This window comes from Mustela erminea, chromosome 6 (genome assembly GCF_009829155.1).
Source record: "Mustela erminea isolate mMusErm1 chromosome 6, mMusErm1.Pri, whole genome shotgun sequence".
Classification (NCBI taxonomy): domain Eukaryota; kingdom Metazoa; phylum Chordata; class Mammalia; order Carnivora; family Mustelidae; genus Mustela; species Mustela erminea.
In genome coordinates this window covers 41286862-41431040 of record NC_045619.1, presented here as the reverse complement: position 1 = coordinate 41431040, position 144179 = coordinate 41286862, and the positions used below count along the sequence as shown (strand labels likewise).

Below are 144179 nucleotides of genomic sequence, written 5' to 3'. Positions count from 1 at the left end.
GTAGATTACATAACTTCTCTTTCCTCTAGCTATAAACTGAGCTAATCATTTCATCGAACTGGTCCCCCAATTCAGTATGCATAAGATACATAAGAGATTGTGACTTGGTAGAACTGTGTAGGATCCAGGAATCTGCATTTTAAATAAGCACCTTTGGAAATTCTAATGCAATCTGTGTTCAGACACCCTTTGGAAAATACTGAATTCTATCTCCATGGAGAGGAGAGCAGGCCCGCAAAATACTGGGCACAGTCTTGACACATGACTGGTGGATGGGAATCGCAGCTTTTATCTATTTCAGCGTTAACCAAGACAGTCCTGGGTCAGGAGAGAGGGGGCGGGGGCGTCTCAGATCTCAGGAGATACTGCAGACAAAGGGACGTGTATGTCAGGATGATAGTGATGACGAAGATGATGGTGGTGGTGGTGATCAATATGCTGGCACCTTCTGCTCTGGGAGAGGTGTCCTAAAGAGCAGAAGAAAGAGAAGGCTGACAATTCTTCTCATTCTCCTTCCCAAATCTTCAAAGGATTTCATTAGGTTTGCCTTCAGGTTTAACAAAAGAAAATCTGTTTTGAGGGTCCCTCTGTTCATTCTCTCTCCATATTTCCTTACTTAGTTGCACATGCCAATTTCCTTTACTAGAAGGAATCTTTCCCTCTACAACTTAATGTGAAAAATGCAAATGTCTAGATGAGGTAATGTTTTGTTTGACTGCGTTTCAGCAGTGTCATAGGTCAGCCATTTAACAAATGCATATACCCACTTAATAAATCCTTCCTTGTTTTGATAGGGCAACGTAGTGAAAGAAACTGGAGCTCTTGCCATTCCTAAAACAAAGGAAGGAAATCCGTGAGGATGGGGAAACAGGATAAGGTGCAGAGAGAGTACTGAAGCTGGCATACTAACTACGTGCTGTGTTGAGCTTTGATTGACTTTGTTCTTTTAACTGGGCTGGTGCCCTTTGGAGTGCTATAGAAGGGTAGTTTTGTCATGTAGCTGCAAACACAGCCAGCTCTTTTGCATAATTTATGAACTTAAACTCAATTTTTTTCAAAGGACTTTCTAATGGAGACAGCTTCATGCTGTGGTGTAATGTCTGGGCCACAAATGTAGTCCAAGAATAGATCCACAGCCTATCTTATCATAAATAAATGTTGTAGATGTATTTTAAGACTAATATAACAACTTTTACACTACCACCAAAATATCTTGAAGTAGAACATTCATAAAGTGTATTCAGTTTCTTTCACTTATGTTAAAAATCATGGTGCCAGATATACACTTGACGTCCTCAGGGACTGGCTTGGGTGCCTTTGAATTTTGGTGGAAAGCAGAAGGAAGTTTCCAAGCCACTAGAAATATACATGAAGCCTGGAATTAGGCTCACTAGGTGGGGGATTTTGTAAATCACTTAACGTCTCTGAAATGGAGGCTTTTTGTCTGTTAAATGATGAGTCGTGAGAATTTAACAAAATAATGCATGTAAAATGCCTATTATACTAAACAGTACATAACATGGAGACATTCAAGATATAGCAGCTCTTATTATAATTTCTTAAATTTTTGTTATTTCTGTTGTAGACCATTAGTTGTTTATATGTTCAGGCAACTTTATATTAAAATTCAAATTCTGTTTTAGTTTCTAAAATTTTGTGTATATTATGGTTCATGGTATTTGAAAATATATAATGAATACCATAATCAACACTGATCTGATTTTGAGCATTAGAATCACTTCAGAAATACCCTGATGCTTGAAAGTGCAGCAGGTATATTGTAGCCATCAGACCACATGCATGAGGACAAATTATAATGTCTAATCATAGTGAAAGAGAAAAACTGGCGGACCCTGGGACACTTACATAATCATTGAATAATTATATTAGCCCTGCACTGCCCACCTCTATACACCTTGTTATATCAGAAAAATTCACCCCATTTGAGTCACTGTAGTTTGATTTCTGTTACTTGAAGATGAATACATTTATTAATGTCAATTGATAAAGACTAAGCTATTCTGGGTGAGATAAGGAGGGCTTCCCCCTGCTCTAGAGAACAGATGATTGACTTGACAAGATGAAGTATGGTTGAAAGTAAATACAGACTAGATCATTAAAACTCATGGGACTCGAGTGGCCAGAGGATCTTTCAACAACCACAATGCCTATTGTTCAAAGTTGTTTGCAGTGTTGTGCTGTTGCTGGTAAAATGTATTAATCTTATTAATATTTTGTGAATGCAATCTTGTAGAAATTAGGATTGAATTTCTCACCTGGATCAAAAAAGCACAAAACTGAGAGAACATATGTGGAAGTAGGAGTCCTGAGGTCAAGTTGATATTCATAATAAAAGTCTATGTGGAGTCCACAGAAATTTAGGGGTGGGCTCTACAGTTGCACAGGGGTGGTATTTAAGGTTGAGGTTTGGACCAATTTTACTTGAGTGTTGGAGTTAGAAGGCTTTTTAGCTGCCATTTGAATTGCATGTCTTTAACCTGATGGTTAATAGCAAATTGGCCAAATTGAAGATTCTCAGCAGTGTAGTTTTATATAAGAATGCTTTTAAATATGTTTTATTTTTCCTCTTCTAAAATAGGAGACAATCTAAAGATAAAAATGGTGAATTGATGCTTTTCATGCTATAAAAGTATACAAATGATAAAGAATACCAGTTGTGTTAATACCATACATGGCCCCACCCAAACTCTATTCTTCCAGTTGGAAAGGTTGTAAATTTAAAACTACATTTCCCAGACTCCCTTGCAGCTAGGATTCTAGATGTGCATTCAGATCTGCCAAGAGAGATCTGAAAATTAGAAGTGAACCCTGAATAATTTTCTCTTTATCTTTATCAAAGATAGAATGATGAATTTATTCCTATGAATTTTAAGAATTCTTATGAATCTGCCAAAGACATTTTGATTACGTTGCCTATTTCTGGGTATGAAAAATTACTTTTAAAGGTCACTTTCATAGTATCTCAATTGTGAAGCCACTGCTGCCCCTAAACACTCCAAAAACTGGAGCATGAGCTCTGGAATTACCCTACTTCGAGTTTCATATTTCCACACCAACAATAATGTGTCAGAAGCGACAATGTGTTGGGTATATATTGCTTCTGGTCTTCTGAATTCTGCGCCATAGGTGAGGCCAGTTAGGTTTAGAGAGATGACTAACTTACAAAATACATGACTAGTAGATGCTCATTCCAAAATTTGAACCCAGGTCATTAATCCTATCTCCCCATGTTCCTGCTTCACAAGTACACATTGGAGCTGTGTAAGTTCCTGACCTCACAGAGCTTGCATTCTAGTGGAGAGAGATGACAATAAATAAAATACTATAAGTTCTGGGAAGAAAAGTCTTCCCTTAGAGGTAAAAAAAAAAACTCTTTCTGTTTGCGAAGGTAAACAGTGTGAGCATTATGAGAGCATATGCTTTCTCATTTATCTGATACCCACACCCCCCCCAACACACAAAGTTTAGAATTCTTTTTCTCTTACTTTCTTATCTCTACTCAAACCCAATGCTAGCTTACTCAGTTCACTTTTTTTTTTTTCCTGTAAAGGACCAGATAGTAAACATCTTAGGTTTTGCAGGCCATCACTCTACTGTTGTAGTGTGAGAGAAGCCATAGGTAATACACAAACAAATGAGCATGGCTGTGTTTCAATAAAACTTTATTTACAAAACAGGCTGTAGGCTAGGATTGCTGGGGCTATAGCTTGCCAGTTCCTAACCCATAGCACTGAAAAATTGCTAAAAAAGAGAGAACTATATATAGCTACCTAAATTCCTATGAACTTTGGTAGAGATACTAGTAACTTTGATTTAACGGAGGTTCAGGAAAATATTAAATAACTGTTTCTAAAGAATTATATTCACTTCTTTGAATAACTCCTACTTTTCCTTTGCACTCAGATATCGAAGAGTGTCAGAAGACAAGAAGGAAAAAGCTTAGGCATGCCAGGCCCACTGGAGTTAAAGTGCTAGCTAAAGTTTACTGTGAGCATAATGTGGTTTGTAGTATTTTGCAATAAAGTAAATGTTGAAGTTATTCCAGGAAATACTGTAACTGTCATACGGCTGTAACCAAGTACAGCCAATTTAGTCAAATAAAAAACAGTGCACTAGAGTGCAATTTAATGTAGTATGGAAGATTTTCATGAACTTGGAAGCCTGGTTATGACCATGGTTACTAGACCCAAGAGAAGCCAAAGGCATTTTACTGGTTACTTGAAAATAAAGAAAGGGGGCAGGATGGCATTAGGAAAATACAGCCCTCCTCTTTATTGTGCTATCTAGTACATTTCAAGAAATATTAAGATAGGGCAAAGTAGAAATACTTAAAAAACAATAACCAGCGAGGTTGCCACATAGAAGGAGGGGATTTTTACTTTAGGAAGACACCTACAAATGGCCACCCTGAATACTGTGGCACTTGTGGGGTATGTGAAGGGGGGAGAGGCACTCAAAGGGGGATAAATAAAAGATTTAACCCATTGGCATAGTGGGCAGATTACTATACAACCACTGTACTCCAAGATTCTAGCACAAAGAGAATTTAGGACCAGGCAAGTCTTGAAGATCTAGAAACATTGTCCTCCAGCATCAGACACCTCAAGGAGGCTCATCCCTTTGAGATGGTCTCTCTGGTTGTTGGGTGATCCCAAGGCTGTCCTCTCATCCAGATAGAGAAGGACGGATGTTAACTTCACATGACCCAGGACCACATAGATGACGTCATTGCCTCGGCTGATGGAGGGAGATGACTGGAATGAGGCTATCCCTCAAGGATGGACACTACTTGTCAGTTGTAACAGAACCTAAGTTCTTTTCACTCTATGGAAGTTCCAAGCTGGTCTATGGAGAAGTTTTTTTCTTTATCTGGGTTTCCTCTCCCTGATGAGTGGGCAGTATGAGCCCAGAATTTAACATTTGTGGTTAGTACTTGGGACTGACAGTAAAACGTGCCCTAGAACTTGGAAACAGGGAAATGCTGTTGCTCTCTTGGAGTTAAATTAGTAAAATAACAGAAGTAACCCATGATGGATGGATACCTTACAAAAAACCCAGATGTGTCAAAGGTCAAAAGGAGGAATGACAAGCACTGGAAATTAAATCAAATGCAGGTGGAATGTGAGAGTAAATGATACTTTAATGTTACTGTTACATGTGAAGGACTTCTCTGGGAACAAGGAGGATGGGGGAGTTAAGCTGGAGATAAGAAGGACATCCTGAAGATAAGAATTGTGTGTGTCTCCAGCTCTGCCTTTAGCAAGGACACTCTGACCAGCTTATATGAAAATTCCCACCCAATTGGCTGTTACATTGATGTGATTATTGTCATAGAGTTTATTCATTGTGCTGAGAGCTTTATGTCACACCATCATTGAATCCCAATAGAACCCTAGGTGATTATCATTACCTCCACTTGCACCTGGGTTCACCAGGGCTGAGAGAAGCTAAATAATGTATTCCCTATCTCAGAGCTAGTTTGTGCCTGAGCTGGGACTTGAACCCAGACTGTCTGAAATGGAAGACCAAACTCTTTTTTTTTTTTAATTAAATTGATTTATTTATTTTCAGAAAAACAATATTCATTATTTTTTCACCACACCCAGTGCTCCATGCAATCTGTGCCCTCTATAATACCCACCACCTGGTACCCCAACCTCCCACCCCCACGCTACTTCAAACCCTTCAGACTCTTAATTCCCTGCTTCAGTGCTTCTCATGTATGCATGTGTGTTTCCCCCGCCTGGAGGTGTGGACATTAGGCCATCACAGACTGATCCCACTGGCCTTCCACATCATTCAATTAACCTACTCGTTTTTTAAAAAGAGTTTACTTAGGAAGTATCATGGTGTAAACAAACTGTAAGACTTGGGCTTTCTCTTAATACAAGACTCATGATGCAAAACTGAAGCTACTCTTGAGGGTTGTGCCGTAGGAAGTTGCGAATACCACATAGTTAATAAATATTTCCTTTAAGGCAGAGGCTGGCCAAGACCCCGCTCTGGTGTCTTCTGCTGGAGAGAACATACCGGTACATATCTTAAGGGAACCTAGTTCAACCGTGCTTCTTTTTAAGCGTGACAGTAAAAATGCTTGAACAGGATGGCGTGGCTTAGAAGGATGCTGGCAGAGTAGCCCTGTGGCCTGTCAGCCCTGACCCAGCCCCACTGGCTTCCCTCTTTGGTCTTGAGGTTGACTTCATCCCTCTCTTCGTACAGCGGAGAGCTCGCTTTCTCCAAGGCAGACGAAGTGCTGTAAACTTCTAAAACCACTACTTAGAAGCAGAATCTGAAGCTGATTCCAGTTTTGGTCCTGTATCAGGGCTGGAGGACGTCCCAGGTCCTAATCCCTAGACTGGGGAAAGCTCACCTAAGTCCTCTTGCCCCAGCTGGCAAATACAGCTAGATGGTTTGAGTTACTTGTCAGCTATACTGGTTGAGGTAGACCGAACTGCCATGACCCAAGCACACTAGCATTTCTCTCCCTCTCGGTCAGCAAGTGAAATAAGGTTAGCAAGTGATTCTTCTCCGTGTGGATAGCCAGCAAGTCAAGGTCCTTCCCTCTTAAGCCTTGACCAGCCCCCTTCCAGTGTTCTTTTCACTCGTAACAAGCTGGCAAAAGGAGAGAAGAGATGGAAGACGTTTTTGAATCAGACACATTTGAGTTCAAATACGAGTTCTGCCATTTGCAGGCTACAGCCCGAGCATGAATCCTCTGAGCCTCGTTTCTCATCTGAGGGTTAAAAGCGGTATCTCATGTTGAGTGCCATGCTCAGCTCAATAAGTACTAGCTATTTATTATTAGGTACCTGGCATAATTTCCTAGAAACCACTCTGTGACATTAGTACTATCCCCATTTTACAGAGGAGGAAACTGAGGTCACGCAGCAGGTAAATAGCAGAGCTGGGATGATAACCTAAAATACAGGTTCCTAACCACTGAACAATACTTTCTCATAAGTGGGGTAATAACTGGGCTCTGGCATAAGAGGACTGAGTTCCTTTCGTTCTTTTTAAATGTTCTTAGTATTAATTAGCTCTAGAACAGAACTGGCAGATCAGTCTCCTTTTCTGACCTACTGTAGGTCTGAAGAAAGACAGGCAACGGTGCAGCAGCTTGCGGGCGAACAGCCTGTGGAAATGGTTGCTGATGCAGACCAGAAGTGAACTCGAATAACTTTGGTTTCATTTCCAAAAGAGACCTTTTAAATACTTCCTTTTAGAAAGTAACTACCAGAAAAGGTTATACTTTAAGAAAACAAGTTTGGATGGTGAGGATAAAGAGGTATTTTTTTTTCTTTTTTTAACTTTTTACAAGTTAGAAACCATATGGAATTTCCACTTTCACATAGCTCATAAAGGACTTTGCCTGGTTTTCTTGAAACTTGATCCTCCAAACTCCAAACTCAGCAAAGTCTGAAGATGAGTTGGTGCCTGGAACTGATATTCCACAAGCGAGCTTGTGATACAGGACGGCTTGTTCAGAAAGGGAGGCAGGCTTCTAGATTGCAGGGAATGAGACCTCGTTTTCAGCTATAAGTTTTGACCTGGTCTTACCTCTCAAAGCCCTAATGACTTGTATTTCTGGCCTAAAAAAGTACTCGCTTGTCATTAACTTTTGACTTTTCCAAGGAATGGAGACAATTAGTACACTGCCCTAAGAGCATTTTTATGCCACGATCTACATGCAAAGCAGCCACAGTTGAATGCAAATATAGAGGCTCCCTGGCCATCTAATTATTTTATGTCTTTTGGATTAACATGTTTTTAGTTATTCCTCATTTATTGAAGGGGGTGTGGTTGTGACTGAGAAAAGTAATTGTTTTTTCACTTAAGAATATTTTCTACTTCAGTGTAAGAAGGAACAACATACATTTTACCAGTTACATAATGAAGCTGTGAAAACTAGAGGTAGTTCGCACATATTTCTAATGTATTCTTATAATGTTTGGGTGAATCTTTATGGATTGTTGGGCTAGCTTGATCCTCAATCTCGTTCTGAATAATACTAGCCTTCCCTTGTGTCAGATAGCAATTGCTGAGTAACAAATCATCCCTAAATGTAATGGATTAAAACAACCTTTTGTTTTTACTCACTAGTCTATGGGTCCACTGGGGAGATTGGCTGACCTGGGCTGGGCTTGACTGATACTGGCTGGGCTCGTTTATGTATTTCCTTTGAGCTGGTGGGTGAGTTGGGAGCTGCCTGGTTTTGAAAGGTCTCTGCATGAATCAACTCTTCACTAAGTGGTCTCTCATCTTATGCCTGGGTAGACTAGATGTTTTCAGTTTTGATTTGTTTTGTTTTGTTTTGTTTTTTTTCTCATGATGGGAGCATAAGTCCAAAGTAGAAAAGATCCCACATATACAGTCTCCTATGGTATTGCTTGACATGTCACCACTTCTACGTCATTCTTCTAGCCAGAGTAAGTCATAGGCTAACCAGAATTAAGGCGTGGGGAAATAGACTTTCCCAGATGATATGAAAAACTGCAAAGTCACATTCCAATGAGCATGGATATATAAGGGTGGATGAAGAATCGGGGCTATATTTACAGTCCAGCTACCCTGTAACAGTAATACCATAAAGTGAATGAAGTTTGTCTTTGGTAACTCACTGTTCCCATTCCTATAGCATACGTTAAAAGCTTAGTGGATTTGAAGTTCAAGACCAGATTAAAGTTCTGGTGCTGCCATGTCTTTTTACAAGTCATTCTGTTCTCTGAGCATTAGTTTGTTCATCTTTAAAATGCTGTGATGGGGGCACCTGAATGGCTTGGTAGGTTAAAGCCTCTTTCTTCAGCTCAGGTCATGATCCCAGGGTCCTGGGATCCAGCCCCACATCGGGCTTTCTGCTTAGCAGGAAGCCTGCTTCCTCCTCTCTCTGCCTGCCTCTCCGCCTACTTGTGATCTCTATCAAATAAATGGATAAACTCTTAAATAAAATAAAATAAAATAAAATGCTTTTATAACATCAGTCTACCTGCCGTTCTGGAGTTTTTTGTTTATGCTATATATACTCTCGTGTGTTTAATACGGTTAAAAAGAAACTTTTTCTTAGATGTTCAAAGACTTTATGCTGGTTCTTGGCTTCTGAAGCCCCTCTACTGCCACCACCACCACCTGGTCCCCACTCCTTGCAAGTATCTTTGCTCTACTTAGGTTTGTCTTTCCAAACCCCTCCCCTCACCCTGTTCTGGACCTGTCCCAATTCTGACTTTATGCCTCCATTAAAGTCAACTCTCCTAATGTCTTTTTCCTGCCTTGAAATTGTTTAGCTTGAAATTGATAAATGACATCAATCAGAAATGATATTGATTTTAGATAAAATTACATTTTAACATCAACCTTCTCAGGAAAACAGGACTATTTCCACACTTCCGTTAAGCTCCGTTGGGTTCTCAAAGCACTTTGCATGCACTTCTTCAGTAATTACAACTGTTTCTTGAACACTGATAAGGGCTTTGGATACATTTTTCCTCCTCATATTGACTAGATGTCAAGAGTTCAGCCCTGCCATTGACTAGCTGTGTGATTCTGGGTACAGCACTTCTTTATGTTTTATTCTTCTCACCTCTAAACTGAGGAAATTTGACAAACTGACCTTGAGAGGCCCTTATAACTCTGAGAACTTGAGATATTCTAGAATACTGAAATGAGGAGAGTCCAGTATTATTTTGAATATTTCTTTATTTTATAGTTCAGTAAATCAAGTATTCTCTAGCTAGTGATGACTTAGAAAATAAAAATAACTAATATTTATTGGGTAGGCTTAGATTCTTACTTGGCAAGAAGTTGTTTGCTATAAAAATCATCTCATCTTGGTTTTACAGTTCTTGTCACTTGAAGAGCTGTCATACTGTCATGAAACAATGGTTCTATCTGAGAAGTGCTTTCTATACAGAGGAGTGGATGCAGAGAAAAAAAAAAGGAAAGAAAGGAGAGAAGAAGGAAGGGAAGAAACTGATACTTACTGAACTCTTAGTACGTGTGTGGTAAAAAGAGTTACGTGCATGTGATCCTTGGCAGAGATAGGTGGGTGTCCTTTGGATTCTAGGTCTTCTTCTTCTTGGGCACTCAGCCGGGTTATACGGCCCAGCTTCTTGGAGGTGCCTGTGTCTATGTGCTTGAGTTCCACTTGACAGAATGTGAGTGGAAGGGATATGTTCTGCCTCCAGGTCTGATTTGAAAAAAGCCTTGCAAACATCCTTCTCCCACTCTTGCCCCCTTGAAGCTTACTTAGATGGAGATGATGCTCATGGTGATCTTGAAACTCATTTGTCGAAGATAGCAGAACTGCTCTTAACCTCTTCCCTTGAATCTTTGAGACATTGTACATTGGGGGGTCCACTGTTGCAAACGATGCAACAGTTGAACATATCCTTGCCAATATAGAACATTAAATTTCAAATCATCTCTATGAGTCAGAGACTAACTTACTTTTATAGGAGAGAAACTGAGGCACAAAGTGGGGAGGTAACTTTCTTGGGTCATTCAAGGGGCAAAGCAAGGTTTAAACCCAGTTCGTTCAACTCAGTTTACACAGAAGACACAAACATTCCGTTGATATGTAAAGAAAAGCCTACCAGAGTTTTACAGCAGAAATTCTCTTCATTTTTCTACATGTTGGACAAAGGACATCTTTTAGGAATTGATGAGCTAAGATGGTAATTCCTACAACATTCTGAACTCAAGATGAACAAAAGGCAATGTGCCATAATAGTCTGACAAAACCTAAATCTGCCATTTGCTGACTCTGTAAGAAAAGGCTAATCATTTAACTTAGGGTCACAGCTTTCCTATCTGGAAAATTAAAGTAAAAGTTAAAATTAAAAAAAATACAAATATTTGCCCAAGAACCATTGATGAATGGCTATCAGAGTGTTCTGTTCCCACTTCCCTTTTATCATTAGCCTTTTCTCAAAAAAATAGCTACTCTCTATACAACTGAATCCTGTAAAGTCGCTCTCTCCTGGGGTGTAAAAACCTTCAAAAAATAGGGTTGAGTTTTAAAAGAAATAATATTTTGAAGATTAAAGAAATAATAAAGAGGAAGTATCTAGCACAGGGCCTCACATATAATAAGTGCTCAGTAATATCTTGTTAATAAGGCAAAAATGAATCCTTATTAGTACCATGTTTGGTACTATGTTCAGAGTTGCTTGAACGCTCTGGGTTTCCTTTTCCTGAATTTATCTATTGGGATGTGATTTGCCTTACTATTAGCATAAGTCATAAGCATCCTGCACTGTTTTTCAGGAAAAGGAGGTAATTTGGGCTGCAGCCATGTTCTCATTAGAGAAAATGAGGGCAGTTAATGGTTAGCGTTCAAGAACAACAAAGCTCTTTTAGTTGCTTAGCAACTGAAGCTGGGGGTGGGGGTGTGTGGGCAGAGAGTATGTAAGCGGAAGGAGAGAGAAAAGCAGACAGGAGTATAAAAAGTGAATTTAATGTACAGGTCATTCCCAGGTGGTGCAAAGAGATATATGGTATAGATCTGGTATTTATAGCTATAGGTTATTTGTTACATGACTAGAAAATTTAATGAAATATTTTGGAATTCAGCAGTGGTAACTTACAGTGGACATTTATTGTTCCAATGCAATATGTAAACTGTTTATTTAGCGTGTTGATATGAAGAAATACAGGAATGATTTAGACGTCCTCTAGATGTGCAAATTTGTCCTTCTAAGCAGACACTACTGCCACCGTGTGGACAATGATGGGAGCCTACTGGGAGCTGAAGGATGGGGGGAGGCTGAGAGGGTCCAGCCCTGGGGAACATGGGAGCTGTTTGCAGACAGTTTGCTCATGAAACCCTTAGAACTATTTTGAAAAATTCTGGTGCATTTTTAGGTTAATACATAAACATTTTAATTATAAGTTGAAATGGTTGTTAGGAATACAATCTCCTATGGTTGTGAATATCGCCATTTTAAAATAAAATTGCCATTATCACTCCTTTAAATGTATACAATGGGCTCTATCAAATCCAGAGGGATTTGATACACAGACACGCACACACACACAGATAATATTTTTAAGTTACATGAACCAGTTCTTTTAAATGAGTAATATTCACATAATTCCTTTTCTCCCTTAAACTTATACTTTAATTCCTCTTCCCCAGCAAACTTATATCCGAACGTTTCATACATATTACGTTATATGTAAGTATATAATGTTATACATATAATGCTATATATATTTTATACATATTTCTCTTCTTTTTGAAAAGCATTTTATTATTTATTTGAGACAGAGAACGAGATAGAGCCCAAGCAAGGGGAGAACCAGAGAGAGAGGGAGAAGCAGGCTCCCCACCAAGTAGGGAGCCCAACACAGGGCTTGATCCTAGGACCCCAAGATCATGACTGAGCTGAAGGCAGATGATTAACTTACTGGGCCACCCAGGTTCCCCATATATTTTTCTTAACAAAACTAAGTATATAAATTAGAATTTATTTATTTATTTTCAGATGTATGACCCCTGGCTGGTTCAGTTGGTAGAGCATGCAACTCTTTTTTAAAAATTTAGATTCAATTAATTAATTAATATATAGTGTATAATTAGTTTCAGAAGTAGAAGTCAGTGACTCATCAGTTGTATATAACACCCAGTGCTCATTACCTCATGTGCCCTCCTTGGTGCCCATCACTCGGTTATCCCATCTCTCTACTCCCCTCCCCTCCATCAACCCTTGGTTTGTTTCCTTTGGTTAAGAGTCTCTTATGGTTTGTCTCCCTCTCTGATTATGTCTTGTTTTGTTTTCTCTCTCTTCCTCTATGCTCCTCTATTTTGTTTCTTAAATTCCACATATAAGTGAAATCATATGATAATTGTCTTCCTCTGATTGACTTATTTCACTTAGCATAATACCCCCTAGTTCCAAACACATTGTTGCAAATGGCAAGATACCATTTTTTTTTTAATGGCTGAACAGTATTCCATTATATATGTATATACCACATCTTCTCTATCTATTCATCTGCCAGTGAATATCTGGGGTCTTTCCATAGTTTGGTTATTGTGGACATTGCTGCTATAAACATTGGGGTATATCTTTGGGGTATATACCTAGTACAATTGCTGGGTCATAGGGTAGCTCTATTTTTAACTTTTTGAGGAACCTCCATACTATTTTCTAGAGTGGCTGCACCAGCTTGCATTCCCACCAACAGTGTAAGAGAAGGTTCCCCTTTCTCCGTATCCTTGCCAACATCGTTCATTTCCTGACTTGTTAATTTGAGCCATTTTGACTGGTGTGAGGTGGTATCTCATTGTGGTTTTGATTTATATTTCTCTGATGCTGAGTGATGTTGAGCACTTTTTCATGTGTCTGTTGGCCATTTGGTGTCTTCTTTGGAGAAATGTCTTTTCAAGTCTTCTGTCCATTTCTTGACTAGATTATTTGGGGTTTTGGGGGTGTTGAGTTTGATAAAACCTTCATAGATTTTGGATACTAACCCTTTACCTGATAAAACATTTGCCAAAACTCTTCTTCCATTCTGTCAGTTGTCTTTTGTTTTGTCAACTGTTTCCTCTGCTGTGCAAAAGCTTTTTATCTTGATGAAATCCCAATAACTCATTTTTGCCTCTGTTTCCCTTGCCTTTGGAGACACACCTAGCTAGAAGTTGCTGCATCCAGGGTCAAAGAGTTTGCTGCCTGTGTTCTCCTCTAGGATTTCGATGGATTCCTGTCTCACATTTCGGTCTTTCATCCATTGTGAGTCTATTTTTGTGTATGGTGTAAGGAAATGGTCCAGTTTCATTCTTCTTCATGTGGCTGTCCAATGTTCCCAACACAATTTGTTGAAGAGACTGTCTTTTTTCATTGGATATTCTTTCCTGCTTTGTCGAAGATTAGTTGACAATAGAGTTGAGTGTCCATTTCTGGGTTCTGTATTCTTTTGCATTGATTTATGTATCTGTTTTTGTGCCAGTACCATACTGCCTTGATGATTACAGCTTTATAAGATATCTTGAAGCCTAGAATTATGATGCCACCACTTTGGTTTTCTCTTTTAATTTTCCTTTGGCTATTAGGGGTCTTTTCTGGTTCCATACAAATTTTAGGATTATTTTTTCCAGCTCTGCAAAAATTGTTGATGGAATTTTGATAGGGATGGCATTGAATGTATAGATTGCTCTGTATAGAGTGTGTAGATTTTAACTATATTTGTTCTTCCAATCCATGAGCATGGAATGTTTTTCCATTTATTTGTGTCTCCCTCAATTTTTCTCATGAGGGTTCTATAGTTTTCCGAATACAAATCCTTTCCCTCTTTCATTAGGTTTATTTCTAGGTATCTTATGGTTTTGGTGCAATTGTAAATGGGATGATTCCTTAATTTTTCTTTCTTATGTCTAATTATTTTTTTTAAGATTTTTATTTATTTATTTGACAGACAGAGATCACAAGTAGGCAGAGAGGCAGGTAGAAAGAGAGAGAGGAGGAAGCAGGCTATCCGCGGAGCAGACAGCCCGATGCGGGGCTCGATCCCAGGACCCTGGGATCATGACCTGAGCCGAAGGCAGAGGCTTTAACCCACTGAGCCACCCAGGCGCCCCATCTTTCTTATGTCTAATTATTAGTATATAGAAATGCAACTGATTTCTGTGCATTGTTTTTGTATCCTGCCACTTTGCTGAATTCCTGTTTGGGTTCTAGCAATTTTGGGGTGGAGTGTTTTGGGTTTTCCACATAGAGTATCATGTCATCTGTGAAGAGTGAAAGTTTGAGTTCTTCTCTGTCTATTTGGATATATTTTATTTCTTTTTGTTGTCTGATGCTGAGGCTAGGATTTCTAGTACTATGCTGAACAACAGTGGTGAGAGTGGGTATCTTTGTCATGTTCTTGATCTTAGGGGAAAAGATATTAATTTTTCCCCATTGAGAATGATACTTGCTGTGGGTTTTTTGTATATGGCTTTTATGATATTAAAGTATGCTTCTTCTATCCCTACACTGTACAGAGGTTTAATCAAGAAAGGATGCTGTATTTTGTCAAATGCTTTACCCACATCTATTGAGAGAATTGTATGGTTCTTGTCCTTTCTTTTATTAATGTGTTGTATCACATTGATTTGCAAATGCTGAACCATCCTTGCAGCCCAGGAATAAATCCCACTTGGTCATGGTGAAAATCCTTTTAATGTACTGTTGGATCCTATTGGCTAGTATTTTGGTGAGAATATTTGCATCCATGTTCATCAGGAATATTGGTCTGTGATCCCTCTTTTTGGTGGGACTTTTGTCTGACTTTGAGATAAAAGTAATGCTGGCCTCATAGAAAGAGTTTGGAAGTTTTTCTTCCATTTCTATTTTTTGAAACAGATTCAGAAAAATCAGTGTTAATTCTTCTTTAGGTGTTTGGTAGAATTTCCCTGGGAAGCAATCCAGCCCTAGACTCTTTTTGGGAGATTCTTTATTACAGCTTTAGTTTCCTTACTGGTTATGGGTCTGTTCAGGTTTTCTATTTTTTTCTGTCTCACTTTTTATGGTTTATATGTTTCTAGGAATGCATCCTAATTTGTTGGCATGTAGTTGGTCATAATATGTTCTTATTTCTTTGGTGTTGGTTGTGATCTGTCCTCTTTCATTCATGATTTTATTAATTTGGGTCCTTCCTCTTTTCTTTTTAAGTATGGCCTTGGGGTTTATTGATCTTACTAATTCTTTCAACGAACAAGCTTCTAGTTTCGTTGATCTGTCATACTGTTCTTTTGGTTTCTATTTCATTGATTTTTGCTCTAATATTTATTAATTCTTATTCTGAAAAAGATTTTAATTATTTGTTAGGGAGAGGGAGAGAGCACAAGCAGGGGGAGCAGCAGGCTCCCTGCTGAGCAAGGAGCCCAATTCGGGACTCAATCCCAGGACCCTGGAATCATGTTCTGACCTGAAGGAAGATGCTTAACTGACTGCGCCACCCAGGCATCCCATAATTTTTATTAGTTCTTGTCTCCTGCTGGTTTAGGCTTTATTTGCTATTCTTTCTCCAGCTCCTTTAGGTGTATACTTAGGTTGTGTATTTGAAACTTCTTCTGTTTCTTGAGAAAGGCTGATATTGCTACATACTTTCCTCTTAGGACTGCATTTGTTGCATCCCAAAGGTTTTGAACAGTTGTTTCCATTTTCATTTGTTTCTGTGAACTTTTAAAATTCTTTAATTTGTTGGTTGACCCATTCATTCTTTAGGAGGATGCTCTTTAACCTCCATGCATTTGTGCTCCTTCCAAATTTCCTCTTGTGACTGAGTTCAAGCTTCAAAGCTTTGTGGTCTAAAAATATCCAGGGAATATACCCAATCTTTTGGTACCTGTTGAGACCTGATTTGTGACCCAGTATGTGATCCATTCTGGACAATGTTCCATGTCCACTTGAGAAAAACGTGTATTCTGTTGCTTTAGGATAGAATGCTCTGAATATATCTGTGTAATCCATCTGATTCAGTGTGTCATTGAAAGCCTGGGGCACCTGGGTGGCTCAGTGGGTTAAGCCGCTGCCTTCGGCTCAGGTCATGATCACAGGGTCCTGGGATCGAGCCCTGCATCGGGCTCTCTGCTCAGCCGGGAGCCTGCTTCCTTCTCTCTCTCTCTGCCTGCCTCTCTGCCTGCTTATGATCTCTCTCTGTCAAATAAATAAATAAAATCTTAAAAAAAAAAAAAGCCTTTGTTTCCTTGTTGATCATCTGCTTAGATGATCTGTAAATTGCAGTGAGTGGGGTGTCAAGTCCCCTATGGTTGTTGAATTACTAGCAATGTGTTTCTTCAATCTTGTTATTAATTGGTTTATACAATTGGCTGCTCTCAAATTAGGAACATAAATATTTATAATTGTTAAATCTTGTTGGTTAGACCCCTTAAGTATGAGACTGTGTCCCTTTTCATCTCTCATTACAGTCTTCAGGGTTTTTTTTAAGATTTTATTTATTTATTAGAGTGACTGCACACAAGCAGGAGGGGAGGATAGAAGGAGAAGCAGACTCTCCACTGAGCAGGGAGCCTGATGTGGGACTCGATCCCAGGACCCTGAAATCATGACCTGAACTGAAGGCAGATGCTTAACTGACTGAGCCACCCAGGCATCCCTATGATCTGGTTTAAAATCAAATTTTTCTGATATAAGGATTGTAACCCAGCTTTCTTCTGATTTCCATTAGCATGATAAGTGGTTTTCCACTTAAATCTGGAGGTGTCTTTGTATATAAAATGAGTCTCTTGCAGAGAGCATATTGATGGGTCTTGCTTTTTTATCCAGTCTGATACCCTGTGTCTTTTGATTGGGGCATTTAGCTCATTTACATTCAGAGTAACTACTGAAAGATATGAATTTAGTGCCATTGTATTACCTGTATAGTACTGTTTCTGTAGACTGTCTCTTCCTTTTGGGCTCTCTCTTTGCTTAAAGGATCTCTTTAATATTTCTTGCAGGCTGGTTTGATGATCACAAATTCTTTTACTTTCTCTTTGTCCCAGAAGCTCTTTATCTCTCTTTCTATTCTGAATGACATCCTTGCTGGATAAAGTATTCTTGGCTGCATATTTTTCTAATTCAGCACCCTGAATATATCATGCCACTCCTTTTTGGCCTGCCAGGTCTCTGTGGACAGGTCTGCTGACAGCTTTATTTTTCTACCTCTGTAGGTTAAGGACATCTTGTCCTGAGCTGCTTTCAGGATTTTCTCTTTGTCTCTAAAATTTGCAAACTTCCCTATTATATGATTAGGTGTTGACCTATTTTTTATTGCTTTTGCGGTGGGGGAGGTAGTTCTCTGTGCCTCCTGGACTTCAATGCCTGTTTCCTTCTCCAGATTAGGGAATTTCCCAGCTGTAATTTGCTCCAGTACACCTTCTGCCCCCCCTTCCTCTTCCTCTAGGACCCCAATTATTCTAATATTATTCTGCTTTATGGTATCACTGATCCCTTGACTCCTCCCCTTGTGATCTAATCGTTGTTTGTCTATGGGAAGGTTGAGGGGGAGGGGAGTGTCAGGCTAAGTAAGGCTAAGTAAGTTGCTTCGGTTTGTTCTCTGTGGCTTTTGTTCCTGGAAGGGTTTCTGCTGCTTTAGAGGATGGGAATGAAGAAAGACAGTGGCCTCCACTCTTCAGTGGAAAAGCAGTCCATCACTTTTGTCTCCCTGGTTTCTGTCCACACTCTGTGATCACCCAGCTTGTGACCAAGTGTTTTTATTTCAGGCATGTGACCCCAATTTGAGTCTCCAAACTCTGCAATGTGCGACTATACTACTGCTCCTGGGGGGAGGGGAGGGGGATCTCACCACCCTTTGCCGGGGCCCTGCTGGGAGTGGTCGTCTGACTGCACAGCAGCAGTTCATGGTTTATGGCAACACGGAGCTGAAAGCCCACTCCTTGGCTCACGGACTGCAGCTGGCTTCCCCACTCTGAATCTTGGGAACTCTGTAGCACTCAGACACCCCCGTTCTTTCTGTGACCCCAGGGGATCCTGAGACCACACTGTCTCACCTAGCATTCTGTCCTGCTTCACCACCGGAGCACTTTCTAAATGTCCCTCACCTGAGCAGACTTCTAAACATTCTGATTCTGTGCTCCACTGCTCTATCACTTTCCAGTAGCTGCTAACGGAGGCTCCCTCCCTGCCATGGTTTATCTTCCAACCTATCGCCATATTCACTTCACACCTCCTACCTTGCAAAAAGTGGTCACCTTTCTATTTGTAGAATTGTAGCAATTATTTTCTTAGATCTTGGGTTGAGTTTACAGGTGTTCAGGTGGATTTGATAGTTACATACCTGAATTCCAGAGACCAGATGAAACTAGGAAGAGTCCCCTCTTCCTTTGCCATCTTCCTCCAAGTCTATAAATTGAAATTGAAATTATAAAATTTTTCTGTGACTATAAGGCTTTAGTTATCTACGCTTTTTAGTACATGGTTGATTAAAAAACACAAATGTATTACAAATGCTGATCAGTAATTATTAAACAATATAAAGTAGTCTTAGGTGGAAATCTGCATCTTAGATGGGGCTTTAAAAAATTAGTTCACTCATTTAATGAAGAAAATTCATTATTGCTAGAATGAGAAAATGATCAGCATCTATACTAAATGTATTTATCTTTTTTTTTTTTTCCCAGTTGTAAGCCTCAAGAAATTTCATTCACAGAAATAAGTTAATGGGACTGGAAGAAATTTTATTAGGCATTGTAACCCAATTCTTTAACTGATTTCTGAGGTACTTGCCAAAAATGTCCTAGTACTATTTATATATTTATTTATTTATTTACTTATTTTAAGAATTAGTGATAACTGGCTTAGTTTTGCTGCAATGATGTTGACAGCGACAGAATTGGAAGCTCCCTGACCTGCAAAAGGATATGGTACCAGTCACTAGAATTATTTACATTCTCAGCATAGATACCAATATTTAAAATAATCTTTGTGATGGACATCACAGAAGGCAGTTTTGTAGATTTTATACTCAAAACAGTGCACCTCTATAATCTTTGGGTGGAATGTAAACTCTTTTTCTTTAATGGGAGAAGGAGCTTAGAAAGAGGAGATGGGAACTTGTCATTTCAGAATAATAGTTGGCCAGAGATTACCAAGGCTATCAAGTTTATCGGTTTTAGAAATTACCAAGATTATCAGTTATGATATGATTTTAAAATGAATACAAATGAAATTCAAAGATGGAAGGGAAGCTGATTCCCTTAAAAATTATTTGAATATATACCTATCCCTTGAAAACTCTTTACACATCCCAGTTTGAAATCACTGGTTTATCCCCAAATCCACTGTGTGATGATGCTTCCCTGAAGTCTGATACCAAACTGGGCTGTGGCAATCGGGGCTGATGTGGGCATAGTCAACATTGAAAGTGTTGAATTTATTGAGTTTAAATAACTCTTACTTATTTTGTTTCATCTTCTGTGTTAAAAAGAGAGAGAGATGCTGTTCTGAGAAGTTAAGAGTGATTTTGAAAGACCATGCTATGTCGATTCCTCATTTATTATGTTTTTTAAATTGTGAATTTATTAATTTTTTAAAAGGTTTTATCCATTTATTTGACAGAGAGAGTGATCACAAGTAGGCAGAGAGGCAGGCAGAGAGAGAGGGGGAAGCAGGCTCCCTGCTTAGCAGAGATCCCGATATAGGGCTCGATCCCAGGACCCTGAGATCATGACCTGAACCGAAGGCAGCGGCTTAACCCACTGAGCCACCCAGGTGCCCCTTAAATTGTGAATTTAAAAACTAAAACTAAGTTTTAAAAATCAAATTTAAAAATTAAAAATTAAGCTGACTAACTGTAAATCTTAGCGATCTGAGAACAAGTTTTATTTATGCTTACTCAGTATGGTCATTGTATAGGTGGGCTATGGCTCTGCTCCTTGCTTAAGACTGTGACAGCACAGCTCTTCCTTGGGACACGTGGTTTCTTAGCAGAGGGAAAAACAGGCCTAGAAAACCCTGAGCAGTCTCTTAAAACTTCTGCTCCAAAGGGACCCCCATCACTTCTTCTGTATTTCTTTGGAAAAGCGTAGAGCCTATGCTGAGTCCAACACTGATAAGGATATACAGACTTCCTCCAGGAAGGGGCAGCAGATATCCTGACTGATGTTATAAAGCCCTTCGCCCGTGAAAACCCCAAGTCCAAGAACACTGACTTACAGTAAAGAGATGGTGATCATTTTCTAAAATTGTTACATTAAAATATAAATATATAAAATATAAAAATATTTATTTTAGTTTTAAAATTGCAAATTATTTCCAACATACAATAGAGATTAACATAACAAAAATGTGAGTACTTATATCCTACAATTACCAAATGTTAACATTTGTCATATTGACTTCAGATCCCCTTGTTAAAAAAGAAATAGGGGCACCTGGAGGCTCAGTGGGTTAAGGGCTGACTTTTGGTTTAGGCTCAGATCATGATCTCAAGGTCATGAGATGGAGCCCTGCGTTGGGCCCAGCTCTTGGTATGGAATCAGCTTGAGAGTCTCTCCCTCTCCCACTCCCCTCCTTGCATGCATGCTCTCTTGCTCTCTCTGTCTCTAACATAAATAAATAAATAAATAGAATTTTTTTTTTTTAAGATTTTCTGTATTTATTGGACAGAGATAGAGAGCAGAAGCAGGGGGAGCAGCAGGCAGAGGGAGAGGGAGAAGCAGACTCTCCATTGAACAAGGAACCCCATGCCAGACTCAATCCCAGGACCCTGGGGTTATGACCTGAGCCGAAGCAGACACTTAACCAACTGAGCCACCCAGGAGCCCCTAGAATCTTTTTTAAAAGAAGAAATAAAACATTGTAGATGAAGTTGAAGCCCACCACCAACCTCGTCTCATTCCTCTTTTAAGCCCCTACCTTCTAAGAAATAACTATCCTGATGTGAGATTTATTATATTTATTATATTATATATATAATATGTTTATTACAAAAGTGCTTTAAAAATATACATAATGTAAAATGTACACGTCTTTAGCATTTTACTCTTTCTACTCAATATGGTAAATCTTAGATGTATCTGTGTTGATGCGTGCAGACTTAGCTATTTCACTGAAAGTATTCAGTACTATGTGATAATGAATATGTCACTATCCACGTTGTTGGAACTTTGCTTATAGCTTCTTGTTGTTACAAAAATGGAATGACCAACACCTTTATGTGTGTTTCTGTGTATAAGACAAGAGTTTCTCTAAGATTTATGTCCTCAAAACGATCAAAACACTTCACTAGAGTGGCCTTGCGGGGTTGAAAGAGCTAATTGCTTTTGCAAATCAAGTTGAAGCTTAGAGATGGCAGCTCCGAAGGGAAGAGTGAACAGACATGAGACCCAGCGTTACCTAAAACCTTCTGGGCAGAGAGTCAGAGACAGCCTGACAAGACTTCTCTGGGCCCCTGAGACACGCACAAAGCAGGGAAGACCATCGCCCTAGAGAACTAGAAGTTTTCCTTGCGGCTGCCCATGCTGTGTTGAATGTGGGCCTGAAAACCTGCCGGTGGCTGGATGAGGAAGACCCAGTAGGAGATACAAGGGAGGTTGAAGTGGGTCTAAGGAAGTTACAGTGGGTGTCAAAAGGGATAGGAGGGACCAGAGAGCAGAAGGAAAAATGTACATCTCCGCCGAGGTCAGTTTGAAGAGTCGAGGACTGAGAAGCCATTTGTCCTACCCCAAAATGCAATGCTGTGTGGTTGCAGGGAGTCGGGGAGGACCATCGTGAAACTGCTCTGCAGGCCCGCATCTACTTCCTGCTTATTACATTCTGACGGAAGCCCGGTTTTGTTCAAGGGCCCACCTCGGCCCCTGCCGAGCCCCCATGCTTCAGTTACCGGGGCAGGTATCAGTGGAATAAAGGTAATCCTGTACCCCATCCTGATGCTCGGTCTCGAAATGGACATGTTAGGCAATTTGTGCCAATAATGAGGAGGGATTTTCTGGAGGATCTCTGCAAAATGTCTTTCTTACTCCTCTGGAAGGCGTTTCAAGATATGTTTCTTCTCTTTGAACTTGGTTTGTGTGGAACTGTGATTGCTGCAGTCTGATAGAATTGGCATATGGAAAAAAAGAACCAAAGGGATTGGAGTGAACAAGCTGGAGTTGTTCTGCCTCTAGACTTCCACTTGGTGCTTTGTAAGCACCAAGGCTCCTTGTTATTGAAGCCAGTCTGAAATATGTGTTGTTTTTTAAAAAGATTTTATTTATTTATTCATCAAAGAGCAAGCACAAGTAGGGGGAGCAGCAGGCAGAAGGAGAAGCACGCTCCCTGCTGCGCAAGGGGCTTGACATGAAGTTCGATCCCAGGACCCTGAGATCATGACCTGTGCTGAAGGCAGAGGCTTTAAACCACTGAGCCACCCAGGAGTCCCTGAAATATGTTCTTAAGTACTTGCCACTAAAAGTACTGCTTCGCGAGAGTGGCAAGAAGTGTGTGGTGGGGGAAGGGAACTGAATTGACCGGTATTATTCTGAATTCGCTGAAATTAATTTATGCCACTAGGTAGAATGAAGGCTTAAAATAGAAATTAATTTCAATCACAGAATCTATATAAGCAAAAAAATAAAAATAAATTAAAAAAGAATGTATACAAGCAGTCCTTGCTTCACACTGACCGGCACACGTCAGTTACCATGGGTTAAATAACACCAGTCTCCCTGCCCCATAGCATGGCTCAGATTTCAGTTACTCTGATATAATATGCTATATTAACCTTGAGTAATTGCCTGAAGTACAAACTTTGCTGCTTCAGCCCACAAATCTCTACACCAAATGCAGATGCCCATCAGGACCAACGTCCGGTGTCACTCCTTGCCAGGTCTGTTGTTCACACAGAGTTCTCAGTTCACACAGACAGCAAAGCTTAATCATGTTGTGTCTTCTTCCCAATGATAAGAACACATGACTTTTTTAAATAAAATGAATGCTCAAAACAGATAATTTGTCAGCAAAGATGAAAGTGAGGCAAAGAAGCTGAAAGGGATAAGGCTTGAGTTAAAATTTGAATCAGATAATCCACACAGGAGGAAACAGTGGGCAGTGTTGATGTTGATATTGATGACAGTGTTGATGTCACCACTCAAGAGATGCTGGATATAGTGAAGGTGAGCTTATCGGCATAAGTGATGATTGTGGAGAAAGGTTGGAGATGCTCTGGGTAAGGGCTGCCTGCAAAAACTTTACATTGAGTGAACTCTTGGAGATAGTTTATGGAATTAAAAGTACAAAGAGGGTGCTTTGATGGCTCAGTTGATTGGGCATCTGCCTTCAGCCTCAGGTCATGGTCCCAGAGTCTTGGGATAGAGCCCCACATCAGGCTTCCTGCTCAACCAGGAACCTGCTTCTCATCTCCTCCCTGCTTGTGCTCTGTATTGCTCTGTCTCAAATAAATAAATAAAATCTTTAAAAAAATAAAAAAATTAAAGTAAAAGGATAAAATCTGGAAGATGACCCAAACTTAGAAAGGAGTATAACAATCCAGCAAGCTATAGGAAAGATGATCAGTACTTATCTCATTTATATGATAAGAAGAAAAAGCACTGGTCAAACGATTCTTGATATATTTTTTAAAGATTTCTGTGTTTATTTTAGGGGGAGTGGAGAGAGAGTAGGGGGAGGGACAGAGGCGGAAGGAGAGGGAAAAGATCTCAAGCAGACTCTGTGCAGAGCTCAGAGCCTGACCTGAAGCTGGATCCATGATCTTGAGACCATGACCTGAGCCAAAATCAAGAGTTGGATGCTTAACTGACTGAGCCTCGCAGGCACCCCCCTTGATGTTCTGATGTTTTAGATTACATATTTAACAAATATTAGTTTTACTATTTTTTAATTTCCCTAAATATTTATAGTCAATAGTAAAGGAGCTTAGATGTTTTGATAGAGATATTTATTTATCTGTTTATTTGTGGGGGTAGGGGGGAGAGGGCAGAGGGAGAGAGAGAATCTTAAGCAGCCTCCATGCCCAGCGTAGTGCCCAATGTGTGGCTCGATCTCACGACCCTGAGATCATAACCTGAGCCCAAATCAAGAGTCAGATGCTTAACCGACCTGGTACCCGGATAGAGAGTTTTAAAGATGACAAAACAATTACAATTATTCCTCCATGCATATTTGCACCTCTGCCTAAAATGCTCTCCTCCAACCTCTGATGTTTCTGTCCTCTACCTGGCAATCTCCTATGTATCTTCTGAAACCCAGTATAAATGCTGAGGTTACTTTGCACAGTGTCCGCTTGCTGTGCAAAGAGAGCACTGCTTGTGTAATAAAGTCCCAACATTCTGCACTCCCAAGTTAGTGATCTGTAAAATTCACACATGCTGAAAACTAGATAGTTTTGTACAGATGACTCCTTCAACATCTTGTTAAAAGATTTTGCCTTAGCTTGATAGGTGTGGCATGGCGAAGGGAAAAAGATGCTGGATAGGAACATTTGGAGTCTTGGGTTCTGTCCTCAACCTTGAAGTTAAGTAGCTGTATAACCCAGGGTAATTCGCTTAACCTCCTTGTTTTCCATTTCTTCTCTGGAAAATAAGGGAGTAAATAAGATGATGTTTAAGGTTCCTTTGGCACTACATTTCTATAATTCTGTACCATTATTAAAGAGAGATGGGGGGGCGACTAGGTGGCTCAGTGGGTTAAAGCCTCTGCCTTCAGCTCAGGTCATGATCCCAGGGTCCTGGGATGGAGCCCCATTTCCGGCTCTTTGCTCGGCGGGGAGCCTGATTCCCCACCCCCACCCCCCACCTGCCTCTCTGCCTACTTGTGATCTCTGTCTGTCAAATAAATAAAAAAATCTTTAAAAAATTGTTAAAAAAAATAAAAAAAGAGATAAAGGGGCTGACCCCCCCCAACACAGAAGAGTACTTCCTTTTGCATAGTAATGGTAATATTTATTGAGTGGATGAATGATTAGCATGACTTCAGTGGAGTAGAGCTATGTATGATCCGATGCTGGTTAGAAGCTGTTGTTTCTGGGGCCTGGATGGCTCTGTCAGTTGAGCATCGGACTTTGGCTCAGGTCATGATCCCAGGATTCTAGAATCAAGTCCTACGTCAGGCTCCCTGCTCAGCGGGGACTCTCTTCTCCCTCTGCCTGCTGCTCCTGCTGCTTGTGTGCATACACTCTCTCTCAAATAAGTAAATAACATCTTAAAAAGAAGAAGAAGAAGCAGCTGTTGTTTCTGGTATTCACCATTTTCATGTTGTGGATGTGCTTAGAGCCTCCCCGATCTCAGGGTACACTATCATGTAGCTTCAGCTTGATCCATCTACTCACTGAGCATGGTGCTAGGCTCTAGATAAGAAAAACTTAATTTCTGCCTGGGAGCGTCTCACGGTGTGGTGGGGAAAACCAACTCCTTCTTCCTGAGAGAGGGACATTTGAACTGGATTTTGGCAGATGCATATGCAACAGCCCATGGGACAAAGAGGAGTGGGAACAGGAGTTGGATCTTTTAGGAAGAGAGGGTGGGTGGGGCAAAGGCATGGATGCAAAGGGGAATGTGGACGCAGAGGGTGACATGATGGACAGAGGTGGCTGGAAGAGAAGAAGGGAAGAATGGTGCAGACAAGACTGCTGGGTTTTGTGTGGAAATCAGGAAACATTCTAGGTATTTCCAGCAGGAAGTTTTTAATACAGGAATTTGGTGCTTATAAAATCACTGAAGGCAGGGAAGACAGAAGTGTTCAGATTATGTCACCATGGCTGCTCCCCAGAGCTTGCAGGGGGTGCTGTTTCCTCCTGATGGTCGGGAACAACATGAAGCCGTGGCCAGGATCACGGCTGGTACATGGTCTTGGACTAGACAGTAGCATCAAGTCTGGCTGCTGCAGAATCTCAGTGTGCGGCAGTCTGTGCTTGAGGAAGAAGAGCCCCAGCTGCTTTTCTCTCTACCAAGTCCTGCACGAGAGGATTTATTTATTTATTTGTTTGTTTGTTTTTAAAGATTTTATTTATTTATTTGTCAGAGAGAGAGAGAGAGCACAGGCAGAGTGGCAGGCAGAGTCAGAGGGAGAGGCAGGCTCCCTGCGGAGCAAGGAGCCCGATGTGGGACTTGATCCTAGGACGCTGGGATCATGACCTGAGCCGAAGGCAGCTGCTTAACCAACTGAGCCACCCAGGCGTCCCCCTGCATGAGAGGATTTATAACTGACAGAATCACAACTGGGACCTGGTAGCAATGGGATCTGAGAAATTTAGTTCCCAAGCTTTCAGAACCTGTGATAAAGAGCTTGGAAGAGGAGTGAAATGAACGTAAGGGTCAATAGACCATTTCTAGGGTCTAGAGCTGTGAGGGGAAGCTGGGGCCAGACTGTGAAAGGACCAGAGAGCCATGCTAAAAGGGTCAGGAAAATGCTGCGTGGGATGCTCTTGAAAGCTCAGAAGCAGGGTTATGACAATTCAATTTATTTTATAAGCATTGGTGGGCTTGGTAGAGGACATTCTTTTGGACTGAAAAGGAAGGGCCCCGGGTGGCTCAGTTGAGCATCTGACTGTTGATTTCAGCTCAGGTCATGGTCTCAGGGTCCTGGGATTGGGCCCGGCACTGGGCTCCTTGCTTAGCTCAGAGTCTGCTTGGGATTCTCCCCCTCCCCCTTCATATCCACCTTCCCCTTTATATCTCCCCCCTCTCTGCCCCTCCCCTTTCTTGTGCTTGCTCTCTCTCTAATGAATAAAATCTAAAAAATATAATAATAAACTAAAAAAAGAAGAAACACAGACTATACTATTATTTATTCAACAACTCGTAGGTACCTAGAGCCATGCAACGAAAAAGCCTTCAAAGGTGGTTTTTTGTTGTTGCTGTTGTTGTTGTTTCTTTTTAGTGATTTGTGGTAATTCATTCTCCAGTGTTCTTCCCCATTTTTAATTGGGTACACATTTTATGGAAGACACTGTGAATACAGATATAAATAATGTATGGTCTCTGACTTTAAGAAGCTAATATTGATCCTTTCTCTTTTCAGTGAAGTGTAAGAAAGTTTTAGAGTTGTTTGGTGGATTAATTTATTGCTTCTTAAAGTGACTTTTGCCAAACTCTAATTTTGCACATTAAGAAAAAAAAAAAAAACGGTCCCACTATCAAACCAGTTTAAAAATGTTCTATATATACTGTATTTCTTCTTGCAAAAATTAAGTCTAATAAATCCTGTAGTACAAATAAATTAACTGTTTAATTTTAAAATTACACTTCTATTTGACTCTTAATATCTATTCATAGTTGAGTTCTTCAGGGTGTAGTTGGGGAAAGACTGGGTGTTTATATAGAAGAACCAGTTCAGCTGAAGACTACAAGCAGGCTATTTACAAAATGGGATGGAAAGAAGAAAACTATTCTAACTTTATTATTTCTTAATTTCTTGGCATTTTCAGGTCCAAAAGTACATTGACCTAATCAAACTGATCCAAATACAAAAAATTAATAGCTATCAAAGATTACTTTTATGAGATATTAAGCACTTAACGATCATGTAGAAAAATGCAACTCTTGGACAATGGAAGTTTATAACTATTGTAAGAGGATGTTAAATAGCTTGGCTGTAGCACCAAATTCTAATAGATGCGGCATTCCAAAGAATCGATAGAGCAGGTTTTGCAAATAAGTTATGCAACTATGGATTCGCTTCACCATAAGCCTTTAGGTTGAGCAAATGGAAATCAAAATGGATTTTGTGATTTCTTTGGAGAATTGTACTGTGCCTCCACACACCTCTGCCTCTGAAGCAGGAAGGAAGGGTCATTGCTTGCATCTCTTCTCTGGGTCAGACTCTGGCTGATGTAGGGGATATGGGTGAGCCAGTAGCTCTGGCAGCAAAAGGAAGGAGATGCTGCTATGAGTTTTGCCGGGGCTTCTCTCCAAGAATCAGGGCAAAGGACACCTCAGGTGGGCTAATGGCAGATGGTCCTAGCCTGGGACTGTTCTAAAATCCTGCCCAAGAGCCTGTGTGGAATGGACTGCAGGAAAACCAGAGACTAAAGGAGAATAGCAGCTGAGGAAAATGTATTGCCTGCATTGCGGGAAGTTCAGGCAAATGTTCCCACACTTCGACCTTGCTGGGCTTAGAAATCTATGCAAGTACGCCGAGGAAGGGGAAATGCTCAGTAGAAGCAAAGATCCATGCCCTCTTTGCTCATCTTGAGCCCCAGGGGCAGAAGTTTTAAATGCTCATTTGCATAATAAATTGAGACTGTCTTTGTAACTTAAAATGACTGTTAGCAGTTCTATTATTGACTATAACCAGAGAAGACACAGCACCTGACCTAGTGTTCATACTGGGGCGAATGTGTTACCTCTGTTAACCAGGCTTAAAAGGAACACCAGGAGACAAAATCGCTTTCATGATTACCTCATGAGTCCTGCTTGTTCAGTACACTTACACCATTAAAGACCAACAAGGAGGGGCGGATGGGAGAAGATATTGGTAGATGCCTGTAATAACAGCGCAACTCCATTATAACATAATATACCACTAACTGTATGCTAGTGAGATCCTAATACTGGCGTTTGTGTAGAAGCAATTTTATGCTGTTTTCTCAATCAGCTAGCCCTTGAATGACATGGACTTGGACTGCACAGGTCCACTTACATGGACTTTTTTCAATACATACAGTACTGTAAGCACATTTTCTCTTCCTTATGATTTTAACATTTTCTTTTCTCTAGGTTTATTGTCGGAATACAATATCCAGCACTTATTTAAAATGTGTTGTTATTGGTAAAGTTCTGGTCAACAGTAGACTATTAGTAGTTACGTTTTGGGGAAGTTTGTTATGCTGGACTTTTCTGGCATAGGGGTCGGCGCCCCCTAAACCCCGTGGTGTTCAAGGGTCAACTGTATATGTCTTGTGATAAGGGAGGCTATGGACTGGGACAGGAAGTGATGTGTCAGAATGAGGAGGTCGCAGTGAAATAATTGGTGAGAGAGGACTCAAACAGCCCTAGCGAAAGTGTAGGCCCTATTGTAGGGGGTCCTATAGTTCCTCCGTTCACCATTTTGGGGGCTGCTGAGTACCCAGACTGGGTTTGATACTGGGGTTTCAAAGCTCTTGTTTTCCCTAAGACCTCACAATTTAGCAGGAGGGACCGAAAACCACGTAACCTAAATGACTCTGCAAGTATAACAAAGTAGGGAATATGAGATGAGGTCTGTTCAGAGTTTATCTGAAAGTGAGGGTTAACAATAGAATTTGGCTCTGAACTAAGTAAGGGTAGGCATTTGTTAGAATGGGAAGCATTTAACCTTGCAGATGTCATGAGAAGTTGGGAAAGTGATTCTTAGAAGTGGATAAGCCTCAGAATCATCCAGAAGCTCTGAACCTGAGAGTCTGTCGCAGTAGAAATCCGAAGCTCAAGGGCATCATCCTCCTACCCTCTCAAGCTCCCGTACAATTGTGATACATTACGTTTTTTGTTTGGGAACTACCGGGAGGGCTCAATAAAAGGATCGGGTTTCGGAGGGCCTGGTTAGCTGTGCTACAAGAAGTAATGGTTTTGCTGAAATTGGTACACACGGCCCACCACCAAATACAACCAACATCTCGTGAAATGAATTAATTTTTATTGCTAATTTATAAAGCTTAATATCTTTCTAAAAGAGAAACAAATCAGTTTACATGTAGTAAAGTTACAAGTAGATAGCTATAAATATAGCCATTAGAAAAAAGAACAGCTAAATAGTATGAAGATGAAAGCAGTAAGCAGCAATAAAATTAATACCTACACAAAACTAGCAGTGCAATAAGATTAGCTGAAAGCAGCTTTACATTGAATAAAAAAAAACAAAGTTACTTAAATACAGAAATAGCACCTTACAAAAAAGAATTGAGAAATGTAAACTTGGTAGGTAGATTCAAGTATAAACGTTATACTCCCAACTCTTGTACCAGAATGAAAGGGTTTCACAAACCCTGGACAGTGTAGGGTACACATACCTCCCTCATTGCCAAGTCAAAGCTGCATTTCCTTAGCAGGATCCCCAACAATTATTTTGTCTGTTACTAAGTTATACAATGATAGATTTAAGATTGCCATTGCTTCTTCACTACCCCGAATACCCAAGTCTAGCTTAGCAGCTTTGCTATGCTTTCCTGACAGAAACAACCCCTGCATTGTTTTATTTTTATCTTTTTACACATCACAAAGCCACATTAAAAAGCGGACACTGAATACAAAACAAGTTGCTTCTCCGTTTTCTGTTGCTGAGTATGGTCACAAAGTCATAATATTCTGATTTATGGGGTTGCTTCTTCACATCCCCCAAGAAACCGTGAATTCTCTGAGGTTTATATGGTCATATCATGAACAGAATTTAAAAAAAAAGAAAAAAAGGAAAGCAAAGAAGTTAAAATAGTAAGTGGCGAGCGTCCAAAAACAGTGTGGGGAAAATCAGATTGTGATTTCATCTAAATGTAGACCTCACAAGTGAAAATATTTTGTGGAAGTTTTTAAGCATGGTGGATTTAAACATGCACATACCCTGTGTGGCTAGGGATGCTGTGTGTCCTGTACTTTCACTGAAAAAGGCATATTTTTGTTTAAGGGAACTCCTCATATTAGCTCCGGGTAATAGTTACTGGGAGATTGTGGATTAGAACCATAATTTTATCTGTTTAACACTAGAAAAGATTGTAAAAAAAAAAAAAGGAAAAGAAAAAAAAAAGCCATCTTGTAAACTTCAAAAGTTTAGTGTTGATAAAAAATTTTATATAACAAATTTATTTAATCTGGCTACCTACCTCAAGTTTTCAAAAATCTTGTGGGTGTAATAATGCTAATAGTATCGTGTAGTTAATATAAAGCTACTTTAGTCAGACTCCCAGAGTCTCTTAAATTAATATTTTTATTTCATATAACATTTTATTGGGTCCAAAAATAAAAATAAAATAGAATCCTACACCAAGATTCCAAATCTAAGACAGAAGCTTGAAAAAGAAAGAGGAAAGGAAGGAGGGAAGGAAAAAAAAAGGAGAGAGGAAGGCATTTACTGGAAGAGACAAGATTGAGGTACGTCAATAAACCTAGGAATATAAAGAACTAGTCTGGCTACTTAATGAAATCCTAAAGCAGTATGGTTTAACAAAGGGGTATTGCATAAAGTTTCCAGAATTGTATTCATGCTAGAACAATGAATCCCTGCACTCACCGCTCTTATTTTTCAGAAACATTCTGAAAAATAACTGGTTTGAATACTCTTGGATACTGAACATAACGTGTCCATATTCCCTCTTACCCTTCCACAAATAAAGAAAAAAAAAGCCAAAGGAAAAAAAAAATAAAATGATCACCTATTGGTCCTATATCAATTTCTACATCATTATGCTTCAGAATTCTACCAGAAGGTCCCATCTAGGTTCCAATTTTCCATATAATCACTTGCTACCTTCCTGATTTATTCAATAGACAGATATCCTTCAAAGGCATCCATACCTGATACTCTACAGTTAATATTTAAATTAAAAAAAAAAAAAAAAAAAAAAACAACCCACGGGGCATGTGGTGAAGGAAACTGCACATGGTAGGACTTTTACAAATGAACAATAAAACCTTAATGTTCACACAGGTCAGCTCTTAGGCTGCTAGCGTTCATCTTGCTTCTCATGCCCAGACAGGGTCAGCACAGTTCATGATAGCAAGGGTGCCGTTCACAGTTATTTTGGTCGTAACATTCCGTCTGCATACACATCTATCCACATTATTAGTAGGTTGTAACGTAAGTGCAGGGCAAATTATAGGAAGAAAGTATAAACATTCAAGTCGTCATACCCTGAAAAACATGTATTTTGCTGTCGTTGTAAACTTCTTGCACTAAATCCCATTTCAGGAACAAAATAAATAATACCATAGGATTCACAACTGGGGTCGGCTTCCTGATGAAGCCTAAGGAAGCAGTAGCTTTTTATAAACTGCAGAAAAGAAGTTTCTCTCACCACAGATCTATGCTCAGGGCGAGGGGAAAAACCTGCCAAGAATGCTCACCCTAGTTAAGTGCTAGACAGCCCCCTCCCCCAGTAGAAAAACCACAAGGCTCCAGTAGCCTGTTCAGATCGGCTTCCAGCAATAAGAGGATTCTTGAATCGAAACCACAGAAGTCAGTCGGTGCTTTCACTGTGACACCACGCGCAGAGTCTGGACTCTAGCTGATATTAAATGCACAATTAATAACAGTTGCTTTCAAGAATAGATGATTCATGATGATGGGAAGTTAACATTAGAACCGGTGGGTGAAAGAGGACGATGTGTGCCGAAGACCGGATGGTCTGCGTCCTGCTTTGCATTCAGTGTCAGGGCATCACCTGGGATGGGGAAGGTCAGGTCGGGGCGGGGGGGCACCCCCGTCTGGCACGGGGCGGGGTGGGGGGGCCCACACCCGTCTGGCACAGCGTTGGATTAGTCAGCCTCGCTGCTGGGGATTTCAAGTCTCCTCTGCGCTGAGCTGGTGTTTCGTGTCAGATTCCTTTCTCTTCTCCTAAGGACAGGGTCTCCCAGGCTGCCAGGCGTCTTGAAAAATGTCTCACGATGTGTGCGTCGGATGCTCTTGGGGGTCACGGGAACTGGGGACTAAAAGAGCAAACACAAACAGGCGAAGTCAAATTGTTCTCAGTCTCTGAACTAAGCTCTTTCTTGACCTGTGTCAGTACGATCTTTATGCGGCATTCTTCTTTTCGCTTTTCTGCCCCACTCCTCTGCTTTGTCTCCTCCCCAACACTTCCCACAACCGGAAATTCACTTCTTTGTTTTGTGTGCGGAAAGGCTGCCTAACGAAGAGGCTGGGAGCGTGCCACCAGCACGACTAGCTGGCTGACACGGGCAAACTACTTAGCCAAGCTGTGCCTCGGTGTTTTCATCCATACAGTGGGGGTGACAAAGGTGACGACTTCACGGGGCTGCACGAATTAGACAAGATAATATTTATAAAGCACTTTGGGCCATGCTAGGCATACAGTAAGTATGTGCATCTTGGCTCTTTTTCATCACTTGCTACTATGTATCTTCTTCTGTTATATGTTGCATATTGATCTCCTTAACGTGCCCTAAAAGGGCAGGGACGATTATCCTGTTTACTTTCCTATCTTAACTGGCTGGATGCCTGGCACATGACTGGTGATCAGAGAGCACATTCTCATCACCTTGTTTAAAAACTAACTTGTTTAATTTCAACATCTAGCAAACTTGGGAGCCTCTGACTATTTGTCTAAAATACTATTTGTCTAAAATATTTGTATAAAACTCTGTCTCCGTGAGAGAAAGGAACAACTCTGGACAATGCCTAAGGCACCAACACATGCTTGTTGACTACAAATGGGAGTTTGGGGGAAATACAGTACTGATCAATTAATATTGATTATAAAATTCATATATGTACATTTGTGTGTGTGTGCTCTTCTGTCACTCATCTAATGAAATGAAAGCCTGGAGAAAACATCGGAATATTCAGCATTCATCAACAAGCCCCCTGAACCATCCTAGAAATAAATCCCTTTAATTTTAAGGAACATACTGACAACTAAAAAATATTTTTGTCTTCAAAGCACAGCATCTCTAGCCGCCAGTCCCCAACAGAAGCTGGGTAGACCCTGACCTGGAGCCTCTGTACTACTGGCAGGAGACTAAAAACAAAGCTCATGAAATGCAGACTGAACTGACCCCATCGCAGAATGATGACCTTCCCGGGCTCACGGCATGACTCACCTGTTGTAATTTTACTATGGGGACAGGATGCCCCGCGTACACAGGGGATTCAGGCTGGATGACGTGGTGTGATCTTGGCATCTCTGGACTCAGGTTGAGTGAGAGCGGACCCTGAAGCTGAGGGTCTGCGGAGGGGAGTGCTGATGATTTTGGATTAACCATGTTTGCAGGGCCGATGAGAAGATGAGCTGTTGATCCGAGGCCAGGCAAGCCAAAATTCACAGGTCCCCCATTTGGGAGAGCACCGGGGGCAGAGGAAAGCGGCCTGGCCATCGTGGGAGAATAGAGGACGGGGAAAGAGCCCAGCGTGGGAGATGGTAAGACCATGCAAGGAATGCTGAGGGATGGCAGCTGACCTGAAGGGGGTCCCACGGCATGGGGGTTCTGACCGCCAGATAAGAGCACATTGAAACCATTTAATCCTGAAACAGAAGAACAAGGTGAAAGTCAACAGAATGTACGTTTCCAGCACATGTCCCCCACGGCCCTTCCAAATGGGAACCCACGGTGAATGAATTCCACCTGACCAGGCCAACTCCCTTCCTTGCTCTCCCCACCCTGCACCGCTTCTCCCCAGCAGTGGACCCCCCCTGAAATCCCACCCCACTGGGGGATAATGTGGGGGAGGTCAGTGTCTCCGGAGAGAGTCAATTAACATGTGTTCCACCGAATGCAAATTGAGGAGGAAAGTGAACTTGGCTGGGAAAAATTTTATCTTTATTTTTGTAAACTTCAAACAAATTTATATCTCCCTCAACTTGGATCACAGGCAACAAATCCAACAGTATTACTAGCACTGGAATTTGTCACTAGTAAAAAGCACATATATATTCCTATAACATTAGAGCTATGGGAGATTGTTACTAGACTGTCAAGGACATTACGACTTTGAAATTATAACACTGGAACTACTGTCGGATCTTCTTATTACTATAATTTAAAAAATTATTTTTTCTAATGGTATTTCAATATAATTGGCCTCCTTTGTTATCCTATGTATTTATTAATTCTATGCATTTTTAAAACATTCTGAGGAGGAATCCACAGGCTTTACCATAGTGTCAGCAAAAGCTAAGAATCCCAGTGCTGGGCTGTCATTTCCATTCAGCTGGGACTGAGTCTGTTTCTTGTTTATCGGTGTGTCTGCACCTTTGAATATCATGCTTATATCAAACCCTCGGAAAATATTTGCTAATGGAATAAAGAATGTTTTGTAGATAACTCAATAGTAAAACCTACCTAACCTATGAAATGAATGGAAAACTCAGGAAAATCAATTTAAGTCTCTGCATCGAGAGCAGATTTATGTACACAATGCGGGGTCTTAAAAATTAGGGATCTATTATATTTCAGCTTTATTTCAAAACACTGACAGCGTTGGAGTCTTACTGTCAGGCACTATCATCTGAAGTGTTTCAATGTATCTATAAAATGTAATCTATAAAATGTAATCCAGTTTTGAGAGCACCCACCTGGCACAGGTGCCATCGTTAGTGCTGCTTTACCACGAGGACGCCTTAGTATTGAAGTTCATGGAGGTAATGAGTGGCTCTAATGTCCAGCCCTCTCTAGACCAGGCCCTCGACCACAGTGACATGCTGAGTACGTCTGGATATTCAAGACATCAGCACGCTAGCTGTACAAGGTGGCCAAAAGTTTAATGCATTTAAAAAAGATGACTTGCCCTAATTATTTTCATAGTTTCCTTCAAGTTGGCCAAAGTGATAGCAGCCTCTACCTTCATTTCATTGACGGAGGGAAAGAAAGGGCCGAGAGTGAAATGGTTCAGAGGCTGTGTAGACAGCAGCTCACTGATGAACCACTTCGTCAGGTGACATGGAAAAGATGTAAAAATCTAATTTATGACCCGACCACCCCAAGGGGCCCTAAGACACAAGGACCCTCCTTACCGGCCGGTGACTGCACGTAAAGGTACTGTTGCAAAGAGGGCTCTTTGGTGCTTTCATTTTCTTTTGAAGACTTTTCGATCTCTGTGTCTCCCGAAGGATTTCCCCACTCAGAAGAAACAAAGCAGTTGGCTGTGGCCTTTGCCGAAGGCTCCTCTGCAGCTGAGACTTGGGCCTCCATGTGAATGTCTTCGAGGGGTACAGAGCCACTGTTACGAGGGGTTCTGGGGGAGGCAACGACTGTGGACTCTGAGGGTTTCTACGCACAGTCAATGAGGAACCGGAAAAGCAAGAAAAATCACAATAGCAGCTTTCTCAACACAGCGAACACATAAACAAAGAGGTCAAAGACCAATGTGTGCCACACCGAATTGCGTGTGTCTGTTGTTTCAGTCATGCTTATTACAGTGGTCTGAAAATCATTGTCCCATCACGTACTTCTATAGGCTTAGGATTCTTAAGCATAGACATGATGGAGTTTTAACAATGACAGGCTGGCCCTTGTGTTTAGACAGAGATAAATTTCAGAGCTGCTGACACATAAAGGGTGTGGGTTCCAGACTTTGAGTGGCCCAGTAACGACTGCAGAAGGACTGGCCCAAAGCCAGTCTTGGTTATCTAAGACCTATATATACCAGTCAGTCTTTTACTGCCATTCTGCAACCCCAGGCTACATACAAAATTAGAAGGAGTCACTCTGGCAAGAGAAAGGAACAGAAGAGAAAGCATCCTCAGTAACAGACTGATTTCCATGCGGGTGCCTAGTGAACCCAGCACAGATGCCTGCCAGGGTCGTGCTTCTGCTTCCTGAGTGCTGGACTGGTCAGATCTTGTTCACCTCTGAATGGCTACTAAGTGGGAGATGTGAACAGCTCATATTTGTGTTCCCTTCGTTTTGTAGCTGGGGAAACGGGATCTCTAAGCTGTGATGAGGACAGACACAGACACTGAAAACCAGCAGTCCCCACACTGCCGACTCTGGAGCTCGGGTGCATCCTGGGTTCAGATGATTATGTCAGTGACCTCAACTCATTTAAGAAAAAAAGGATAAGCCAAAAGACGGGGAGGAATATACAAACACACTGACTGACTGACTCTATGTGGTAGGATTATGCGTCTTTTTTTTTCTTTTATACTTTTTAGCATTTTATGCAAAGTGGGAATTTTATAAAAGTCACTTTTATTATGGTACTACTTTATGGCAAGATTTTATGGCAGAGCCAGTCCTGGGCTTAATTATATAAGCAACACCTGAAATACCTCACATTTCAGACTCAATGGCTTATTAGCATCTGTACATCTGTACACCCGAACTCCCTTACCTTGGGCACAACAAGAGCTAGAGGGCTGTCTTCGTAGTCCCTGCTCTGTCTTTTAGTGGCTGGCTCCTCCTCCTGAGGCCTCTTCTCCTCCCCAAGGCGCTTCTGAACTGAGGGTGTGGATGGGTCCCTCTCCGACCCCGAGCTGGACCCTGGGGACGGTCCCTCCTGGAGGCTCCCGTACAACATGAACAGCGAGGTGGAGGGCACGTATACCACCGGCTGGCCGGCCAGCAGGGCTGGTTTCAGGGTCTCCATGTCCGAGGCAGCCGAAGCTGGTGAGACACTCATTCGTCCAGTCAGACTGTTCTGCATGGAGAAGGCCTGCAGGTCCGTTTGGGCCACAGAAAATACTTGGTGTGGTAAAGGATTAGCAGAATATTCTGAGTCAACAGACAAGCCATGGAAAGGAGCAGCAGGGTCCAGGCTGCCTGACGGAGGCATCACTCTCTTACTGACAAAGGCTTTCCTCCTGCAGTAAAAAGGAACATAATGGGTCCCATCAAGTTACCACAATCCATCAGATTCTCTGCTTTCCCAAAGAGAGACGTACCAAAGCAGAAATGAGATAATGCTGCTCAAGCTGATACTAAAGTGTGTCCCTGAGCACCTACGAGCTGACTCCAGAGCAGATGACCATACAACCTGGACAGATGGTTAGGGATGGGGTGGGTGAGCCCTTGGGGGACTCTCAGCTTAGAGATCACACCGGCTCTCCCCTGCCTCCTCTATGTCTAATCGTTATCAGCACGTAGTGACTGCTACCCCATAGCAGGCCCACAGGTGCCCCATGACTAACATAATATAATAATTTTACATAATTACAATGATAGTTACCCCTTGCCAGTTGATGAGGGAGGAAAAGTGAGTGACTGAGTGATCAGTGACTGATCAGCCTATTGAAGGTCAACCGGCCTGCTTGAGTGTAAAGAAGACAGGGCTGACACTCAGGCACTGAATGATATTCTGGGTAGAGAGCCGAGACTGGACCAGAGGTTCATTTAAAGGACACATCTGGTTTGTCTCAAATCCACTGTGCGACAAATGGAGTGGGCAGTGAGTGAGGAAATAAAGTTATCTACTAAATTATTTTCTGTCATTCTTATTCTGCTCAGAATTCCAATTTTTAGGCACAATTCATTCAAAATTAAGCCCTATTTAATAGATTAAAAACAATGTCTGGGCCTTTTATACAGAAAGATTTCTAAATAACAAAAAAACATTTATGTCATTAGTGTATTTTTGGAAACAGATGAGGAAAACCCGTTTAAGACTCCTTTAAGAACAGTAAACAGAGGAGAGGGATTTCTTTGAGCCTTTTTGATGGAATCAGTAAGATGTACTTTGCCTTGTCTTGTTGTCCACATGCTGCTGGGAATCAGATGGAGGGCCCTGGGCTGCAGAGATGAGTAAAGCTCTCTGGTCGCAGCCCCTCTGAATGAGAAATCACTACTACTCAGCTCTGTGAAGCTCCAAATACCCATACTGAGTACAACCCCCACCGTCCTACCTACCCCCAGTCATCTACCTTCACCCTCCGCATCTCCACCAATAGCAGCACCATCATCTGAGACCTAGGTGTCCTTTGTGAGGCCGCTTTCTATCTTGGTAAGTTGTGCTGACTCACCGTCTTACACTGATTTCCACTCCTTTCCATCTGCAGCTGACAAAGCTCAGACCCGCACCAGAATGGCTGCAGATGGGCCATTCCGCCTGCTTCAAACAGCCATAGTTGTTCTCAAGGAAGTCTGCTGTAGGTCTTTACTGTCTGTCTCATAAACCCAAACTCTTCTACCGGGCTTCTAAATTTTTTTTTTTTTTTTGCCAGTTTGACCTATTCACCTCCAACACCCCGAGTTCTTTTTATGAACGAGGTTTCCTTTTGCTTTCCTATTTGTACAAATCTTTATGGCTAAACTTATCAGTGTATGGTCCCCATACTCCCTGACCCTTCCTCACAATCTGTTTCTTCCCAAATCAGTCATTAAAATCCTCTCTTATTCCCACATTAACATTTCCTCTGCTTCCTCCCATAATATGTGATTTCTTTCAAAATCAGACCCAAAACTTGAGTCTGATGGCCTGGGTTTGAATCCTGGCTCTATCCCTTCTTAGCACTGTGCCCTTGGGCAAGTTATTTAACCTCTTTGGGTTTCTGTTTCCTTTCTGTAAAATAAAGATGAGAGTACCAATCTCAAACGACTGTTGTTGTGATTAGATGAGTTACTACACATAAAACTTTCAGAATGGGACCTGGTGGTTCATAAACAAAGTTAGCTACAGCAATGACAAATGATTCCAAGAACTACAATTATCGGTTCTCAGGGCCATGTTAGTAGTAAACTGTCTTTTATCAATGTATTTATTTTTATTTTTTTCCCCTATAAGCTTTCACTAGTTTAGGGTATAAATTTTTCATACTTTTGTGTCCCTGATGCTACATCCAACACAATGATGAGCACAAAGGGAAAACCCAGAAAATTCTTAATGTACAAATGGCTGACTTAGGAGCAAGACTGCTAAAATTTACATTCTGATAGGTGGCATTTCAATGGAGTCAAAGTTAACACCAGAAAATAGAAAAGAATACACTCAGGGCACCTGGGTGGCTCAGTCGGTTAAGCGTCTGCCTTTGGCTTAGGTCATGATCTTGGGGTCCTGGGATTGAGCCCACATTGGGCTCCCTGCTCAGTGGGGACTCTGCTTCTTCCTCTGCCCCTCCCCTTGTTTACACTCTTTTTGTCTCTCTCTCACTCTCAAATAAATAAAATCTTAAAAAAACAAAAAAGAATACACTCAGAGTTTTTGAAGACTACTCACTGTGAACTGTCTTCTATTTTCTGTCGGTAAACAGCTGCCAGACTTCCAATTTCTAAGGAGTAGCCACCTGACCCTGAAAAGAAAAATAAAACTCTAACAAAATATGGCAGGGGATTTATACACACCAATTATATACAGCTGGATTCATTATTCACTGCTCAGGGATTATAAGATTATCTGAAATCCATTCCGATTTTGATTCAAAGAGAGAAATTTCCAGATGCTAGCTGTTAATGGGGAATTTAGGTCTTATCAATAATTAGAAAGAAAACAAAGCAAGTGTTGCTTTGTAAATCTGATGAATGTCTGACATGCATCAAACAGACCAACCCTGGCAAACCAGCTAATCTTCACTGGTGGACTAGGGTGAATTTCAGGCATGGGGCCATGTTCACTTCCTGTGAAACAAGCAACTCTTTTACCCCCAACCATCATTTCACTTCAGGTAAGTGGAAGAAACGGCAGGGCCTAGAGTCAGCTTATTTTAAAATGCCTGGGTAGAGTGACTGTTACAGGACAACTGATTCCACAGAATATGGAAAGGCAGATACCTTGTTCCTCTTTATAAGGGCTGCTGGGCTCCGAGTTCACTTTCCTCTGGATCCTCTCAGAAGCCTGAACTGTGCTGAAAGAACCATGTCGAGCCAGCCTCTGTTTTGCACAGACTTGAATCTGGCCATATGTTTCTCTTTTCAATTCTGGTAAGACAGATGCAGAAACATCCACTAGTTCTTCATCTAAATAAATGAGAGAATTGGTAGTGTTGTTATATAGCTGTAATTCTGGATAATTTTAGTCTTTTAAAGATATAGCTTTGAGAGCCTGTAATTGTAATGGAGCTTCTCTATAAATTAAAAACTAAGACAATCAAAGGAATTTTATGAGCCTTGTCTCAAACCCCAATTTCTTTTGATGTACTAATTTTTTAAGAGTTAGTAAAAGACTATAAAGTGAAACTGAATCCACATATATTCTAAAATTATCTAAACTGCAACAAAAATAGAGCAAGATGTTCTCCAACCCAAATTAGAACGGACCTGACATTTCAGATGCTTTCTCTGGGCAGAGATATCAAAGGAAAACCCAACCATGCTCAGCCCAACACACAGATTAAGAGATTTTAACACTAATTGAGATCAGCCTCTTAGGCCACAGCTCTACCACAATAAGAATCTCTACTTTCTATTATGTTGCTTTATTATGTCTTTCTTATGCAGTAGGAAGCTTAGTTACTAAGTGACCAAGGGAATAAGGTCAGCAAAACCGTCATGGTTGAAATGCTGCAGAATAGTAAGAATAGAAGCGTTAAGAGGCCCATTTTATGCTTAAGGAGCCTGTGTAAAATCAGGACAGAATTTTCTAGGTAGAACCAGGCCTGTTTTCTACAGAGAAATAGTTTCCGGTGCTCAGTCATTCCTACCCTGTTCATTTGTGTGATTTTTCTAAGTTCAAAGCATGCACGTTTTAATTATAAGACTAATTTAATAAGTGGAAGTCTCAGCTCGACTTACATTTTCTAAAACACACAAAAATTTTTAAAAAATCACTTTTACAGTTTTTCTCATAACAAAACCCTCCAAAATGCTCTTTCTAGAAAATAAAAAATTACAAAATCAAAAAGAAAATGGGTCAAGATGGTAACAGGGAATACATTTACCCTCCTGCCTTAAACACAGTATCAGACAAAACAAAACAATGGCTCTCAAGACACTGGACAGTAGGAAAAAACAGGCAGTGATCCTCAGAGACAGGAATCAAATAAGGTGAAACCAATATTGCCCTCACTTGCTGTCCAGAGAATATTTCCTGGTTGGAGTATAGGGAAGGGAACCTGGACAGAGATTGGAAATCTCCCCAACTTGAGGTTGGAGCTGGAAGCCAAGGCAAGCCAGGGCATCTAGAGTTTGCAGGGCAAAACTCCAGGGAGGAGAGCCATACCAAAAGAATGCTGAAGATCTGCAGAAGGTTCCCCCCTCCCCCGCCCCACTTAAGTGTTTAGTGGAGTACTCATGCATAGGAGACTACCCAAGGTCAGGAAAGGAACCACTTAAAAGGAGAAGAAGGAATAGTGTTTGCAGCTCATCCAGGACTGGGAATAGTGCCTATTGCCAATAGCCAGCATGGAAAAATCTCCTAATTCATGGATTACTGGTTAGAATACCCTAAGAAGGGTATTATTGCCTCAAGAGTGAGGGTAATGCACTGAAAATGAACTTCTGATGATCCTGTCTACCAAAGCTTAAAAACAAGATCTGAAAGGTTCACTGTTTCCAACCAACTTCACTGCATTGCAGAACAAAGCTGAAGAACATTTTTAGAAATACTGAAATATCTAGCACTCAACAGTATGTAAATCTCACTGTGTCGTTTACAATTATTATCAGGTACACAAAAAAGCAGGGAAATATAACCCACTATGAGGACATAAATCAAGGAAATGGATTAAAAAGTGACACAATGATAGAATTAGTGGACAGGCACATTAAAACAGGTATTATGATTGTATTCCATGAATTTAGGAAACCAGAAGAAAGATTAGGCATATTAAGTAAAGACACTGAAAAATATAAAGACTCAAGTTAAACTTCGAGTGGTTAAAAATCATAATGCTAGAGAAGAAAATACAGGGGATTAATGGCAGATTAGACACTGTAGGAAAAAAAGTAGTGAACTTGAAGACGTAGCAATAGGAACCATCCAAAATGAAGCACAGAAAAGAGAAGAAACAAAACATCAGAAAACTGTGGGATAATTTCAAACAGTCAAATATAAGCATAACTGGAGTCTCCAAAAAACAGAAGGGAAAGAAAAAAATAATCGAAAAAATAAGGGCTGAAAATTTGTCAGTCGATAAACCTTCCAACCCATAGATCCAAGGCCAACAAATCCTAGTATAAGAGACATGAAGAAAGGAACATCGAAGCACACATACCAAATTGTTTAAAACCAGTCAGAAAGAAAATCTTTAACCAGAGAAAAAGATGCATTACATATGGAAAAGGAAGATGATGACAGATTTCTAACCAGAAGCAATCTAAATCAGAAGACAGTGGAGTGACTTCTTTAAAGTACTGAAAGAAAAAACCTTCATCCTAGAATCCTTTACCCACTGAATATATCTTTCAAAAACAAAGAAGGGTGCACACTTCCAGTTACATGATAAGTACTAGGGATGTAATGTCCAGCATGATGACTATAGCTAATACTACTGTCTGTTACATTTGAAGTTGTAAAGAGAGTAAATCCTAAGAACTTTCATAATAAGGATGAGAATAAGGAAAATTTTTTTTCTCTTTTCATTGTATTAAATATGAGATAATAGATACTACCTAAACTTATTGCAGTAATCAATTCACAATATATGTCAAATCATTACACTGTACAACTTAAACTTACATGTGATATCAACAAGCATATCTCAATAAAGTTGGAAAAAAGGCAAAATAAAGATGCTTTTAGACACAGAAGAGCTGGAAGAAAGAATTCATCACTGACAGATCTGCACTATAAGAAATGTTAAAGTCCATTAAGGCAAGAAAAACGATACCAGATGGAAAGAAATCTACATCTACAAAAAGGAATGACAAGTACCAGAAATGGTGACTACTTGGGTAGACATCAATTTTTTCCCCTTATTAAATCACTTTAGAAAACAATAGACTATTTAAAACAAAAGTGATAACAATGCATTGTGGAGTTTTTTTTGTTTTGTTTTGTTTTTTTTAAAGATCTTGTTTATTTATTTGACAGACAGAGATCACAAGTAGGCAGAGAGGCAGGCAGAGAGAGAGAGAGAGAGGAGAAAGCAGGCTCTCTGTGGAGCAGACAGCCCGATGCGGGGCTCGATTCCAGGACCCTGGGATCATGACCTGAGCCGAAGGCAGAGGCTTTAACCCACTGAGCCACCCAGGCGCCCCATTGTGGAGTTTTTAACATACAGAGAAGTAAAATATATGGCAACAACAGTACAAAAGTCAGGCAGGGAGAAATGAAAGTATGCTATTGTAAGGATCTTATACAGTATAAACAGTATAATATCATTTGAAGGTGGCCTGTGGTAAGTTAAAGGTGAATACTATAAACCCTAAGGCAGTCATAATTATAACACAACAGACTTATAGCTAATAAGCCCATAAAGCTAATAAATCAATAAAGCCAGTAAAATGGAAGCATAAAAAAATAATAAATCCCAAGGAAGGGAGAAAAAGAGTAAAAATTAACAATGAGCAGATTGGACAAACTGAAAAGAAATAGCAAGATAGACTAAAATCAAACACCAATAATCACATAAAATGTAAATGGTCTAAAGAAGTCAACTGAAAAGCAGAAATTGTCAGATTAGATTAAAAAACTCTTGTCTGTAGGCTACCTACCAGAAACTCACTTTAAATATAGATACCAAAGGTTAAAAAGGAAAGAATGAACAATATACACTATGATAACTAATCAAAAGAAAGCTAAAGTGACTATATTACCATTAAATAAGGTAGATTTCAGAGCAAAGAATATCATCGGGCACAAAAAGACATAGTGATCAATCTTAAATGTTTATGCTCCTAATGACAATTTCAAATACACAAAGCAAAACTCGAGAGAGCTGGAATTAAATCAGACATTTCAACATTCCTCTACCAGTGATTGATAAGACAAAGTTAGTGAGGATATAGAAGAATTAGACAACACAATCAACCAACCTTAGTTGTCATTTATAGAAGATTCCACCTAACAAAACAGAAGATACATTCTTTTAAGTACATGTGGAGAGATCATATCTGTACCATAAAACAAACCTCAATGAATTTGAAAGGATTCAAATTATATAAAGCATATTTTCTGTTCACATGGAATGAAGTTAGAATCTATAAGAAAAAATTCTGAAAAATTCCAGAAATTTGGAAATGAGCACACACATCTAAATAACTTGTAAATCAAAGAAAAAAGGGGGAATTTTTAAAAAAAATTATTTATTTATTTGACAGAGGGAGAGAGAGATCACAAGTAGGCAGAGCAGCAGGCAGTGAGAGGGGGAAGCAGGTTCCCTGCTAGCAGAGAGCCTGATGCGGGCCTCGATCCAAGGACCCTGAGATCATGACCTGAGCCGAGAGCAGAGGCTTAACCAACCCACTGAGCCACCCAGGTGCCCCAAAAAGGAAAATATTTTAAATTGAAAGACAAAACACATCAAAATTTGTGGAATAGAGATAAAGCCGTACTTACAGCAAAATCTATAGCACTAAAAACGAAAAAAAAAATGATCTTGAATAAACTCCATTTCTTCCTTAACAAACTAGAAAAAGAGTAAATTGAACACAAAGTAGAAGAAAAGATTACTAGAGATAACCTCAATAGCCATCGCTAAAGAAATTGAACCTTTTGTTAAAAACCTTCTTATGTAGAAAACTGCTCACCCACATGGCTTCACTGGTGAATTCTACCATAGGAAGGCATGTATGTGAATATTCATTTACCTTTATTTCTAACAGCCCCAAACTGGAAATAATCCACATGTCCACTGACAAGTAAATGAATAAAGAATGATATATCCATACAATGGAATACTCAGCATATAAAGGAATAAAATTATTGATACATGCTACAATATTATTAGTTTGAAAATATGCCAAGTGAAAGAATTTCAATATAAAGAGTATACAAACAACAGTCAATTCTTGTTATTCATGGCAGTTATGTTCTATGAAGTTACCATGAACAATGAACTAGCAAATACTGAACCATTGCTCTTAGAATAATAAAGGGTTAGGTTGCTGCCAGCCTCTGGTCACATTTTTATCAACTGATAAACACATAAACCTGTTGTATATGTGTTTATTATGCCTTATTTAACATATATAGTTGATCCACTAGCACTGAACTCTTAGCCAACAGCACTAGAACACACGCCTGAATGGGGCTCCTCTGAGATACGTATTTCCTGTGTAAGGCACATCACTCCTTCTTGTACTCGAAATCGTTAGCACTTTAGTAGGACGCTTGGGAACTATTTTAACAGCAAAATCCCGAACACAGAGCACAAAAATGTGAAAACATGGCACTAAAAAGACCACGAAAAGGACACTTGTTTAGGGTAGGAGAGCCATGTGGAAATGAGTATGAGAAACAAGAGAACAGAGTGTTTCCTTGTTTGACCTCAGTTGGGAACACGGGTATGCTCTCAGCCAAAATTTTTTGCCACTTTGCAGGTCTGTGAATGACTTGAGAAAATACTGTGAGTACTGATCCTGGAATTATCACGTAATTTCAACATATAAATTTGCAAATATGCACTTTAAATGATGAGCATAACTCTATATGAGCCCCTTATAAAATTTTTTAGAAAATATGTACAAATCTAGAGTGAAAGAGAGCAATCAGTGGTTGCCCTGGGCTTGGGGTTGGCAGGGGTGAGGGGCAAGGAGGGAGGAATTACAAAGGGGCAGGAAACTCTGGAGGGTGATGGGCTCATTATCTCGACTGTGGTGATTATTTCACAGGGGCCCACACAACACAAAACTTACCAAATTGTAATTTTAATGATGTGCCATTTATTCTGTGTCATAAGATCTCAAAAAAGCTGCGAAAGGATGAAAAGTCCATGTGGTAGGAAGGAGAAGAGGAAAAGAGATATTTATTAAGTTTATCTGAGTGGAATCGCTACTCAAGGAGTGAAGGAGAGTGAAATAAGTACATCAAAGGTAACTTTTTTGAAGTTCGGATTTGATGGCCGGGTTGATGATGACAGTTGAATTGTCAGTAACGAAACCAGATATACAGAAAAAAGATCAGTTTTCTGTCAGGTAGAGAAAGCAAGTTCATGTTGAGGTTCCTGACCAGGTCCCAAGTCTTCTTCCCCTTCTGAGAGCAGAGCTGTTCCGGCTGTTATCCTTTTGGTTACACAAATCCCTTAATTCCTGACTCCTCAACCCCAGCTCGGTTCCCTGGCTACCTAGTTTCTTCAATGACACTACCACTTTTGAGTCCCTCTTCTGCTTTAATCTATCTAAAGATCCCTTGTCACTTCTGCCTGCTACATTTAGGACAAAGTTCTGGGTTTATTTTGAAGATTTCCAAAATGTGGTCCCAACCAATCACATTTTATGTCTCATTATTCCCTATCCCCAGCCCTCCACTTAAATCAGGGCGATTGTTCTCTAAACACAGACCAAATTTGTTTTTAGGTGTCTGTTCCTTGAATTGAAAAGCTCTCTTTCCCTCCAAAACCCAACAGTCTTGTCCATTAAAATGTAACTTATATCCTCTCTGAGTTCCCAAAGAGCCAGGACCACCATGTGTACTGCTTAACTGTTCTCTAATTTTCAAATGTATGCTAATTATACCTTCAGTAGAAGCTCATAATCAACAAGAGTAAGTAAAAGCACTGATCTGGGTCTAACAGGTAATCATGGATGAATAAAGACCAAGTCTGCTTTTAACTCATTAGGAATCTACCTCTTCAGAAAACAGTTCCTTAAATGTCAATTCCTTAAATTTTTCCCCCTAAAATTCCTTATAATTCCTTAAAATGTTAAGCATAGTGCTACCATATGAGCCATCACTTCCACCCCTAGATATGCCGATGAGAGATGCATAAGATGTCCATATCAAAACTTCTACATCAGTGTTCAAAGCAGCATCATTCACAATAGCCAAAAAGTGGAAAAAATCGAAATGTCCATCAACTGCTGAATGAAGAAATGTGGCATGTCCATACAACAGTGTGGTATTCCACAATGGAAAGCAGGGAGGTAAGGACACACATTCTAATGTTGAAGGACCTTAACAATACTGTTCAGTAAAAGAAGTTGGTCATAAATGACCATATGTTGTATGATTCATTTATAGGCAATCTCTAAAATAGGTAAATCTATAGAGATGGAAATATATTAATTATTTTCCTGGTGCTGGAAGGGAGAGGTTGGGAAGAAGTGGAAAGTGCTAATGTGTACAAGGTTTCTGTTGGGGACTGTGACTTTGTTTTCCAAGTAATTGCGGTGATGATTGCACAACTCTGCACTAAATTTAAATTGATGAATTATATGAATCATATCTTATGCAAAATTAGATGTTCATACAGTTGTTAAAAATTCAAAAAAAGAAAAAACCAAACAAACAAAACAGACCTAGTCTGGTTTCAAATTTGTAGAGCTGCGGTGGAGGGGCGGCGGGGGAGGGGCGGCGGTGGCGGGGACAACGATGGCAAGACGTATCAACCTCCCTGAGTACAACAGGACAATATTAAATCACAATAGCTCTGAAGAGACAGTCTTTGCTCTGGGTGACCAGGGAAAACTGGAGGAGTTGACATTTGAGCCAGAGCTTGAAAGATGAGTAGAATATTTGCATGTCGAAAAGAAGAGGGCTTCACAGGTGAAAGAAATAGAAGCCAAAGCCAGAGGAGTGGAAAACGGCAAAGGTGTAGAATTCATGCAGGCGGGGATGGTGTCATTCACGTCTTTAAACCTCTCGTGGCATTTAGTATAGTAGCTGAGCACGGTCCGCATGCAGTAAGTACTTGCTGGGTTGAATTAGTTATACTTGATTTTAAGTGGTTTCATCTAGCTCCTAAGTGAATAATGTGTTCTAAGCAAGGTAGAGAGCTATATCTTTTATAAGCCTGGGTTAAGTGGCAGGAATTTATGCCTCTAATACCAAAATTGGAAGGGTAATTTAAAAATAACTTTAATGGCTTTTTTTTTTCCAGGCAGCATTGCTGTATGTAAAGTAGCTGGTACAGTAGGATCTAGTCCCCAGTTGCTCAGATATTACCCATCAAATAAGGAGAAGATAATACCCTTTCCGCTCTAGTTTAGTGTAATTATGACATTTGTAACCTGTTAAACAAATTACCAAAGATGTGTTCATTACATCCATACCATATTTAGAAGCCATCTTTACCACATACTCGTTTCGTGATAGTAACTGATACAATTTTTACATTACCTGGAGTTTCAAAGAAAAATAATGCTTTATTCTGCTGGTGCAGAAACCACCAGAGTTCATAAGAAGGGTTATTTTTAATCCTCAAGCCCAAACTTCCAGGAGCTTTGGAATAAAATGAAAAAAAAAAAAAAAAAAAAAAAAAAAAAAGCGAATGAGCTATAATTTAATAGTTACAGAAACTCCCATGTCAAAAGCTCTTAGGACTTCCCTTCCAGCGGGATGTGGGCTGTGGCACACACCACTTACAGACAAAGGTTCGCTATTTCGAGGGATACCACTAGACTAATTTTGAATGTGACGTGGGTTATGGAAATGAAGATCAATCTCACTGGGTAGAAGATGCATGAGTTGGAACAGGAATTGGGGACTGCAAATAAAAGAGATGCCTCGAAAAACCACCCGACCTTACCACTGGAACTGAAGTCCACAGGCCCGATCCATTTGAAGGCTGGTTTACGGCCTCGCTCTTCTGTCACGTGCACTTTCTTTATTAGAGCCAAGCTGGTCAGAACATTGGCTATATCATAGAGGCGTCGTACCTTTGCTTAAAGATATAAAACACAATTACAGTCACGCCGTCTGTGACACCACTATATTTTAGTTGATGTGACAGGTCACTTTCCTCAGCCACCATATAAACCTCCAGCAGAAAGCAGCGGGGTGCAGCAGAGGCCGACGGCTCTGTCGTGCAGTCACCTGGGATTTATGTATCTGGTGTGTCCGAAGACACATTCTAAGGGAAGGTCAGTGTGTCTTTCCTCTTCCACAACTTCACAGCCCTTGTATGAGGCACCTGGTGACAGGCAGGGAGCGCTGAGATGGCAAAAACACCAAGGGAGGGACAGGGGCTGTAATTAAAGGCTTAGCGAATGTAATTCTGCTATGTGGCATGTCAAAAGCTTGCTCTGAGCTTCTCCCAGCAGGAGGTGGTGGCACCAGCTCGAGCAGGCAGCTGGCCTGTGAAAATGACAGGGATGCCCCAGAGCTTCCTGTGAGGCTGCACTCCGGGGCACACGAGAGGGTTTGGGGGTCATGGTGATGAGGTTCAGCTGTGCCAATGACAGGTAGCTCCTCACCTGAATCCTAGTGTCTGGCTGCCTAGTGGGGGAGGGGTGGGATGGGTATTCCCCGAGTCTTAGGAAGTCTGGGGAGAGACATTTGAAAATGCAGGTACTAGAAGAGAAATTCAGCGGGGTGGTAAGGCATTCGACAGGCAGGGCAATGCCCACAAAGTAATTTCTATTGAAGAAATTGATTTATAGGTAGGAAACCCACATGACCTTGGGCTAAGATCAAGCAAAGGAGCTGTGATTATGGTTCAGAAACATCAAACGTTCACCCCAGATGTAACCTTCTTCCCAATCCTGATAGAGCTGAATTTTATCTACTCATTTCTCCCACAGGTTGGCTATAATTCCACTGGAAGCAGACAATGCAGAGAAAGCTGAGCTCATGGCTTCCCAGGGCTTGAAAGGGCTACTGGTGGCCGAGGGTATTTGGCTCCAACTGAGGCTTGACAGGAAAAGAAGATGCCCTGGGTGTGAAACTCAAACTCTCTCCTTGCCCAGTAGCTCTGTCCCACCACCCCTACCCTACCCTGGTCATTCCTCTGGTTCTTACCTGCAGACAACTTTCATGTCCACCCATCAGAAGAGAAGGCAGGGGGTGAGGAAAAAAGGGGAAAGAAAACTCAGACATTCCGTCTTGGATGCAGCGATACTAAAGAGAAACGCAAAGTATCTTACACCCTCCCTGACCTGCATTTGTGGGATGGCATTCTGCTTCCACTATCCCCTCTGACTGCTGAGGAAAAGGCATCTGACAGAACTTTAATGGGAATTCTGGTATTTACTAACTTACCTCTCACAGCACCGTTCAAGAACCTTTATGAGTGTAGGAAAGACTGCACTTCTTAAGAAAAAAAATTTTTTTTTTTCCAATCTCAGAGGCAGAAAATATCAACACATGAACTCCCACCCTTTTTGCACTGATAAGTCATTTTAGGTGAAGATAACTTACTTTTAAATTTACTATGGTCCGGGGTATCCTGGCTTTCTTCTATCAGTATTTTGGCAGCGACGTCGAGAGTGACAATCTTGGTTTTGGACACGAGGAACAGCATGACAAACTTCTGGCTCATAATTCTCAGAGACTTGTCTTTTCTACTGTTTGCAGATGCTACAAAGGGAATGAAACAAAAGCATCAAAACATATAATTTACCACATGAAAGATGGTACTTGGGGTTTGCCAGAACTGCGAACTCTAATAGCAGATGCAAAGATCACTCTGGTAACAGGCAGAAGCTTACTGGACACACATCACAAAGAGATGGCTGGTAAAGAAATGAGATGGACATCTTTTTCTTTCCTTTTTAAGTAATTTCTATGTCCAGTGTGCGGCTCCAACTCATGACTCTGAGATCAAGAGTTGTAAGCTCTACCTATAGGCAGCCTGGTGCCCGAAGAAGTGAGATAGATTTTCAAAGATTTTTTATTTATTTATGAGAGTGAGAGATCACAATTAGGCAGAGAGGCAGGCAGAGGGGCGGGGGAGTAGGCTCCCTGCTGAGCAGAGAGCCCGATGTGGTGTTTGATCTCAGGACCCCAGGATCATGACCTGAGCCGAAGGCAGAGGCTTAACCCACTGAGCCACGCAGGCGCCCCGAGATGGGTTTTCTAATGGCCTGTGCAACTCCTCTCCAGTAGGCATAAACTCTGAAACACATAATTGAAACCACTCATCATGCTTTATACTCCCACTTCATAGAATATACAATCCATGAGGTAGTTTTCCTGAAGCAACTTTTTGAAAAGATTAATGGGGAAGGAAAATAGGAGAGGGTAGACTTCAGGGACTATTTTCAGAACATCAGCTCTTCTCTTAAGGGCGAGAACGCTTGTTTTTATTTCTCTGTGCCTACAATAATTTGACTGTCTGAAACACAGTAGGCGCTCAGCCCTGCCATTGCTTTTCAGAAGGAAGGAAAGAAGTAAGCTAGACATGAATACGAAACACTGATCAGACGTGTGCTGCTGTCGAAGGCAGGCGAACCATCCCTGACAGATGGCTGTCTTCTCTGGTTATTAGGATAAGAACTGGCTCAGGGGGTGGTACTAAAAAGCACAAGGCAGTAAATCTAATGAAAACCAGGCCCACATTTCCATTCCTGTTGTATTTGCAAGTGAAACGTGATTGCCACTTGTACTTTATCGTCTTAGCAATGGGGTACAGGGTGAGAATGATGGAGATCAATTGTTACAACAGGGACAGGATACATAGGAGCTTATGGGGAAGAATAATAGAGACATACATTTAAAAAATGCTGCATCAGATGACAGGAGAGATTATCTATCTTTCTTATCAGCATGTTCTCCAAACAGGGTTCTTTTCTAAGTAATCTATTCTAAGCAAAAAAATCGAATTCTCTGAAAAGATAGCTTCTTTCAGAGCAAAATTTCCTTAAAGGCTCACAAACGGACATCAGCATGGGGCCGTCATTCTGAAATGGAGCACTATCTGTGATCTTTGGTCCAAACATACCCAATACCAAACAAACTGCCACTAGACAGGCTTGAAGTGAGGCTGAGGGGGAAAGCCCAGTCAGGGAGCCATCTGTCTCCCTTTCTTCAGTAGATCAAATCAGAGGGCATCTCCCTTCAGGGCTGTCAGTCTGGCACTCCCCACCTTAGCAGTGAGTTTCTACGGGAAGAGACCATCCCTCCCTCTCGGCCGTTACTCGTGTGGTTCCAGTGCACTCACAAGAAGGGTAGTCGGGTTCTGAGAAATCCAGTAGCTGTTGATCTTGAGAATCTGGACAGCCGTCTTTTTTACGTTCTCCTAGTTTATAATCCATCAGCTCCAGCTCCTTCTGTTGGAGATGAGCCATCTGTTCTTCATATTTCTGCTCCTCTCCCAGTCTCTGGAGGCTCCTCAGGGTTTTTGGCAGGCTCTGCCGGCCATGCCAGCCATATTGATTCTTGGCCACCCGGCTGACCAGATGCAGTGATTCCAGCACATTTACAATGTCATAGATACGTCTCCTTTCAACGCCTGTTTGCGAAATAGAAGCTGACGGTCATGCAGGCAAACATTTTCGAGTAAAAATTCCTTGAGGGCCTGGACTGCGTCTGTAAACTAATTTACACGGTGCCCGGTATAATGGCCAGCCAGTGCAGATGCTCTAAAAATGCAACCTCTTAGGATACAAGCAACAGGAATTATTTTTCTTTCTTATTCTTGGAATCCAATGCTTAGCAAGTGCTAGGATAAAACATCTACCCAGACATGGATGATAGTTCCATCTCTATTACATGAACAGTAGTATGTTGTTTCTTTGGACTTGTTAGGTAAGCCACGCCACCATTTCAGCATGTTTAAACAGGTGGGACTGAGCACCACATGTACTAAAGTGTCTGATGGATGCCTGATGAACACTGGTTGACTTGGACTTGTATTCCTAATTATGCAGACTATAAAATAAACTGTGTCCAATGCATGATACCTCATTTGGGCAATTCTAGCCTTTCCTGAAGTTTGAACGATGTGAAATAATAATCTTGCTAACTCTCTTAATGGCCTGGTTATGAAAACAGATGGCAAATATTTTGTTTCCTATTTCGCATTGGCAACTCAGGAGTCAAGAGCTTGGGCACCCTTCTCAAGTTGCTGGAGGAAGCTACAGCCACGGCTGAATAACATACAAGTTTCCTTTTGTTCATCTTGGCCACTGCTACCTGTCCCTCCATTCCCATTCAGGGGCATTTGGGCCCAAGAGCCCAGCAGTAAAGTACAGAGACTCTTCATGTACAATTCAGGCTGACCATGAAGTTCATCAATTGCCTACCCACTTTCCCAACACTCACAGGAGCGGTCTATCACATTTACCAAAATATGTACTGCAGTTAAGCCTGGGGACTTTGAGGTCAGACTGCCTGGATTAGAAGCAACCCTGCTCTATCCCTTAGTAGTTGTGTGATCCTTGGAAGTCACTTCATCTTTCTGTGCCTTAATATTTATCTCATAAGATAATGAGGATTAAATGTGGCCATAAAGGTACAGGGTCTACAACAGAGTGTCAATTTTATCTACTGTTTGTATACTATTTTGTAAATACTTCCCGCACAGCATCGGAAATATCCCAAATCCCTGCTAGCCTGAGAGGTCACAGTAGAAACAGATTTTAAAACCTCCTCTGCCTCAGCCTGTTGTGCAACAGGCCCTTAGGCTCTTGAAACCCACTGGCTCCTTTGCTCTTCTCTAAGTCCCCATAACTAAAGCCTCTAGGCAGCTCCCAGAAAACTGTCCAGCTACAAAGATGCCCTCTTTCTGCTCACTTGCCAGAAGGTGTTCTATAATCAGAGCAGACTCAGTGAACATAGCTTCTGGCCCTTCTAAGATTTAATAGAAAAAACTGACCAAATTATGATGAAAACTTCAGAGGTGAAGTGAAGTTCTTTCCTATGCACGAAGACACATTTCACAGTCAACCAGAACATTTCAGCTCCCGACCCCGAAAGGTTCTTCACCCTCAGAAGCTCAGGATTCAGTGCCAGATGCCTGCTGGAAGGTGCTGGCAGGGGCCGTGAGCGGCCCTTTGTCCAGATCTGCCTGGTTTTCTATTCCAGTCTGTTTTCATATATTAACACATCTTGTTTAGAGTGTAACATTCTATAAACCTTCCCATTAGAAATGTCATGTGAATGCAACTGAGACACCCCAGGGCCAGCCATATGCTTGGCTGTTTTGTTATTTTGTATTAGACACAAACTGTTCCCTCTCCATCTAGTGGATAGACATCCTAAAAAGGGGAAAATAAAGGAAGATTCTGACCACTTGGAGGGTGAGATGAATGTTTAAGATGTACAATGGGTGTTTAATAGGTGGTGCTGATAAAAGTCACACTGGCAGCTGCCTGCCTAGATAATCATCTTTTCAATCTAGACTGTTTAACTGCTTACAGGCTGGGGCACTAAAAAGTTCCATTTCACAGGTCTCAAGATCTTCAGGTTACTCTGGGGCTCGCTCTGTCGGGAAGGTTTTTCCTGGCACCTAGCCTTCCTTTTCTTTTGGATCAACACAATCCTATTAATCCTGGTCATGGCATTGGTTATGCCTCCCCAAGGATTTAACGGTCACTACCATGCTTCCCTGAGTCCCTGAGATAATCGAGAACATCTCTCAGCCCAATAAATTCATTTCTAAGGCTGTGCTATTATCCATTTACTAAAGTCATTCCTGGTTCTTTAACTTCTTTTTTTAAAAAAGATTTTATTAATGAATGTATTTATTTGAGAGAGAGCATGCTCAAGTGGGGAGTGGGGAGCAGAGGCAGAGAATCCCAGGAAGACTCCCTGCTGAGTGTAGAGTTCATCAATTGTCTACCCACTTTCCCAACACTCAAAAGAGCTATCTATCACATTTACCAAAAATACATACAGCAGTTAAACCCGGGGGACTTTGAGGTCAGCCTGGCTGGATTAGAAGTAACCCTGGGTTTTAGTCCCACTACCCCGAGATTATGACCTGAGCCAAAAATGAGTTGGATGCTTACTTGACTGAGCCACCTAGGCACCCCTAGTTCTTTAACTTCTTACCTGTAATATCCATGTCAAATCTACACAGGACCACAGTCTGGGAAATAATGCGGCTGAAATGCTCTGAACATTCTTGGTTAACATATGTTCTTAGAGCTTGTGACCTGGGTTAGAGCAGGGAGTTTAGACTCAACCCCAAGAAATGGTTACCACTGAAATAGCTTTAAAGAAGGGACCCCGTTTTTGGACATCACAGGAAGAGAGATGGCAAGGTCATTTGGCAAGTCTGGGTGATCGTGAGGCATTAAGAAACTGTTTGTAAAAATCTCTGAAATTCTGCTCTGACCAGCCATAACACGGGCATCTGTAGCTCACATGAGAGCAGGAGTCCCGTTTCCTGTCTGATCCCTCTCACCCCCAGAACTGTAACAAAGACTTCCAACATCCAATCTCTTGTTTTCCCACTGATATCAGTTCAAGGTCCCTGATAGAAGTTGGTACAGGGTGGAAGCTGGCCTCATGAATCCCAGTGAGAAGGACACCGTGTGCTATTGTTTTACTCTCACCCTCTGTAAGACTAGTTTCTAGGACCCTGTACCTCAAATGGGTGTATCCTAAGCCTCTATCCAACTGGGTCACCTTCCCCTTCTTGTTTCATTGGCACCGATGCGAAATAATGTGTTCTACTTCTGGGCTCCCCAACCAAGACACCATGCTTCTCATCCTAGAGGTTGGGAGGACAATTTGAGGAGGGCAGGGAGATCTAATAAGAGTGGAGTAGAAATTATTCCACATAAGAGTAGCATTATCCATGCTAGGCCCTGAGTTAGGCATGTTGTTGATATTATCCCCAACTTTGCTAAGTTTCTGCAAGGCGCTGTGATCCTTGTATTATAGACAGGAAAAGGTTAATTAACCTTTTTTAAAACTCTCATGGCCTATAAATTAGAGAACCGGGTTTCAAATCCAACCCCATCTGACCCAAAGCTCAACCCATGGTCTTTCTATCATAACCTATTGCTTTCTCATTATCTCAGTATCTGGTAACTAAAATGATTTTAGCCATCAGTTTGAATAATTCAGATTGACAATCATCTACTAGGACACAATTCTCGGGGCTATGGGAAGAAAGAGAATTAAAAAAACCCCAAATTAAAAATATAATCTATCATACAGCCTGTTTAGTTGATTTTTTATTTTTTTCTGTATGTACAACCTCCTTGTTTTTTAAGGGGACACCCTCTACCACTGTGATTTCTGCTTATTAAAGATGTCAACAATGTTTACTCTGAGACAAACTGCAACCCATGTCCACTAGGGGTCTCTATCCTGAGACGGCTGTCTGCGTTATTTACAGCCCATATACCACTGCACATTACACACACCCAAGCCATGTGAACACATGCACTCCTCTTTGTTATGAGGTTTAGCTGTTTGAGTTATGTCCAGATGTGCTTTTCCTCGTTTTTCAGGATTGCTGTGAATATGCTAGTATATGACTTCAAACACAATGGTCTTGCTCTCAAATCCTGTTTGATAACAGAAATAACACCAGGTCTGAACTCTTAGAAGCATTATTAAAAATAAAGACCAAGGCGTTTTTAAGTGTTTTTTGACTGTCTGAAATAATTTGAAATTAAAAATGAGATATTAATTTTTAGTGTGAGTCTTTTTATATAAATATTTTATAAGGTTAAAAAAACTTTTTTTGTTTGTTTGTTTTGTTTGACCCTCAGGGCCAGAAGACTCCCTGGAATCCTATGTATAAGGATGAGAAATTTGATGACAGAAGGCAGCTCGACTTGCTCCTCCATCCTTACTGTTCGGAGCCCACCCTTTGCTTAATGAGAAGCTATCCGAAGACTTCAGCCTGCCCAAGGAAACTGGTTTCCCACTGTGACTACAGATAGGACTGCAGGTAATCTGACGATACATACCAAGACTGACAGCAACTTCATCTAGGGAGATGGTTGTTTTCTCGGTTGACAAGGGATAACTTGGATAGCGAGCTAGAAACTTCTGGCACAGGAGTCCCAGACTTTTCTGTTTTCTGCTTGGCCTTTGCTTTTCAAATTCATCCACAGCACTGTCCCCAACCACATCAAGCTACAAAGGGCAGACAAAAGGGAGGGGAGAGATGTCATACTTAACATCCTAATAGAGAAATTGCATGAAAAATGCAAAAAAATGTATAGAGAAATGAGAGTTATTAGCAAAGTGAGGGGGACATCTCAGTTCGTATCATGCTAGATTTTCGTTAAAATACATTTCCTAATCCAATTTTCTTGATGTTTTACTGATTGTTTTCTTTGGGCTGAATTTTTTCTCCTTTGAAACTTGAAGGTGAGTCTTTTGGTTAAAAACTTAAAAAGTGAAAAATGAAGTTGTTTATCACTTATTACACCCTTGCTACTAATGTGCTCATTAGATTAGCATTACCAGGAGCTTGGAGAGTCTTAGGCCGTATCCCAGACCTGATGTATCCGAATCTAGATCTTGGGTGATTCCTCCTAACATAAAAGTCTGAGATCCACTGGCCTGCATTGTGTCACCAGTGTTTTACTTTTAACAACTGACCAAGGGTAAATGGAACTGAACAAGGGCAGCTAAGTCTTACTCCTCTTTATTCTTTTTTATGGCAAGTACCCTGAGTAGTATCCTTGTCTCATCAACCCACATTTGAAAAAGGCTCAATTCAAGCCTGAGAAAGTAAAAGGCTTTTCAGTGAACAGATTCAAGGAGAAAAGTGATATGATTTTCTCAAAGCTTTCAGAAAAAGCATTTGCTAAATTTAATACTCATTCACGATTTTCAAAAATGCCTTAAAAACTAAAAATGGAGAACTTCTTTAATAAAAAGTGTATCCATAAAAAAATCCAATGGCAAACACATGTCTTAATGGGAAAATCCTGAAAGCATTTCCTTAAAATCTGAAAAATGATAAGGATGCCCATTATCACTGCTCTTCTTCAACACCATATTGAAGATCCTAGCCAGTGCACGAGGACAAGAAAAAGTAAGTGAGGCAAGGGATTAGAGAAGAATAAGCAAAACTTTCATTCTGCAGAAGACACGATTGTTTATATACAACTCATAAGTATCTCAGACAAATTATTAAAAATAATGAGTGAATTTAGCAATGTAGCTGTAAAGGCAAAACAATGTATCTCAAAAATCACTTGTATTGCCATACAGTAGTAACAACAATGAAATGAAAAGACATTATTTACAATAACAATATGAGTGATGTTTTTAGGAACAAATCTAGCAAAAATCTATTTGCATAAAATATTGAAACTTAGATCTTCGAGAAATGCACTTAAAACTTAGAGAAATATACTATCTTCATGGATAGGAGGGTGCATTATCGTGAACAGATTTATTCTTCTCAAATCAATCTACATGTAATGCAATTCCAACTAAAATCCAATCTGAAGTATATAAGGAAAAACAAAAGGTGAAGAATAGCCCATATATTCTGAAGCAAAATAAGTTGAGTCTTGCTTTCCCTGATACCAATGCTTATTACAATATGTTATTGGTGTAGGGATGCATAGATTGGCCAATGGAATAAAAGATAGCCAAGAAACAGATGACAGAGATAGCACTCCCAACTTGGGAGAACAAGAAGGACTGAGTAAATAGTTCAGGGACAATTGATTACAACAAGTAACATGTTAAAAGATATACACCAAAGTGAAAAGTAACACATTAAACTGAGAGAGGTTTATTTTCAAGAATATACAATAAACTCTTACATATCAGCATGGAGAAAAAGAACCTAACTAAAATCAGCAAATTATGTGAATAGACACTTCACAGAAGAAGAAAAAAACATTGTGGCCAATAAACATGTGGAAAGAGACAGCCTTATTGGTAACCAAGGAAAAGCAAATGAATACTACAAAAATACACAACTGTATACCCATTAGGTTGGCAGAAATTAATACATTTGACAGTGTCAAATGTCAGAGAGAATGTGGATCGATAAATGTTCATTCATACTTGGGAAAGCAATTACTTTGCAAATATTTGCATATCCAATGACTTAATAATTTCACTACAAGTATGTATAATTTCACTATCTAGTATGTATAATTTCACATACATACTAGATGTATACCCTAGAATGGTAGTCCTCAAACTTTTGGGTCTTAGAGTCCCTTTACATTCTTAAAAATTACTGAGGAATATCTTCTTTAAATGTATTCTTTATTACCTTTTGATAGAATATTTGGTCATATAAAATATACTTTTATATATATATGCTCACATATATATATACACACACACACACACACACACACACACACACATATTTACATACTTATTATGTACATAATATCTTTAGCACCCAAAACCAGATTCAGGACATCTTTTTCTCTTCTCCTGTCCCAATTTCTTCATTTTGGTAATATTTATAGCATGAAAAATCCCCCAAAGGAGGAAAAATGGAGAAATAACTGACTTTTCTTAGCAAATCTGAGAAGTTTAATGGGAGATTGAAAATTATTGACCACTGATTTTTTTTTTTTAAATATAGAGATGCTGTTTATTCAATAGCTCTGGTTCCCTAGAGGACAGATAACTTAAAGATGATTTAACTTTAAGGCCCCAAACCAAAGAACTGAACATATATAAAAACAATGAATTTTCCCAGGTCTAAAATATACTATTGCCTTCAAAATAGGAGCAAAATTATAATTTGTGGCAACATAAAAAAAGTCCAAGCTTCCGTATTAAATCAAAATTATAGTTTTGTTTAAATAATTGTTATTTTTTAAAAAATTATTTAAAAATTATTTTTAAAATAATAATTGTCAGTTTTAAAATGTGTAGTAGGAGTACTCAAGGGAGTAGCATACAGACGAGAAAAAAGCATTCATTATGAAAAAAATGAGACAGAGTAAGAATTCCATTTTAGCTATAAATAAGATATTAAGTTTTGATATATTTTGATATCTATAAAAAACAGGGATTTGTAGATGAAAGATACTGCCTACCTAAAGGTATTTTACCATTACAGGTATTTGACATGCCATTAAATCCCCCCAATAGCAAGAATATACAAATAAACAACAAAAAAAGAAAGCATGTAGTTTAATACTGCTTTTGGCTCAATAGTAACTGAAGGATTGAGAATTCTATGACTTAAATAATCAAGTAAAAATTTTAAAAATCTATAAAGCCTGAAGAGTATAGCCTGTTTACCTGCAAAGAGTCTGTAAAGGCACCATCCTTGTTTTCAATAGGTCTGAACAGTCCCTTTTTCTTCTCCCGGTCTCTTATGTCAGGGCTGGCGGCACTAATGAGCACCTTCAGGTTAGCCGTGGGCGTCCATGGTTCTGCCTGCTGTCGGTCAACAAGCTTAACTGGAGTAATGGGGTTTCTTTCTGGAGTGAAGATTTTTTGCTTTGATAAATCAATTGGTTCATTTTTTATTGGAGTCTTCGGGGCCATCCTTGAACGATCAACAAATATATTTTCCTATTTTAAAAAAAGAGACCTTTTAGCGAGAAACAGAAAGGGCAGGTATAAGCTAAGAGCCTTTTGTTCCTATGATTCACCAAGACATGAAGATACAAAGAGACCCCATGTTTAGGGCTGAAAAATATCAGGCTAGGACTAATGAAAATAGACAGAAGGACTCGTGGAATCCAAGAGGGGCTCAGCGAGAAAATGATCATCATCTACTGCTTTTTTAAAGAATTTTATTTTATTTAAGATTTATTTATTTTAGAGCAGGGAGAAGGGCAAAGGAAGGGGGGAAAGAGTCTCAAGCAGACTCCCTGCCAAGCATGTAGCCTGATGTGGGGATCAATCCCAAGACCCCGAGATCATGACCTGAGCCAAAATCAAGAGCCAAATGCTTAAGTGACAGAGCCACCCAGGTGCCCGTCATTGACCACTTCTAAACATACTTCTCAGGCATCTCTGTGAACAAAGTCATGAGTGCATCTACAAGTAGATGCTTGTAACAGTTGAGGATGATAAGGGCAACTGTGGGTTGAGGCCATAGTGCTTCTCTATTTACAAGTTTGCACGAACTAGTGCAGTACAATTATGCTTTCGTCATTCAATGTTCACCGGTGCTAATACAGCAATTAGTAGTAGGACCAATGGAAAAGTAGCCAACAAAATGCCACATGTCAAACCAACCTGGAGAGCTGTAATTCCCCTAGAGCAGTGCTTTTCAAACTATCCATGGTGAAGGCAGGGTTTTTTATTTCCAAACTCCCACGTACTGATGCGTGGTTTTACTTCATAGGATTCACATGCCACTCCCACGACCTGTGACTCTCCGTTTGAGTTTGTCACTCAAACAACCTACAGCCTGCTCAACGGGAAGAGACCCTTAATCACAGGCTTAGATGCCACAGGGGGCAAGATCAGATTGCTACAGAGCTTTCTAAGCATTTGACTCAAGTTCTGTTTTTTTTTTTTTTGCAATTTTTAAAATTAACATATAATGTATTATTTGCCCCAGGGGTACAGGTCTGTAAATCATCAGTCTTCCACAACTCACAGCACTCACCATAGCACATACCCTCCCAATGTCCATCACCCAGCCACCCTATCCTTCCCTCCCCTCCCTTCCAGCAACCCTGTTTGTTTCCTCCCTCCCAATCCCAACTTGTTTCATTTTTCCCTCCCTTCCCCTCACAATCCCCCTGCCCTGCCTCTCAAATTCCTCATGTCAGAGAGATCATATGATAAATATTCAAGTTCTGTTCTTAATTTTTTGCAGTTCAGTAATAGTTTATGGACTAGCCATGTGCCCCCAGACCACACTTTGAGTAGACTGTCTTAGATAATTATAAGAAAAGATCAATGATGGATCCAATATGTTCCTTAGTCAACTATGAAGGACTGGCTATATGAAAGCCACATTTACCAAGCAATGAAAACAAGTTTCTTTCCCCTAAAATAAGTATTTGTCTTTTGAAAACAGAAAAATTCTACTCAGTCTATACCAGATTTCACCTCCAGGCAATATCTCACATAATGATGAAGGCAGATGTGTTAAACATTCGTCATTCCTTTTCCTATACACATGTCACTCTGCAGCTACTGCATGCTTACGTTTTGGCTGGGCAGTGGTTTAAAAAAGATGCTTTCCTATAAATGAGCAGCATATGAAGAAAGGTAAAAAAGAGTGGAAGCAACTGGAGTTTGTGATAGCAGGGCCAACTCTGGTTCCTTGGATCGGCAGAAGTTGCCAGCCGGCCATGGTGAGGCTCTGCCCTCGTGTCACTGGAAGGAAGGGAGGTGGGGATGAGGGCGATGATTTCCCACCACAGCGGCAGTAAGCAGCCTGCCCGGAAACTTCATCTATCCACATCTCTTAACACATCCCTACTCGTGTGCAGTTCTGATGAAGTCTTCTACAAGGGAACTCCGAAGGGAAAGTATTAAATGTTTCCTATGGGCCACACCCCCCTTTTTATGTACTTTACATCAATTGCCTCCTCATCCAATCCTGTGACCTAGGTGCTATTATTTTCTACATCCAATCCTGTGACCCAGATGAAGAAACTGAGACACAGAGAGGTAAAATAACTTGCCTGAGGTCACATACGACCTTCATTCAGTATAGAAGTCATTGGTAGGCAAGAAAGAGCTGACAGCAGAAGTTTCTGAAATCCTGCATCTAGAAATGAGCAAACGGGGGGTGCAAACTGGGGGTAAGTTACCTTTACCATAACTCCCACAAAAGGTACCCAACAAGCCCCGGATCCTCACTGACACCTACGGAGAGGCAGTATGGGGAAGGAGCTCTGCAGGCAGGCTCTTGGGATAGCTTACCTGCCTCTGCTACTTAGCAGCAGTGTGAGCACGGGTAAGCTGCTTGTCTTCACTGAATTTTAATTCTCTTCACTGAACATGAAGTTCATAAAAATACCAACCTCAAGGGTTATTAGAGTAGTTCCTGGCATATACTGAGCTCTCCATAAAATGTAGCTGTTACCTGTTCCCCTCTGCCCCATTCTTTATTCCTGTTCATTCTGGCACTCAGAGCTAATACGATATATAGCATGTCATATTGCTATTTAACTTCTCACGTGCATATCTTGACTCATTAATGAGACTGTGCACTTCTGGAGGTCAGGGAGCAAGTTCCATGTGTCTCATTCCTCACAATTTTTGGCACAACGCCTTGTCCCTTACAGATGCTGAAAGAACACTATGCCTCGTTTATCTAGTTTTCCAAAAAGTATCCCTGTGGTAAAGGGTGTGGCCCAGACTCACTGAGGTGGCCAGAGATCCACCCTCCTTCTGTACTGCCTCTAGGGTACTTATTCTTAGAGGAATGATGAGCTCCTACTTTTTCCCTACGGAGGAACAATTTAGATGCATTATTTCCTCTAACACTTGGATATATTTTCACTACAGTTTAAGAAAAACTTAAAGCAGAGGGGAGTTAGGTTACCTGCTAGGTTATGATTGTAGCATACATCTACATCCAAAGGAAAAAAATGCCACGTGCATTTGCATTCTGAGATCTCAGATGGGCAGAAAAAGTCAACTGTACCCTAACCGGACCCTGCTTCGTCTGTCTAGCCTGCAATCCTCACACCGTGTTAAGCGGAAAGGGAGTTAGAATCTGGAAATGTAGCTTTTGTCTCAGTTCTGTATCTTTTTGATCCTGAACAAAATGCTTGTTCCATCTGAGCCCAAGTTTCCTTATCAATAAAATGAGGGGTTCCAACTATAGTAACTACCTCCAAAGCTTTTCCAGCAAGGCTTCCCAGCTGTGTGGTGGCCACAGGGAGGCACTGAGATCTCTTCAGGAACGAATGACTCAGGATGGCTCTGAGGGGTCACCCTAGAACTTCCAGTTGGGTTAAGTCTAGACCTCCCCTGAGACTGTGTTACAGATCTGCTTCTCCCTCTGTCCAGTTCGGCAGCCTTCCCCTTCCACCCGCATGCCTGGACCCCCAGGATCCCCGACATACTTCCTGTGCACTGACTCTATGTCAGATCTGCCTGCCAGGAAATCTAAGCTGTGATGTGCAGGAAGTCGCCTCCCTGGCTAGAGAGGGCCTGGGGAAGTGTGACCATGAAACAGGCTCTCCAGTTCTCATATGCAAATGGAGACCACATAGCCTGGCTTACTTGCCATAGAAGTGCTGGGAAGGTGGGATCCGAGAAGTAACTTGTGAGTGCTTTACAGATGTGTGTGATCATGAATTACACCAGAATTTTGACTCTGCTGTACACTGCCAGAGAGAGGCTTTGTAGTTAGAAGATCTTGGTTTGAGTCCTGCTTGTGTCTCAGATACAGATACAGCTTTGATCGTGTCCCTCAAATAACATATACGATGATCAGCCTTGTCCAGGCCCTTGGCAATATTTTGCCAGCTGCTTTTCCAGTTCGATCTCACGCCTATTCCACATTTTACCCAAATAGTACACTTGTTTTTCTTCAAACCTGCCCTATACCATGACTTTGTCTTTAATGCTCTCAGTGAAACTTCGCCCACAGAAACCCTATCTATGCTTTAGGACTCACTGTAAAGATGACACCTTAGGAAGTGTCTCCTTCTAGCTACCGACCAATAACTCTCTTTCCCTTCAGAGCGCACTTTCTAGAATAATCCACACCAAGGGCTTTACCCTGCTCATCTCCCAGGGGTTCCTCAAACCACCAGGCTCTTCTGATCCAATGCTTTTACCTAGGTCACCTCTCACTGGCCAGTTCAATAGTAAAACACCTCACTTGATCTCACTGCCACGGTTGAGACTGTTGACTGTTCTTTGCTCTACAAAACACACAGCCCTTCTAAAATAGCACACTTTCTCTCTTGGTTCTCTTTCTATTTCTTGGACTATTTCTTCTCAGTCTCCTTCCTTGGTTCCTCTTTTTCCACTCTTAAAACCTCTGCCCTCCAGTCTTCTCTGTTCACTCTGGGAGAGTTCACCCACTGTCATGTCCATGGCTTTAAAAACAACCTGTATGCTGACAGTTCCCAAGTATCTGGCTAGGAATTTTCATGAATTCCACAATCAGACAACCAGTGCCTCCTGCACATATTTATCTACCTGTAATCACACAGGAACAAATATAGATATATTCCAAATTGAACTTAACCTTTTTTCTTAATTACTCCAAAAAGTTATGAATGACCTTCAAGGAAAACCTATGCCCACTAAGTCTGGGTATTGTCTTCAAACATATCTGCTCATTTCTACTCCTTACCAGTTCCCTTCCTCTATACTTGCTTAAGTTAGCATTCCTTCCTTCCAGCCCTTGTGAGGCATTATCTCTTTCACCAAGCACCCCAACAGCTTAATCCTTACTGCTCACCCCTGTGTCCCAAACCATTTATTTCCTTTTGTCTTCCCCAAAAGAGCTGTGAACAACTTAAGAGGAAACTCTGGTTTATTTCTCATAACTGGCCCCAGTAAACTTGGGTAATGAAATTGAAAGCTCTTATATGTTTACAAAAATTTCTCCATAAATAGCAAGAAAATGCATGCACAGTACAGTACTTACAGTTGTTGACCAATGTGCAGAAAGTCAAAAGAGAAATCCTTTAAATGCCAGCTGACCCACAAAACACTGTACTAGGCATTTCTCAGAGGGCTTCAAGTAACAATCCAACACCACTAGCTTCTGGCCACTCTGGAAATCTTGAGCATTTCTTGAATGCCTACACCTCATGTGGTTTCCTCTGCCTACAATGTCCGTCTCGCTCACTCTTGTTTTTTTGTAGGTTGAATGTCCTCAGCCACTGAGGCTTAGCCCAGATGTTAACTCCTCTGTGAACCTTCCCAAATCTCCCAGAATTCCCTGCGAATTTATTTCTTCCTTCTTTATTTTGCCAAACATTTTGTGCCTGCTCCTATGATGGCACTTACCAAATCACAGTACAGTTGGTTAGTTTTGCATCTGAGACCCTGAAAGTCTCGCAGGGATGACTTGTTTGGCTTTGGGTCACCAGTTCCACTGAGGATAGTGTGAACAGCATGTATTACTGCGTTACAAATACCTAAAGAGGGACGTGCTATTTATTAGCTCTAATTTACGGAAGAAAAAAACAGGCTTGAGAGAGGTGAGGAAACCTAAACCGCTGTGTCCCAGCACCTAGAACATAAATATTTATTGAGTGACTGAATAAATGTATTAGTTCAAGGTTACAGAGCTAATAAGTGGCAGAGCAAGAAATCAAACCCAGATCTCTGTTACTGCAAATCCCATGTTCTCGCCATCACTAGAAATCCTTTCTTTACTACAGAGCAAAGTGAAAAAAGGACAAAACCCCTCCTGTATCCAGGCAGAAGCGCTGTTCTCATTCCTTTCCTTCTCTTTGAGAGGTGAAATAATCCCTGCTCATACATTCCATTTCAAACATTTTAACTGTTTTTCCGATCTCTTTTGAGTAATTTGAGTTCTTCTCCACACGCATTAAAATGGGAAAGTTCAACTGGACATAGCCCTTACTGATGCTAACTAGAGTAGAGTGCCCTGGTGGAAGGCACTTAAAAAAATCACTGACCCAGAAGGAAAGAAGTGGACACTGACTCAGGCTTTATATAAATGTATACACATTCCTTCAAGGCTGTTCCATCCAAATTATAAAGAAAAACAAAAAGTCTTGCTCTGAAACTCCCAAAGCCAAAACTCTCAATCTACATTTTAAAGTCTGGGCATTTCATCATCATATAGCTTAGGTAATTTTTAGAAAGTCCTCTTGAAAACAATAATGTTTTGGCATACTTCTCCCAACAAAAAAATTTTGAATGCTAGGAACAACAATCTACAAAAAACATACAACTGCACACCTATCCAAATAAACAATCGTCAAGTATTCTTCAAAGGTCTACATAACAGGTGTTTTTCCACCAGGCAGTTTCACTGTTGATGCTAACTAAGCCTAAAAATAGAGACCTAGAGAAGATCAGTGCCCAAGTAAGTTGTGATGCTCAGATTTGTATGCAAAGTTTCTATATCTGGGTTTGTTATATCTATTTGGTTTCTGCCTAAAAATGCTTAGACATTTGCTAACAAGCTACTATACCTTTTCAGTAGGGCACTGGCTGGTGAGTACAGCTGCGCTGATGTGGCAATAGTGATAGCTTAGACATTACTATGGCCACTTTATTTCATTACGTTTCTTGAAGACACAACTACAGTCTTAAAAATCACAAGGTGTGCAAAAAAGGGAGGGAGAGGCTTAGTATAAAACCAACAGCAGCACTGTCAAATACTCGGAGTACACTACTGGGCCAAGTCATTTTATCTCCCCATATACAGGAGGCACAGGTCATAATTTTGGGTGAATGGAACAGCCACTAGGAGATCGATCATTGGTACAAAAGAACATTCCACAGCACTTTAATACAGCATTTACAGTATAAGGTCTATTTTTTGGGGAATTGAGGCTTAACATTCCTGCTCAGCATTAGCTAACTCCATTCTTGACAGCTATAAATAAGTATTACAAACTTTCAATTGCCGTGTTCAGCACATCTTTGATTCATATAAATTGGTTCCAACCTTACATTTAACACAGCCTCTCTCCACTGCAAAATCAGTGAGAAACTCAACAATAATGGTTTGGAAGTCTCCATTGTCCAAAAAAAAAAAAAAAAAAAAAAAGTATATGTTTATAATGTTCATCAAACTAATTATTATGTTTACAAGACAAGTATGGGTGGCATGTTGGAACACTTTATTGAATAAGACACCACCATCCTAAATATGTTAGAGCTTTAAGGTATTTAAGTGCACTTACCTTTTGTGCATTTTCCCCATCTTCAATTGCAAAATCTAGTCTGGACTGCCTGGGGTTGATCAAGTCTTTTAGTGTTAAACAATTTACCTCCATCTGTAAAGCACAATTATGATTTTACAATTGGATGTTTTCTCCTCCAACAAAAATATCTATCCCTTGCACGTGAACATGAACTTCCCTTCCCTAAACTCATCCTGGGAATTTCCAGGAATGTAGCCACCCCCCAACTCTAAAACACACATGAAATGAACACGAACACTTAAAGTGTGCTTGGAAATTACTAAAAACCTGTGAAGAAAAAGAAATAGACAAAAACGGTAAATTTTTTATGAAGAGCAACACCACAAAACAAAGTTACCAAGTCAGGAGAGTGGAGGGCAAATCTGTCAGAAAGTACAGGGTCTCCTGGGTCAGTTAATTTTGGCGCAAAGAACTGGGAGGAATTCGGCTTTGAGGGGGTTTTGAGGCGGGGGGGGGGGGCGGGGGGGAACGGGAGGGAAGGAAATCTGATCGCCAGACCAAACCCACTCAGCTTTTAGCGCAGCCCCTTCCCAGGCCTCCAAGCGGACCCCAAGGATAAAGTCTTCCAATGAACCCCTCAGATCTTGAGGAAAGACAAGTCTCTTCTACTGCTCCACGGGAGGCAGAGCTGGAACCAGGACACCCCACGCACGCCTGGTCCAGCGGCAGAAATGCCTCGATCCCCGCCAGCAGGAGAGAGGGGTGGCAGGCTGGCAGCCTGGGCGGGGGTGTCCCCTTTCCCCCCAATTCCCGCCTCCTCGCAGCGCTTAGGGCCGCACGCTACTTACTCCCACTTTGAGGAGGCTTCCTGCCTCTGGGGACCTCCACGACCCCCACACCGGCGCGGGACCAGCGGGACGAGGCGATCAGCAGGCGGGCGGCGACATCGGGCGGGGAAAGTGAGGCGCGCCGATCCCCGCTCCGAGTGCCCTGAGCTGGCTGGGACCCCGCGGTGTCCGGGCAGCGCCAGCGCTCCAGCCCTGGATCGCAGTCCCCGCTAAAACACCTCCTCTGGCGCCTTGAGACCGAATTTGAGAATCCACCAATCAGCGGAGGCTGGCGGGGCGGTCCCGGCCAATCACGTGGCGGCACGGCCCGGGCTCGCCGCCCCTCGGAGTCTTGGCGCTCCGAGCCGCGCGTTTGGCTCTCACCCGCCCAATTGTTGCCGCCTCAGCCCCCTCCCCCTTCCGGGTACCTGGAAACCTCGGGCCCGGGAGCCAATTCCTGCCGGGGACGCGGGCCCGGGCGGCCGCGGGAAGCCAAGGTGGGGGCGGCGCGGGGCGGCGGGAGAAGGAGGAGGAGGGCTCTTTTGTTATGCGTAAAAGGCCCGCTCCGGTCCCCTCGGCTTGCCGCGCTGGGAGACCGCGGGCACAGCCAGGGGTGGGGAAAGCAGATGGAGTTTGGAAAGAAACGATGTTCGCACTCTGGACGCCGCTGCCGCCACCCCCTCCCCCCTGCAACCTGCGCGGAAGCGAAGTTGTCCAGGCTTGTTGGGGCAAACTTCCTAACACCGCACGCTGGTGTGACACGTGAACCATGGTTACCACTCTGTGCTGCGAGCAGATGGCACGCCAGTTAGTCCTGGAAACTAGACTGCAAGCAGAGCCAGCTGCTTTTTTCTTTTCTTTCTTTTCTTCCTTTTCCTTTCCTTTCCTTTCTTTTCTTTTTTGTAATTCCAGAAAAGTTTTTTTGGTGGTGTGCCTTTTTGAGAACATCGCCCATAATTAAGGGCAAAAAGCCTTATTAAATAATTCTTAGCGACATGCAGCAGCATTCTGGCACGTAGTCGAGAAAATTTCCTCAACATTACTGATTTGTATTAAATGTTTCACTTCCTTCAACTTTAGTTTCTTATTTGAAATATGAATATTGATAGAGACAGCTCTGTGTGTGTGTGTGTGTGTATACACGTGCGCGTGCGGTGTGTATTTTAGTAGACTATTGCTTAGAACAGTTTTACATTTATAGGAAGATTGAGAAGATAGGATGCAGACTGCCCCTACATCTGGCACCCAATTTTACCTGTTTATTAACACCTTATATTTGTGTTGTACTTTTGTTGGAATTAATGAACCAATAATGATATGTTATTCTTTAACTGAAGTCATTATTCAGATTTCCTTACATTTTTCCTAATGTTTTTCTCTTCCAGGATACTACATTTAGTGCTCATGTCTCCCTAAGCTCCTTGTGGCTGTGACAATTTTTCATACTTTCCTCGTTTTTGCTGTCCTCCATGGTTTTGAGGAATACTGGTAAGTCATTTTGTAGGATGTCCTGCTATTGGGATTTTGAGACAGCCTTTTTAAAGCATGTCTACAGACATTGCCCTACAAGTCATGTACTTTACAGAAGGGATATTATTCTTCTTATCCTTTCTGTAACTAGTGCTCTGAGATCCACTCCTCACCTCCCAGAATTTAAGTGCACTGTCTGCAGAATTTAGAATGCTCAATCAAGTCCTTCACTTTGTACTCTGTTTAGGCTGCTGATAAATATAGCCTAAAAATCACTGTTAGATCATACTCAAAGGACAAGCATGGAAACATTAAACATATAGAAAAATAACAACAGTAATTTGACATTTTTATATTAGAAATGACATTTTGAACTGAAATTTATCTTATAGGTAGAAGCATGAGGAGAAAGTATAAAGAATAAAACAAATTTATTAAATTTTGTACTTCTGTAGAAGCAGAACATTGGATTAAGAAATTTTTTTTCCCCCAACTGTATTAATTTCCTGTAGCTGCTGTGACAAATCACCACAGACTTTGATTTAGAATAATAGAGATTTATTCTTTCACAGTTCTGGAGGCCAGAAGTCGAAATTCAAGGTGTTGGCTGAACCACATTCCCTCTGGGGCTCTAGAGGAGAATCTGTTCTTTGCCTCTTCCCGTCTTCTGGTGGCAATCCTTGATGTATGGCTGGCTCACTCAGATCTCTGCCTCAGTGGTCACATTGCCTGGTCCCTTTCTGTCTGTTACCTCCCTTGTGTATCTCTTACAAGGACAGTTTTTACTGAATGTAGTTTCCACTTGTATAATTCCGGATGGTTTCATCTTAAGATCCTTAACTCAATTACCTCTGCAAAGACCTTTTTTCCAAATACGGTGACAGCCATGGGTTCCAGGGATTAGAACATGGATATTCCTTTTTGGGACCACTATTCGCTTTTTAGACCCACATTCAAATTATTAAAGTTTGTTCATTTCTTTGGTATTTCAGAATGATAGTGGTTGTTATTTTGAGGATAGGCAGTTTTGTTACAGACCTTTCTAGCATTTTCAGAGTATTTTTTCTGTTTCATTTCAAATGTAGCCACTATTCAGAGCAAGAAAAACTTGTGATGTAGCTTCCGTTTGCTTAAAGTAAGAGTGATCTTAAATTTGGAGGAAAACTGGAAAATGAGCATTTGTTGGGCAAATTCAGAGACATTACTCCAATACACTTATTTACTTTGATGCTTTCGAGCACCAGATTTTGTAGATAAACTGTCAATCTCTCAGTTATTCAGTTGACAGTGATGGTGAGTGGGAACTTGGGTGGAGCATCAAGAAGGATCCCTGCAGGCATGATCCCGGGGTCCCGGGATCCAGCCGGCATCGGCATCGGCATCGGGCTCTCTCCTCCGCAGGGAGTCTGCTTCTTCCTTTCTCTCTGCCTGCCTCTCTGCCTACTTGTGATTTCTGTCTGTCAAATAAATAAATAAAATCTTAAAAAAAAAAAAAAAAAGGAAGGATTCCTGCATATGGCTTCTCAGTGTAGCCTTATCTTCCTTCCTTATGGCCTGGTGGCTGAGGCAGTCGGACTTCTTTGGGGACTCAGGGCTCCAAAATGCGTTCCCAAGCCCACAAAGTGGAAATCGTATTGCCTCTTATGATGTAGCCTTTGAAAGAAGATAGCATCAATTCTGCTATATTTTTTGGACGAAACAGTCAAAGATCCACCCATATTTGTGAGGAAAGGACACACACACTACCTTTCTTTTCTTCTTCTTTTAGTTTCAAGCTTTTATTTAAATTCTAGTTGGTTAACATATCTGATAATACTGGTTTCAGAGGCAGAATTTAGTGATTTATCACTTACCTACAACACCCATTTAGCCCATCCCTCACCCACCTCCCCTCCAGCAACCCTCAGATTGTACTGTGTAGTTAATGGTCTCTTATTTTAGTTAGACCATTTAGACTATTAGTTAATAGTCTCTTTCTTTTTTCTTCCTTCCCCTGTGTTCATCTGTTTTGTTTCTTAAATTCCAGATGAGAGGAATCATATGGTATTTGTCTTTTTCTGTCTTATTTTGCTTAACATAACACACGCCAGCTCCCTCCACATTGTTGTAAATGGTGAGATGTCATTCTTTTCAATGAGTGAGTCATAATTTCATTTTACACACACACACACACACACACACACACACACACATCTTTACTCATTCATCAGCAGATGGACATTTGGGCTATTTCCATAGTTTGGCTGTTGTTGATAATGTTGCTATAAACATTGGGAGGCAGATACCCCTTCAGATCTGTATTTTTGTATCCTTTGTGTAAATACCCAGTAGTGCAATTGCTGGGTCATAGGGTAGCTCTATTTTTAACTTTTTGAGGAACCTCCATATTGTCTTCCAGAGTAGCTGCACAAGTTTGCATTCCCACCAACAGTTTAAGAGGGTTCCCTTTTCTCGGCATCCTTGCCAACATCTGTTGTTTCCTGTGTTGTTAATTTTAGCCATTTTGACAGGTGTGAGGACGTATCTCATTGTGGTTTTGATTCATATTTCCCTGATGATGAGTGATGTTGAGCATCTTTTCATGTGTCTGTTGTCATCTGGATGTCTTCTTTAGAAAAATGTCTATTCCTATCTTCTGCCCATTTCTTAACTGGATTATCTATTTTGGGGTGTTGAGTTTGATAAATTCTTTATAGATTTTGGATACTAACCCTTTATCAGATATGTCGTTTGCAAATATCTTCTGCCATTCCGTAGATTGCCTTTAGTTTTGTTGATTTTTTCCTTCGCTGTACAGAAGCTTTTTATCTTGATGAAGTCCCAGTAATTTATTTTTGCTTTTGTTTCCCTTGCCTCAGGTGAGGTGTGTCTGGTAAGAAGTTGCAATGGTGAGATTAAAGAGGTTGCTGCCTGTGCTCTCTAGGGTTTTGATGGTTTCCTGTCTCACATTCAGGTCTTTCATCCATTTTGAATTTATTTTGACAGACCTTACTTTTTGGTGGAAGAAATGTCAAACACTTTGGTGCCATATTTTAAAATTGCCACACCAGGTTTCATGCTGATTTTGCGATTCTACTTCTATAAGCTCTGCCTGGAAGGTCATTGACTTTGCAACAGTATTGCACTACACACATGGCCATAGTCCTCAGGGCTCCACATTGTATGAGGCCTGTGGTTCTCAACTCTGTCTGTGCTTCAGAATCCCTTGGGGAGATTTTTAAAAATACCAGTACCTGAATCCCATACCCAGAGACTTCCAGTTTACCTGCTCTGGAGTTGCGCTTGGGTATTTCTTACCCAATGTCTAGTGTCTTTTTCTTTACCATCATGCTGGTTGTATGCTTATTCATCAGTGTTTTTGAATGCTTCTGAATCCATGGTTTCAGAAATCGAGCCTTCGGTGCCATCAGTGAAGATTTGGGTGGGTGCAGAGTTGCAGACGGCTGGCTCTTACTTGTTTGTGGCTGTGTCACTGCTTATTGGAAGGGGTTGAGGTGGTCAGTGAGAATTCACGGGTGAGGTAAAAGTTTACCAGAAGAAGGAAGAGCGAGAGCTGTGATCTAGAGAATATACACAGATGACCATGTGACCTTCCTCTGTGCAAAAGATTTGCTCCATAGCCTCTCAAACTTGCAAATGGTCTTTTATCCTTTTGGGGTTCCAAATCCCAAGATTTATTATACTTCATTCATGTCGTCAGTCTGAGCCATCCAGTTACTATTTCAGCTTCCTCAGATGTTGTCCTTTTCTTCCACTCCCGCAGGTACCATCATCTCGGTGGAGCATCTGTTCTCAAAAGTGTAGGCACAGAGGGAATGACATCCTGATTTTTCTCTGCACGGGCGACAGAAGGACCTTGGCTTCACATCCTGGCAATTCTCAGGTCTCTTTGAGTAGATCAGTTTAACAGTTCTTAAACTGAGGACTCTCATTTAAAATGGCCTTTGTCTTCACCCATTCAGGGGCCTGGGAATGTGATACATTTGTTTCTCTAACTGCTAGCAAGTTCAGAGAAGACAGACAGTTTATTCTTGGCTGACTATAAGCAATGTCAGGAGAGTAAGTCCATGATTGGTTCATACTGATAGCCTTAGTAACAAAACTTAAAAAAAAAAAAAAATCATTGTAATACCGAAGGGCAGTTATGGCTCCCTTCTCAAATTGCATCCAGATGTCCAGCTGTTCTAAGAGAGGTGCTTAAACTGTGATTTCATGTCCCATAGGGAACAGAGGAATTCATTCTTTATCTTTACAGACTCCTTATCATCTTTAGCACTGTGGAGCAAGATTATTTTCCTTCGTGATCATGTAATTTGTGTTCTCACTGAACGAAAAGTTAGCATCCTTGGTGAGCATGTGTGGAACGTGTGTCACTGTGTGTGCATGTTGAAGGCCAGGATGTGGAGAAGGGGTTGTGCTGTAACAAACATTCTAGACCACAATAGCTAGGGTTAATTTTGAGCTGGACAAGGTGTTTCTGGGAATGTGATAGTGGAGACTATAAAATGGGGCCTCCCTTTATATGGTGCCATATTTATACCGTTGTAGTGGTTTGGAGGGATCGCAGTGAGCGGGACAGTAAAAATGGGAATTGACCAGTGCCCTGGAATTGAGATTGTGGAGAAGATGAGGTACAAGCTGGCCAGCACTTGATGGGTAACCTTGAACAAAAGTTTTGCATACCTAGGCCCCAGGTTTTTCTTTAAAGTGATAGGGCTGGCACTATTGATTTCAACTCTTGACTTTGGCCCAGAGCATCATCTCAGGGTCCTGGGATCGAGCTCTGTGCCAGACTCTGTGCTCAGTCGGGAGTCTGCTTGAGGATTCTCTCTCCCTCTGCCCTCTCTCTGCTCATGTGCACTCTCTGTCTCTCTCTCTCAAATAAATAAATCTTTTTAAAAATAAAAATAAAGGGGTAGGGTTGATTTGGAAGTCCTCCAAACCTGCCAGTTCATTCTAAATACTTATTTGACACTTAGGTTATCATCTTAAAACCATATGGTAATAAGTCCTTATCACTTAGTATGGATATATAAGGATACTGCTGAAATCATTTTTTATTTCTATACTTGGTGAAACTGACTACATCTCTACTTATTACATTATGTGATGTACATACATTAATAAGGAGAATGTTAGAAAATATCAGGCCGAAGACTAATCTTTGTGACCTTTATTCTTCTAAGCTTAGAATTAGATGGTTGGATGTACTTTTTATACCTATCTAATAGCATGATATTCATAGCATTTACTCATTGTAATCCTTTGCAGGACCACATGAAGATGTTTTCATTGTGCACTAGAAAGAGGAGGTTGGGGTTGGAAGTGGTGGAAAGAAGACTTCAGGTTAGCAGCTCAGGACTAGAATCTTTTGTTTAAATACTAGAGATATTGCCTTTCCTAACCCAAAGCCACCTTATCACATGCAAGGACTTCCACCTTGAAAAAACTAGAGAAGTAGAGCCAACTGGAACCCAAATGGAGATGTATTAGCCCAGGCCTCCTCTTGACAACCAAAGGGAAGTACAGAGGTAAAGAAGTTCAAGTACAGAGCTAAAGGTATTGTCTACCAGAAGTCCCTGTTAAAATGCCAACTGTTCCTGGAGAGAGTAATCATTTAGCCAACATTGCGCACATAGCACAGTAAGACATCTTTCGTCAGCCCACCCCCGGGGATGAAAATAGGGGTAATTTCTCTGTAATACTTCACATAATACATTGGACTTTCTTTCTAGCCTTGTTTAGAGACTCACCCCTACCTCCCCAGTGAATGCTGGGAGTCCCTGGTCCTACATGCCCTCAAAGAGGTCCTTTCCATCTTGTCTGATGGGAAGATCATATGTTGGTTTCTTTCTGCCCCTACAAGTGATGTGGGACAGCAGGGGTCTCCAGGGAGGGTGGCTACATCCAGACAGCAAAGCTATTGGCATTTCAGGTCTGTGAGACTCTGTGAGGCCATTGTGCCCCCATCAAGGGTGACAGCTGCCACTGCTGGCATCGCATGAGTCCAGCACTGGATCTTCACTGCTTTTAGGACTGGCCTTGCTACCGCTGCTGCTTCTGTGAGATGATATTCCCATGGAGTACGGGAGATGGCCTTGGGGTCCTCACACACCCTCCTCCCACCCCCCAGCAAGTCGTATGAGGCCAGCGCCTCTCTGTGCTTAAATAGGGAGTCTGAGAACAGTCTTTGTTGGTAGTTATTTTTTTTACCTTCTTACCCCTTTCTAAGCATGGGGCCTGGGCTGGTGGCCAAGCTGGACTGTAGACACTATATTCTTCTAATTGCTTCCCTCTCAATAGCAGAGACATCATGATTGGACCAAAGTTTGGTCTTTTTCCATAGGTATTTCCCAAGATGCTCCTCTCTACTGCTTTGGTCACAAACTAGCATGGCTGCTTCTTAGGCATATGCACTAACGGCCTCATAGCTCTCAGATAAGTATATCAGTGTGGCTGTAGAGAATAGGACCCTGAAGGCATCAGCCCCAAGAAGAAAGAGCTCAGGGTGCCATAGTTGAGTGCTGCAGATGTGAGCAGAATGTGATAACACTGGGGTGGCAGTTGGTCCTTCTTCCTGGAGGAAGCCTTGAATGGGAGGTGACAAGGTAGGAGGAAAGAGTCTCCTCATAAAAGGAGAAGGATTCAGAAGGTAGTGTGGACAATAGCAGCCTTCCTGACCAACTTAATAAAATCATTCAGGATCCCTAGATTATTATTCTTCTCAAAGATTTAAAAGATATGAATAAAATCTTCACTGGTTATCGAGAGCATGCCTAGCAAATAAATTGTTGCTTCTGAGATGGTAGAACAGAGACTTTTGTCTCTTTTTTATATTCAGCTGCACACATGTATGAAGAATGATACCATATCGCACAGGAACCTACAAGTCCCTAAGAATTAGGGCATACTCTTTTGATCTACATTTTAGATTTTATTTATTTATTTGACAGAGAGATCATAAGTAGGCAGAGAGGCAGACGGAGAGAGAGGAGGAAGCAGGCCTCCTGCTGAGCAGAGCCTGATGTGGGGCTTGAAGGACCTTGGGATCATGACCTGAGCTGAAGGCAGAGGCTTTAACCCACTGAGCCACCCAGGTGCCCCTGATCTCCATTTTAAAGATGAACTTACTTTAAATAAGTTTTCTTTCTCCCTTCTCCAGATGTTGTCTGTTATAAAAGGCCCATCAAAAATCATTGTGTTTTGGCCAAAAGAATACCAAAAAAATTATGTTTCTTCTGTTTAATGTTATTTTTAAAAGTTGTAGTTCCTTATCCACAAGAAAGCATGATTTCCTTTATTTTATCTTATATTTTACATAGAAGTGAAGTGACAATATTTTTCTACCCTTATGTGTTCTTTTTTTTGCAAATAATATCTAATATTTTGTTGCATTTATTTTTCCCCCTTAGGCCTACACCAGTATAGTACAATGGTCTCGTATCCTGTGTATCCTGTGTGTGTGTGTGTGTGTGTGCACGCGCGCTCGTGCGCACGCATGCACGTGTATGTGTAAAATCCTGTTTATTTCAGTTATTCAACGTTTTTTTTGGCTGATGAAATTAAATTTTGTCTATCCTTTTGATTCAAGGAGGATCTCTTCCTATTTTCACACCCAGTTTTACTGGGTTTCTTTTTGTTTAACTACCTTCCCACATGGCCACTTCTGTCTTCTTAAGCTCGCTAAAATTTACCCTGGAGGGGTGCCTGGGTGGTTTAGTGGGTTAAAGCCTCTGCCTTCGGCTCAGGTCATGATCCCAGGGTCCTGGGATCGAGCCCCGCATCGGGCTCTGCTCAGCAGGGAGCCTGCTTCCCTTCCTCTCTCTCTCTCTGCCTGATTCTCTGCCTGCTTGTGATCTGTCAGTCAAATAAATAAACAAAATCTTTTAAAAAAAAAAATTCACCCTGGAAATGTGTTTTTCCATTTTCATGATTTCTTTACTTGTCTCATGGTTGTTAAATATTTTATTGATGTTTGCAATTACAGGGCATGATGCTGGAGTATCCACTTAGGGTAATTAGTATTTGCTCTTTTCCTCAACTTTCTGTAATCTTGTAATATTTTTTGAATAATGAAAAATTTCAACAAGATTTCACCTAGTCAGTGTCAGTGTAAACCAAGCAAAATTGCTAGTTGAGGAAAAACACAGTTATATAAATGATTTACCTACCCCACCCCCACCCCCACCCCCACCCCCAGTGACTCCTCTATAGGAGGAAAACAATTACAAGCTCTGCTGAAGCCTAACGGGGACATGTGAAGGGAAGAAAAGCAGACGATAGTGCTGGTGGGGAATACCACATGTTGCAACTATCAGGCTCAAATTAAACATGTAAAAGCAAGAGATGAATTAAAATCTGCACACTAGTAAAAATAGTCTTGCGTTCACTATTCTCTGATGATTCTCTTGTTCAACATGCAATGAGAAAGTAAGAGAAAGAAATCTCCGTGTAGCCTGAGGGGAAGCTTCACTGAATTTCATGGTGATTAAGCTGACATCTTTGTAGTTTTCCTATTTAAAAAGGTGGCCGATGTTTGCTTGTTTGCTTTAGAACAGTCACATTTGACTGTTAGAACGAAGCCAAAGCAGCCTGGTCTCTGAGGCCAGTGACAATCTCATGATTAATATAAAAGGTGGCATGGAAGATGCATGTAGGTTAATAGCATTAAATCTCAGGGAGGAGTTCTTTAAGGGCTGGGACTCAGAAGGCATTCATAAAACCTTCAGGTAGTTTCATTAACATTTTACACATTAGTTATTAATACCCATACCAAGACAATAGCACTATTCCCTTTTCACTGCAGAGGACACCAAGCACTTTGTGAGCTGCTGGGAACCAATTTCTACTCTTTTTTTTTTTTTTTTTTTAAGATTTTATCCATTTATTTGACAGAGATCACAAGTAGGCAGAGAGAGGGGGGGAGAGAGAGAGAGAGGAGAGAGAGGGGAGGAAGCAGGCTCCCTGACAGGCAGAGAGCCGGATGTGGGGCTCAATCCCAGGACCCTGAGATCATGACCTGAGCTGAAAGCAGAGGCTTTAACCCACTGAGCCACCCAGGCGCCCCATTTCTACTCTTGGTGCACATATAGTTCTCTAATCTGAGCCACCCAGAAGCATAATGCCATGTGTGCCTGAATTTCAGACATACACCCTAAACATACTTTCAGAATCTAAACACCGACTACCACCACCACCACAACCTCCCAATTCCAAACTGCCTCTGGGTCTCCCCTGGATTGTTTTCATAGTCTCCAAGCTGATTTCTCTGTTGTTCCCCTGTGATTTGTTCCTAAGCACCAGCTACAGTGATCCAAATTAAAATGTCAGGTCATGTCCTCCTCTCTCTCCCAAAACTTACAACGGCTTTCCAACCCATTCAGAGTAAAAGCTAAAGTCCTTACAGTGGCATACAAGGTTTTAAGGACCTTTTTACAACTCTGATCTTATCACCTTCAATTTTTCCAATGTTTTCTTCAGCCACACTCAGCTCCTAGCTAATCCTTAAACACAGTTGGTATTCTCCTGCCCAAGGGCCATGCATTTACTGACCTGTTTCCCTCTGCCTAGAGATGTATTGCTCTCTCCTTCACCTCTTTCAGGGGCACATTAATTCAATTAATGTGAGCTTCTGTAGCAAAGAAACTTTTTAATTCCAGTGATGTCTTAAAACAGATGTCAGTCTCTCACTCATGGAATAATCTGATGATGGTGTTCCTGGATGCCAGGTAGATTTCCTGTTTGTGGTAACTGTGGGATCCAGGCTCCTTCCATCTTTGTGTGCTGTCTTCAGACAGTCCACTGAGACCTCTGTTTTTAGCTGTTGGAAGGAGAGACGGACAGTAGACAAAGCACATAGCCCTTTTACTCACTTTCTCTGAAGAGCAGGTGGTTACACGGATACGCCAGATTTCGAGGAGCTGTGATCACAATCACTGGTTCTGTAGCATATCCCAGTGAGAACCAAACACTAGGGAAGGGAGTACAAACTCATGAGGCAGTTAGCTATTTCTGCCACAGATTGGCCTCTGGCCACGGATTATCTATGTGGCCTCCTTCCTAAAGGAGACAACACGAAGTTCCACCCAGGTATCACGTCCAGGATAAGGTCTAGGTGCTCTGGGTCCTGCGTTCCTCTGGCTCAAAGACCTGTGAATTCAAAGGCAAACCTGCCCACCAACTCCATGACACGCCTCACATAAACATTAAGAGTCAAGAATATGAGAACAACAGAGACTCTTATTTGGAAAAGGGTAGACTGGGAAATCCATAACAGTAACTAGTCCATCACAATGGAGAATCTGACGGGTCAGGCGTTATAAAGGCTCCCTGCCTGGGAAGTGAAGGAGGTTCCTTCACTGGACTGTGGTTCTGGTTCATGGAGGAACTTGCTTGTACACTGTTTGCTGTGGTCCTTGGCTCTGCCCCCTGGGGTGTGCTTTCTTGTCCATTATCCTTTCTGGCGCTGTCTGAGATCAGCAGTAAGGAATCTGACTTCCTTGGAGCGTGCACAACTTACAAAGCCTGCATCCTGCTGTTGGGTATTTGAGGTCCCTGGGAGGATGTTTCAGTCACAGGCTTTTTAAGCTCAAATCACCTTGCTTTGGAAACATTATTCCCTTGATTTCTTTGGAAATATTATTCCCATGATTTCTAGTCAGTTCCATGTGCCAGTAACCACATCCAAAGTTCTTTCTTAAAAATTACTCTTAAGCTTGCTCTATTTTTCTTCCCCTCGTTGCCTCTATACTTATTTCTCTCTTAACATAACGGGGCTAACTTGAGGGCCTTGAAGCAAGAGGCTTGGTGGGAAGAGAATATGTTAGCACAATTTGTGTTTTAGCCCTGCAAAACTGTGCTTAACCAAAATAATTTAATGGGTACTTTTGCTCATTTCAGATGTTATCTCCTACTGGTTGGTATCTCCTACTGGTAGGTATCAGTCTGCTTTCCAAACCCACAAGGCTCCAAACTCACCTTAATGTCTAGGTTCTCTTCATTCTCTTTCATTTCTGCTTGCAAAACCAGCTGGTTCTTTCCTGAACACTTTCTTACTTGTCCTCTGTTCAGTGCAGAGAGGAGCCTGAGGTATCTTTTATGAACTGAATTGTGTCCCTCAAATTCAGTGTGACTTTATGTGGACACAGGGACCGTAAGGAGGTAATTAAGGTAAAATGAGAAAATAATGGTGGGAACCCAATCCAATAGCACTAGGGTTCTTGTAAGAAAAGGAAGAGATACGAGGAGCACACATATATGGAAGAGAAGACCTCGTGAGGACACAAAGAAGGCAGCTCTCTGAAAGCCAAGGAGTAGGTTCTTACCAGAAACCAACCCTGCTGGGGTTGATCTTGGACTTCCAGCCACAAGAACTGTGAGAAAATTGATTTCTGTTATGAGAGCCACCATGTCTGTTGTATTTTTTATTGGCAGCCCGAGCAGACTACCACAGCGTCTGTTGGCATTCTTGTTCTTTTCAGTGACTATAATGCTACAGGGTCACTGCTTTTCACAAGCATATAACATGAGTCTCTGATTTCCAGCTTCTAATGTCTCTTTTGTGCTACGTCTTACTTGACTGATAAGCCAATGCTCTATATTTCAGTTTTTTATGTTCTATACCACTTCAAAGAATCCATTTCTGCAACCAGTGAATCTCAAACCTTTGGAAGATGCACACAAAGGAAGTTTATTTTTCCCTCACGTGATGATACAAGTGGGTGTTCCTGATTGATGGGTGGCAGTCCCCCGTATGGAGAGTCAGGGACCCACCTCTTTTCATCTATGGCTCTACCATTGTCTAGACTTCCACTGTCCAATGTGGTGCCCCATGTGGCTACTGAGGACTTGAAAAATGGCTAATAGTGCTGTAAGTGTAAAACATACAATGGATTTTCAAAGAAAAAAAATATAAAGGACCTCATTAATATTTTTTATCTTGGATATATGTTGAAAAAATTGTTGGAAATATTGGGTTCAAAAATGCATCATTAAAATGAATTTACCCTTTAAAAAAAACATGTATTATTATTATAGCTATTGGAAAATTAAAAATAACATAAATAGTTCACATTATATTTCTCTTGGGCAGCACTATTTGAAGCCTCAGAGTCCTCTGCTTCCATTGGCAGAAAAGGGAAGAGCCAGTGGAGAAGCCATATCGGATTCATAAAACCCTGGCTCAGAGGTAAGAGAAAGCATGTCTACTCAAATTCCAGTGGTGAGAATCACTTATGCAGCTATATCTAGATACCAGGAGGGCTGGGAAATATAGTCCTGACTCAGAGACTCCCTCCCCACAGCAATTCTCTAAGAAAGGGAGTGTAGAGTTAGGGGAGGTCTTTGCTCAAACATGACCTCCTTGAGTAAGTCTGCAACCACCCAGCCCCTTTCCCTAGCATCCCCCATCTTCTTTCCCTGTTTTGCTTTTCTCTAGGACACTTTCACTGTTTGGCTTAGTACATGTTTTAGTTGCTCATTTCCTTTCTTCCTGAGTATGTGTGAACTCCTTCATGGAATTTTTTTTTTCATTTTTTTATTGTAAAAAATATACATAAAATTTATTATCTTAACCATCTTTTTTTTTTCTTAACCTTTTTTAAATGTACTGTTCAGTGGTGTTAAGAACATTCATGTTGTACAACCATCACTACCATCCATCTCCAGAATTCTTCATCCTGTAAAATCGAAACTCTATTACCATTAAATGCTAACTCCCCATTCTGCCCCCTTCTTCCAGGCCCTGGGAACCACCAAACTTTCTGTCTCTATGATTTTAACACCTTTAAAGACCTCATATGAGGAGAGTCATATAGTTTCTTTTTGTGACTGGCTTATTTCACTTAGCATAAAGTCCTAAAGATTTATCTGGGTTATAGCATGTGTCAGAATTTCATTCCTTTTGGAGGCTGAGTAACATTCCAGTGTAAGTATATTATCACATTTTGCTTATCTACTCATCTTTCTATGGACACTTGCATTGCTTCCATGGTTTGGCTAATTTAAATAATGCTGCTAAAAACATGAGTGCAGAAATATCTCCTCAAGACTGATTTCAGGGCACCTGGTTGGCTCAGTTGGTTAAGTGTTTGCCTTCGGCTCAGGTCATGATCCCAGGGTGCTGGGATCAAGCCCTGTATCAGGTTCCCTGCTCAGCAGGGAGTCTGCTTCTCCCTCCGCCCCTCCCCTGCTCGTGTTTTCTCTCTTTCTCTCTCTCTCTCAAATAGATAAATAAAATCTTAAGGGGGAAAAAAAAAAGACTGATTTCATTTCTTTTGAGGCTGCACCCAAAAGTGGAGTTGGTGGGTCCTGTGGTGGTCCTTTTTTTTTAAATGGTAGTTCTATTTTTAATTTTCAAGGAACCACAATCCTGCAATCCACAATGGTTGCACAATTTTACATTCCTACCTACAGTGCACAAGGGTTCCCACTTCTCTACATCCTTATCAACACTTGTTATTTTCTGTTGTTGTTGTTTTTTTAATTATAGCCATCCTGATGAATGTGAGGTGGTGGCTTGTGGTTTTGATTTGCATTTCCCTAATGATTAGTATCAACGAGCATTTTCCCATGTATTTGTATGTCTTCTTTGGAGATACCTGTTCAACTCTGACGGCATTCATTTTTGTCTTTGTGTTCAGTGCTGTGTCTCCAGGACCTGGAATTGGGCTGCCATGTGCTAGGCACTTGAGGACCAAATACTAACCAGTGAAGTGGTTGAGCCGTATCGGTCCACTGAGCCACAAGCAATGCATCAAAGAAAGAATTTAAGGTACTTTAAGATGGCATAGTTCAGAAACTGACTAGTATAGTCAAGGTAAATGATATATCATTTTTTATCAGTACACAGGTATGAACAAACCAGAGTTAGACATTATGGCAATGTCAACTTACATCACAGATTTTGAACTGGAGCTGAAATTTGTCACCCTTGTACTTTGTTTGCTTTGCACATTATTGAAAGTTTGAGTGGTTTTTTTTTTTTTTGAGAATTAAAAAATTTTTTTATTAACATATAATGTATTACCTGTTTCAGGGGTACAGGTCTGTGATTCATCAGTCTTAACACAGTTCACAGCACTCACCATGGGAGGATTTTAAATTTTTGTTTCTTTATTTTTATGTAGTGGCTAACTTTAAAGAATCAGAGTATTTTTAAACTGAAAGATTTCCATCAAGATTTTACTTATTTAATCTCCTGTTTTTTAAGTTATATGCTCTATTTATACTCTTTTAATGGTTGTTATTTAATTTGTGTCATATCAGCTTACCAGTAATAATAATTATAATAATGATAATAAATACTTTGTGGGGTTAAAAAGGACCCCAGAACCTAATTCTGGACAATAAATCTATGTAAGTCAGGAAGGAGGCTATGAGTTAAGTTTCCAAATACTTTGTGTTATTTGGAGGGAGTTAAAATACTCACTGTAGACATGATTAGTTATAATGAATGCAAAATATTGTTTAAAAGTTAATAAAGAATAGATATGGAGTCTGTAATTTCTAATCAGTAGAAGGAAACAACCAAATAAGCAAGCAAACTGCAATTCCGTTCCTAGGTATATAGCTCAAATAATCGCAAGCAGAGGCTCAAGCAGTTATTTGTAGACCTTTGCTCATTACAGCATTATTCAGAATAGCCAGATGGTGGAAACAACCCAAATGTTCATAAACCGATTAAGTGGGTAAGTAAAATACAGTGTATAGATAATTGGAATATTATTAAGAAAAGTAGTTCTGCTTATGCTATCACATGGATGAACCTGGAAGATTTTTGGCTGAGTGAAATGAACCAGACACCAAAGGACAAAGATGGTATGATTCCTCTTATGTGAAATATCAAGAGTAGGTAAATTCATAGACACAGAAAATAGGGAAGTTTACCAGGGGCTGGAAGAAGGGAGGACTGAGGGAGTTACTGCTTAACAGTTACAGAGTTTCTGTTTCAGGTGACGGAAATAGATAATGGTGATGGTTGCACAACATTGTGAATGTAATTAATGTCACTGAATTGTACACTTAAAAGTGATTTAAAAGGCAAACTTGTGTTATGTATCTTTAACCCCCATATTTCTTAAAAATGATAGTAAACCAATAATTTGCCTGAAGAAGTAAAGAAACATACAAAAATACAACAAAGTAAGAAGCACAAGCAAGATGATAGAAACAAGTCCAGGTAATAAATAATATCTATAAACCTGCCGGAGTCATCAGCTAAAAGACAGAGACTATTAGATACAAACATGCAAACTCAATTTGCATGTTTGTAAGAGACACACCTGAAACATAAAGACTAATAAAGATTGAAAGTAAAAGAATAAAAATAATTTAAAAATGTATACTGGCCAAAATATGTTGGAGTCTGTGTCAATATTAAAGTAGAATAGGGACACCTGGGTGGCTCAGTTGGTTAAGCAGCTGCCTTCGGCTCACGTCATGATCCCAGCGTCCTGGGATCGAGTCCCACATCGGGCTCCTTGCTCGGCAGGGAGCCTGCTTCTCCCTCTGCCTCTGCCTGCCTCTCTGTCTGCCTGTGCACGCTCACTCTCTCTCCCTCTGTCTCTGACAAATAAATAAAAATCTTTTAAAAAAATAAATAAATAAAGTAGAATATAAGACAAAAAGTATTGTTAAAGATAGAGTCACACCATAATGATAATTTCAACGGGAAATTCTAACTTTACAGAACTCACTAACATACGTAAAATGCAGTATAAAATTCATAAAGTCTCAAAATATAGAGAGCCAAATTGATGTAATAACATAAAAGTGAACAAATGCAATATTTGAGTTGTAGACCAAAAGTGTAATGAATATATGGAAGACTTGAATTATATATTTAGCAACCTTGATTAATAGATACAGAGGGAACTTTGGTTTATAGAACCAGTGATTAAAGAATGTATATTCTTTTTGAGAACATAAGGAACAAACCAACCAACCTGATTATAGAGTAGGCCATAAACCAAGCCTCAACAGATTGCAAAACACAAGTATCATACAGCTCATATTTTCTGTCAACAATGCAATCTAGTATAAAATCAATAACAAAAATGTAAAGAGTGCAAACATAATGCATTTGAACATTTAAAAATATGTATTTCTAAGTAATTGTAAATCAAAAGAAATAATGATGATTAAATAGGCTCAGAACTCAATGGTAATGAAAACATTAATAAAACTTGAGGGATGAACAAGAGAGGTATTTAGAGGGAAATTTATAGTAATAAATGCTTTCTAAAGAAAAATAAAGGTTGAGGGTGCCTGGGTGGCTCAGTCATTAAATGGCCGCCTTCAGCTCAGGTCATGATCCCAATGTCCTGGGACCGAGGCCCACATCGGGCTCCCTGCTCAGCAAGAAGCCTGCTTCTCCCTCTCCTGCTCCCCCTGCTTGTGTTCCCTCTCTCTCTCTCCCTGTCTCTATCTGCCAAATAAATAAATAAATAATCTTTTTAAAAAAAGAAAAAAGGTTGAATATCAAGAAGGAAAGCACACAGTTTGAAAAAAAAAAAAAATGAAATAAAACCAAAGAAACAAACAAACAAAAAAATGTAAAAGTATAATAAAAGCAGAGGTTAATGTAAAAGAAAATAAAGATACACTAGGATAAACAAATCCTCAAGTTTCATGCCTAAGTATATATCTTATACAAGTCCCTACAAAGGTACACCAGATAAAAATAGACTTAAGTGACAGAAATGGATTGCTAAAATGGAAATTAAAATATAAGTAAGTGAAAGTCACAAATAATAAAAAAGAAAGATAAAATTTGAGCAATATTGTATCTTTTAAAAATTTTGAATTTATGATTAAAAGCCTTCCCACAAAGAAAACTGTAGTCTCAGATGGACTTCCTAGTGAATTTTATCAAAAATTTAAGAAAGAATCATACTGGTCATACATAAAAGCTTCCAGAAAATAGAAGAGATGGGAACACTTCCTGTGTCATTTTATGATGCCAGAATTTCCCTGAAAACAAAAGCATCAAAAGATAATGAAGTTAAAGGCCCAAATCCCTCAGGAACACAGAACAATTCTTGACAAAATATTAGTAAATCAAACCCAGCAATATAGAAATAGGATAATACCTCATGACCAAAGGAGATTTATCCCAGACATGCATGATTAGTTTAGCTTTCAACAATCAGTTAATGTAATTCACTGTATTAAAAGAATAATAAGAGTGGAAAATCAGATTATTACTGCCGTAGGTACAGTAAAAGTGCTACAGAATCAACACTTAATAATTAGTTTTAAAAATCCTGGCACTAGAAATAGAACACTTTTTTATCCTGATAAAGGGAGACTGAAGAACTTGCAACTACATTATGTTTACCAGTGAAAGACTGGATGCCTTCCCTCTAAGATTGGGAGCAGGCAAGGGTGTAGCTTTTACCACCTTTATTCACCATTTTCCTGGAGATCTTAGCTGTTGCAACAGGCAAGAGAAATAAATAACAGTTATATAGATTGGAGAAGAGAAACAAAGCTTTCTATTTGCAGAAAATATGATAGTATATTTAAAAAATCCTAATGAGTCTGCAAAAAAGCTACTAGAATAAGTGAAGTTAGCCAGATGGCATGACACAAATTCAATATACAAGACTCTATTGAATTTTTTATACGAGTAAGGAACAATTGGAAAAAAAACAAATACTATGTATATAGCACAAAAATAAAGTACATAAAAATAAATTTAACAAAATATATTTAATATTTGCACCTAAATCATTACCATTTATTGCTTAGGAAAATTAAAGATCTGAACAAATGGAGATGCATGTCAGGTTCATGTATATCATGGAGATGTGTATCAGGTTCATGGGTTGGGGGAATCAGAGCTATTACAATTTCAAGATTTTACAGATTGTTCTATTCAACATAATCCCAATCAGAATTACTGTGGCCTTTCTTTTGTACATATTGACAAATTTATTATCAAATTTCTATGGAATGCAGGAAATCTAGCATGTTGAATACAATCTTGAAAAATAATCAAGTTAAAAAACTTACACTGTCTAATTTCAAGATGCCATAAAGTTACAGAACCTTAGATATATCATGAATAATAGAATAAGAATAGTCAATGGAATAGAATAGAGCGTCTGGATATATGTACACAAATTAATTATAATTATATAGAAATATATAATTATATAGGAATTATATAGGAGTATATAATTACACAGACATGTAATTATGTAATTATAATATACACACAGATTGAATATAAATTGAGTTTTGATTATGATTTCAAGGTAATTCAATGGGTCTGTTGCTAATATTTCAACAGGTGGTATTGGAATAACAGGATATCCACAGGAATAAAATGAATCTCAGCATGTACTTCACATTATATACAAAGATCATCTTGAAATGGATCACAGCCCCAAATGTAAAAGCCAAAACTATAGAACTTTTCGAAGAAAGTAGAAGAGACAATCAGTATGACCTTGGAGTAGGCAATCGTTTCTTTGATAGTACAAACCATAAATTCTTTTTAAAAAGATAAATTGGACTTCATCAAAATTAAAACCTTTTATTCTTTCAAAGAAACCACTGAAGAAATGAAAGGCATACCACAGACTGGGAGAAATTGTTTTCAGTATTCATGAAAAAGGTAACTGTATCCAGAATATATAAAGAACTCTTCTAACTCGAAAACAGGAGGACAATCCAATAATAAAATGAGCAGAGGATTTGGACAGATAATTGGCAAAAAAAAAAAAAAAGATAGATAAATGGCCAATAAGATACATAAAAAGATGCTCAGCGTTATTAGTCATCAGGAAAATGCAAACTAAAACTACAGTGATAGATGACTTCTCACCCCCTAGAATGCCTTAAAAAAAAATGAAGATTAACAGTATCAAGTGTTGAAGATGGGAAACATCTGTAACTGATACATTGCTGGAAGGGGTGTCTGATAGTACACACACTTTGGAAAACAGTTTTACAGTTTAAGCATACAGTTGTCAAATCATCAGATAATTCCATGCATAGGTATTTACCTAAGATAAGTAGAAATATATGTCAACACAAAGCCTCACCCATGAAATTCATAGCAAATTTAGTCATAATACCACCAAACTGAAAACATCTCAAAGGTCCATCAGCAAGCGAGTGAATAAACAAACTGAGGTACGACTGTACGGTGAAATATTGCTCAATAATAAAGACAAAAGAACACACAATGACATGGAAAACTCTCAAAAATATATGCAGCAAAGAAGCCAAAGAAGCATATGTACTGTGTGATTCTATTGCTTGACATTCTAGAAAATACAAAACTAACCTACTGGGAGAGAGAGAGTAGATGAGTGATTTCCTAGGTCTAGGAATGAGGTAGGATTGACTGCAAAGAGACACTGAATATTTTTCTGGGTAAGGAATTGTTCTATGTGTGGATAGTAATGATGATTACTAATTGTGGTAGTTATCAAGTATCAAAACTCTTATAATGGCATATTTATAATTGGTTTATCATGTAAATTCTGTTTTAATAAAGGCCATTTAAAAGATGGTTGACAAAATCCATGTGAGATCTCAGCTTAGTCTAACACTGCTGTTCTGCTCTACCAGTGGGGTATCTTCCTGGAAATATGGCTACGAATTTGGGTGCTATGTCAGTCAGGCTTTGGGATTGCTGGTAGAACTATTCCCTTTCAGAAATTCCATGGATTATTCTTTTCATTAATATCCATTTTTGTTTTGGTGACTATAATAGCTTCTGAGTTGTCTGAAGATTCTAACTGGAACTTTAATAATCATTGTCTCCAATCTCTGATTTATCTCTATTTCTTCTGTGGCCATAAAGATAGATAAAAGGAGGAAAGTCCTAACTGGTCAGTTATTTTGCTTTCCTTTCCTCCATTCTCCTGACAACTAAGACCTTGCCTTGAAGTTAATGATGGAGGATCTCCTAATAGATAATATACTGACCTGGAATATAGTATTTGCTTCTAGAATCAAATTATAAACTGGATTTCAAGTTCTAGAAAGAATAGAGGATACTAGAAAGCTAAAAAAGCAATCGATTTGTCATTGTATTATTAATTATGTTTGAGAATTAGTCACGATTTTTATATATTTTTTTATGAACATAAAATGTATTATTTGCCTCAGGGGTATGGGTCTGTGAATCATCAGGCTTACACACTTTGCAGCACTCACCATATCACATACCCTCCCCTGTCCATAACCCCACCACTGTATCTCTACCCCCCACCCCCAGCAACCCTCAGTTTGTTTTGTGAGATTAAGAGTCTCTTATGGTTTGTCTCCTTCCTGATCCCATCTTGTTTCATTTTTTCCTTGTCTACCCCCCAAAACCCCCTGCCCTGGCTCTCAAATTCCTCATATCAGAGAGATCATATGATAATTGTCTTTCTGATTGACTTATTTCACTCAGCATAATACCCTCTAGTTCCATCCATGTTGTTGCAAATGGCAAGATTTCATTTCTTTTGATGGCTGCATACTATTCCATTGTATATATATACCACTTCTTCTTTATCCATTCTTCTGTTGATGGACATCTAGGTTCTTTCCACAGTTTGGCTATTGTGAACATTGCTGCTATAAACATTCAGGTGCACGTGCCCCTTCAGATCACTACATTTTTATCCTTAGGGTAAATACCCAGTAGTGAGATAGCTGGGTCATAGGTAGCACTATTTTCAACTTTTTGAGGAACCTCCATGCTGTTTTCCAGAGTGGCTGCACCAGCTTGCATTTCCCCTAACAGTGTAGGAGGGGTCCCTTTTCTTGGCAAACTCACCAGCATCTGTCTATTTCCTGACTTGTTAATTTTAACCATTATGACTGGTGTGAGGTGGTATCTTACTGTGGTTTTGGTTTGTATTTCCCTGATGCCGAGTGATGTTGAGCACCTTTTCATGTGTCTGTTGGCCATCTGGAGGTCTTCTTTGCATAAGTGTCTGTTCATGTCTTCTGCCCATTTCTTGATTGGATCATTTGTTCTTTGGCTGTTGAGTTTGATAAGTTCTTTATAGATTGTGGATACTAGCCCTTTATCTGAGATGTCATTTGTGAATATCTTCTTCCATTCTGTCAGTTGTTTTTTGGTTTTGTTGACTGTTTCCTTTGCTGTGCAAAAACTTTTGATCTTGATGAAGTCCCAATAGTTCATTTTTGCCCTTGGTTCCCTTGCCTTTGGCGATGTTTCTAGGAAGAAGTTGCTGTGACTGAGATTGAAGAGGTTGCTACCTGTGTTCTTCTCCAGGATTTTGATGGATTCCTGTCTCAGATTGAGGTCTTTCATCCATTTTTGAGTCTATTTTTGTGTGTGGTGTAAGGAAATGGTCCAATTTCATTTTTCTGCATGTGGCTGTCCAACTTCCCCAACACCGTTTGTTGAAGAGACTGTCTTTTTTTCATTGGACATATTTTCCTGCTTCGTAGAAGATTAGTTGACAATGGAATTGAGGGTCTATTTCTGGGCTCTCTATTCTGTTCCATTGATCTATGTGTTTTTGTGCCAGTACCATACTGTCTTGAGGATGACAGCTTTGTAATAGAGCTTGAAGTCTAGAATTGTGATGCCACCAACTTTGGCTTTCTTTTTCAACATTCCTCTGGCTTTTTGGGTTTTTTTCTGGTTCCCTATAAATTTTAGGATTATTTGTTCCATTTTGAAAAAAATTGATGGTATTTTGATAGGGATTCCATTAAATGTGTAGACTACATTAGGTAGTGTAGACATTTTCACAATATTTGTTCTTCCAGTTCATGAGCATGGAACGTTTTTCCATTTCTTTGTGTCTTCCTCCATTTCTTTCAAGAGTCCTTTATAGTTCTCTGAGTACAGGTTCTTACCTCTTTAGTTAGGTTTATTCCTAGGTATCTCATCATTTTGGGTACAGTTGTAAATAGGATCAACTCCTTAATTTCTCTTTCTTCTGTCTTGCTGTTGGAAATGCAACTGATTTCTGTGCATTGATTTTATATCCTGACACTTTACTGAATTCCTATATGCGTTCTAGCATTTTGGAATGGAGTCTTTTGGGTTTTCCACATAAAGTATCATACCATCTGCAAAGAGTGAGAGTTTGACTTCTTCTTTGCTGATTTGGATGCCTTTAATTTCTTTTTGTTGTCTGATTGCTGAGGCTGCGACTTCTAGTATTATGTTGAATAGCAGTGGTGATAGTGGACAGCCCTGCCATGTTCCTGACCTTAAGGGGAAAGCTCTCAGTTTTTCCCCATTGAGAATGATATTGGCTGTGGGTTTTTCATAGATGGCTTTTATGATATTGAGGTATGTACCTCCTATCCCTACACTGTGAACAGCTTTAATCAAAAAAGCATGCTGTAGGGGCTCCTGGGTGGCTCAGTGGGTTAAGGCCTCTGCCTTCAGCTCAGGTCATGGTCCCGGGGTTCTGGGATCGAGCCCCGCGTCGGGCTCTCTGCTGAGCGGGGAGCCTGCTTCCTCCTCTCTCTCTCTGCCTGCCTCTCTGCCTACTTGTGATCTGTCTTTCAAATAAATAAATTAAAAATCTTTAAGAAAGCATGCTATACTTTGTCAAATGCTTTTTCTGCATCTATTGAGAGTATCACCAGGTCCTTGTTCTTTTATTAATGTATTGTATCACATTGATTGATTTGTGGATGTTGACTCATTCTTGCAGCCCAGGAATATATCCCCCTTGGTCGTGGTAAATAATCCTTTTTTTATCTTTTTAAACATTTTTATTTTATTTATTTTTTTTTTCTGTGTTCCCAAATTCATTGTTTATGTACCACACCCAGTGCTCCATGCAATGTGCCCTCCATACTGTTGGATACTATTGCATAGTATTTTGGTGAGAAGGATATTGGTCTGTAATTCTCCTTTTTGCTGAGATCTTTGTCTGGTTTTGGGATCAAGGTGATGCTGGCCTCATAAAATGAGTTTGGAAGTTTTCCCTCCATTTCTATTTTTTGGAACAGTTTCAGGAGAATAGGTAATAAAAAAAAAAAATAAAATAAAATAAAATAAATTAAATAGGTATTAATTCTTCTTAAAATGTTTGGTAGAATTCCCCTGGGAAGCCATCTGGCCCTAGGCTCTTGTTGTTGGGAGATTGTTGATGACTGCTTCAATCTCCTTACTGGTTATGGGTCTGTTCAGGTTTTCTATTTCCTTCTGGTTCAGTTTTGGTAGTGTATATGTCTCTAGGTGTGCCTCCACTTCTTCCAGATTGTCAGATATGCTGGTATATAGAATTGATAAGATAAGTTGATTAGAAAAAGAAAAAGAGGAAAGAATGTGATTAGGTTGGAGCTAGATTTAGGGTATATTTTGATCTATTAGAAGAAATTATATCCCCAAATTTTAAAGAAAATAACCTACATGTATACAAAAAATAAGGTTAAATGCAATGAAGGGATAAGATATGACTTTAATAATGAAAATTTAAAAAGATTTTTTTAAAAGGTATTGATAAAATAGTTAAAAAAATGTTTAGAAAGGAAAGAGGAAAAGTTAAAAAAAATAGAATAAGAAATAAATAAAATTTAAAAATTTAACTTTGCAAGACTGAAGAATCATGGGGGGAAAGCCATGAATTCTATGGATTGCTTTCTCTTAGCTCTGGAGTTACAGAGTTCTGGTTGATTGGTGAACTTGGTCTTGGTTGGATGTTCTTGCTGATCTTCTGGAGAGGGGCCAAATGTCTTTGCCCAAGGCGGAATTGCACAGCCCTTGCTGGGGACCAGACTAAGTAATCTGCTCACATTCGCTCATGGTAGCTATTGTTCCCTGAACACTTTCCGTAGGGCTTGGGAGGATGGGAATGAAGATGGTGGCCTCTTAATCTCCAGCCTGGAGGAACCGAGAGCTTGGGACCCCACTCCTCAGTGTGCCCTCAGAGAAAAGCAGTCAATCCTTCTCTTCTCCCACCCACTCCATGCTTACCCGGCCTGTGACCGAGTGCTTCTGTCTCTGGCACACAGTGAGTTTCCAAACCCAGCAGATTCCTGCCTCACGCTCCTGCACCTGTCCTCCTCAAAGAGGAAGGAGGGGGTCTCTCTGGATCTGCCACTTGTGGGGTCCCTGTTCAAAGAGCAGTAGCCCGGCTGTGCCTTGGATCATGGTTTAAGGTAACCCCAAGCTGAGAGCTCACTCTTTGGCTTCATCTTTATAGCCAGCTTCCCCACTCCAATACCTGGTAGCTCTGCCACAGTCAGACATCCCAGATCTTTCTGTGACCCCACGGGTCCCGAGACCACATTGTCCCCACGAGGGCTCCACACCTGCGTAACCTCTGGAGCGACGTCCCTCAGTGGAACAGACTTCTAAAAGTTCTGATTTTGTACTCTACAGCTTGCCGGGTGCCGACCCCTCCCCCCCCATGGTCTATCTTCCCGTTGCTTTGGATTCACTTCTTCACGCGTCCTACCTCCTGAAAGTGGTTGATTTTCTGTTCCTAGAATTGCTGCTCTTCTTTTCTATCTCCTATTGAGTTTGTAGGTGTTCAGAGTGGTTTGATAACTATCTAGCTGAACTCCTGGGACCTGATGCTATTTCAGTTTCCTACTCCTCCACCTTCTTGCTTCCTCTCCGTGATTTTTATATTTATATTTGAGCTATTTCTGGTTCTCATTTTTCTATTATTCTCCACCATTGCTTTACAATTAATTTATAAGTAATTATATTCAAAATTCATCTCTTTCTTAAAAAGATCTTGTGAAAATTAATCAAGAGAATATTTTCTTCCACTGAAGATTGCTTACAGTTCCTGAAACATTTTTAGTTTTCATATTTAATTTCAGTTCTGCCAAGAATTACAAAGTGCCTGCTATTTGCTGTGTACTCATTCTGGAACTGAAAGAGTAAGAGTATGTCCTCACAGCCAGAGAGACATAGAAAGAAGTAATTTGATAAAATGCAGTCTTCCATCATAGAAGGACATTTAAGAGGCTATCAGACTCAGTTGAAAGAGCAATTGATGCTGCCTTTTGATAGAGAATTAGAGCAAGTGGCTGTTAAAGGCTAAATTACCGAGAGGTGAAAAAAGAAAGGCAGTTTCCATAGAGGGGAATGGAGTAAGTAAAGAATCAGAGTATTTTTTTCTCCCATTGTCTGGTAAAGTTGAATCAAGGAATGAGCTATTCCAACAAACTTCCCATGGTATTTATTATGATGATGAAGATGATTTTTTTTAGATTTTATTTATTTATTTGACAGGCAGAGATCACAAGTAGGCAGAGAGGCAGGCAGAGAGAGAGGGGGAAGCAGGCTTCTTGCTGAGCAGAGAGCCCGATGTGGGGCTCCATCCCAGGATCCTGAGATCATGACCTGAGCTGAAGGCAGAGGCTTTAACCCACTGACCCACCCAGGCGCCCCTATTATTATTTTTTAAAGATTTTTTATTTGAGGGGCGCCTGGGTGGCTCAGTGGGTTAAAGCCTCTGCCTCCAGCTCAGGTCATGATCTCAGGGTCCTGGGATGGAGCTCCACATCGAGCTCTCTGCTCAGCAGGGAGCTTGCTTCCCCCCACCCCTCTGCCTGCCTCTCAGCCTACTTGTGATCTCTATATGTCAAACAAATAAATAAAATACTTTAAAAACAAGATTTTTTTATTTGAGGTAGAGTGTGTGAGTTGCGGAAGGGGCAGAGGGAGAGAGAGAGAGAATCTCAAGCAGACTCCCTTCTTAGCCCCAACACAGGGCTCCATCTCAGGACCCTGAGATCATGACCTGAGCTGAAATCAGGAGTTGAAGGCTTAACCCACTTATCCACTCAGGTGCCCAACATTATATTTTTAAATTGCATTCTAGATTTTCACTAATAGTCATGAACTCAACACCTCCAAACTGGGCTGCATTAAAAAACAAAGACAAGAGCATTGTATAGCTAGTACAGTGGGCTTTTGGAACTTATGAGATCAGCCCATGCAACAGTTCACTCATGGAAATGTTAGCCATCATGTACATCTTAATGGAAAAAATGTAGAAGCTTGGATTTATAACATCTAGTAATTCCAAGTGTCATTGAAATCATAATGAAGGAACACATTTTATTATGTGGGGAAAATGGAAAAAAGTTTGTGCAAGGTGAATATTAATAGGCACGGTATAGTTAACAACATTGGTACTGTACTCACTTTTCTTCCATACCCCCACCTCGGAGGTCTTCCTTCTGAACGAAGAAAGAAATTCATAGGACCTTTGTGAAAGTTGGTTGAGAGTCAGGATATGGCCCATTACTTTGCACACATTGGTATAAGGGCAGCACAAGGTTAAGCAAGCAGTTCCAGACCTGAGTGTATCCTAGTGGGATAGGCCACGCCCTGACACAGTGGCTTAAAATGACAGCATTATAATATTTCTCAGGGTTGGTTTGAATTCAGTCAGAGCTTAGCTGTACTCTTCCTCTGCTTTATGGGACTGTAGCTAGGGTCTGTCATGTAGCGGAATCCCACTGGAAGCTCAGCTGGGACTGGGACCTGCAGGGTCTTTGGTACCTCAGGCCACTTGCCACATGGTTCAGTGTTTGGCTTGGCCCTCCTTACACTACTGTGGCTGGACAACAGTTTGTTTCCTCTTTTCACCCAACCTTTGTTTTATCCCTCCAGCCATTCCCTAAACTCTAAAGAAATATATTCACAGACATGCTCATGAAGCTCTTTCTTGCTCATCTGCATCCCTTCTGCCCTCTGACATCCCTCTCATCTCACAAAGCCCATCTCCACTGAGACTTTCTTGATGAAACCCTAACGATGCTTTCTTTTCCACCTGCTTTATCTGTACCGTCTGACAGTGGCATGGTAGCTTCTCTCAGCTCTCACAGACTGTTACTTGTCATTCTGTGTTGTGTTTTGTTCTGAGAAAAGCTTGGCCCTATCCATAAGTACTTATTCTATGGACGGACATTGTGTTTTCTCCTCAGATATATCCTATTTATATTTCTCAACTTTCATACAAGACTGTCAACTCACTCCATTTTGACTGACCAATGAAACATATGGAATTGAGCATTGTAAAATAATTTGTGCTCCAAGATCTTGTCAGGGGTTATAACCTAGAAATCTCTGCTGCCCAGTACCTATCAAAATCTCAATTGTGAGAAGCAATATATATGTAGAATTGCCTGAAGGATATGCAGTCCATCCATTCTCTAGACACTCAATTTTATTCCTGGATTAAGCCAAACCAAGAGAGAGCTGCAGCCTGAAATACTTTTGTTTTAGTCCTCCAGAGAATAGCTTTTACCGATTTGCTCTTGGCATTATGCCATTGGCTTACATTTTGATGGACTTTTAAGGAAAAGCCTGTTCAACTTTTTGCCAATAAAGTTGAAAATCTACATTTTCTAAAAATATATAAATTATCAAAATTGACTCAAGCACAGTTAGGAAAACCTGGGCAGACCAATGATTGTGGAAGGAATTGAAAAATGTTGCCAAAGATTTATTCCCCTCCAGAGCTAAGCCCATATTTTGGGGGACAGATACCTACGGAGTTTACCTAACAACTATGTCTCTGCCTGCATCTTTCTCTCTCTCTCTCTCTCTTTTTTCCTATATTGGTCAGTACCATTCTTTATTTTGGGGATAAATCATCCCCATCCTCAATTATATGATACTATGATAGTGGGGAAACACAGTACACTGATTTCTGGCCACAGAAACAAATCCATCATGTTGAATCATATTTGCAAATATCTCTGAATATATTGATTCAACATACGGCATGTGATCCAAATAGAGTTAATAGGAGTTCTTTCCTATAATTTTGTATTTGCATCTATGGAAAAAGTTCTTTTCTGGATTTCTAACAGGGATCATGTGAATCTATAACTGGGAAGGGTCACAGATACCCCTTCCCACACAAATTAAGCCCATCTACAATGAGAGACAAGAGAGAGGGAGAGGAAGAGAAAGGGATGTGGACAGGGACACAATGACAAGGACAGACACATGGTCAGAAACTCTCTGAAAGATGGAGACTAAGACAGGTGTGCCCACACATACAGATATAACACTCAGATACAGATAGGGAAGTCAAGGAAAAGAGAAAGAAAGAAAAAAAGAGAAAGATCCCAACATTGCTTGAGTCACTGCTGTGTTTCTTTCTTTCTTTTTTTTTTACTGCTGTATTTCTTACATGAAAAATAATAAATTTCTTTTTTTCCTTTTCTTCTCCTTCTCTAAAGCTAGTTTAATTTAGGTATCTTTCACCTTTCAGTGAAATACTTTTGATCATAATGGTTTTCTAAGGGAACCTAAAAGAGTAATTAAGGGACAGGTAATTCCTTTGTTCCTCTCACTATTCCAAATCATAGTGGGGGATAAACCCCATAAAATTTGTCTACCCATTTTTAAGGCTAGCGTAACTAATACAAAAACTGAAAAATCATAGCACAAAAGGCAAACAATAAATGTACATGAGTATGGATGCCTATGTCCTGAATAGAATCCAAAAGACATCTGCCTCCTTGTCTCCTCAGGATGTCACCATCTGGCCGTGCAGCACTGAGTACAGAACCCACCCCCTTCTCTGGCTTACTCAGAAAACCCAATCGCATTATATCTGTCAGGACACACAAGTTTTGCTGTGGTAACAAATAACCCCAAACTCATAGTGGTTTAAAAATATGAAAGCTTATTTCTCGCTTCCTCTGCTGAGGGTCAGCTGGGGACTTCTTCATACAGGGATGCAGGCTTTCAGAGAGTCGACCGTTTGGAAATTATTTAGTGACTGCTCGCAGAGGGAGGAGACATGGGGAATCATATTCTGGCTCTTAATGCATTGTCAGAGAGATTTTGTATATATATATATTTATATATTTTAATATTTATATATATAAATATTATATATTTATGTCTACATATTATATGCAAGTACCTATCTATATAATATACTAATAATATAGATTTATGTATATATTTATGTATATATAATTTTTATGTATATATAGTATATATATTTATGTGTATATATAGTATATATAATGTATATACATGCATATATTTATGTATATATATAGTATATATATAATGTATATGCATGCATGTATCTATATCAATAATTTCTACTTAGATATCATTGGCTAAGGCAAGTCACATGTTTCATCTAACTTTTACAAGTCAAGTAAGAACAAATTTGCCTTCATCCTGGAAGTAGAAAGAAATGCAATATTTGCAAATAGTCCTAATGATTACTAGAGAACTCCTTACTGGTTGCCAGTTATTTGGTTTACTCTCCTTTCTACATTCAAAGTCCATTTTTTTTTCCTATCTAAGGGAGACTACTCAAAATTTCAATAGTCTAACAAAACCAGTGTCAGGATCTCTGGGTGATGTGTGATAGTCTCTTCATAAAGAAAGAGGTAAGGCCTAATAGACTGTGTCAAGACTGGCTGTAGCTTCCACAGACTTCTGAACTAAAAATGTTACCTGCCCCTCATACACTCAATATATACAAAAGTTGGGTAACAGGAAAAGTGCCCCTTTTATGGATGTAGGGATTTTTCCTCAAGCTTGCCCTGAGTTGGCTCTCTTGATCATCCATTCTTCATCACTGTTCTAGCTTCCACCTCTCAGAGATTCTTCTCTTATTCCCTTCAGTTATATATGAAGTGGGCATCAAGGACTGTGTCCTTGATTGAAGCAAACAGCTTTATTGGCCCACTTTCTATTCCATAGAAGATTGAGACCTGTGGTTGTCTTACAGTCATACTGTTTTTAGCCTAGGTTGGTGGTACTTTTGCAGTACAAGTCCCTCAGAAACATTGATGACTTCTTTCCTATTTGATTTCATTCAGCTTCATGTATCAGTATAACCACAATTCTTTTCTGGACGTAATTCTTATATTTGCTGTATGCTTTTGTTTTTACTTTGCATAAAGTGATTTCTCACTGTATAAAATAGATTTTCATCTTTTCATGCTATAACAGTGTTTTTTCTTCACTGTCTATCTCCCATTCCTTAATCCAGTGCCAAATATTTTAGTGTTGTTGTTTTTAATACAGCAGCACTCCACTCCATACTACCAATTTCCGTATTGGTTAGGATAGACTGGGTTATGTTGTAGTAACAATCTAAAAATTTTAGTGGTCTAAGACAACAGAGATCTATTTGCCATTCACCCCATGTCTACCACAAGTAGACTGTGGACTTCGCTGAATATAGACCTCATTTATGGTTATACATGCCAGACATTCCATTTTCTGGAATATGACCAAAAGCCATGCCAGAGAAAAGTGAATATGGAAAACCATGTGTAGGCATTAAAAGCTTCTGTCTAGAAATAACCCACGTTACTTCCACTTACATTTATTGGTCAGTGGATGTCATAAGTAATTTTAAAGGTTGAGGAAATTAAATCCTACCAATGGCTGGGAGGACAAAAAAGTAGAATATCTATAAGACATCCAGTAAATAACACACACACACCTCTCACAACATTAATGATCTTTATGGACTTTACTGAAAATTTGGGGAGACCAAAGCAGGAATTATATCTCATGGTATATGGAATCTTGTAGAAAAATTTCTACCTGAACTTTCTCTTCTTCCCAGTTCCTTTTCCCAGTATCCCTAATGTTTTATTTTTCTCTCCTTCTTCTCTTAAGTAGTAGTCAGCCTCTCAGGCTCTATTCTGTCCCTCTCAGTTCTTCTGTTTGGGAATTAAAATTCCATACACTTTCAATTATGGAGAGCAAATTCTATTATCCTTGTTATTTGCACATTCCCTCTAGGTCTTATATGCCACCCCAAGAGATTTATGAAGCCTTTCTTCTGAACAAATATAGTGCTTTCCCTAGGAATCCTGGTGAATGCAATTTTCTCCATATTATTACATTAATAATATATTAGCAAGTCAAATCTAGCATTAGCAAGATTTTGTTCTAGGAATTAGGGTTGCTTTTGCATTACTATACCTATTATTTAAATATCTTCTATTAACTAAAAGAGAATATCTATATAATCATCTGGTTTGCTCTGTCCAACATGGTATATATTAGTCACATATAACTATTACAATTGAAATTTGAGTAACTGAAATTATATTATTTTAAAAATTTGGTTCCTCATTTCCACTAGCCACATTTTAAGTACTCAGTAGTCACATGCAGCTGGGGCCTGTGGAATTACCACAGAAGGGAACATTTCCATCATTGTGGCAAGTTCTGTTGAACTGTGCTGATCTAAATAAATGCTGAAGAGTCATTTGATAAAAGTAATAGTTATTTCTGATTTTTAAATCTTCATGAATTAGAGTTAGAAGGAAACTGTGCTAAATTGAGAAACAATATACATGAGAATCCAATGGTAAGTACCATACTAAGTAGTGAAACACAAGTAGTATTTCCATTATTTTTTTAAAGCGATTTTATTTATTTATATGAGAGAGAGAGAGAGAGAGAGAATGAACACAGGGGAGGGGGCTGTTAAGGGTGGCAGAGTGGGTCTACTCCATGGCCTCTTCAGGTACCCAGATTTTTTCTATCTGGGTGTGGTCTTCCATCTCATATTTTAAGAATACAACTCAAGTTCCAGATAGCATATCTGTGTTTAAGGCAGAGGATGGAGAAAAAGACAATTAGGATAGGAGACAAATGTGGTATTTGCTAGTTTTTAAAGGATGCTCATGGATGTTACCACATAATTCGCTTACATTGATTAGTAATTGCTTCAGTGGCTACACTTTGTTGCAAGGAATGCTGGAAAACTGTAGCTCTTATTCTGAGTAGTCATGTGTCCATGTAAAAATCAGGGTTTCCTATGGACAAAGGAGAGAACAGATACTGGGGCAACAATACTTTCTGCCTTACCAGTTTATTTTGTATTGTTCTGGAAATCATAATCAAAGCAATGCAACAGGAAACCAAAGGAAGTATAGACAGTGTAAAGAAATGGATACAGTTATTTTTCTCTTTAGAAAATAAATGTCTCAAAACCCAACCTAGTTAACTGAAAATCTTTTAGAAGCAAATAAGAGAATTCAGTAAGATGGGAGAGATATGTATGAATCACAAACTTTCTGACTGATGTTTTACTTGAAAGGGGCAGGGAATATCATGAAAAACTATGGAAAAAATATAATGTCTCTGGATAAATTCAGCAAGAAGTATATGAAACTTAAATGACAAAAACCATAACATTTTAATGTGGGGGATAAAAAGAAGATCCAGGTTAATGAGGAGTCTTGGCATGTTCCTGGATGGAATGATACAGTGTTCTAAAGATACCAGTTCTTCCTCAAATTTGTAAATTTCATACAGTTCCATTCAAGGTATATTTTTTAACTTCTAAGGTAATGATGACATTTATGTTAAAGATGGACTGAGGAAACAGAAAAGAAACAATGAAGAGTATATTCCCTGGTAGATATCACAAGTTACAGTAAATGAAAGTGTGATGCCTGCTGAGGGATTGATAATGGGACAGAACAGAGCTCAGGATAAGGTGTGTGCGGCAGAAGAGAGCACTGTAGTGTGTAACCTTGGGTAAATCTTAAACTTTTGTTATTTCATATTTCATATCCATCAAGCAGGGATAATATGGTCCATCCTGCATAGAGTTGCTGTAAGAGCAATATGTGTAAAGTATTTAGAATAATGCCTGGCATGTCATAAGCACTAGGATATTGTAAATGATTACTAATGCCAGCATTTTGTGTATGGTAAAATTGCCATTAAAATCAATGGGGAAGAAGGCGCCTGAGTGACTCAGTGGTTTAAAGCCTCTGTCCTGGGATCCAGCCCGCATCAGGCTCTCTGCTCGGCAGGGAGTCTGCTTTGTCCTTCTCTCTCTCTGCCTGCCTCTGTGCCTACTTGTGATCTCTGTCTGTCAGATAAATAAATAAAATCTTTAAGAAAAAAATCAATGGGGAAAGAATTTTCATTTTTATAGATTTATTTATTTATTTTAGAGAGATGAGTGGAGGGGTTGAAGGAGAGAAAAACTTAAGCAGACTTCGTGCTAAGCATGGAGCCCCAGGTGGGGCTTGGTCTCTCAACAGCAAGATCATGACCTGAGCTGAAACCAAAAGCTGGCTGCTGAACCAACTGTGCCACACAGGCACCCTGAGAATATATTATTTAATATAAGGTTTTGGAGCAACTGGCTTACATTTGGAAAGAAAGAAGAAAAAGAGGGGAGGAGGGAAGGAAGGAAGGAAATTGGAATTCTAGTTCACATTCATTATAAGTTAAATGGTATGGATTAAATAATTACAAAAGTATTAGGAAAATGAGGAAGAACTGTAAAGATATTCTTGGAGTGTGGATTCTTATTTTTAGTATGATAGCAATGCAATAAGCCATAAAAGAAAACACTGTCATATTTTACTGCCAATGTAAAAGGAAGTTGAGATAAGGTGATGGGTGGGGTGACGGACTTTCACCTGACTGGTCCCGGGAAAGGTGGTGGATCTGAAAAAGCTTATTTAAATACAATAAAAACTTTTATGTCCAATTTCTTCTGTAAACTGTGCTACTTCTATGGTTCAGTTTTCTGTTTTGAAGTGCTGCACTTTGATAGCAGAAAATGTCAATGAACATAACAGCTTTCACTTTTTAACTTTCAGGAAGATCTACTTGAAGCAAGTTCATTTTAAATGATTGCTTCTACTTTGAACTGAGTATTCAATAGCTCGTGTATAGTTTCAAAAATCAGATAAAAATGATGGGCAAAACATAACTATTTTAAATAAAACGTGTAAGATAGCAATATTGGAACAGTTTGTCTGCTCCAGATTCTAAATTGGTTTGGGTTGTTTTGGTGAAAAGACAATAGCAATATTTATAATATTATAATTGTTTTTACAATGCACCATTTATGTTGGAAATAACCACTGTAACAATCCTTTTTAGTTTTATAGAAAATTTTACACCTATAAAATTATATAAATACACAAGATTAAAGCAAAAAGGGCAGAGCTGGATACTGTATCAAATATACATTATTCATTATGAGGAAGAGAGCTATAAAAATGGAGAATTCCAGAGGGTATAGTTTTTATGCAGGAATTGATGGAGCAGATTGAAAATTTAGTTGGCAAATAGCTACTGACTTTTTAATTTAGGAACATTAAGATTTAGTGTGTCAATCTGGCTGCTCCCCGGATTGTGCAGTATTCAAAGCTCTAAATTAAAACTCTGTAAGATTTAAGTGTGAAAACATGCAATACAAAATGATCTTTGCAGAAAAAATCTGATTACTTGGATCACCCCTCCCAAGCCCAAGAGTTTGAACCCCATGTGAAACATTAATGGACCTCTATATTTCACTTAAAAATTTTCACTGAGAATTACTAGGACATCAAAGTGACTATAGCTACTAATAGGTATTTTTTTAAGCTGTACACATGAAAGAAACTAATTTTTTAAATTAAAGTTATAAGCAAGACAGCACTTCCTCATATCAGGGAGATCATATGATAGTTGTCTTTCTCTGCTTGACTTATTTCGCTAAGCATGATACGCTCTAGTTCCATCAATAAAAAATTTAAAAAAAATTAAAAAAAAAGTTATAAGCAAGACAGTCAAGTATATATGATATCATTTGATTTATGAAAGGATACAAACAAGTTCAGAGTTTCTTCCCCAAGATGATAGTAGAGCTTTTTGAACAATTCATTCCCCATGAGTTCTAAAAGGAAAGGTTTGGGTGCCCTGTGTCTCTAATTATTAAATTTATTAATACCTTAAAAACAAATTAGACAGTCACTGGTGATGTGGTCATCTTCTTTACCCTTCTCCCTTCTTCTTCCTCTTCCACATAAATAGAAGTTTCATAGAATAGGTCACTTCGTGGTCAACACTATAGCAGCTGCTACCTACTGTTTTGTGTTAGAAGAAGCTTCCATTTCTTCAACATTTCAGATCTGCTTTCCATGCTGGACATCCTTAAACTGTAATGCAGGTAATCCTTTGGAGGCTTGTATGTGTTATGGTCATCTCCACTTTTTCAAGGAAATGAGGAAAGGGTGGATATGATTTTTTTCTAACCCCCATCTTTAATCTTTCTCTAACAAAAAACAGAGTGGCACTTCATGTCCCACCTTCTAGCCCTACCAGAAGTTCCTTCTCTGGATCTCTCTCTTCCAATGCCTTGCCTACAGAGGTCTCACAGGAGCCTGTTTAAAACTGCCTCCTATTATCCAGAGTCCATGGGCTCCAAGGCAGTATTAGATTATTCCCAGTATTGCCTTTACCCCTGGCACACCATCTCTTTTTTATGTTTAAGCAAAATCGCTTTTCATTTTGGACATAGCCTTCTGTCCATACTATCATCTATCTTGTTCTGGCTGTCATCCAATCAAAGTCACTCCAAATTTGTTAAGGGTTTGGCAACTGGATGACAGACTTACAAGTCATGCCATGATCCTGGATGATTTTAGTATCTACATGGATGATAAAATTCAATACTTAGTCTTAAATCTTCTTGAATGTCCTCTATTCCAGTTACCTTCATGGCTACCAGCTGGGCTCTGAAATCTTTAACATCATCTTTGCCCCTAAACTTCAGTCACCCAAACCTGACCCACTGATTGATATTGCTCTTTCCCATATTTTCTTACTCCCTTAATTCAATTGTTCCTTGCAGTGCTAATATGCCCAAATATTTTCTGTATAGAAAACAACTCCATCCCCAGTCACAAGTCTACCACTAGCTGTCTCTTAATATCTCCTATTCCCTTCTGAGTCAAATGCCTCATGAGAATTATCTTAATTTTTTTAAGTTTGAGAACGTATAGTTGACACACAATGTCACATAAGTTTCATGTGTACAACATAATGATTCAGTATCTTTATATATTATGCTATGCTCACGGCAAGTATAGCTACCATCTGTCACTACACAATGCACTTATATTATCCATCAACTATATTCCTTATAGCTGTGCCCTTTATTTCTGTGCCTTAGTCATTCCGTAACTGGAGGATTATCCTTATTTTCTCTTTTGACTCATTCTTTGGGAGTCAAGCAACTGATCCCACCTAGTCAATGAAATTGCCATTTCTGGCCATCATCTAATTATCCAATCCAATGGACTGTATTCAGACTTCATTAGAGTTCATCTCTCTGCAGCATTTGATTCTCTGCAGTTGGTTTTTCTTCTCTGAGTTTTCTGGCACTGTTCTCTCAGGGTCATCTCATGATTTCTTTCCAGTCTTCTTTGCCAATTCCTCCTCTTATTTTCACCCTAAAATATGGGGGATCCATTTTTCTCTTTTTTTTGTGTACTCTCTGGGCATCTCATTCTCTTCGGTGACTTCATCTGTAGAAGAAGATGAAGATTCATGAACTCTAAAGGGAAATGATTGTAAGTGTTTATAAACAATACATCTTGTCTCAGGAATGATTTAAAACTGCTAATAAGGATATAAGAAAATCCAACTGAGTAGCACAAAATCTGTATGAGACAGAAGGACCAAAGAAAAACAAGGAAGAAAAAATACCATTCAGGAGGAATGAAGCTAAATATGCTATAAGTTCTAAATTTAGCCTTAAGTTTCAGAGAAACCAAAGAGAAGAAGGTGAAATCTCATCATGGTTATGCAATCCAAAATGCCTATAATGTACCTGTTGTTTAGAAATCCACCCATTGCTGCACATTATGGTAAACACTGTGGAACAAGAGTTTCTCTTGGGTGGAACTGGGTGGAGCAAGAGTTTCTCTCAGGGTTGGGTGAGGAGGCCTGCAAAAGACATTAATCAGATTCTCAATGTCATCATTCCAGAAGAGAAATGCGTGAGTCCCCGAAGTCTGTATCTTATAAACACCTTCCATTTAAACAATGACATCAGAAAAAGATTCACTTTAAGGAATTCAGTAAAGTGTCAGGATATAAAATCAATGCACAGAAATCAGTTGCATTTCTCTACACCAACAATAAGACGGAAGAAAGAGAAATTAAGGAGTCAATCCCATTTACAATTGCACCCAAAACCATAAGATACCTAGGAATAAACCTAACCAAAGAGGCACAGAATCTATACTCAGAAAACTATAAAGTACTCATGAAAGAAATTGAGGAAGACACAAAGAAATGGAAAAATGTTCCCTGCTCCTGGATTGGAAGAATAAATATTATGAAAATGTCTATGCTACCTAAAGCAATCTACACATTTAATGCAATTCCTATCAAAGTACCATCCATCTTTTTCAAAGAAATGGAACAAATAATTCTAAAATTTATATGGAACCAGAAAAGACCTCGAATAGCCAAAGGGATATTGAAAAAGAAAGCCAAAGTTGGTGGCATCACAATTCCAGACTTCAAGCTCTATTACAGAGCTGTCATCATCAAGACAGCATGGTACTGGCACAAAAACAGACACATAGATCAATGGAACAGAATAGAGAGCCCAGAAATAGACCCTCAACTCTATGGTCAACTAATCTTCGACAAAGCAGGAAAGAATGTCCAGTGGAAAAAAGACAGCCTCTTCAATAAATGGTGTTGGGAAAATTGGACAGCCACATGCAGAAAAATGAAATTGGACCATTTCCTTACACCACACATGAAAATAGACTCAAAATGGATGAAGGACCTCACTGTGCAAAAGGAATCCATCAAAATCCTTGAGGAGAACACAGGCAGCAACCTCTTCGACCGCAGCCGCAGCAACATCTTCCTAGGAACATCGCCAAAGGCAAGGGAAGCAAGGGCAAAAATGAATTATTGGGATTTCATCAAGATCAAAAGCTTTTGCACAGCAAAGGAAACAGTTAACAAAATGAAAAGACAACTGACAGAATGGGAGAAGATATTTGCAAACGACATATCAGATAAAGGACTAGTGTCCAAAATCTATAAAGAACTTAGCAAACTCAACACCCAAAGAACAAATAATCCAATCAAGAAATGGGCAGAGGACATGAACAGACATTTCTGCAAAGAAGACATCCAGATGGCCAACAGATACATGAAAAAGTGCTCCATATCACTCGGCATCAGGGAAATACAAATCAAAACCACAATGAGATATCACATCACACCAGTCAGAATGGCTAAAATCAACAAGTCAGGAAATGACAGATGCTGGTGAGGATGCGGAGAAAGGGGAACCCTCCTACACTGTTGGTGGGAATGCAAGCTGGTGCAACCACTCTGGAAAACATCATGGAGGTCCCTCAAAAAGTTGAAAATAGAACTACCCTATGACCCAGCAATTGCACTACTGGGTATTTACCCTAAAGATACAAACATAGTGATCCAAAGGGGCACGTGCACCCGAATGTTTCTAGCAGCAATGTCCACAATAGCCAAACTATGGAAAGAACCTAGATGTCCATCAACAGATGAATGGATCAAGAAGATGTGGTATATATACACAATGGAATACTATGCAGCCATCAAAAGAAATGAAATCTTGCCATTTGCGACAACATGGATGGAACTAGAGCGTATCATGCTTAGCGAAATAAGTCAAGCAGAGAAAGACAACTATCATATGATGTTCCCCTGATATGAGGAAGTGGTGATGCAACATGGGGGCTTAAGTGGGTAGGAGAAGAATAAATGAAACAAGATGGGATTGGGAGGGAGACAAACCATAAGTGACTCTTAATCTCACAAAACAAACTGAGGGTTGCTGGGGGGAGGGGGGTTGAGAGAAGGGGGGTGGGGTTATGGACATTGGGGAGGGTATGTGCTTTGGTGAGTGCTGTGAAGTGTGTAAACCTGGCGATTCACAGACCTGTACCCCTGGGGATAAAAATATATGTTTATAAAAAATAAAAAATTAAATTAAAAAAAAAAGATTCACTTTAGTTAGAGCAGTTCTGTGACAGGCCAATATAATATGGTTTATGCTCCTAAGGAAGTGTTTTAGTGTTTCTTGAAGTGAAGATAATTTTGTCTTGCAAGCCATTCTCCCTGAATATTCTCATAAAACAGCTTTTGATACCCACTGAGGACATTAAGCATGAAATTCTACTCCGTGGCAAGTATTTAATCCAACAAATTTATATTTCTGGCATTAGTCTAAATACTTCGCAGTTATCTGCACTTTGATATGCCACAGGTATCTTAGTGTCCATAATGGCACCCATTATTTCCCTCTAGATGGATTTTTCATAACCCTCTGATGGAATGATAACATCATGCACCCAGTCTCATCCAGAAATGTTGAAGGTACCTTAGACTTTTGTTTCTTTTCCCCCTTGTTCTTAAAACACAAACTACCTTCATCCTTCTAAAAAAAATTGCCTGCAATTCTTCCGATACAGCCTCCTTATATCTCATATCTCTGTCCTGCTTCCTAATTTTACTGCCACCATTTGGGTTCTTTCAGAAATTTACCATTATTTGCCTGAACTACTACACCATTGCACTATTGTCTTAACTGGCTTCCTTGGTCCTAGTCTGGCCCTCCCTCCTCTAAGCCATTTCCATCTGATTCCCTTTTGTCTCTCTGGCTTTACCAGTGATTAGCACATGGTAGGCAAATAAGGTATTTGTATTAGATGTATTCATAGATGGGTGAACGATTGTACGTGCATGTGGGTCTTATGAGATGCACTATTGTAATGCTCCTTTCTAATAACAGAAGAATTATATCTATATTCATTTATGTGCTGTTGGGATTAAGGCAAGTATTTGTATAGAGTGGTAAATAATGAAATGTTTCCCAGAGTCTGACTTTTTTCTTTTTTTCAATCTTTCCTATGGGCAGACACATGAGGAGGACACCAAAGAACTCACTTCTCACATTATTGTTAGAAGAAACTCCAAGAGAGGTCTAAAGAGGAGAGAAAGAGAAGGAGGTGGAGATGAGCAGCCTTACAGCAACTGTGAATCTGCCAACAGCCTGGAGGTGGGAGGTAAGGGATTGACTCAGTAAAACTGTCAAGATTTAATTAAAGACCCAGGTTCATGTGAGGAGAACAAAAGAAAACTCACCTGGAACTAGCTGGTGTTTGTTGGGAAAAGATGAAGGGAAGAGATTTATATGAATGTTAAGAATATGTAGCATGTGGGAGGGAGTCCATAGGGAAAAGTGTGAGATAAGTGCATGAAGCATGATTGCTTGAGGGTTGAAGCAATGTTAAGAGAGGCTCTTGATGGAAGTAACTGTTCTAAAGCAGCTGATAGCTATAGCTTCTAGAAGTAGGGCGTGTTTTTTATCCAAGTAGAATGGTGCTATGAGTTAGCTAATCAAAGAGTGTTAGAAATCCACGCAAACTTCATCTTGAGCTCACCTCTACTCTCCGTGGCGAGAGAAGGGAAAGAGCAATAAGCATCCCTTTATTTATGACGCCGGCCCTGGAACTCACGGGAAGTAGTATGACTCCTTCAATAACCATTGGACTGAAAGACTAACCTGCACAAGACTGTAGGTTCCGTGCTAGGTACTAACTCTGGTTAAAGAAGTGGATTATGATTTTCAGAACAGGCTCTGTCCTTTAGGACCTCTGTACAGATCAACAGAGAAGATCTCCTGGAGGAAGAGCATTGACTTAAGTCATGGAACCACCTATCTCTTTCTACTTAAAGGCATATTGCATCTCTTTCTTCCTTTTGGCTAAGGGACAAGAGGAAATAGAAAGAAAAGAAAGGTAAGGTTACTATCTTATTAGGTCTCTAATGACAGTTAAAATTTCATTGAGAGCTAAAATGTTTTTAAACACTGTGTTCAGGGCACCAGTCTCAGAGCTTTAGTTGTATTTTTTATTTATTTAATCCTTACAACAACTTTGAGATAGGTATAATTTTGTTACCAGGACACACCTTACAGTGGAAGATCCTAATTATGGGAAGATCCAATTCCAGCTGATTACACTGCTTCTGTGACCAATCAGGTGCTCTAGGGGAGACTGTGTTGCTTAAAGCCTTGGTGTCCTCAACCTGTAATATGCAGATATAATAGCTATTATAAAGAATTACATTGATGATGAGAGATAATATTATATAAAGGGTCTAACATGGTTGTTAGCAGTGGTAATGTGGGCAATAAAAGGAAATTATTGTCAGGTCCTCTTTGATTAGATTCTTTTTGTATTTTAAAGGCAGGATAAAATTATCACTATTTTCTTTTTCAAGCCCTACTTTAAAAAAAAAATTTTTTTTTAAATTCTCAAAGGGAGGGCGCCTGGGTGGCTCAGTGGGTTAAGCCGCTGCCTTCGGCTCAGGTCATGATCTTGGGGTCCTGGGATCGAGTCCCGCGTCGGGCTCTCTGCTCAGCAGGGAGCCTGCTTCCCTCTCTCACTCTCTGCCTGCCTCTCTGCCTACTTGTGATCTCTCGCTGTCAAATAAATAAATAAAATCTTAAAAAATAAAATAAAATAAATAAATTCTCAAAGGGAGTCCTAAAGTAGGAGATCAACAGACCAGCTCATAATGGGAATAAGGAGATGTTTTTGATTCTGGCTAATGATTTTTAGCCAGTTCTGTTCAATAGTAGACAAGTAGAGCCCTAAGAGTTAATATTCTAACCAGGTATTCCCAGTTTTTCCCCAATTCATGACTGAAGGTCTAGTAGAGGCCAAATCAGAAAGAAAAGTTCCAGGAATGCGGGACTGAGCGAGGCCAGACTATTTTAATTTATTATTTGGCCTTCCAAAGGACAGAGCAAAGCACCAGTAACAGAGAGGTTAAGCCACAGGCAGTTCTGATAATATGTTTCCCCAAACTAGACTCAGGCAATCTTAGTAAAATAAAGTGGCGTAGATTGGTTTTTGATGACTTCAGATGGTCAGAGCATATCTGAGTGTTTTCAGGACAACAAAAGCTAGAAGTGATAAGTTGTGGGGAGAGTGACCTATTGAGGTAATGGTTCATGAGAAAACTAATAACTCTACCAATTTCTATCATTAACGTCCTGGGGAAGCTACAGAATTATTCAGGGGCTTGGTCTTAATTATCTTCTAATGAAGATTTGATTTCATTTGCTTTTTGTAATCGCTCATTCTTATTTCTTTCCATACACTTCTCTTGTTTTTAATTTCATAGTGTTGAAATGTTCCATGCTTAATATTCTCAGTACATCAGCTGAGCTCTTTAGAAAAAAGACTATGTCAGTCTCACAAATAATATAACGAGTTATGTGAGGGCCTCGCTTTCCTACTGCTAGTCATATTTTTATGTGATGCATCCACTCAGTGAGAGGAATGAGGAAGGATTGAGGGAGAAGTAATGTGATATTTGCTCTTTAAATCTTTTCAACTGCTGCTCTTCCAATTTGGCTTAGCTTTGTTAAATATATATATATATATATATATCTTTTCGTCTCTTCCATATTTTTGAAATAAAATTTCCCTTATATCAAAGTACTACATTGAGAGTCAAATAGTTCTATGATGCTCATTATGAAAAGCACAAACAACTTCAGAAGACTGCTGCTGCTTAATTTTCCAGTTGTAGATGTTTCATCCACTGCTTTCTGACTATGGGAGGTGAAGCTCTTTCCCTCCCCTCCTTGCCTATCCCCATCTCTCTCTCTCTCTCTCTCTCTCACACACACACACACACACACACACACACACACACACACGGACACTTCCCTTCCATCCACTCTCACATCCTCTCTATAAAGTTTTATAGTACTGAAAAATTTTATTGGATCTATATTCTGCATTAAAATGACTGTAACTATGCAAATGCTCATTACACTTGAGTAACATAGTATACTATAATTATTTTTTATAGACAGCATTGGGTTTTTCCTGGAATTGATAATTATCTTCATTATTGATGATTAGTCTTTTAATTTGTTTATCACAAATTTAAGCCCCAGTTCTCACCCAGTTGTCTAAATCTCTTATTAGTTTCATCTTTTGGAAGTAATGTCCTCAGGAACTTCCAACCCGCTTAAATTTATACAGTGGCTTTCAAGACTTGCTTTTAAGTCCTGCTGCTGGGCTGTCTTAGGATCTTATCCTGCGATTTCCCTCATTTTTCTCTTTATTGTATGTTCTGAGTCTTTTTCGTCATCTGCTTTCCCATTTTATAGGATAACATCCTCCAGTACCTTTCTGAGAAAGAAAGGATGGGTGGCAAAGGTTTTGCTTGTGTATTCTAAAATGTGTTTATTCTACCTTTGGACTTAATTATGTAGTTTGGAGTGATATAGTTTGTTGGATACAAAATTCTAGGAGGCAAGCCATTTTCCTGTGCAATTTTAAAGACATTGTTCTGTTGTTTCTTAGCTTCTGCTGTTGTTAATGAGAAGCTAAAATGCCATCATTATTTTTGATGGTTTGTGTGTAAAGCCTCTTGTCTCTGAAAGATTTTTTAAATTTGCTCTTCTTCCTAGTGGCCTGAGATTTTACAAGAATGCACCTTCATGTGAGTCTGTTTTCATCCATTGTGTTGGGCGTTCGGTCTGGAAACTCAAGTCCTTCAGTTCTGTTAACATTTTTTGATATTGATTTTTATTTCCTATTTCTGTGTTTCTTCTGGAACACATGTACTATAATAAGGTTGAATTAACCTTATTATAGGTTAATTGAATTAACTCTCTGATTTTCCTATCACTGTTCTACTATAGACCACTTCTGTTATTTTTCTATTTTCTGAGGGATTTCCTTAATATTTATTTCAGGATTTCTGTTGTGTTTTTATATTTTACAATCATTTTTAAATTTTTAAACATCAATTCTATGGTGATATAATTTATAGACAACAAAGCACACCCATTTAAGTTTACAGTTTAGTCAATTTTGACAATGTATATGAACCATTTCAATTATACCAAAACATTTTCCTGGGCTCTTGGCAGGGTTTCATCATACATCTTTTTCATCCTTTTACTTTTAACCTATTTTTACATTTAAAGTGGCTTCTTGTACATAATATATATTTGGGTCATTTTTTTTCCCAATCAGATTGATAATCTTTGCCTTTTAATTGGTGTATTTAGACCATTTTCATTTAATGTACTTATTTATCTGGTTGGGTTTAATTGACGATTATGCCATTGGCTTTCTATTTATCTGATTTAATCATTGGTTATTTTTCATATTTTTCAGCCTTATTTTTAATTAATTGAATTTTTTTAGTATTTCATTTTATTTCCACTCTTGGCTTATTCACTTTAACTCTACTGTCATCTTTAAACATTTTTTTCAAGAACTCTTTTATTTCCAAATAGCCTTTTAACAATCCATCCTACTGGTTCATGGATGTATTTTTTTCTGTATCTCTGTGAATATATTAATAATTTGAAGTTTTTTTCTCCCTGTATAGTTTTTCCAATTTGCTTTCCTCTATCTGTTTGTTTTCTCTCTTTCATATCAGAGGCTTTCCTCAAATGTTTTATAATGTACTATAGGGGGGTTTCATTTTGGATAATGACCTATCAACCAAGTTGGATCCTTCCTTTTTGGGAATTTTTAAGATGAGAAACAGCAAGAGTAGTAGCAATGGTAGAGGTAGAGCACAACTGAACAGATGCTGAAACAAAGGGAAGCTGAATCACAAGAGTGAGTAACAGATGATGACTGCATTTCACAGAATGTCTGTTGTCTGAGTGGAGATGAAAGACTTATCAGGTTCAGGAGGGCAAACCAAATGGCTACTAAAAGATCTTTCTGGCTCTTCCAGTTCCTTGTGCATCTTTACAACCAAACCCCACTACCAGGTTCAACTGAAAGTGCTTGTATCTCATAGCCTTAAAGGGCATTCACAGATACACATAAGAAAATGTTTAATTAGCAGAAACAACTAATATAAAGTGTAAAATCTGAAGGTTATACATGTGAAGCTGTTAGCCTAACAAATAGGGCTACTGGCGCAGTTGTATAGGCTAGGAAGGCATATACAGACCAGGAGTGTGTTTTTGTGGTCAGAGCACCTGGGTTTGAATCCTGGCTGGGTGACCTTTGGCATACCACCAAACTTCTCAATGTTAATTTCTCATCTGTGGGTGTAATAATCAGAGATAGTTTCAGAACTTCTATTTAGAAGTGGCTTGTGCTATCGAGCTGATTGGAAAGAGAATTTACTATGAGTTTGCCTAGTACATTTCAAAAAAAAGTCAGCCTTCCATATGAAGCTTGGAGAGTGGCTGATAGACTGAGTTAAAGATACCATTGGCACCATCATTCCTAATGATGCTGGCTGGTTTATTTTGAGGGTTAAATGAAATTATTTATTTTAGAAACTTAACATAATGCCTAGTAATAAATATTTTATACATTATTAATGACAGTATTAAGTCACTATAACATTTTTATTATCAGGCATATGAAGGAAAGAGATATGACAGAGAAGAACAGGAGTTTCTTGAAATGACAAGCAGGTCTTGGTGTCTCCTCTAAGTTGGATGGTTACCAACAGGCTTAATAAGCTTCTACTCTAAACCTGGAGTTAAATGTGTTGGTCTATCTGTTGTGTCCAATTCTATTTTGTTAGTACTCTAGAGAACTCCTTTCCCATGGTTACTGCTTACGGTAGAAACTGCTTGCTCCATCTTTGCTTTATCACTGCGTTATGGCATCTTACAGTTGTGTGGTCAGGGAATTCTCTCTCTGTTGTATGCAATGATTCGTTCCCCAAAGATGCTTTTTCTGATTTTTAAATTTGTGTCTTATCAGCGAAGTTCAGTTTCAGCTCCCTGTGGCCAGGCATCCTTTTTTTCCCCCCAAGACTGTTCCCTGCATCAAGTCTTCATTTACTTTGCCTATCTCATCATGCCTAGGAGATGGGCCAAGACACTACATGTGGAAACACAACCCTGAATACGATACACCAGTAAATATTTTGTGATTTCCACAGATGGTTGTGGCTGAGAGTACAGTGAAATCATACTGTTAATCAAATCTGAAAAATGTATTTCTCTCTTATTCGTGCTTATACAAAGCTTCCCAAGAATGCTCATGTAAGTTGAGGCATAGTTGGGTTTTTTTTTTAAGATTTTATTTATTTATTTGACAGAGGGAGAGCACAAGCAGGGGGAGCAGCAGAGGGAGAAGCAGGGAGCTCAATGCTCCCCATAATCCCAGGACCCCAGGATCATGAGCTGAGCCAAAGCCTTAACCAACTGAGACATCCAGACACCCCAGTTGAGGCATAGTTTTAAAAAGCCATTGTTGCCGAGGCTTAAAGAGTAAATGCTCTTTGAGGTAGACCTGAGCATCCATTTGCCTGCCCCAGCTATTGAAGGTGGCTCGGCATTCCCACACTCCACACATCTAAGGACCTGAATTTGCTTTGAGTCCATCTCCTTCCTCACCACCCTGACCCTCACTTCCACTTATGTGCTTCTCTCTTCTTGCTAGATGTGATGCTCTTGCTCTGGTTTGGCTTTTCTGAGTACGTTTTAGCCTTATTTGACTCATTATCACTATGAAAACTTTACAAGAAACTCTGTTGTATAAGGGTGTCCACAGGTCTGATTTGTGGCCCTTCGAAAGGGCCCCCACTCTCTGAGCCTTCAGTGAGCCATCTGTTCTTCCCTTGTTCTGGATTGGAAGTGGGCGAATTGGACAATTTACAAGTATTAAGGACTTTGGCTATCACAGAGATCACCACTTGTCAACATTTATTTCCATCAAGACTTATGAAAGCTAACTTTCATACCAATAACACGTTCCCATGAGTGTAACTGGATTTTGTGAAATTCCTACTACACTAGTAACATTATTTTTTCTCTTGCTCAGGAATGCAGCTGAGAGTGTTAGTGAGAGTGACATTATTAATGGGATACTTTAAAATCCACTGTAATTTATGGAAAATTTATAAAGCACATTACTTTATGATGCATGACAAATTACTTAAGTTACATTTCATTATTGATTGAGACACTTCATTGAATTCTAAATATTTTTCTGTTTTTTTAAAAAAATTTCTTAACAGTGGAATTCTTTTTAGTAGTGCCTATTTCCCAGAAGCCCGACATGTAAAAGAAATTGAGAGGGACTCTCATTATCCTATTCTGATAAGGATATGTACTTAGAACTCAATCCCTTCAGTGTTCTTTGGATCCTGCAGCACCTCCATGAAGTCCTTGGGGCTTTGCAGAGCACAGTTTGAAAACCCAATGCCTTTGATGATATCCTAAGCTCCAAGCAGTGATTCCATGAAGTCGAACCATGGTTAGAGTTCATCCAGGATAAGGTATCTAGGAAAGTGTTTGGGAGGACGCGGTTGGATTGTGAAAGCAGAGTACCATTCCGAGTGTAGCAACCAGACTCTTAGGCATTGCATTGTTCTGTTCCATCACTACCATGTCCCTCCCCCTCCAGGCAATGTGGTGATTTTCTGACTCTTCTCCTTTTGAGTCAGGATCATCAGCCAGAAGGCAAGGATGCCTGACCTGTGGTCTCTCCCAAACTCTCATCATCATATCATCTCGATCTAAGCCGGCCTCACCCCGCCTGGTTCTTGTCTTACTGATAGCCCATCTATCCACTGTGGCCTCTGGAACCCCTCTTCTCCTGTCAACACCCTCCACCCCATATCATGTTTTTCTCTTTTCTCTGTATTCCTTTATCTTGGTGAATGACTCCACTGTTCTCCTCTTGCTTTCTGAGTCATCCTCTCTGACCACTCCCTCTCATATGCCCTCCACTTCATATTCAGTCACAAATTCCTATGGATTCTAGATTTAAAAATGTGTCTCAGGGGGTACCTGAGAGGCTCAGTTAAGTGGCTCAGTTAAGTGCCAGACTCTTGATTTTGGCTCAGGTCATAATCTTAGGGTGTGAGATGGAGCACCGTGTTGGGCTCTATGCTGGGTGTGGAACCTGATTAAGATTATCTCTCTCCCTCTGCTTCTCTCCAGTCCCTGTCACACACTCACTTGCTCTCTCTCTCAAAAAAAAAATTGTCTCTCAGGTGTAAGGACAATCTGGCTGTGATGTCTGTCACTCCATCCATCACCAGGGTTGATTTGGCCCATCCAGCTGGCTCGGTGGGTGTCCCCTTCCTCCCTCATTGCTCCGTGTATGCCCTTCCCAAAGCTGCACAATCGGTCAAAGAGGACAGCCTTCCCCAAAAGATGACTCTTCTCCAGTGGGGGTTATAGGAGTAGCTGTGTGTCTTTGCTAGAACCTCCAAACAAGCTCTCAAGGTCCCATTTCTAAGGGGAACATACGGTAATGAAGCTTCCAAGACTCCAGACACATCCAGATGAGGTGCTGCATGTGGCAGTCTGCCTTAGTTTAAAAAAAAAAAAAAAAAAAAGGAAGTCTCTCAAATCTGACATCATCATAATCTCTAGGCTCTTAAAATAACTTTTTGCACAGAGCTTTGAATATAGTCTATACTCAAAAAATTTTGCCGAGTACATTATGTGTTAATTTTAATCTTTTCCAAATGTGTGTGGCCTCTTTTTTGCCTTCTGCCCTGCTTATTTATATTCTTCCTGGCCTCAATCTCATATTTGGATGAAGATATTTAAGATTTCTTTCTATTCAATATTTATGATGGGCAGTCTTTTGAAAAACTAATAGTTGTAACCCAAAGGTAGGATTTTCATAAGGTATAGAGCAAACTTGAGTAATTTGAGTCAATTTTCCTATGTAGAGCAGCAGTTTCCAACCTTGATGTTGTTTTGATCAGAGATTTCAGAGGCACCTGGTGTCTGAGGTGGGGAAACGTGAATAAGCGAGACCAACAGTGTGATAGAGACCCTGAGAGGAGTATGGGTCAGCTAATCAGTTCTACCTGTGGTAAGGGAGTTGGGGAGGTCATAGAGGGCTTCAAAATGGGAATAGCTCCCACATTTGGAACTTGAGTGGTGAGTAGGCATTTAGATAAAGAAGGGATGAGAGAGTTTAAGAAAGGTTAAACTAAAGAAGGTAAGATATGTTCATTTCACAGAAAGGATAGGAATTTAATAGTTATAAGTGGAAAAATGGCATATCAGGTGGAAAGAAAGTAATAATTAAGTCATGTGGTTTAGGGAGTATTTGGGACTTATCAACAGCTCCTTGACCTCATGACAAGATGTATTGAGAGAAAAGAGTAGATAGACAGGTGGGTTTTGGTTACAGAAGGCCATGAGAACGATGGTAAGTAGTTAAACTTTAGGAAATGGAGAGTGCCCAGAATGTTATTCAGCATGGAAGGACAACACCAAAGCTAAACTGTAAGGTAAGAATTCTGGTGACCTGTGTGAGGACTGGACTGTGGTAGGGAGAGCCTGCTGGGCTGGGTTGACTTGATTTGTGACTGACAAATCTCTAATGGTTATTGAAGATTTTGATGGGCAGTCCTCAGATGTTGTAACATTATCTTCCATTTTAGGATGAAATTATTATGGGGAAAGAGGAAAATCGGGCAGATAAGTATTTTGCAGAACCCCCTCCAGTTTGATTTTTTGAGGAGACTGCTGTTGCTAATGAACTTTTCTTGTAGTGAGGAGGTGGAGTGGCAGGAGCAGAGAAATTGGTGTGGGGAGGATTGCTGCCTGCTACGGTGACTATCTTATCTCCTAAAAGATTTACATATTTCTTCCCCTTACCGGCTCCCTTTCCAGCAACCATTATCTTTAGCAAAAGGGAAGATATTATGGAAGAAAATTTAAGAAAAACATTAGGTAGGCATTTGTTCATGCTAGCAGTGCTTGACATTGTACAGGTTCTAACACGTTTAATCCTCATAGCAATGCTCCATGGTAGATTTTTAAATTCCTATTTTGCAATTGAGGTAATCAAATCTCCAAGAGGGTATGTTAACTATGCAAGGTCACATAATAAGTAAGTGGCAGATCTAAGATCCGAACCCAGAAATATTCAGATTCAAAGCCCATTCGTCTTCAAACAAATGCCATTTTGCATTTTTGTATAATCTGAGGAAATGTTTTTCTCCTCTTATGAAGTATGATTGTTAATATATGTCTCCCAAGGGCACGTGGGTGGCTCAGTGGGTTAAGCCTCTGCCTTCAGTTCAGGTCATGATCTCAGGGTCCTGGGATCAAGTCCCGAGTCAGGCTCTCTGCTTGGTGGGGAGCCTGCTTCCCCCTCTCTCTCTGCCTACTTGTGATCTTTCTCTGTGTGTCAAATAAATACATAAAATCTTTAAATATATATATATATATGTCTCCCAAGTTGACATCACATATTCCAAACCTGGGTAGTACATTAAGGAGCAAATTAAAGAAACCCACACCAACAGACACATCCTTTTCCACTTTCATTCATACAGTTTAATTTCTACACACTGAAAAGCCTGTTATCACGAAATTAGCCAGCCACAAATGTAAGTGACATTTTTTCCCCCTTTGCTTGTCTGATTGCCAAGAGAATCTCACCTAAGATTAGAAAATATTTTGGTACATCACCTCTCACAGGAATGTAAAAATTAAATTGATAAATTTATGCACCGCTGTGAATTCTTTATGACTGAGTTGTCAATTTCTTTCTCCAGGCAATGAGCCAATGTTTATTAAGTAGCTAGAGTGGGCATGATGTTTGGTGAGGCTTTGTGAAAAGTGTCAAAGGAAATAGCTGTAGATGTGATTTCCATTACAAGAGGGTTATGATCCAATAAAGAAGATGAATAAAATGTATAAGAATACACGAGAACAAAAGTATATATATAATTCTATCACTAGAGCTCACGTATGCATCACTGTAAAACAATGATTATAACAATGATAGATACATGTCTAGAGACTGTAAAAATAGAATTTAGTGGAAGTGTTCTCCATAGACAGTATGCTAAAGTAGAGAGAACAGTGTTCAAGAAATTTTGTAAAATTGTAAATCAAAGAAGTCTGTCGTATTCAAACACTCCTTAGACATTTTTATGACTTCTTGCAAACATTATGACTTTTAGTTTTTCCAAGTTGTATAGTCTGTGATTAATAGGTGATATAAAATTGAAAAACTTCGATTCAAACCAATTTAGCACACAATCCTTGACATTTTTTTTTGAAGCATATAAAATTCATTGTTTTTCAGAGTTGCTCACATTTAAATACAAAGATAACTAGAAGGCTACTAAGTACAAATGAAATAGTACACAGAAGCATCAGAAAAATACTTATGATATTATGATAAAAGTTGCTCATATTAACTCCTCATTGGAACGTTCATTATTTTGAATTTAACAGTAAAATAAGGCATTGTATTGATGTTACACATCAGTGAAAAATATATTGAAGTGGCAGCTATTCTCTGGGTCTTTTGCAGTTTGAGAATAACTGTGAACAATTACTGATTAAGAATTAATAGTTATATTCAAAAGAGCTGAATCAGTAGTGGTGATGGTATATGGTTCATATTAGTTATGGAATGCGGCCACTTTGGAGTTAGGGTTTTGAATTCTGAATGTCTTTAGTTTTTATATTTCCATGCCATAAAAAACCACAAAACTTTATACTCCTTTAAGAAAAGTGTGATAGAGAGTCAATTATCATATGGTTTCACTTATTTGTGGAGCATAACAAATAGCATGGAGGACATGGGGACTTAGAGTGGAGAAGGGAGTTGGGGGAAATTGGAAGGGGAGGTGAACCATGAGAGACTATGGACTCTGAAAAACAATCTGAGGGTTTTGAAGGGACGGGGGGGTGGGAGGTTGGGGTACCAGGTGGTGGGTATTATAGAGGGCATGGATTGCATGGAGCACGGGGTATGGTGCAAAAATAATGAATACTGTTATGCTGGAAAAAAAAAAAAAAGTGTGATAGATGGAGCACCTGGGTGGCTCAGTGGGTTAAGCCTCTGCCTTCGGCTCAGGTCATGATCTCAGGGTCCTGGGATCAAGCCCCGAATCTGGCTCTCTGCTCGGGGGGGAGCCTGCTTCCCTTCCTCTCTCTCTGCCTGCCTCTCTGCCTACTTGTGATCTCTCTTTGTCAAATAAATAAATAAATAAAATCTTTTAAAAAAGAAAGAAAGAAAGAAAGTGTGATAGAGGTTCCTGGGTGGCTTAGTTAGTTAAGTGTCTGACTCTTGATTTTGGCTTGGGTCAGATCTCAGGGTTGTGAGATCAAGCCTGGTGTTGGACTCCTGCTGGGCAAGGAGATTGGGTAAGATTCTCTCTCTCTCTCCTTCTCCCTCTGCCCTCCTCCCCTGCCAAAGAAAGAGAAGTATAATATGGTGGCTCAAGTGCTGGGTGAAAACAGGGAATTACGGTTCTAGTTTTGGCTTTGATTATTAACTCCAAAGTCTTTGAGCAAATATTGTGTATCTTTGAACCTCAGTTTCTTCATTTGTACTTTCATTCATTCAACAATTTTTATGAAGGCCTACAGTGTGATAGGCATAGTTATAAAGTGATCAAGTCAGAAGCATTCTTTGCCTGATTAGAATGTATATAATAGAAGAGAAAATAGTAAACCCAAATAAGAATATAGTTTCAGATTATGAAGGTTTTTAAGGGAAAATAATGGATTGCTGTGAGGGAGAACCGAAGGGCTGATGGCAGACCATTTTTAAGTTTGCTGGTGACAAAAGACACTCTGAGAAAGTGACATTTGAACCGAGACTTGAAGGTTGATGAGGAGATGGCCAGTTTTGAGGGAAGAAAGGGGAAAGGCTGTGCCAGGACAAGGAGACAACGCTATTAAGAGCCTGGTGAGGAAGAAGGTGGCAAGTTTGAGGAACCTAGAGGAAGGTGATGTGGTCATATCCAAAGAAATAAGAGGAGAGTGGCCAGGCATACATCAGGCTGAGTTTGAGAAGCTGAGATCAGTGTAGGGACCTTCAAACCTCAGGGATGTTCGGGGCATTGGATTTGATTTTGAGCAACATGGGAAGCCACTGAGCAGATTTAGATGAGTGACATGAGCTTTCAGGCCTCTGTGTGGAGAATGGAAGGGAAATTAGAGGAAGAAAGAAGATTAGTTAGAAGACTTAATAATTGTCCCCTAGACATTGATGGTGGTGGAATTTCCTTTGGGGTTGATGATGCAAATGGACAGAGCGGAAAGAACCAGCATGTATTACAGATGCAGAATGGACAAATGTCATTAATAAATGGACTGTGGGGATGGAGGAAAAAGAAATGTCCAGAATAACTCCCGGGTTCCTGGTTTGAGTCACTTGTAGACTGAGGGGCCTTTATTGACTTGGGGAAGGCTGGGAATAATGATAATACTTACCCCTCTGTGTTGCTTTGAGACTGCCTCTGGAAAGGTCTATATTTTTTGTGGGGTTGGTTGATATATAAACAAAAGCTATTTATAGAAATTATGTTCTGGTTCAGCATAATGTAATATATTTCAGAGGCAACCTTGAAAAAAATTGAGATAATGGATTCCCTCTTTTTACAGGAAGTAATATCTTGGGAAAATATTAATATTAAACAATACATGCTATTGCATTTTGAGGGAAATGGCAAATTTAAGGAAAAAAAACTTAAGTCAAATGTAGCAAACATTGAAAGAATAAGATACATAAGTTGCAATTTTAGACCCAGGAAATCAGATCCAGACTTGAAATATAAATGGGGTGCATGGGTGGCTCAGTGGGTTAAGCCTCTGCCTTCGGCTCAGGTCATGCATGATTTCAGGGTCCTGGGATAGAGCCCTGCATTGGGCTCTCTGCTCAGCAGGCAGCCTGCTTCCCCTACCCCCTCTCTCTCTCTGACTCTCTGCCTACTTGTGATCTCTTTCTCTGTCAAGTAAATACATAAAATCTTTAAAGATATATATAAATAGATTGGCCTATAAAGCTCCCTGAGGGACAATCTTCCTCTTTACTTGAAGAAAACTATTACTGTTTTCCTATCTTCAGCAGCTCAGTGGTTGGGGTAGGCCAAGAGGATTTAGTGGTATTTTAATGGAATGAGTATAGGGAAAGAACCGGGATGCTCTTTGTAGATGTGGGGAGGGGAGTGATCAGGTTTTTCTTGTGGATGAGGACAGCAGAAAAGTAAAGTAAAATTTAAGGACTGTGCATAGGAAACAAAATGAGGGTTGCTTGAAGGGAGGGTCCTGAGGGGATAGGGTAACCAGGTGATGGACATTAAAGGAGGACATAGGATGTCATGAGCACTGGATGTTGTATAAGACTGATGAATCATTGAACTCTGACTCTGAAACTCATAATACACTATATGTGAATTGATTGAATTTAAACAAGTTTAAAAAATTTAGGGATTGTAGGTTATTAGTTACTCCTTTCTCATGATAAAAAACTAAAGACAAAATGTACCATGCAAGTTCCTAAATTCATTCTAAATAGCTGTTGTTTTGTAGTGTTAGGACATTTCTGTATGACAGAGGGTGATCTGATTTAGTGAGAGAAAAAGCACTGGGCTGGGCACAAGTGCCATACCTGCTATATACTCACTGTGGGGCTTTGGGAAAGTTTCTTAACATTACTCCATCTGTTTCTTCATTGTAGGTACTATAGTACCTACCACAAGAGTATCCTTGAAGGTCAAGTAGTATTTTCTTTTCTGAAAAGCCTGCTGTTGTGCCTGGAGCTTGGTAGACTGTCAATAAATATTTATTGAAGCAGAATCATGTAATTGCTCCTTTAAAAATAACTGATATTGTAAATTTCTGGTAATTAAATCATATTACTTTTAGATTTAGATTTTTCATTTTTAAATTGGTATTTTAGGGACACCCATGTGGCTCAGTTGGTTAAGTATCTGACTCTGGGTTTTGGCTCAGGTCATGATCTCAGGGTCCTGGGATCAAGCCCTGCATCAGGCTCTTCACTCAGTGGGAGTCTGCTTGTCTCCCCCTCACTCTGCCCCTCCCCCCATTCATGCATGCACGTGCTCGTGCTCTCCCTCTCTCTAAAATAAATACAACGCCTGGATGGCCCGTGGGTTAGGCATCTGCCTTTGGCTCAGGTCATGATCCCGGGGTCCTGGAATCAAGTCCCACATCAGCTCATTGCTCAATGGGGAGCCTGCTTCTCCCTGGGCCTGCCACTCCCCTTGCTTGTTCTCTTTCTATCTCTTTCTATCTCTATGACAAATAAATGAATAAAATCTTACAATAAATAAATCTTTAAAAATTTGCTATTTTATATAATACCTTATGAAAGTTCTTAAGTGCTCCATTTTTTGTAAAACTTTTATTCTGAAATAATTATAGATTCACATGTAATTGTAAGAAGTAATAGAGATCCTATATGCCTTTGACCCTGTTGCTTCTAATGGTAACATGTTCTGTAATTGTAAGGCAATATTACAAGTAGGAGATTGCTACTGATAAAATCCATTGAGCTTATTCATATTTTGCTGTAAGCTTTACATGCACTCCTTTGTATATGTGTGTACTTCATTCCATGCAATTTTATCCTATATGTAGATGCGTCTGAAACCAGCACAGCCAAGAGACAAAGCAGTTTAATCTCAGAGATTCCTTGTGCTACCATTTTGTAGCTACATCCACTTAAACTCCTTCCTTTAACCTTTGGTAACTACTAATCCATTCTCCATCTCTAGAATTTTCTCATTTCAAGAGATGTATATAATTGGAATCATATCATGTATAATCTTTTGAGATTGACTATTTTTCACTCAACACAATTCTCTTGAGAGTCATCCAAGTTGTTGCATGTATCAATAGTTCATTCCTGTTTATTGCTGAGTAGCGTTTAATGATTTGAATGTGCCCAAGTGTGTTTACCTTTTCAGTTACTGAAAGAGAACTTGGTTGTTTCCAGTTTTTGACTATAGAAATAAAGCTTCTATGAATACTTGTATATGTGGTGTGTGTGTGTGTGTGCAAGAATCCGAGTTTTCATTTATACCTTTTTTGTTTTGTTAATTCATTAAGATAATTCATTCACTCAGTATTTTTAAGTAATAGATAAGGAATATATACAAATCAGCAGTGAATAGAGATTGTCTTTGTTGGAGATATTCCTCTTCATCAAAATAAGAATCATTCTGACATTTATGTCAGTGAACTATAATTAAGTAATGTAGTCTGACACAGAGAAGCTCACATGTTGGCTACATATATATCCTATGTATTAGCGTCATATAACTATGCCAGCTGCTGATGAAAATGCATGGCTATATTTACATAGTAAAGATATTTCTATGCTAATATAACACATTTGCTTGTAAACTGTCTCCCAAGCAAAACACTCTTCTAATTGTGACATGTACTAGTTTAATGCCTTATTACAGATAAGTACAAACATTTTCACAATTTCCTCTATGCGTCTCCCTTCCCTTTGTGCAGAAAGCACAGAGGTGTTAAAATAAGTAAAAGTGTTGGCACATTCCCAGATCACATCAATTCTTACTCATCTAGTGTCACTAAATGAGGAGCCCTTTGTCTGGGTGACTGGTAAAGTTACAGCAGCTAAGCAATTGTTAAATAATATTAACGAGGTAATTGGGTGATGGACATTAAGGAGGGCACTTGAAGTAATGAGCACTGGGTGTTGTATGAGACTGATGAATCACTAAATTCTACCTCTGAAACTAATAATACAGTGTATGTAATTGCATTGAATTTAAAGATTAAAAAAATCATATTAACAAATCCATATATAGTGCTTTCTATATGCCAATCACCATTTTTTGCCAGTGCTACTTATTAATGCAAACTAATTTCCACTAAAATCCTGTGGGGGTGTGCACTATCAATATCCTCAATTTACAGCTAGGAACACTGAGGCACAGACAGTGATTAAGTAACTTTTCCAAGGTCTCACAGCCAGCAATTGGCAGAGTGGGGAAGAACTCAGACAGTCTTGTTCCAAAGCCCATCCCTTAACTACTATACTCTTTGCAAGATAAGAATCAGTAACTCCAAATAAGCCAACACACCCAAATAAGATGTATTAATTAAAACTGGGTTTCTGGGTTTTTTTGCTTATCAAAATGAAACAAGAACTCACAACTTTCCTTCAGCTAAACTAAAGTCTTAAAGAAATGTGGAAACAGGCATTTCCAGCATTAGTACTATTTACCTTAGAATTAAACATATCAGGGCAGGTTCACTCAGAATCTGTTTGAAAGAAGTTCTAAAAAAAAAAAAAAAATGAGGGAATGAGCTTATTCTAAGAGGAGAAAGAATTACCAAGCAAGCTTGGTAATCAGAAATGAGGACCAATTTTGAGTACAGCATGCTGTCTGCTTTTGCAATTTGCTTTTCAGTGTGATGCTTATTCATTTATCTCTAGGAAATCAAGGGCCAAAGATAAAAATGAAAAATCCATTTTCAGACACACACCAAAAAAAACTTAGTAATTTCTATGTCAAGAGAGTAAGCAAGAGGAGTCTGGATGGCCCAGGGTGTTAAAGCCTCTGCCTTCAGCTCAGGTCATAATCCCAGGGTCTTGGGATGGAACTCCACATTGGGCTCTCTGCTCAGCAGGGAGCCTGCTTCTCTCTCTCTCTCTCTCTCTGCCTGCCTCTCTGCCTACTTGTGATCTCTGTCTGTCAAATAAATAAATAAAATCTTAAAAGAGAGAAAGAGTAAGCAGCATTGCATTATTAAACAAAGAGCATGATATAAAAAAAATTGAGGGATGAATAAGGTGGGTATAGAGAAAATGATACTTTGATACATCTAGGGCACTGACACATTAGTAACACTTTACGTTTTAGCCACACCCTGCCCTTAACACCATGGGAACCCTCATAGCCTTTCATGGCAGCACCTGGCAAAATCCAGGTGTGAGTCTCGCTTTGGTATCTGGGCTCAATGGATTCATCAGTGGCATGAGGCAGTGCTTTGTGTCATTAAAAGGCAGTGCTGCTGGCACAGAAATCAGCACCATGGACAGCAGGCGCTGGTGGTATGCTAGGGTACGCCCTCAAAAGGGTGCTGATGAGTGCTGGGAAAAAAAAAAAAAAACATGTTTATACTCATTTGATTGAAACCTTAAATAAGGCATTCTCAGAAAAATTGGGTGATATGGAAGGGAAGGTTTTAGAGAATAGTTCTGTAAAACAAGGTAGAACTATAGCTAAAGAAATACTGTTCATGGGGTGCCTGGGTGGCTCAGTGGGTTAAGCCTCTGCCTTTGGCTCAAGTCATGATCCAGGGGTCCTGGGATCAAGCCCCGAATAGGGCTCTCTGCTCAGCAGGGAACCTGCTTCCCCCTCTCTCTCTCGCTGCCTGCCTCTCTGCCTACTGGTCATCTCTGTCTGTCAAAGTAATAAATAAAAAAATCTTAAAAAAAAAAAAAAGAAATACTGTTCATCATCATTAATGTTATATTATTATTATTTATGTGACTGCCACATTGATATAACATGGCAAAATCGAGGTTACAGATCTAGTTGTGTTTTCTAAGAATATTTTTTGTCTTGTATATTTTTAATATAGTCTTAAAGATAGAAAGGTGTCTTTTACATTTCAATCTCAATGATGTAATGAATGATAATGTGTTCAGATTTGAGAACAGTAGTCTACTTTCTCTGTATTTTGTGTAATGTGTGAGAGAGCTGCAACGTACATACAATCAGTGTTTTCTTGTGATTTAGAGAATTCTATAGAAGTTGGCTAAATAACAGGAAGAGTTCTTTTGTCTGTTGCTGCATAAAAAAATAATTAAATCTTAGTGGTATAAAAAAGCAACCATTTTATTAAGTTATGTTTCCTATGGGTAAAGAATTTAGACAGGGCATAGCCAGATGGGTTATGTATCAGAACTCCACCAAAGAAACAGCACCAGCAGGATATATATGTATTAAGAAACTTACTGCAAAGAATGTGGCTTACATGATTGGGAGGGTTACTTAGGCTAATCTGAAATCTTCAGGGCAGGATCTCAAGAAGGGCAGGCTTGAAAATCTTGGACAAGGGACTGCCACTGCAGTCCACAGGTGGAATTTCTTCTTCCTCAGGGCAGTCAGTTCTGTTCTTAAAGCCTTTCAGCTGGTTGGATCAGGCTAACCTAGTTTACCCCAGATAATGTCTTTTTACATAAAGCCAACTGATTGCAGATGTTAATCATGACTAAAGAATTACCTTCATAACAACACCTCAGTTTGTATTGGATTGAATAACTGCGTACTATAGCCTAGCCAAGTTTGACATATAAAACTGACCATCACAGTTTGTCTCTGCTCCCCTATATCTAGAAATTTAGGTCTAGGGGAAGACTCACATGATTGGCATGATCCCAAAAGTTGGGAAACCATAAGGAGACTTCCTCACTAATGGGTCTGGTACCAGACTCAAAGGCTACCCTGTCATTTGAAGCTTCTAGGTATGCCCTCTTCACTTGGCTTTGGCTTCTCACAACCTGGTAGCTGGGTTCTGGGAAGGAACAAGCTGAAAGGAAGTGCCCTAAAGGAAAACTGCAAAGAGACAGGCAAAAGATGCATGGTTTTAACTGACCTAACCTCAGAAATCCTGAAGCTATACTTCTGCACATTTATTGATTATAAACATGTCACAAAGTCTGACCCAAGAGGAGGGAACTAGACTCTATCTTTAATGGAGGAGTGGGGAGGTCATATTGCATGAGAGCACATAGGATGGAGGATATTGTTGCAGCCATCTTTGGAAAATATTGTCTGCCACAGGTTATGAAAATGTACAATGTCTCTGCCAATTGGAATAAAAAAAAGTTTAGAAATGCACTGTTCATCAGCTCACCTCAGACACTCAAAAATGGCATAATTTAATAGCATTAAAATTGATTTCTATAAATATGTTATACTTTCCTCACATTTAAAAACCTACCAAGTTGGGGCTTATTATTAAAAATATAATTTGGGACTGCTCTAGGACAAATCCACTTAATTTTAGTGACCTTTTTAGAGTGTAGCAGATACTGGAAACTGTATTAATCATCTATTGCTATGTAACAAATTACAACAAACTTAATGGCTTCAAAAAACATACATCTATTGTCTTAGTGGCTTCAAAAAACATATATCAGGAGTCTAGGCATGGCTTAGCTGTTTTTTTTTTTTTTTTTTTTTCAGGTTCTCTCACAAGGCTGCTATCAAGATTTTTGGCCAGGGATGGGGTCTAATCTGAAGCTAGATTGAAGAAGGATCCTCTTCCAAATTTACATGATTGTTGGTTGCCAGGATTAAGTTCCTTGTGGGCTGTTGGACTGAAGGTTCCAATTCCTAGTTGACTAGTTGCTGGAGGCTGCCCTTGGTTCCTTGCTATGTGGGCCTCTCCATTTGGAAGCCTGCTTCATCAAAGCTAACAAGGGATAGAGTCTCCTAGCAAGATGGAAGTTACAATCTTGGGTAATAAAATCATAGACATGACAGAGCATCCCCTTTGTTGAATACTGCTGGTTGGAAGCAAGTCACATTTTCCACTCATACCAAAGGGAGGGAATTATACAAAGTTATGAATATAGGAGATAGGGCTAATTTGGAGCCATCTTAGTGTCTGTCCATCATAGAAACATTAGATGCAATTACCAGAGGTTGGGGTAAGTCCTCTATTCCTAATCATAGTCTCTGTAACAGAAAGCCTTTAATATAAAGGTGGGAGTGGGAATCGAATCCAGGATGACAGACATTCTGAACTGATAGATGAAACATAGTAGTGGAAAATGTACAACTCACTTGAATTCTAGGTGATCTGGCAGATAGGTAGCCAGAGAGCCATTCATTTCAGGGAAATGTTTCAGTAACACCTGAAAGAAGATAAGGTCTAGATGTTGGTTCTGGGAGACACTGACAGGAGTAAGCCAGAGTGGAGCCAGTAGTTTACTAAAGTAGAAACTTATATCTGGGGGGAAAAAGCAAAGTCCCATTTGCCAGAATTATAGAGTAAAGAACTTTAAAAATCTAAGTTCTTACCTAGGCTCAGATTTCTGTGTGGTCAGGGAGATTGTATCTATGGATTTATCAATAAGTATGTTAGATTTTGATTGTTCAAGGTGAGAGAGTGGGGAGCTTGCTCCTTTTTGGGAAGAAAAGCACCGATGGGCTCTCTGCTTATTGCTACTGGCTGAGGCCACCCTGCCATGGCTACCTAGGAAACCCGTGCAGTACATGGGTGTAAGGAAGCTTGGTGGTCAGAAATAGGAGTAACTGGCAGCTGCACTGTTGAACTACAGGTAGAGGCAACAAGTAGCCAGAAAGTGGATTCCCAATTCTATATCTACTCAACTCCCATCATTTCTGCTATTCCTGCTGGACCGCCAGCTGAAAGTGGCTCATTTGCATACCATTTTTAAACATCTAAATGCACAGATCTAGCATTGAAAATAGATCTAGTTTCTATTTTTTTTAAACAAAGGTCTTTCAATGTACTCTTTCCTGATCTCCAAGACTTGGACGCTGTTGAAATCTTTTCTGGCACTTTGAAAAATACAGAATTGTCTATGTAGTCCCTCTCTGGATCAGAATATGAAGGTGAAAAACCTAGAGTGCCTTCCAAGTACACACACAATGAAGCATTCTGTAAAGAGACAGAGTTATCTATTACAAAGTCCAGCAAAGCCTTCTAGCAGCCTCCATCCTAACCATTCACCAGATGCTAAAACAAATAAATTGAATCACAACTCCCAGTTGATATCAGCTGGAAAAAAATTGAGAAATTGAGAACCATTTTTGATTTTAGTTTTCGTTGAAAAATAAAGCATATATTATGGAAAGAGGAGCTTTCTATTTGTGTTTGAATAAAATTTTTGCCTGAGTTCTTTGTGGTAGTAATATGTATAATATGTATGACTTGGACACTTACTGTGGTTGATAGTTCTCCAGTAATTTTTTTGTAATAGGTTTTAAGGCATATATGTTGAGATACACAATTTCTCAAAATTGCTTCTCTAAAACATAGCTATATATTTCTATCCCCATTTCAATTGTACGTAATACTATTTTCTATTTAGATACAGGTATCCTGTTTTCCTTTTTTAAAAAATTAAAATATAATGTATTATTTGTTTCAGGGGTACATGTCAGGATTCAACAATTTACAGCACTCCCCATAGCACATACCCTCCCCAATGTCCATCACCCAGCCACTGCATCCCTTCCATCTCCCACCCCTCCAGCAATTCTGTTTGTTTCCTGAGATTAAGAGTCTCTTAAGTTTTGTCTCCCTCTCTGGTTTCCTAATGTTTCATTTTCCCTTCCCTTCCCCTATGATCCTCTATTTTGTTTCTCAAATTTCTCATATCAGTGAGATCATATGATAATTGTCTTTCTCTTACTGACTTACTTCGCTTAGCATAAAACCCTCTATGGGAGGGTTTTATCCACTTTGTTGCAAATGGCAAGATTTTGTTTTTCTGGTGGCTGCATAATATTCCATTATATCTATATGTACCATATCTTCTTTATCCATTCATCTGTTGATAAACATCGAGGTTCTTTCCATAGTTTGGCTATTGTGGATATTGCTCCTATAAACATTGGAGTGCACATACCCCTTCAGTTCACTACATTTGTATCGTTAGGGTAAATACCCAGTGGTACGATTGCTCAGTAGAGCTCAAATAGAGCATAGGGTAGCTCTATTTTCAACTTTTTGAGGACCCTCCATGCTGTTTTCCAGAGTGGCTGCACCAGCTTGCATTCCCACCAACAGTGTAGGAGGATCCCCCTTTCTCTACATCCTTGCCACTACCTGTCATTTTCTTACTTGTTGATTTTAGACATTCTGACTGGTGCAAGGTGACATCTCACTGTGGTTTTGATTTGTATTTTCCTGATGCCGAGTGATATGGAGCACTTTTTCATGTGTGTCTTGGCCATCTGGATGTCTTCTTTGCCTAAACGTGTGTTCATGCCCTCTGCCAATTTCTTCATTGGATTATTTGTTCTTTGGGTATTGATTTGATAAGTTCCTTATAGATTGTGGATACTAGCCCTTTATTTGAGATGTCATTTGCGAATATCTTCTCCCATTCTGTCAGATGTCTTTTGGTTTTGTTGACTGTTTCTTTTGCTTTGCAAAAGCTTTTGATCTTGAGGAAGTCCCAGTAGTTCATTTTTGCCCTTGCTTCCCTTGCCTTTGGCAAGGTTTCTAGGAAGAAGTTGATGTGGCTGAGATCAAAGAGGTTGCTGTCGATGGATTTCTGTCTCACATTGATGTCTTTCATCCATTCTGAGTCTATTTTTGTGTGTGGTATATAAGGAAATGGTCCAGTTTCATTCTTCTGTGGTGTAAGGAAATGGTCCAGTTTCATTCTTCTGCATGTGGCTGTCCAGTTTCCCCAAAACCATTTGTTGAAGAGACTATCTTTTTTCCATTGGACATTCTTTCCTGCTTTGTCAAAGATTAGTTGACCATGGAATTGAGGGTCCATTTGTGTGCTATCTATTCTGTTCCATTGATCCATGTGTCTGTTTTTGTGTGAGTACCATACTGTCTTGATGATGACAGCTGTGTAATAGAACTTGAAGTCTGGAATTGTGATGCCACCAATTTTGATTTTCTCTTTCAACATTCCTCTGGCTATTTGGGGTCTTTTCGGGTTCTATATACATTTTAGGATTATTTGTTCCAATTCTTTGAGAAAAATTGGTATTTTGATAGGGATTCCATTAAATGTGTAGACTGCTTTAGGTAGCATAGACATTTTCACAATATTTGTTCTTCTAATCCATGATCATGGAAAGTTTTTTTCTATTTCTTTGTGTCTTCCTCCATTTCTTTCATGAGTACTATATGTTTTCTGAGTTCAGATTCTTTGCCTCTTAGGTTAGGTTTACTCCTATGAATCTTATCATTTTGGGTGCAGTTATAAATGGGGTGGACTCCTTAATTTCTTTCTTCTATCTTGTTTTTGGTGTATAGAAATACAGCTGATTTCTGTGCATTGATTTTATATCCTGACACTTTACTGAATTCCTGTATGAGTTCTGGCAGTTTTGGAATGAGTCTTTTGGGTTTTCCATATAAAGTATCATATCATCAGCAAAGAGTAAGAGTTTGACTTCTTCTTTGCTGATTCAGCTGCCTGTAATTTCTTTTTGTTGTCTGATTGCTGAGGCTAAGAATTCACTATGTGAATAACAGTGCTATCATGACTAGTGTGTCTAGTGGACAGCCCTGCCGTGTTCCTGACCTTAGTGGGGAAGCTTTCAGTTTTTCCCCATTGAGAATGATATTGGCTGTGGGTTTTTCATAGATGGCTTTTATGATATTGAGGTATGTACCCTCTGTCCCTAATTGTGAAGAGTTTTAATCAAGAAAGCATGCTGGGGGCACCTGGGTGGCTCAGTGGGTTAAGCCGCTGCCTTCGGCTCGGGTCATGATCACAGGGTCCTGTGATCGAGCCCCGCATCGGGCTCTCTGCTCAGCCGGGAGCCTGCTTCCTTCTCTCTCTCTCTGCCTGCCTCTTTGCCTGCTTCTGATCTCTCTCTGTCAAATAAATAAATAAAATCTTTAAAAAAAAAAAAAAAGAAAGCATGCTGTACTTTGTCAAATGTTTTTTTTTTTCTGCATCTATTGAGAGTATCTTATGGTTCTTGTTCTTTCTTTTATTAACGTATCACATTGATTGATTTGCTGATGTTGAACCAATCTTGCAGCCCAGGAATAAATCCTGCTTGGTCATGGTAAATAATGCTTTTAATGTACTGTTGGATCCTACCTAGTATTTTGGTGAGAATTTTTGCAACAGAGTTCATGAGGGATATTGGTCTGTAATTCTTTTTGCTGAGGTCTTTGTCTGGTTTTGGAATCCAGGTAATGCTGACTTCAAAAAATTAGTTTGGCAGTTTTCCTTCCATTTCTAGTTTTTGGAACAGTTTCAGGAGAATAGGTATTATTTCTTCTTTAAATGTTTACTAGAATTTCCCTGGGAAACTGTCTGGCTCTGGGCTCTTGTTTTTTGGAAGATTTTTGATGACTGTTTCAATCTCCTTACTGGTTATGGGTCTCTTCAGGTTTTCTATTTCTTCCTGGTTCAGTTCTGGTAGTTTATATGTCTCTAGGAATGCTTCCATTTTCCCCATATTGTCAAATATGCTCGTATATAGTTACTTATAACATGTTCTTATAGTGGTTTGTATTTCTTTGGTGTTGGTTGTGATCTCTCCTGTATCATTCATGATTTTATTAATTTAGGTCCTTTCTCTTTTCTTTTGGATAACTCTGGCCAGGGGTTTATCAATCTTATTAATTCTTTCAAAGAACCAGCTCCTGGGTTTGTTGATTTGTTCTGTTGTTCTTTTGGCTCCTATGTCATTGACTTCTGCTCTGATCTTTATGATTTCTCCTCTCCTGCAGGGTTTAGGCTTTCTTTGCTGTTTTTTCTGCAACTCCTTTAGGTGTAAGGTTAGGTTGTGTACTTGAGACCTTTCTTGTTCCTTGAGAAAGGCTTGTATTGCTATACACATTCCTCTCAGGACTGCCTTTGCTGTGTCCTAAAGATTTTGAACAGTTGTGTTTTAATTTTCATTTGTTTCCATGATTTTTTTCAATTCTTTAATTTCCTCATTGACCCATTCATTCTTTAGTAGGATGCTCTTTAGCTTCCATGTATTTGCGTTCTTTCCAACTTTCCTCCTGTTGTTGAATTCTAGTTCCAAAGTATTGTGGTCTGAAAATATTCAAGGAATGATCCCAATCTTTTGGTACCAATTGAGACCTGATTCATGACTCAGGATATGATCTATACTGGAGAATATTCCATGCGCACTAGAGAAGAATATGTATTCTGTTGCTTTGGAATGGAATGTTCTGAATATATCCGTAATGTCCAGTGTGTCATTTAAAGCCTTTATTTCCTTGTTCATCTTTTGCTTGGATGATCTGTCCATTTCAGTTAGGGGGTGTTAAAGTCCCCTACTATTATTTTATTATTTTTGATGTGTTTCTTTGATTTTGTTATTAATTGGTTTATATAGTTGGCTGCTTCCATGTTAGGTGCATAGATATATAAAATTGTTGTATCTTTTTGTTGGACAGACCCTCTAAGTATGCTATAGTGTCTTTCCTCATCCTTTATTGTAGTCTTTGGCTTAAAATCTAATTGATCTGATATAAGATTCCCCCCCCCCCCCAGCTTTCTTTGGATGTCCATTAGCATGATAAGTTGTTTTCCACCCTCTCACTTTCAGTCTGGAGGTGTCTTTGGGTCTAAACTTAGTTTCTTATAGACTTCTTATAGCATTTTGATGAGCCTTGTTTTTTTATCCATTCTGATACCCTCTGTCTTTTGATTGGGGCATTTAGCCCATTTACATTCTGGGTAACTATTGAAAGACAGGAATTTAGTGCCATTGTGTTGCGTGTAAGATGACTGGTACTGTAGATTGTCTCTGTTCCTTTCTGGGCTATTATTTTTAGGCTCTGTCTTTGCTTAGAGGACCTCTTTCAATATTTCCTGTACGGCTGGTTTGGTGTTTGCACATTCTTTTAATTTTTGTTTGTCCTGGAAACTTTTTCTCTCACCTTCTATTTTCAATGACAGCCTCATTGGATATAGTATTCTTTGCTGTGTATTTTTCTCATTTAGTGCTCTGAATATATCATGCCAGTTCTTTCTGGCCTGCCCGGTCTCTGTGGATAGGTTTTCTGCCAATCTAATATTTCTACCATTATATGTTACAGACCTCTTGTCCTGAGCTGCATACAGGATTTTCTCTTTGTCACTGAGACTTGTAAGTTTTACTATTAGATGGCAGGGTGTGGACCTATTTTTGATTTTGAGGGGGTTTTTCTCTGTCTCCTGAATTTTGATGCTTGTTTCCTTCGCCAAATTAGGGAAATTCTCTATTATAATTTGTTCCAGTGTGCCTTCTGCCCCTCTCTCTCTTTCTTCTTCTTCTGGGATCCCAATTATTCTAATATTGTTTTGCCTTATGGTATCATTTATCTCTCGAATTATCCCCTTGTGATCCAGTAGTTGTTTTCTCAGCTTCTTTATGCTCCATCGTTTGGTCTTCCATATCTCTAATTCTCTTTTGCCTCATTTATCATAGCAGTAAGAGCCTCCATTTTTGATTGCACCTCATTTATAGCTTTTTTGGTTTCAACTTGGCTAGATTTTAGTTCTCTTATTTCTCCAGAAAGGGATTCTCTAGTGTCTTCTATGCTTTTTTCAAGCCCAGTTAGTATCTTTATAATTGTCATTCTGAACTCTAGTTCTGACATCTTACTAATGTCTGTATTGATTAGGTCCCTTAGCAGTTGGTACTGCCTCTTGTTCTATTTTTTTTTTTTAAGATTTTATTTACTTATTTGACAGAGAGAGAGATTACAAGTAGGCAGAGAGGCAGGCAGAGAGAGGGGGAAGCAGGCTCCCTGCTGAGCAGGGAGCCCGATGTGGGGCTCAATCCCAGGACCTGAAATCATGACCTGAGCCAAAGGCAGAGGATTAACCCACTGAGCCACCCAGGTGCCCCTGATCTCTTTTTTTGAGGTGAGTTTTTCTACCTTGTCATTTTGTCCAGAGAAGAATAGATGAATGAGAGAACAAAATGCTAAAGGGTAATAACAACCCCAGAAAAATATACACTAAACAAGTCAGAGGAGACCTGAAACTAGGTGGGTAAAGAGAGACAAAAGAAAAAATACATATAATCAGGCTGGTGAACAGAGCAGAGTCACACACTTGATTTTGGGTATATTTTGGTCTTTTAGATGAAACTTCCTCCCAAAATTTTAAATAAAGAAAAACTTGTATATATTTACAAAAATAAGTGTTAATATGATGAAGTGATGGAATATGACTTTAAAGAAGAAAATTTAAAAAAATTTTTAAAAAGAAATTGTTAAGAAGTTCATTGATAAAAGAAAGAAAATTAAAAGAAGAAAATTGAGCAAATGTTTCAGGTGGGAGGCTAGAAGAAAGCCCTACACTAGATTTAGGATATATTTTGGTCTTGTAGAAGAAACTATATCCCAAATTTTAGGAAAAGAGAAACTTATATGTATATAAAAACTAAGGTTAAATACAATGAAGGCATAGAATATGACTATAAAAATGAAAATTTTAAAAAAATTTTAAGAAGGTATTGATCAGGGGTGCCTGGATGGCTCAGTGGGTTAAAGCCTCTCCCTTCAGCTCAGGTCATGGTCCCAGGGTCCTGGGGTTGAGCTCCGCATAGGGCTCTCTACTCCACGGGTAGCCTGCTTCCCTTCCTCTCTCTCTCTGCCTGCCTCTCTGCCTACTTGTGATCTCTGTCTGTCAAATAAATAAAACCTTAAAAAAAACGGTATTGATCAGATAAGATGTTGGTTAAAATAGGAGAGAGTAAAATTTTTTAAAAAATAGAAGAAGAAAAAAAATAAAGAAAATTTTTAAAGTTTAACTTTGAAAGACTAAAGAATCATGGGGAAAAAAAGCATGAATTCTACGTGTTGCTTTCCTCTAGCTCTGGAATTCTGCAGTTCTCATTGATTGATGAACTTGGTCTTGGCTGGATATTCTTGCTGATCTTCTGATCAAATGTCTTTGCCTGAGGTGAAGTTGCACTGCCCTTGCCAGGGGTCAGGCTAAGTAATCTGCTCAGGTTTGCTCTCAGTAGCTTTTGTTCCCTGAGCCCTTTCTGTACACCTTGGAAGGACGGGAATGAAAATGGCGACCTCCCAATCTCCAGCTCCGTAGGAGATGAAAGCTCAGGCCCCGCTCCTCAGTTCGACCTCAGAGAAAAGTAGTCAGTCCTTCCCATCTCCCTGGTCTCTGGCCACCCTCTGAGCTCACCCAGCCTGTGACCAAGTAGTTCTATCCCTGGTGCATGGCCCTGTTTGGAGTCTCTAGACCCAGCCAGTTCTTGCAGTGTGCTCCTGTGCTGCTCCTCCTAGGGGAGGAAGTGAGGTGTCTCCCCAGGTCTATGCTCAAAGAGCATTGGCCCTACTGTGCCTTGGATCACAGTTTAAGGTAACCCTGAGCTGAGAGCCCCCACCTTAGCTCTGTCTCTACAGCTGGCTTCCCTGCTCTGATACCTGAGAGCTCTGGCACACTCAGGCACCTCCAATCTTTCTGTGATCCCACTGGTCCTGAAGCCACACTGTCCCCACAAGTGTTCCACCCCCACTTAGCCTCTGGAACAACATTCTTCTGTGGGGCAGACTTCTAAAAGTTCTGATTTTGTGCTCTGCTGGTTTCTCACTTGCTGAGAGGCAGTCCCTCCCCCCACATTCTATCTTCCTGTATATCTCTCGGATTTACTTTTCTGCCCATCACACCTTCCAGAAAGTGGTCGATTTTCTGTTCCTAGAATTGCTGCTCTTCTTTTCTTCGATCTCCTGTTGACTTGTAAGTGTTCAGAATGGTTTGATAACTATTTAGCTGAATTCCTGGGACCAGATGAAATTTAGGTCTCCTGCTCCTCTGCCCTCTTGCTCTTCCTCCGTCCTGTTTTCCTTTTTTAGAAGGCATTTTGTTTTATTAAAGTGTAACATATATACCACACTTCGAATGAATTACAGATGTATAGCTGGATAATATAGTGAATACCTCCAGCTAATTACTAATCAGATCAAGTATTAGAATATTACCATGATCCAATCTTTCTCTACAAAGAAAACTACTATCTGGATTTTTAACATCATGCATTTACTTTATCTATTTTTTTACTTCTTATAAATAAAGTCTTATAATATGTCCTCTTGTATGTGACATTTTCATGCCTAGTTTGTTTAGAAAATGCATTCATGTTGCTGGGTGTAGCAATAGTTCATTAATTTTCAGTGCTGTATAGCATTCCATTGTATAAGGATAATGTGAATAATTTATTCTAATATCTGATGGAAATATCAGATAGTCCCAATTTGGGACTATCACAAATATTTTGCTATGCACATTCTTCTCCTTGTCTTTTGCTACGCATTTCTGTGAGGCAGGTACCTAAGGGTAGAATTGCTTGGTTACAGGGCATGAGAAGTTCAGCTTTAGTAGAGACTCCCAAATAGTTTTCTCAAGTGGCTGTACTAACTTATATTCCTGCCAGAAAATGCTTTGAGGGGAAAATTGAGCTTGCCTTTCCACATTTTCCTTCTTTCTTGGGCATTTGTCCCTTAAATCCTCACTGTTTTGGAATCTCTCGTATGCCTTCAATCAAATCTTTAAAAATATGTTGTCTACTTTTCTTAGTTCTCCTCTGTCCTAGCAGGAGGTTGCTCTGCAGAAGTCAAATCAACTGTTACTCAGAACAGAAATCCAGTCTGCATGTCCTTTGAGCCTCTGAAACAGTAAATGCTAACTTTAATTTTTGTTCTCCTAAATAAAGAAATGAATGAGTAGGAATTAAAAGGCAAGGGAGTATAAACAGAAAATCAAGAGGGAATAGCAATCATAAAGACAAGAGCATAATGTATGCAGGGAATCATAAGTAATTTAGCATTGTTGGGTCATAAATTGTGAGATGGTAGTAGAAAAATTATAGAAGCCATGTTATAAAAGACCTTAATGCCATACTAAAGAGCTTGGGTTTTTATTTGAAAGCTAAGGGGAATCATTGGTCATATAGTGCAGGAAATAATAGGAACAGATTTTAATTTTCTAAAAAGTTATGTTGAAAGCAGTATGGAAGGTATCTGAGGGGCCAAGACTAGGATCTAGAAAATTAGTGTTGTGAAATGGTATAAGAGAAAGGATAGAGCCTAAATTAGAGAAAAAGAGAACAGACTCAAAATATGTTTGGATGGTTAAGTGTGTAAGGAAATGAAAAAAAGGGAGAAATAACTGCCCCAGAGTCTTGCTTGGGTGAGCAGGTGGATGATGGTGTCAACAGCGGACACATGGATGACAGCAGGAGGGGGTCTCTTGCATTGGTAATAGAGGGAGACAATGAAGAATTCACTCTGGACAATGTCAATTAAAAGGTGCCTTTGGGGAACACAGGTTACATATGTGAGTATAAAACCTGAAGATATTGTGAGGGGCTGGAGATTAATAAGGTTTGGGAGTTAGCAGTCTGTAATAGGTAGTTGTAAAAGCCTTGAGATCAATTAAATAACTCAGATGAGACAACCCATGTAGAGCCAGAAGGAAAATGGACAAAAGACAAAGCATCAGCATAAGAATGACAAGCAGGGGAAGATGGAAAAACAAAACATAGCAAGTAAGCATTACCAGAGAAGCAGAAAGAGGACCAGGACAGAAAAATGTAATCAAACCAATGAGATGCATATTTTGGGGAAGGAGAGATTAGCAGTGTTAAAGTCAGAGAGAGGATTTCTGAGATAACAAATGTGTTTATCATATTTGGACAATAGAATGTCATGGCTTATTTGACTAGAAGGGAAAGAAACCAGAAGCAGATCACAGTGATCTGAGATATGAATAAACCTTATGAGATATTCAGGTGAGAAAAAAATGAGAGACAATTGTAAGGCCAAAAGATACTGAAGGGTCAAAGGATATTTTTAAAAATTATGGGGGATGTTTGCACATGCACTGGAATGGGTAGAGCTGTAACATGCAAGGACGAACTGGGCTGATCTCGAGAGGTCAGGAGAGGGTTAACAGAATGAGAAAATTTGAAACTTTTTAGAAGTGTAACAATTCAGACTAATTGCAGGATTCTTTGCTTTCTGTGTAATGTTTTTCTGAAATTCGAACTTTTATGGTCATTTGCATTATTATTATAACCAGAAAAGCAATAAAGATTAAGATAAAGATACAATGAAGCATTGGATTTCTGTAAAGATTTAAGAAAATCAGAGTGAGAAAAGTCCTCAAAATATGATATTAGATTATTGAATATTATTCTCCCTGACCTTTGTTATTTAAATTAAAACACTTATTTGAAAACCAAGAATTTGACTATTTGTGGGGGCATCATTTGGATTTTTTCCTAAATCAATAAAGGAGCATTCCTCTGAAGGGAAAAATCGTTTCCTAAATATACACGTCATATAATTCATTAGAAAACATTATCCTAGGAAGACTGCTTGTAGGCACTTAATCAGCTATTATTTTCTTCCTCTGAATAGTACTTGTGATATTATTTGTAGCATAATTTGCTTGATTCAGTACTATGTTTAACAATTCCAAAAATAACCTATTGATTCCAGCAAAAATTTGACAAGAAAAAGGATTTGGCAGAGAGAAGTTATACTTCATGAATTAGTGTCTTGTATCACTCAATCATTTTCTCCTTTTGCTAGATTGTCCCTTTTGGTCTAGCTCAAAAGCTTAGCAAATGAAAAATGAAAAACTATAATAACTGAGTGATGGGAAAAGCAAGATGGCTAGGTGAAAGTCACAGAATATTATAGATTCATGTAAAATTTTGAGGATTCCTCTCTCGTCCTTCCTGCACTGGATGGACATGGGGCAGAATATCTGTTATATTGCTGAGCATTGTACTAAGAAAACTGTATAAAGTCATTGTGGTTGGTGCAGTCTGATCCAATCTGCTCTTTGGAGACAAACAGGATTCCTCCATGTTTCCTGTGTCCAGGGTGACAGACAGGCTTCATTCTGACTGCAACTCTGATCAGATTGTCCTGGCTGCTGGGGGCTATATAATGAATGGGCTGGAGGCAGAGGGTTTTGGGAAAGCAGAAATGTCTGCCATGGCAGGTGGGGTAATGAATACCTGAAAACTAAAAAAGAAAGGTGATAGAACCTCTGCCTTTGAGATGGCCCTCAATAGAGATCCTGCTCATTGGTATGGGGCTAGCACATCATGAGGACTGCCTGAGAGGTGTGGGGGGGCAAGGGTTCATGTAGGGAGGGTATAAGAGGAGCTTAGTGGATGAGAGAACATGTGGTAGCAAATTTCCTGGATCTGAGCTCAACCCTTGGTGTGGTATGTCCTTGGGTAATTCATTTATTCTTTCATCAGCAGGAAAGAATGAGAATAATAATAATTTCCCCCCTTTTTTTTTAAGATAAAAAGTTGTTGAAAGGGTTGGTTTATTCTGTACATATATAGATGAGACATGTCTGTAAACTCTCCATCACTATTAAAATTTTTAAAAATTGATTAGTATTGAGTGTACCTGGGGGCTCAGTTGATAAAGCCTCCAGCTCTTGATTTCAGCTCAGGTTGTCATCTCAGGGTCATGAGATCGAGCCCCATGTCGGGCTCCATGTCCAGCATGGAGCCTGCTTAAGATTCTCTTTCTCAGGGTGCCTGAGTCTCAGTCGTAAAGTGTCTGCTTTCAGCTCGGATCATGATCCCAGGGTCCTGGGATTGAGCCCCACATCTGGCTCACTGCTCAGCGGCAAGCCTGCTTCTCCCTCTCCCACTCCCCTGCTTGTGTTCCTGCTCTCACTGTCTCTCTCTCTCTGTGTCAAATAAATAAATAAAATCTTTTTTAAAAAAATTCTCTCTCCCTCAACCCCTCCCCCCCACACTCACTCTCTCAAATAAATAAATAAAAGATTAGTAATGACATAGTTATGACATGTCTACAGATAACATTTATTGCATTTTGCATGAAATCATAGTGATAGGAGAGTAATAGATCAAGTGCTGAGAGAACAGACAGGAGGGAGATCACTTCCTGCTGGAGAGATGGAGGACAGCTTCACGAGGAAAGCAGAGTTTCAGCTGGGCCTCAAAGCTTAGATAGGAATTTGGTAGTTGGAAATAAAAAGACTCTTCCAGGGGGGGAAAACTGGGTGAGTGAAGGCCTAAAATGAAGAAAACAAAAGATAGGAAAATAATAAATAAAGATTAGTTGATCATAGAGTTAAGGGTCTATTTCTAGGCTCTCTATTCTGTTCCATTGATCTATGTGTCTGTTTTTGTGCCAGTACCATACAGTCTTGATGATGACAGCTTTGTAACAGATCTTGAAGTCTGGAATTGTGATGCTACCAACTTTGGCTTTCTTTTT

At 39.7% G+C, this 144179-nt stretch overlaps 1 protein-coding gene and 2 long non-coding RNA genes across 4 annotated transcripts; 2 read left to right on the top strand and 1 right to left on the bottom strand.

The window, feature by feature from the left end:
• Window positions 1-30055: 30055 nt before the first annotated feature.
• Window positions 30056-69479, bottom strand: E2F7 (E2F transcription factor 7). 2 transcript variants are annotated; one of them, XM_032346930.1, is made up of 13 exons: window positions 69265-69479; window positions 68456-68548; window positions 60927-61202; window positions 57653-57821; window positions 52942-53232; window positions 51201-51359; window positions 49591-49725; window positions 40796-40981; window positions 40245-40317; window positions 37428-37896; window positions 36109-36364; window positions 34199-34620; window positions 30056-33067 (listed from the first exon to the last, which is right to left on the bottom strand). In XM_032346930.1, exons 2-13 carry the CDS (start codon window positions 68546-68548, stop codon window positions 32897-32899), a joined length of 2700 nt encoding a protein of 899 aa, XP_032202821.1. In that variant the 5' UTR covers window positions 69265-69479; the 3' UTR covers window positions 30056-32896. The 2 variants fall into 2 exon arrangements, with proteins under 2 accessions (XP_032202821.1, XP_032202822.1); XM_032346931.1 differs by lacking the exon at window positions 69265-69479 and adding an exon at window positions 68814-68899.
• A 124-nt stretch (window positions 69480-69603) lies between these two features.
• On the top strand, window positions 69604-131667 carry LOC116593097. The gene is made up of 9 exons (XR_004286743.1): window positions 69604-69740; window positions 70629-70731; window positions 74477-74596; window positions 82805-82900; window positions 84354-84484; window positions 109748-109816; window positions 110358-110505; window positions 111073-111240; window positions 130439-131667. It is a non-coding gene; the product is annotated as an uncharacterized LOC116593097 (long non-coding RNA).
• On the top strand, window positions 124550-128410 carry LOC116593098. The gene is made up of 3 exons (XR_004286744.1): window positions 124550-124655; window positions 124718-124724; window positions 128401-128410. It is a non-coding gene; the product is annotated as an uncharacterized LOC116593098 (long non-coding RNA).
• Window positions 131668-144179: the final 12512 nt, after the last annotated feature.

Bases quoted from the DNA above. Each gene is read 5' to 3' on its own strand.
- E2F7 (XM_032346930.1), bottom strand. From the start codon at position 68,548: ATGGAGGTAAATTGTTTAACACTAAAAGACTTGATCAACCCCAGGCAG. The intron at 37,897-40,244 runs GTGAGTAGTCTT...TTTTTACTGCAG, and splicing joins AAAATAGAAGACAGTTCACA to GAGGAAAGCCTTTGTCAGTA. The intron at 36,365-37,427 runs GTAAGGGAGTTC...GACTGTGCGTAG, and splicing joins TAGCTCTTGTTGTGCCCAAG to AAACCCTCAGAGTCCACAGT.